Source organism: Ictidomys tridecemlineatus, chromosome 7, assembly GCF_052094955.1.
Source record: "Ictidomys tridecemlineatus isolate mIctTri1 chromosome 7, mIctTri1.hap1, whole genome shotgun sequence".
In the NCBI taxonomy this organism is placed as follows: domain Eukaryota; kingdom Metazoa; phylum Chordata; class Mammalia; order Rodentia; family Sciuridae; genus Ictidomys; species Ictidomys tridecemlineatus.
In genome coordinates, this window is record NC_135483.1 from 105,026,832 (window position 1) to 105,171,010 (window position 144,179).

At 38.5% G+C, this 144,179-nt stretch overlaps 3 protein-coding genes and 1 pseudogene across 16 annotated transcripts; 2 read left to right on the forward strand and 2 right to left on the reverse strand.

The window, feature by feature from the left end:
• Positions 1 to 366: 366 nt before the first annotated feature.
• On the reverse strand, positions 367 to 110,303 carry Wdr33 (WD repeat domain 33). 14 transcript variants are annotated; one of them, XM_078017275.1, is made up of 23 exons: positions 110,142 to 110,303; positions 81,782 to 81,851; positions 71,929 to 72,155; positions 70,818 to 70,886; positions 69,742 to 69,846; positions 67,408 to 67,503; positions 67,073 to 67,224; positions 65,314 to 65,411; positions 28,711 to 28,837; positions 27,419 to 27,573; positions 27,246 to 27,324; positions 26,161 to 26,271; positions 25,072 to 25,166; positions 24,778 to 24,864; positions 24,413 to 24,552; positions 23,546 to 23,698; positions 21,821 to 22,909; positions 17,683 to 17,791; positions 14,264 to 14,702; positions 9,174 to 9,337; positions 8,985 to 9,077; positions 8,109 to 8,324; positions 367 to 5,561 (listed from the first exon to the last, which is right to left on the reverse strand). In XM_078017275.1, exons 3-23 carry the CDS (start codon positions 72,130 to 72,132, stop codon positions 5,332 to 5,334), a joined length of 4,011 nt encoding a protein of 1,336 aa, XP_077873401.1. In that variant the 5' UTR covers positions 72,133 to 72,155; positions 81,782 to 81,851; positions 110,142 to 110,303; the 3' UTR covers positions 367 to 5,331. The 14 variants fall into 14 exon arrangements, with proteins under 14 accessions (XP_077873401.1, XP_077873400.1, XP_005315924.1 ...); XM_078017274.1 differs by lacking the exon at positions 81,782 to 81,851 and adding an exon at positions 87,823 to 87,892; XM_005315867.3 differs by lacking the exon at positions 81,782 to 81,851.
• Positions 535 to 1,826, forward strand: Sft2d3 (SFT2 domain containing 3). Its single transcript, XM_005315868.5, has one exon. The coding sequence runs from the start codon at positions 535 to 537 to the stop codon at positions 1,459 to 1,461; it is 927 nt and encodes a 308-aa protein (XP_005315925.2). The 3' UTR covers positions 1,462 to 1,826.
• Positions 110,304 to 119,960: 9,657 nt separating the features above from the next.
• On the reverse strand, positions 119,961 to 133,213 carry Polr2d (RNA polymerase II subunit D). Its single transcript, XM_005315866.4, has 4 exons — positions 133,063 to 133,213; positions 127,218 to 127,398; positions 124,515 to 124,610; positions 119,961 to 122,148 (listed from the first exon to the last, which is right to left on the reverse strand). Exons 1-4 carry the CDS (start codon positions 133,133 to 133,135, stop codon positions 122,070 to 122,072), a joined length of 429 nt encoding a protein of 142 aa, XP_005315923.1. The 5' UTR covers positions 133,136 to 133,213; the 3' UTR covers positions 119,961 to 122,069.
• LOC120883850 (U2 spliceosomal RNA) lies at positions 120,440 to 120,582 on the forward strand (annotated as a pseudogene).
• Positions 133,214 to 144,179: the final 10,966 nt, after the last annotated feature.

Here is a 144,179-nt window from a genome sequence, read left to right on the forward strand (position 1 = left end):
TTTGTATTTGCTTTCAGAAAGTACACCTAAGTTTAAAAGAAGTAGCAGAAGGTATCAAAAAGCAGCAGGCCTAGGAGGCCGGAGGGTGTGGCATGGGTGTAAGGAACACTCCAAGATGTTATGAGAAAAGTTGAACACAGGGGACTGACCAAGCAAGCGATCAGTGAGGAGATGGGGCGGAGGCACTGAAGACCCAAACCAGGTATGAGGCAGAGGAACCACCACATCTTGCACACGGGATGTAGAGAGGTCGAGGATCTTGCCAGGCCTCTGGCCCAAACCAAGACCAGAAGACAAGCAAGGTCGAGGTGGGTGTTAACCGTTCATTTATCAACTGTGACCTGGTTCTCAAAGAAATCAAATTAGTTCTGTGGGTCTAAACGTTTTTAAAACTTTATTTTGAGATAACTAGATGTGCGTGCTGCATTAAGAAACGAGATCCCTCCATACCACAGTATAGCAGCCCATGTAGCTATTGACAGTCTGGACAGTATTTCCAGAGGGGTACTTTGTGTGCCACACTCCCAACTTTTAATGCTGCCAGGACTCGTCCAGCGGCTACAATCCAAAGAACCGGTTCTGGCACTGAGAGAACGACTGGCAAGAGGTGCGGGGCGGGCCAGCAGACCAGACCTCGAGACTGCTCCAGTCTGCACAGAGACTGCCCTGCATGGCCACGCGCGCCACAGGCCCCGCCCCTTCCGCAGAGTCCACCAACCGCCGCCATCTAGCCAAGCCACTGCTGCCGCAAACGAGGAAAGCAGGAAGCGCTTGACAGCCCTCCTCTCCGTCGCCGTCCCGTCGGAGATGGCAGACCTCCACCGCCAGCTGCAGGACTACCTGTCGCAGAGCAAAGCGGGCAGGCCGGCGGAAGCGGAGCAGCTACTCGCTTCGGAGACTGCTGAAGAGCCTGCGGCAGGGGTCGGACCGACGGGAGCGTGGCTTGGACGCGCTGGCCTGCGGTGGACGTGGCCGCGAAGTCACACGGAGCCGGCGGCGGCGAGCCAGGCGTGCCTGCCGAGCGTGACGCGCGGGCAGCAGCTGGCTGCGGGTGGAGCCTGTCTGCTGCTGGCCGCGCTCTGCTTCTGTCTGGCGGCACTCTACGCGCCAGTGTTGCTGCTGCGCGCGCGCAAATTCGCGCTGCTCTGGTCGTTGGGCTCAGTGCTGGCTCTCGCCGGCGGCGCGATACTGCGAGGCGGGGCGGCGTGCGGACGTCTGCTACGCTGCGAGGAGACGCCGTCGAGGCCCGCGCTGTTCTACGCGGCCGCGCTGGGAGCCACGCTGTACGCGGCGATGGGTCTGCGCAGTACGCCGCTCACGGCGCTGGGCGCCTGCGCGCAGGTGGCCGCCCTACTGGCCTGGTTGGCTAGCCTGCTGCCGTGGGGCGGTGGCACCGCGCTGCGCCTGGCGCTCGGTCGCTTGGGCCGCCGCGCAGGCCTAGCTAATGCGCTGCCGGTATGAGCCCTGGACATGCGCCGTCAGGGAACGACGCGGAACCTCCCCAGAACCCGGCGCCTGCCGAGCCAAAGACTGCACCCATCCACTCCCGGACTATTCCACCGCAGAACGTACTGATGACACCTGCCGCTTAGGGCGAAGGCGTCGTCCAGACGGTGCTGGCGAGTGTAAATCTTTAGCAGCTGTTTCAAACTGCGACACCAGCGGTTTCCGGTGGTCCTGATCTCACCGTTTCGTGCTATCCTGAGTAGCATGTGCTCTGAAAAGGAAGTTTTGTCGTGGAATTGGTGCTGTGAAGCTGCTCTTAGAAGTTCTTTTTGCACTGTGATTTTAGATTGAGCTGAGTAAAAACGGAACGGCTCTTTGCATTAGTTGTTTTTGTGGTTTTTCTCAGGCTTAACTTTTTATTTTGTCATTTTTTTTTTAATCCAGTAGTAGATGTTGAGCTACAATAGCTTTTTTTGCGGGGGGGGGGGTGGCTGTACCTAAGACTTGGAAATTATTTTCCCTCACTCTTCAGTGTAAATGAATCTCAGAAAAGTATCAGATTAAGCACTACATTTAACCACTGGACTTTAAAAAGTAATTAGTTAAGGAAAAAACCGAGGTAAACTGTCTTAAGAGAAATTGTAAATTTGTTGCCTTATGTAACATTAAAGGAAAATTGGTCCTGAATTAGATATGAAAGTAGGGTAACAAAAGAGACATTTTCTGCCCCAAGTTGCCTGGTATCCAGGAAGATGCCGGTAAACCTTGGAGAGGTCTCAGTGCAGAACTGGGCTAGCAAATCCTGGGAACAGGAAGGTAATTCTACTTTCAGAATTCCCATATTTGTTGGAAATTATGGATTTCTGCAGACTATCACTTCTAATTGTATTTCATTTTTAAAGCAGTTTACAGTTTACTTGTCTTTTCCTTTAAGTTGTAGATGTACACAGTACTTTTATTTATTTTTATGTGGTGCTGAGGATAGAAACCAGTGCCTCACATGTGCTAGGAAAGTGCTGGACCTCTGAGCTATAATCCTAGCCTGTAGTTTACAATTTCCATGGTGATCCTAACACAGTGTAAAATGCTTTTCATATATACTCACTATAGTCCCTTTGTTTTAGGTTCAGTGGTTACTTTTTCCTATTAAATTTATTGCCAGAAAGCAGGGGTCCAGAAAAACTATAGGTTTTACCATTAACTATAAACTAGTAAAATATATTTAGAATTTAAAAGTTCTGTGCCAATGGTTCTTACACTTAACTGGCACATCAGAATTACTCGAAGAGCAACACTTTATTTATATTTATTCAGAATCTCTGGAGGTGGGATCAGGCATTGACATTAAAGCTCCTCTGATGATTCCATTTCAGCCAAAGTTGATAACCACCAAATGCACCAAAAAGTTGCCCTGGCTTTCACAGTTTGAAAATAATTGTTTTTGGGGGGACCGGATTCCAGTGTTGCCCTAACATATTGTGTCAAGCAGCAGAAGAGCACTGCTTCTTCCTCCAGTCCCCAAATGTACATTTTTCTGTCCTGATAATGTCCTAGATATCCAAGATATGATACTGACTGAAGTGACCAACATCCACAGGTGGGCTTGTGAGCTACCACCCCGCTTAGTACTTGCCAATACTGCCTCCTCCCCTATTAATAAATAGGGTTATCTACCTCAAAAAGGTACATTCAAGTTTTCAGGAGTAAGTTATTTTTATAATGGGAAAGACTTGTGCCATTGACTGCTCTTTCTAGTCTCCTAGTTAAATTTCTATTCTAGTTTTAAATTTCTCTAGAATATGCATGGCTGAGGATTTTAGTGTTTTGACATATTTTTATATTGATGCTATTGTAGTTCTTAAGCCAGGATTTTAAAAATTCTTGTTTTCAGCCTGACACAGTGACACATGCCTGTAATCTCAGCTATTTGGGAGGCTGAGGCAGGAGAATCCCAAATTCAGGGTCAGCCTAGACAACTTAGCTAAATCCTGTCTCAAAATAAAAAGAACTGGGGATGTAGCTCAGTGGTAGAAAGCTTGCCCAGCATGCCCAAGGCCCTGGGTGGATCCCTAGTACAGCAAAAAAACAAAAATGTCCAGTATTTTCTCAATTCATTGAAAATCTTGTTTTCAAAGCACCTTATCTTGTATTTATTTGGACAATGATGTTTTAAAATGCCATACATACTATATTTCTGAGTATTTTAATAAATGTATAATGTAGAGATTTCTGTTTTTCTCTAAATTCATTCTCAAAATGTGATCTGGGTATCTGCTTTCCCAGGAACCAGTTATAAAGTTAAATTCTAAATGCTAATAATTCCACATGAAGGAAGGGAACCTAATTTCTATGAGGATTTGGTCTCTGGATCCTTTTAGCTTCCTAGAATTTGATTATGATTTCTTTTACTAATGCTATACAAGTGGAGGACAAATAAAGAATATCCATAAACCTAAAGCAATGCTGATTCTCCTAATAGTGTGTTAATAGTAGGGTGCGGGTAAATGTTTTTAATTTTGAAGTAAAATGAGAATTATTTACTTGGAATCTTTAGGTTGTAATAACCCAAAAATGTACTTGACATTTTTCTCACACCACAGAAAAAACTTGGCCTTTATCATTTTTCCCACTAATACAGCCAGTTCCTATTTCTGTATGCTATCCAACTATGTCAGTGTCCCTTTCCTGAGCAACCACTGAGACTCCAGCACTATTAAGCCTGCCAAGTACACCTGTCTGTCTCCATTGCCAAACTGAAGCTGGCAATATAATGATGTTAAGACAGCTACAGGACTGCCCTTTTAGTAATAAAAAGTTTACTATAAAATCACCAGCATAACAAGTGGTCTCTCTAACTGAATTTTTGACTTTCAATCCAAATTAAACCAAACATTTCTTAAATACATGACAGGAATTCACCATTGACAAGAATGTTTTAGCTTACTCTAAAAACTATTCTCTCCTTTAAACACTGGTATTTCCACAAAGCTAGTATGGAAGAAGAATTGAGGTTTTGCAAAACAGATATTTCAGTCCCTTCCTTTTCAGCTTAGTGTGTGAAATGGCTTTAAAAGTTTTCAAAAGGATGTATGTAGTTAACCTCTAACTTAAACCCAGGTTTTTCTCATCAAAACAAAGCAATTCCAATCTAAAGTGTGGTTACCGGGAGATGTACCCAAGAGCCCATAGTTGGACAGCCAGATTTTTTTCTTGAGTATAATTTTCCATCTGTCAGAGCATGTCTGAGGCTTTTGAACTACATTAAAGTATTCCTCACTGTACAATAAAAACGGTATGAAAGAATATTCAGATAGAATGTTAAAAAGCACCAAGTTCACAAATGAAATTAGATAACCTACCTGTTCCCTCAAGTCTCAAGTCTCCTCATTTACATCAGTAATAACTGTACGACCCTCAGCAGATTAGATACAACGGAAACCAAAGATTTCCTTAAGGCAAGCACTTCACAACTGTTTTTCTGTTAATTCTTGCGTAAATCACATTCTGTATTCATACAAAAACAACTTAATGTTTTTTTCTCTGACAAACTGTACATATATAGAAACAAATTTCCAATTGGACATGAACTTAAAGTTGTGGAGGTGCTCCATGTCTCGTGACACTTAAAAAAAAAAAAAAAGATTCCAGCTTTATCTTCACAAAAACAACTTGGGAGTTAGGGCAATGAGGGTGGACAGGACAAAACAAGTCTAGCTACTCTGGGTAGCTGGCAGCAGTCTCTTCATCTTGAAGACCTCATGAGGGGCTCCTGGGACTCAGCTACCCCAGAAGAGTTCAGGGCTACAATAGTGCGGGCTTCCTTGTGTTTCACTTGGTAAGTCCACAAGTTCTTAAATACTGTCCAGAGAGGCCTAGTACCCACTTCTACCGACCCCTTCCACCACCCCTTGAAGCACCTCGCCTTGGTGGGCCAGAGTTCATGTTGCTCCCTCTACCCCAGTTACTGCCACTCCGGCCCCCTCGAGAAGGGGTGCCACTGCCTGGAGGACCCCCAAAAGGTTCGTCTCTATGGTATCCATCATGGTGGTCTCCATCCAAAGAGCTGGAACGCCCAGATTTTGGCACTCTCTGAGAAGGTCCCGGGCCTCCTCGGCCTGAAATGAAACATTGATATCAAACATGACTTTTTATATTAGAGATTGCTAATCAATAACTCTAGCACAAACTTCACTGTATAATGACAGTGGACCACTAATGGGTATGCCTCTGCCTCTTCCTGACCACTACTTCATCCCATCCTGGCTCGAGGCCACGGTCCCCCAAAGCTGTGCTGCAGATGACAGGAAGCCAAGAGATAAGTATGGAGCACCCCAGGGAAATTCATAATACACTGGGCCAGGTGCCCAAACTATGGGAAGTGTATCTTCACTCTCTTGTGCATTGGGGTGTTTGAGGAAAGGTTTCAAAAGTAGTGACTAAACTCTGGAAGCAACTAAGATACACAAACCACTGCTGCTCTTAATAACAAGGTTCCAGCTAGACTCAGCGTTGACTATGATTGTCCCATAACATTTGGTGCTTTGGCTTCCTTTTACATAGTTTATAAAATAGAATGTTTCTTGAAAAACACTGCCTCTCAAAATTATCTCTCCTAGGGATGGGTTTGTTTCAGACTCAGACACATAAATGTTAGGTATTATTAAAATTTTCTTTTTAAATATATTTTTAAGTTGTCAATGGATTGATTATTTATTTATTTATTTATTTATATACAGTGCTGAGGGCAGAATCCAAGGCCTCATTCATGCATGTCAGATAAGCGCTTTACCAATGAACCACAACTCCAGCCCTAAAATTGTCTTTAAAAAAACTTTTCTCATGAAATGATAGTATTTGGTCCCATCTCTCCCATAATGTGCTCTCAGATCACTAATGCCAACTTTATCTTGAAATTTTGAATAGAAGCTGAATGTAGCTGAGATGCAAGATCAAGGGAGCTGGCCAAATATTATGGCTTCTCTTCTCACAAAGCAGCACAGGCTGACTGGAGGGTAGCTGGGCAGAGATGCCATCATGTATATCATTTCCATACCAGCTACATGTCCTTAGCCAGGGAACATGCAAAGATGTCCTGAGTGCCCAAGAATTCATCCAAGACTAGTAACAAGATATCTATTTGAGTGGGCAAGATCTGGTGATACATGACTCATTTTATTTTGGGCGGGTGGGGGTGGGGTTACCAGGGGTGGAACCCAGGGGCCTTAATCACTGAGCATCCCTAGCCCTTTTTTGTATTTTATTGAAAGACAGGGTCTCACTGAGTTGCTTAGGACCCCACTAAGTTCACTAAATTGCTGAGGCTGGATTTGAATTTGCGATCCTCCTGTGTCAACCTCCCAAGCTGCTGGGATTAACAGTTGCACCACTACACTTGGCTATATAAGTAATTTCTGAGGGTTTTGCTCTGAGAAGACCCAAACAACTGTCAAGAACAAAAGGCAGCCAGACACAGTGGCGCACACTTATAATTCCAGCAGCTCGGAAGGCTGAGGCAGGAGGATCGCAAGTTCAAATCTAGCCTCAACAATTTAGCAAGGTGCTAAAACAAATCATCGAGACCCCATCTCTAAATAAAATACAAAACAAGTCTGGGAATGTGGCTCAGAGACTAAGTGTCACTGGGTTCAAAACAAAGAAAAGAAAGGAAGGAAGGAAGGAAGGAAGGAAGAGAAAGGAAAGGAAAGGAAAGGAAAGGAAAGGAAAGGAAAGGAAAGGAAAGGAAAGGAAAGGAAAGGAAAGGAAAGGAAAAAGAAAGAAAGGAAGGAGGGAGGGGAGGGGAGGGGAGGGGAGGGGAGGGGAGGGGAGGAAAAGAAAAGAAAAGAAAAGAAAAGAAAAGAAAAGAAAAGAAAAGAAAAGAAAAGAAAAGAAAAGAAAAGAAGGCAGAACTTTGTAATGGGGGGACTGCAAACATAAGGCAAGTGAACTTGGGGCAGGAAGCACATGATGTTAGGACACTAAGCAGCTGTCTTTCCCAAACCACACCACATATGCCACTGCCCAGCTCAACCTGAAGCCAGACTTGTGGTTAACATTCAGTAACTACTGCTCCTGGCTTAAGATAGCACCACCTTCATTAAGATAAAGATTCAATGTTTTGAGGTGTAAAGAGAATCTGTTGCCGTCCTGGAAACACCTCCTGCAGGCCATGTTCCTCCAAGTCTTGTGATTTGAGCGTAAGCGATGTCCTCTCTGGCTCAAGCTGAAAAAAGCAACACTGAAGCTGGAAGAGGATAACTCATCCCCTTCTGCTGAGGACACACATGAGGGCTCCAAGCAGGCATGAGTGGAGGCCAATCAGATCAGGAGTCTCCAGAAAGCAAGTCTGGCAGAGGGAGAGTGTGGAGACCCTTCAGCAAAGAGCTGAAGTGGAAACCGTGACAAACCAGAGATTCCTAGAAGTAACCAGAGACTGCAGGATTGAGTTTGCAGTCACCAGAGGCTGCTCCATCCATCTGTGGTGTGAACCCAAGCAAACCTTGATCTGCACCACATTTGGGAGCATATGCCTCCTCAGAGCCTAGCCCCAGAGGTCAGAATGGAGAACAGACCCGAGGTACCCTAGTAGGGGTACATGGGACAGGCACAGACCAGGCCTCCCTCCCACTGCAACTCCTGAACTGGAATCACTAGTCTCTCTTTACCTTTGCCTCCTCGGTCCTCAGAAGGGCCCCCTGGAGCCTCCATCTCTCTGTGCTCAGAAGTGCCTGGCCCATCATGCCAGGGGCGCTTTCGGGGTGGCAGGGATGCCATGTCCATGCCTTGTAGAGAAGAAGAGCGCTCTCTGCTGGCTGGGGAATGACCGTCATGAGGGGGATGATCAGGGCGGGGAGCATCACGGAAATGTTCATGACCTGGTCCTGAAATAAGAACACAGATCCATGAGGCTAAGAATCTGATAATGACATTACAGTAAGCTGTGACCAAAAGCTGATGAAAATGATACCACAGAAGACACAGAGGAACTTGAGAACCACCATTCGTTTCACACAGGAAACATATGCTTAATAGGCCAGGTGTAAGTCACACCATAACTACATAAGAAAGGCCAAGATTAGAAATCAATGCACCTGAAGGAAAATATAGTTCAGGTAAGTGATTCTCAGATGTTTTAGCCTCAGAACATCCTACAATCTTAAAAACTGTTGAGGAACCCAAACAGATTCCCTTAATGAGACTTATATTTACTAATATTTACAGTGTTAGCAATTAAAAGCAATTTTCAATTCATTTAACTTTATTCTCCAAAACAAGAAAACTCAGTGAAAAGAGTGGTATTATTTTATATTTAAACAAGTTCCTTTCCTGTTTGGCTTAAGAGAAAAAAGGATTGGATTCTCCCAATACTTCTACATTCTATCTACTAAGATAAAATGTCGTGTTGGAAAGACAGGAAGGCAACTCGGCCACCATGGAGATGCAAGTTGGAAAAGACAGGATGTGGAGGGCTCCTGGGCCCCACTTTGTGAACTGTTGGTCTAGTGTAAGCCCGAGACATTCAACAAGCACTTCTTCCCCACCTGGCTCTCGGTTTCCATCCCAGGAGTCTGGCTTCCGTCCTCCTTCAAAGCGAGGGAACTCGTCAGGGGTGGGAAGTAAACCTTTCCTTCCTCCTACAAAGCAGAGCAAACAATACTGTGCTCACAGACTGTCCAGCTGTGCTCACAACCACCTATCCCTCCAGACCAGGTGTCCTCCACACTGCTCACCTCGTGGGGCACCTCGACCTCGGCCTCTGAGATCTCGTGCTCTGGCTGCCTCATCAGAAGCATCAAAATTCTCTTCTGGACCAAAGTCTTCAGGACCAGGAAAACCATCCCTTCCTCTGGGTGGGGCACGACCCTCATGTCTTGGGGGTGCTCCTCTTCTGAAGCTATAAAGAAAAAACAGAACATCCATCTCCTGGAATACCCTCTACGTATGTTGGAGATGTGTTATATACAACATCAATGGGGAGAAAAACAAATTGCGACCATATTTTTTTAAAATATTCATTTTACAAATCCTAATATCAGAGGCCAAAGCAGACAGGAAAAAAACATTGCAGAATGTGAGGTTACTTCAGGTTGCTTTTAGGAAGAGTAAGAGTGATCGGCACTTCGTAGGTGCCTATGTCATGCCAAGTGCCTTCCACATATTACTTGGTTGCAGTTCCTCCTGACAACAACCACTGCGGTGCCTCTCCTCTGGCTCTGTTCTTCTGATGAGCACACTGAGGCCCAGAGAACTAAAGTCATTTAGGGACACACAGGAAATAAAGGCTATGATATGAATTCAAGACAGTCTGGATGCTCAGCCCGGGCTCTCTGTCACTGCCTCCCAAGTGCTTTTCATTATCATCTACATTTTTGAGACGGGGTCTTACTATGTTGCCGTTGGTCTCCAACACCTAGGCTCAGCCTCCTCCCACTGTGCCTAGTGATCATCTGTGTTTTTATGATGAACATGTGTTACTTACATAATCAGGAAAAAGGGGGTGCAGATTATGCTAGCCAACTGTCCTGGACATGGTTCGGAGTGTGGGCTCTGTAACCTGTCCACAGCCTTCACCTGGGGCAGGCCCAACTGATATGAGCTGCCCCAGTGGCCCCAGTCTACTGTTGACTGGCATGCAGGGGGCACCTGGCCTTCAGATGGCCCATGAACTGGTTGGCTAGCAATCTGGTGCCCTAGTGGGTGGACAACTTTCCTTTTACTCTCAGGAACCTTGCAATTGAGAGTCTTAAGTTGGCTGAGAATACTGCTGAAGCAGAAAGGTTATAAGGAAGCCTAGGGGAGAACAGAGAAAGTGACCTGCAACCAGAAAAAGGTGTACAAGCATACCAAGAGAGGTCAGTCACTGCCAAAAGGGCTGGAAGGAGCTGGGCATAGGCCTGTCTACATGTGCTGTCCTTCCTGTGTGTGGCCTCCTTTCAACCATGCCTTCTGCTCTTTCTTGAGTTTCCATTCAGTTATCTTTTGCTTAGAGTTTCCATACTAACAGTAAAGTTGAAATAGTACAATGAACCCACATAGACCCTTTACCTAGATTCATCATTTTGCTATGGGTGCTTTATATTATCTACTTACAAATGTGTTTTCTAAACCGTCTGAAAATCAGAGGCCAACAACATGATGCTTCAACTCTAAATACTTCAGTGTTTCTTTCAAGAGCAGGAACTTCCTTCTGCCTAACCATAATATCATTGTCATTCTCAGTAATATGTGATATTATTTAACATACAGTCCAGCTGTAACTTCCCCAGCTGTCCCCAAAACATCAATTAGAGCCAATTGTTTCTCAGTAGAATTCAGTCATGACTACACATTGTTATTTTAGTAGTCATGTCTCTTTGGTCTCCTCCTATATCTTGTCTTTAATGACCTAGGGGTTTGTGAGGGTCTGTCCAGATGTTTTATAGAACACCCCACAATCTGAATCTACCTGATTATTTTCTCATGACTAGATCCAGGTTACACACTTTTGGCAATGGTTGCTTAGACCTCAGGATACCAGTTTGTCTCCTTGTTGATAATGCAAAGGTGTGGTGGCAACCAGATTTTGTTGCTACAAAGGTACATCTTCTCCTTTGCAATTGATAAGTAATCTGTGGGGTGATCTTGCTTCCCCACAATCTTTTCCCCAAAAGTCTTGACACCCAATGCCAATCCTTGCTTATATCAAGTTATGACAGTGATTGCTCCTAACAGAGGTGATTTTCTAATTCCATTACTCCTCAGTTGATCCCTGGCACTCTGCTTAAAAGAGGTTTCTTTAGAGCCAGGCACCGTGGAGCATGCCTATGATCCCAATGACTCCAGAGGCTGAGGTAGGAGAATTATAAATTCAAAGTCAGCCCCAGCAACTTTTGAGATCCACCTCCATCTCAAATTAAAAAAAAATAAAATAAAAGGCGGGGGAGCAGCTTTCTCTTGCCCTCCACCTTTCCCTCCAGCTTTGTTTTTAATAACCTTTTTGGCCTGAGTTGACTTTACCAAATCATGCTTCCTGAAGCAAGGCAGGTGTGCCTAGGACACTGGCAAAGATAATAAACCAGGGTGAGGATGTGACTAGACAAGATGAGGAGAGGTAAGTGGGCTAAAACAAGTCACAGTAAGGGGCATTGTTTCCTTGAAATTCAGCAGGATTCTTCTTATGTGTAGGCATCTGCTGTACCATTGCCCTAGTTACAAAGGGATCCAGAGGGTCTAATTCCCCTTACCAGAAAATACCTTCTGTTGTGGGTTAAATATTTGTTCCCACAAAATTCATATGGTGAAGCTCTCATCAGCAGCATGATGGTATTTGGAAGTAATTACATCTGTATCAAATGATGGGTGTGGAGCCCTGGTAGTGGGAATAGAACGCTCATAAGGAGAGATAAAAGTGAGAACTCCCCAACCCCCTAATGTGAAGATACGTAAGATTCCAAGTCAGGAAGAGGACTCTAACCAGAAACCAACCCTACTGCACCTTGACCTAAAACTTCCAGGCTCCAGAAATGTGAGAAAATAATTCCTGCCATGTAAGCCACACAGCCTGTGGTATTTTGTTATGGTAGTCAAAGCAGAAAAATATACATTCTAATGGACTGACCCTCTCAAATCACTCTCCTGATTAACAAACAGGTCCACTTATTGAAGATGATCACTGAGCACCTACATCATGCTGCCACTACTGCTCTAGGGGCTGAGGAGATAGTGGGAAGTTGATGTGCTTACAGGAGAAACATGCAATAAAGAAATACATTCCACCCTCTGTATCCACAACTGGGATTAAACAAATCATATACTGCAATTAAAAAAAAAATTGTGTCTCTACTAAATATCTACAGACCACTTTTTCTTGTCATTGATCCTTAAATAAATATACAGCAACTATTTACACAGTACTTATATTGTATTAGGTATTAGAAGCAATCTAGAAATGATTTAAAAGTATTTGGAAGGATGTAAATGGCATGCATGGGGAAACCAATACCCCTCAGATATTGGAGAACAAAGTGTGTATGACTTAATGTCAAGCAGTGCCATGAGTTACAATGAAATATAAAGGTGGGCAGAAACCTGAAGTGAACCACAAATATCTGAAGTGTGTTCCTGGAATAGGGAAGAGTGAGTACAGAAATCTGGGGGTAGGAACATATCTGGCATGTTTGAAGAGCAGCACAAAGCTGTGAAAGGGTATAGGTTGTGGGTCTGTCACTGACAGAGGAAATATGACATAAATTCAGACAAAAGAATAATAATGTGAAATTCTGCCCAAGATCAGAAAGTCAAGAAATCATGGAAGTTATGCAGATGCCAAGTTCTTATTTCAAAGAGAATACCTAGATATTATTTTTAAAAAGGGCCAGATGCAGGGCTGGGGATGTGGCTGAAGCGGTAGCGCGCTCGCCTGGCATGCGTGCGGCCCGGGTTCGATCCTCAGCACCACATACAAACAAAGATGTGTCCGCCGAAAACTAAAAAATAAATATTAAAAACTCTCTCTCTCTCTCTCTCTCATGTAAAAATTAAAAAAAAAAAAAAAAAAAAAAAAAAAGGGGGGCCAGATGCAGTGGTGCACACCTGTAATCCCAGAGGCTCAGGAGACTGGGATTACAGGTATAATCACGAGTTCAAAGCCAGCCTCAGCAATTTAGCGAGGGTGTAGGCAACTCAGTGAGACTCTGTCTCAAAATAAAATACAAAAAGACTGGGGATGTGGCTCAGTGGTTTAGTGCCCTTCAGTTCAATCCCAGGTCCAACCCCCACCACCACAAAAAAAAAGTTTGTTTGTTTGTTTGTTTAAACCCAATAGCTGTTTCCCTTAGCCCTTGCTATTTTACCCTTCCTGGCCAAATTATTATCAGCAATTCTTTTCTAACATATCCCCAAAGCATGAAGGTGGCCAATACTTCACAATGGTGTACACTTATAATCCCAGCAACTCAGAAGGCTGAGGCAGGAGGATTAAAAGTTTGAGGCCAGCCTGGATAACTTAGTGAGACTCCATCTCAAACTTATAAAATGAAAAGGATTTGGGATATAGCTCAGTGATAAGAGCACCACTGGCTACTGTGCACAAAAAGAAAACAAAACACCACAGAGTAAGAGGACAAGGGACAATGCCTGAAGGACAGTAGAGATAGAATTGCTGGACACAGGGGCCTGACTCTTAACCCTTACACTTACAAGACCCAGAAAGTCTAGCCCCACCTGATTCTGTCTGATCCCTTGTTTAGGATGCTCAAAGTAACACCTAGCTCATGGATTCCATGTACCAATCAAATGAAGTGTCAGTGCCTGACACAGAGCAAAATTCAACATCATCACTAATTATTCTGAGTCTTACTTGAGATTATCCCAATTCTTGTTTTGTTTTGTTTTTTTCTATTCTTTTGTTTTTTTCAAGCCGGATCTAAGCTTAACAGGAAGTTTACTTTTCAGTTCCATTTAACTTGGCAATTACATAAGAATTGCATCTATTTCACAATCTCAATTTAGGTATCTGGCTCTCATTTCATCATTTAATCAAAGTGAACCTAGAAATTTTTAATACAGATCCAAGACCCTCTCATAGTATACTGATCACCATCTCTTTTTAAAAAAGAATTTTAAAAAATATATAAAGAGAAAGATCTCTAAACTGTAAAGACTAAAAAAACAAAAACACAAAGCATAATGTTGTTTAAGCCTAAATGCAAAACCTAGAGAAGACAGGGTTAGTAACCAGTGTAGTACTCTCGCCCAGTGAAAGAGGAAAGAGACCTTTGTGGAGAGAACTGATAAAAGGCCCCAGGGAAGAGGCGGTGGACTTGCGCAGTATGTGTCCCACCTTTCTTCTCTGCGCCCTCGAAAACGTGGGTCCTCGGGCTCCCGAGGGAAGCGCTCCTCTCCAGGTCTGCGGCCTTCCCATGCCCCTGGAGGGCCTCGGGCAGCACCCCTGCCATCTCCCTCGCTGAATTCCCTGTGATCAGGAGGAAACGGAGGCCCAGGGCCCCCTCGCCTCCATTTCTCTTCCTGTGGCAAAGGTCCTCCTCGCCCCTCAAATTCACGTAAGCGGTGGCCAAAGCGCTTGTCGGGGTGGAAGTCGTCAGGTCTGCTGAAGTCATCGGGGAAGTCAGGGTGAGGGCCACGCCTGTCAGGGGGACCCCTGCAGTCCTGGCCACCCCGAAAAGGCCCTCTCTCAGGCCCATGCTCAGGGCCACCACTCTGCTCATGCCGCCTCTCTGACATCGGGCCTAGGTGATGGTTTGGAGGGCCACGGGAGTCACCTGAAGGAAAGAAAGCTGACCATTACCATGACATCCAGAAAGCCTGCCAACACAGGTCTGACCTGCAGCATCTCGACGTTTCAGGATGTATAAGAATGTTTTCCCTCTGGGTTCTCAGCATACTTAGAAGACAGTATCCCCGAGGCACCATACAATGGAAATACCATGGGCTCTGGATACAGAATTCAGCTTCACCTCTCAGTAGCTAAGTAGATTGACCTCAGGCAAACAATTAATATCAAATGAGACCAGCAGTATCTACCTCCTAGTATATACTAGAAAACATCTGAGAGAGCCTCCGGAGCATGAGAATGAGCTTCCCTTCCCCATACCTATTCTTTCAATGATTTCATTAGGGTCAGTGGCTCCACACTCAAGAGGGCACATCAGAGAAAAGTAATTCCTCCTTTGTACTTCAGAAAGCTACCAAGGTCATTATAAGGTTCCAGGTCTACACTGCTACCACCCAAAATGCCACCCCTTTAACCCCTGACTCATTTAACTTGATCCCTTCATTAATATGAGAAATCTCAACACATTGCTCTTTGAGGTTCATGGAACCATGGGCACCTCTAATAACTGCCTGGTGACCACACAGCCTTGCTGTGCTTGTTTGAGTTTACAAGAACACCTTTTCCACCCCATTTTAGCAAAGATGTCCCTCATTTACAATATTAGCACCATTCTTTGAAGGCAGAGTTTGGGAATCCACTAAAGATAGCACCTACCTAGCACACGCGAGACTCTAGGTTTGACTTCCAGCAAGGGAGGAGTGGGGGAGCAGAGCTTAATAAAAAAGGGAAAGTCCAATGAAATGAATATGTACTGGTTAAATTAGTCTATCTCCTGATTCTGAAGGAACTGTTTTTCTGTCTACTGAGCTAACTACAGTAGCCACTGCAAATGTACACCTACTTTCTGCCAACAAACAATTTAAATAAAACATTTTTTAAAAGGAGGTAGCAAAGAGATTCTTGCTTCTGAAACAAGAGTGTTTTTTTTCCTTGCAGTACTAAGGCCTGCAAGAAAACACAGGGCCTCATCCATGCAAGGCAAGCACTCTGCTAAAACAATTAAGTTTTTATGAGCTGGGGATATAGTTTACTGGTGGAGCACTTGCCTAGCATGTATAAGGCCCCAGGTTTAAACATATGTATAGGAAAAACAATTCAAACCTTAAGTTTAAGAATGAAATCCTTCTACTTGCCCAACTCATGCTTTTTACTGATGTTCCCTGGCAATAAGATGACCCTCTCAGTGTAACACAGTCAGCCATAATTCTTTGCCATCTCCCTCCCTTTCACTTTTTCTTGGTCATTTCAATTCTTCCTAACCGTTCAACATGAATAAAAGCTTAAACATCTCAGTATAAAAATATGCCATTAGAAAGAGTCTCTCTAGCTCAGTCTGTCCCTTCTTTCCCCTTGGCTGTCTTCTCCATGCTGAGGCAAGCCCTTTCCTAAGGTAGTCTCTGTTCAGTTTGCAAATATCTTTGATCCACTTCCCTCTGGAATATAGGACACTCAATTCTGTGTGTTCCTGCAGCTAAGGCCTTCTCTGACTTGATGTTACCTCAACTTATTAGACATGGCCTTCCTCTGGTCTGAGAAAGCTGCAAATGTTGCATTTGGACTTACCTATGATTATTAATCCCCCCATTATCTCTACTTGTTTAAAGTACCCTGCTTCCAAGAAAAGAAACCCACCACTACAAATAAGAAGGGATGTGGCACTGGCGATGGGTGGCAATGGAGGTTAATCCAGTAGGGGATGGAAGGGCCACTTTCTCAGCTCTCCCTTCAACCTTTGGTCCCTGGGAAGAGAAAGAGGAGGAAAAGGGGGTGTGGGGGTGGGATGAGTAGAGAGAAAGGGGAAGAGCAAGGAGAAGGAGACTAGTGGAGACAGATACAGGGTAGGGAAAGGAAGAGAAGCAGCTCTCAGTTTGTGGATGACAGTATTTGGGGGATTAGACTTTCTTAGGGTCCCCAAGTCTCAGAGATGGCTCTCAGTGTTTTCATTCTCTCCCTATGAGTCACCTCTCTCCTGAATATCCTCCACTACCACTTTCATGTAATGAGTTAGAAATAAACACTCTCCAATTCCTTGACCTCACCCTATCCTACCTCTGAATCTCACATAAACTCAAGGCTGAGCTCTAAATTTCCAAAATTCCAGGGCTACAAATGCCAACAAAGACTTCTCTTAATCTGATAAAATTCTGTTTCCTAACTGCCCTTGGTCCACACTCCTCAGTATCATCCCCAACCCCAACTCTCTTAATAGCACTGCCCCATTTTGCCCTCCAGTTCTGAGGTGGTGGGGTGAGAGGGTGCAACATGCAGTAGGTCAGCCCAACTAGGGCCATTGGTGCTGGCATACCTCTTTCAGTTTTGGGGATCAGCTCATAAGCCCCACAGCTATTGCTGACAATTCTCATCCCTTCACTTTATATATCAACAACCTGAGGCACCACACATTAATACATCGCTTTCTTCTTTTCAAATGGTGTAGGACAATGAAAATTGTTAAAGAATTTACCATAAGACATAATTTGGGGTGATAAACACTGTTAAAATCCTGACTCCTTTACCCTGACAAAAAAATTAAGTAGAAACAGTTGAGCTCTTGAGGATGATGAATGCGCACTTGCATTTCATGAGCTCAGGAGCCACTTCCACTCCAGGCAGGGGACAGGCCAGCCTGCAGCACACATGCTCCTGCCAAAACCTGTCTGGTGGTGACACCACCATATCTGGTGATGAGGAGCTCAGATCCTTTGGCCAGCATTGTTGCCTAACTAAACACACATATAAAAACAACATAAGATACAGCTATTATCTGAAATGGCCATACCCTTATTTCCCCCAGCAGTTCAAAAGACCATTCTATTAATTACTTACAAACAAAAACATCTATTAACTATAAAATGTATATGCTGGATGTAGAAAACAATCTCTTATTCAGCCAAGCAGATATTTACCTTTGTTAGGGCCAGGTCCTTGTCCAGGGTTCAGAGGGGGGATGCGACCTTGTGCTCCCTGTTGTCCTAAGCCTGGTATGAGGGGCGGGGGGCCTGTACTTTGTCCTTCCTGAAAAGATGTTTTCAAAGTGGGAATGTGAAATCATAGACTTGTGCTTCAAATGCATTATCATGTAACAAGATAAAAATACTAGGTTGCCCCAAAGCCTGCAGCACTAAATATTTAGTGACACTAGAATAAAATTGTCCCTAAAATGGGAGAAAGAAGATACTTTTCATGCCGTAATAAAAGAAAGCACTTGTATTTTAAACCTGCTAACAGGTTTATTTAGAGCCAGTGTTTTTTTGTTTGTTTGTTTGTTTGTTTTTTGTAATGCCAAGTAAGAACTTTAATGGAAAGTTAGAAAACAATACACCACTCTGAAAAGGTCTTATTAACTTCTGGCAAAAGTAAAGGTTTACCAATCTGCCAGGACAATCAAACTCTGCTGTGACACCCATGAATCCTACCCGTGACAGAAAGTAAGGAATGTCTAAGTAACATCAGGACTGAGCTCTCCTACCCTAGGAGTACACAGATTAGAAAGGCATTCTTCCTGGCTTCTCTTTTGCTTCCCTCTTATCTCTGCTCTCCAACAACCCCATTGCTCAACACCTACTGCTCATGCTAGGTCCAGCCCCTTCATCCATCATGCTGGATTCATTTGGTTCCTCCAGCTTCTGTTTGATACAGACTTGCAGCTCTTATTTTCATAGTCTCATTGCTTATGATTTGGAGCTCAATCCCACCTTGTCCCTAGTCCTAATATTCTCTATTTTTATCTAGCCATATCTGATTGCCTAGCCCAATAACCTTAGATCAAGTCTCTTTTTTATTTTTTTTAGTTGTAGATGGACACAATTTATTTATTTAAATTAATGTGGTGCTGAGGATCGAACCCAGTGCCTCACAGGTGCCAGGCAAGCACTCTACCACTGAACCACAACCCCAGCCCCATGGATCAAGTCTCTTGACAAACAAATACATAAGTAAATAAAAATACACCTAGTCATTCTTTCATTAAAAAAAAAAAATTAGTGACTGAACCTACTATGAAAGCACAGTTTCAAAAAAACTAATAGCAAAATTGCTCTCAGGTCCCAATCTACTAACAGCCCTACTAGGAGTGCTATCACTGGCAGTTAAAAATGGCCATTAGAGGCTGGGGATATAGCTCAGCTGGTAGAATGCTGTCTTGCACGCACAAAGCCCTGGCTTCAATTCCTAGCACCACCAAAAAAAAAAATACTAGTAACAATAAATGTTGGCAAGGATGTGGGGGAAAAGGTTCACTCACACATTGCTGGTAGGATTGTAAACTGCATTATGAAAAGCAGTATAGAGATTCCTTAGAAAACTTGAAAGGGAACCATAATTTGGCCCAGTTATCCCACTCCTCCGTTTATACCAAAGGACCTAAAATCAGCATACTACAGTGAGGCAGCCATATCAATGTTTACAGCAGCTCAATTCACAATAGCTAAACTATGGAACCAACCTAAGTGTCCTTCATCAGATGGACGGATAAAGAAAATGTGACACACATACAATAGAATATTACTCAGCCATAAAGAATGAAATTATGGTATTTGCAAGTAAATGGATAGAGCTGGAGACTATCATGCTAAGTGAAATAAGCCAGTCCCCCCAAAAAACAAAAGCCAAATGTTCTCTCTGATATGTGAATGCTTACCCCAAACAAGGGAGGGTGAAAAGGGGAAGAATAGAAGTTCACTGGATTAGACAAAGGGGAATGAAGGGAAAGGAAAATGAATCAGACATAACTTTCCTTTGCTCATATATGAATACACAACCAGTATAACTCCACATCATGTACAATCATAAGAATGGGATCCTAATTGGAATGGGTTGTACTCCATGTACATATGTCAAAATATACTCTACTGTCAAGTATATCTAAAATCAACAAATAAAAAAATATTCATTGTCAAAAAAAAAAAAAAAAGGCCATCAGTAACGGAATGCCAGTAATTAGTATACTGCTTCATTGCCTGCCCACTTTTGGTCCAGGACAGCTCTAATTAACATCTTTCATGCTGCTACTTAAAAGCCTTGAAAGCAAGTTCACTTAATTAGACCATGGAAACAACTGGTTTAAATAATTGGCCTAGTCAAAGTGAAGAAAAACAGATTTCAGCATATGAAAAATATAAGCAAAGATTTTTGATCAGGCAACTTCTGAGATTTGAAATACCTATACCAATGTCAAATCTTCTGATTCACTCTACCAGTTCTATAGGTCAACTAAAATTTTAGAATTGCCATGCTTTTCACATATAAAAATCTTAATATATGGACAATGAAAACTCTTACTGAACTATTCCAGAAATTTGGGCCTATTCTCTTAAATTTGGCATGTTTATAATTTCAGTCATAATATACTAGTTAAATTTCATTTTTTAAAATCCTTCTAAATGAAAACTGTTAATTGACCATCAAAAAAAAAAAAAAAGGAAAATAACCTAGAAAGTAAATGTTACATATACAAACACAAATACTCAATGAATTTTAAAAACATCAAGTTTTAGGGCAATTTAGGTCATATTGCAATCTTAGATTTTTATTGAACTCATCCTAAATTCTGAAAAATGCCTAATAAAAATCTGACATTTTTAAGTTCTGGAAGATCTGAATAATACCATATAATTTATTTATTTACTTAGTTCAATAAATCTGATGGTTATCTTTAGATTATAGATTCTCAGTGATGCTTGAAGAAAAAAAAAAATGACCACATTTCCTACATGAAGAATCTGTAACATCCCCTATCGCTGGTAATTCAGTGGCTTCCAATGACAACTCAGGGAGTCAACATTAGCTCGCTCACTTTTTTCCCATATCGGACTTCAGGGACTAAACCTAGTTGTCTGCATCCAAATAATGCCTTCAGACTAAGAGCTTCAGAACCCACATGGCAAAACAGTATTGAATCCATTCACGCCAAGCAGATTTATAATATTCCCCAAGCAACTCTCCTCACAACTCTCCTCATTTCTCATCAGCAAATGAGAAATAAAATGCAGATGACAAAAACAGTCCTCCTTGCCAGGCACAGTGGTGCATGCTTATAATCCCAGCTGAGAAAGGAAGATCACAAATTCAAGATCAGCCTCAGTAACTTAATGACGCTCTCAGTAACTTAGTGAAACCCTGTTTTAAAATAAAAAAAACAAAAAGGGCTGGGAATGTAACTCAATGGTAACATACCTCTGGGTTCAATCCCCTATTCCAAAAAGAACAAAACAAAACAAAATATAAGAGCTCTTGAAAATGGACCAAGGAAATATTTACAGAAATACACTTCCCTGCAAATACTTTAATATGAAAGCTGAAAACAGATGGGTGTAGAAGTGCCAGAGGCTGGCTGAGGTAGAAGAATTCTGAGTTCAAGCCAGTCTCAGCAACTTAGTGAGGCCCTAAGAAATTCAGGGAGACCCTGTCTCTAAATAAAATACTAAAAAGGGCTGGAGATATGGTTCAGTGGCTAAGTACCCCTGGGTTCAATCCCTGGTACCAAAAATAAGAAAAAGAGCTGCAAACAACTTGAATAGAATTTCATCCAAAGGGTCACCATTTTGGAATGGTCCATTCTGGAATTGTAGATCTGTGAAGGCATTCACTAAGATAAAAATAGTGAGATACACAGTCTACAGTATATAAATATCCCCCACTCTCTTTAAAAGAAAAGCAGGAAGATAGGTCAGGCATGGGTTGGTTGCTTTCAGGCCCATGCAACTCTGGGCTACAAAGTAAAGAATGCAAAAAGCGGAGCAGGACAACCTGAGATATGTACAACATAACATGTCTCCTCCTTAAAGCCATAGCTCTGGGTTCCCTGGGACAATAAACTGTATTCAATTCAAAGTTGATCTTGAAAAATTTCTAGTATATCCTAATTCTTCAGACATTACTTCCTTCTTTAGCCAGGATGCTATTATTTTACACCACCATCACTTGCAGAGAAATGGCTACACCTAGCTCTGATTACTTTTCACTGTTCTCAGCAATACTGCTTCAAGTGCAGAGTATATTTCCCCAATGTGTTATTAATGCCTACAAGTTAGAAATAAACAGTACCTGATTGAAGGGGGCGCGGGGCCCATCACCTAGCAGAGGTGTTTTCTGCTGCTGGAATGGTATTGGCCCTTGAGATGGATGTGGCCCTCTTGCCGGGTTCTGCTGTCCCTGAGGTCCAGGGGGCCCTTGCATGCCACCCTGGGGTGGAGGTCCCAAAGAGCCCTGGGGCGGTCCCTGCTGACCTTGTGAGCCTGGAGGACCTCGAAGTTCCTGGGGAGGGCCCAGCATTGATCCTTGAGGTGGAGGCCCCTGCATGCCTCTCAACTCCTGAGGACCTCTCATTTCCTGAGGGCCGTGTCCCAGCAGTCCACTTGGAGGGTGAGGTCCTCTCATCTCTTGAGGTGGATGGCCCATCATCATCCCTTGGGGAGCAGGACCTTGATTCTCTCGGGGACCTGGAGGCCCCTGCATTCCTCTTGGATTCAATCCCATCAGAGGCCCCTGAGAAACAGGACCTTGGATTCCTTGAGACCCTGGCCCACCTTGTATCCCATGAGGATGCGGAGGTCCTTGCATTCCTCTGGGACCAGGTGGTCCCTGCATTCCTTGAGTACCAGGAGGCCCCTGTGGGCCTAAGTGGCCCTGGGGACCAGGTGGACCTTGAGGTCCTATATGACCCTGTGGGCCTGGTGGACCCTGAGGACCCATATGACCTTGAGGACCAGAACTACCCTGTGGTCCAGGTGGCCCCTGAGGTCCCAAAGGGCCATGAGGTCCAGGGTGCCTCTGCATTCCTTGGGGCCCATGCATGTCCTGAGGCCTTGGTAGCCCCTGGGGTGGGCCCTGGGGCCCTTGTGGTCCCATGAATCCTTGAGGCCCCCCACCTCCCTGATGCAGTGGAGGACCTTGTGGTCCCATTTGTCCCTGAGGTCCAGGGGGTCTAAACTGTCCCTGTGGACCTGGAGGCCCCATCTGAGCCATGTTCATTGGCATCTGCTGAGATGGATGGGGCTGCTGAAAACCTTGAGGAATCTGAGACATTGGACCTTGTCCTGGAAAGGGCTGGGGTCCAAGGAGAGGAGTGCCAGATGAGGGAGGGGGCTGAATTTGCTCAGCCTGTTTCTGCGCAAGTCTTTCAATTTTAAGTTGCTAGAAAGAAAGAAAGAAAAAAGAATTAAGCCAGAACCCTCCAAGATGACAATATTGCTATCAAGTACTTCATCAAGGAAACCTCAAAATATACAAACTTCTTAACTTCTTAATGGCCCAGTGGTAACCAGAGTCCACTGCAACACTCAAATGTCCAGAGGCCACTCATAATGATCCAGTATTTAGGCTGCAGTCTCCCTCAGACTACTTCCTTTTAGGATTATTTATATTTATCTTGAGCAGGAAAAACCCCAATAATTTATTACTATTTTGTCATCCTGATAGCTGTCATAGGTGGGAAAGTAAGAACGAGCCATCTGTACTGCTAGTTGAAAAAAAAGGGAAAAATTCGTTTACCTACAGTAAATAAAAGAATCCAAATTAAAATCATGTTGTCCTTATCTTTTCTGTTAAAAAGGTGTATTTAACTTGGGTGTACTTGCTGCTCCACTGATGGTTTTAAAAGTCTATGAAAAAGGATTCTTTTAGAAACTAGCTTCCTAATACAGCAGTAAGAAATCACGGAGCTTGTCAGACCCACCTGAGACCCTTCCCTTTCTTTAAGAGCACATCAATAAAAACATTTGTCACTGCTTTCTTAGATCACCTAGCACCTCAATAAAAAGCTTCACATACCTCCAAAAGCTGTGGATTGGTATACTGTAACGTGGCCATTTCTTGCTCAATTTCCGCTTGTGTTTTTTTCTTCTCTTCCAATTTAATGTCCTCTTTTCTGTCATTCAGCACCTCATTTGGAGCAGGGATTGGAACTTTATTTTGCATCCAGGCCTTGGAAAAGAAGCATTAAAATATACTCAAATATGAAAATTATAATAATAGGATGAGAAAACCATTCTGTGATGTCATCTGCTCAACCCAATCTGCTAAACTGTTCTTATTTCTAATGCAAATTCTTAGTGACTCGGGAATGGAATAAGACTAGTGCATTACTAGATGGAAATTACCAAGATGATAAAAACTGAAAGATCCCAGTTAGTAAGAATGAAAAGCTTAGCTAGGTATTGTGGCCTGCAACTGTAGTTCCACCACTCAGGGGGCTGAGGCAGGAGGACTGCTTGAGCCCAAGAGTTTAAGACTAGCCTGGGCAATGTAGCAAGACCTGTTCTCAAAAAAGAAAAGCTTGCCATTCTCTTCAAAAGGGCACATTGCAAAGCACAAGACATATAAGACAGACAATAGAGAAAATAGTCAATATACTTTCTGACCCACACCTCTTATTCCTGACAACTTAGTAAAATAAGTAGATGAGGAAAAAAGAATGAGAGAAGATTCATGGTAAACAAAGTAATTCTGCAAGGCAGCAGATGAGAACTATGTTTGGGAATATAGGAATATGTGAAGGAGAAGAGTCCACAGTACACAAACACGTTCCATAGATGAGATGATCCAAGAGAGACCTAATTTTCAATGTCAATTAAACAAACTAACCACAATTTCACAATGAGAAAGTGGGTGAGGAAGGGGTCATTTTTAGTTAGTTACCTGCTGGAACTGAGCAGGAATAGGTTTTGCATAAGGAACTTTCTTCTGAGGTACTTTTTTCTGATCCTTTTGCATCACCTCCTCCATTCCCCAATCTAAACCTGGAATTGTCATTTCAATTTCGTTCGATTCATCCTTCCCTATAACCATAAAGAGAAGTAGTTAGCCCCTTAAATGAAAGTAATTGGTCACCTGATCAATGAACATATTTTGGAAGATTTTAAATACTATGCAGTTTGCATCACTTTTATCAGCATTTCTCAACATATATCATGTGACATTCAATACAAATAGTCTTGAAGATAAGAAAAAAGGGCCACAAAAATTTTATAAGAAATGAACGCAACTACTGTAACTACTCTTACCCATCTGCTCCTGTTCCATAGCTAATTTTAGTTGCTCTGGTATTCCCATCCCTGGAATCACTGCCAGGCTGTTAGGTTCAAGGTCATCTACAAAGAATAATATACTCACTGTAAACAGAGATTGTATGAAAGCAGTGGCTAATAAAAATTAATACTTTATAAAAACAGATCATGCCTCTGGTGATTTATAATCCAATAAATCAAACTATTAAAGTCAGTTTTGCATAATATTGCCAATACTAACACTGTTATAACAGAATATCAACATTTCAAACATGAATATACAAGCCTCACCATATTCTACTCCATCTTCAGACATTCCAGGTAATAGGTTTAGATTATACCGATCTCGCATTTTATCACCTGGTCGGTTTCGAGTCCAGAATTTGCTGTCAAAATAAAAGTAATGGCCCAAAGGACTTAAAATCAGCATACTACAGTAATGCAGCCACGTCAATGTTTATAGCAGCTCAATTCCCAACAGCTAAACTTTGGAACTTAGGTGTCCTTCAATAGATAAATGAATAAAGAAAATGAGATATATATACTCAATGGAATATTACTCAGCTTTAAAGAAGAGTGAAATTATGGCATTCTCCAGTAAATGGATGGAGTTGGAGAATATCATGCTAAGTGAAATAAGCCAATCTCAAAAAACCAAAGGCCGAATGTTTTCTCTAATATGCGGCTGTTAATTCACAATAAGGCAGGGGACATTAGAGAAGAATTGCGTTACCTTAGATTAGGTAGAGGGAAGTGAAGCGGGGGTAGGTGGGGAGGGGATGTGGGAATAGGAAAGATAGTAGAATGAAACAGACACTATTACTTTATGTATATATATGACTGCATGACCAATATGATTCTGCAATATGTACACTCAGAAAAATGAGAAATTATATCCCATCTATGTATGATATATCAAAATGCATAAATGCATTCTACTATCATGTTTAACTAATTAAAACAAATTAAAAATTAATTAAAAAATAAAAGTAATGGGAAGAGAGAAGGAACATAGTTTCAGTGTTGTTATGGAAAATTAATAGTGTGGTATACACCAGTTCCTTGGTACACACAACAGATTTTTTATAATTCTTTCCTTCTCAAACTTTAAAATATGGGAAAAAAAATTTTTTTAATAAGAAGGCAAAACAAAAATTTTAATAATAAGGCAAAAAATTGATTCAAACAACCAAAGTCATGTATAATATACAATCTCCATATTGCAACAAAAATATTTATAAAACACTATAAAAATGTTTTAAAGACAAGTTGAAATACAAATTAGTATATCCATCAATAAACAAAAATAAACATGTAATATTTATTTCTCACTGTTCTATAAGTACAATAATCCCTTGCTGTTTTCACTATAAAGCTTACCTAGTGTGGTCATTTGAGCCTGAGCAGAGAATATGTCCAAGAGGATGCCAAGCCAGACTCCAGATCATTCCTTCATGGGCCATCTCCATCCCACCCACTTCCTTCTCTACTCTGTAACAGCACAAAGAAAGAAGTCCTTTTCACAAAAGTTAATGAAGAAAGGCTAATTTTCTTTTAGCCTTAAAACAAAGCTATCAATGCCTGTTACTTTAAATCTAGTCAATTCTGGATGTTTCAGAGGTACTGACTTGTCATCAAAAATACCTTCTTTTATTCAAAGACAAAAGAAGCAGAAGGGTAAACGCTTCAAAAATTATTTTACCAATAAGAGACTAAGAATGCTATTTCATTCTCCCTTAACAATTTCCACAGCCAAAAGTAGAAGTGCTACATTTTTTTATTCTAAGCTGGATTTACAGAATTTAAAACTGTAGGCAGACTAATACAGTACATACTAACACTCAGAAAAAATAGGAAACTTTATCGTGCTTACACACATTCAAGTGCTCTCTTCATAGAAATATACTGTTTCCTGGACTTACTGATAATCAACAGAATGTGACAAAATTTACAGTGTATGATTCAGAGACCAGAAAAGATCTCCCACTTTCTACCTGAGTCTCTGAATACACTCCTTCTCTAAGAGCTCATACTTCCAGAAGCCTCTACCACAGAGAGGCCATGTACTCTAGTACACAGTGCCCAAGTACAGCCTGGCCTTCATGTCATCCCAGCAGGGGCTTCAAACACAAAGAAGCAGAGGAACCATCCCTGCTGTGCCGTATCCAAAGTCCTGAACCACCAAATCTCTGATTTCTAGAATAAAATGCCACTTTTGTTGCTAAAAATTGTTTTTGTAGTTGTAGATGGACAGAACGCCTTTATTTTGAGGATTGAACCCAGTGCCCTGTGCATCCTAAACAAAGGCTCTGCTACTAAGCTATAGCCCCAGCCCCAAATGCCACTTTTATACCATGAAAAATATAATATTTTGTGTGTGATACTTCTTTCTTTTGCAGTGCTGCATGAGCTCTACCACTGAGCTACATCCCCAGCCCTTGCATACATACATAAACGTTACACACCCAACATGCCAGAATAACAAAGAACCATCTGATCCTCCACTGGCAAAAAGCCCTTCGTGCACAGGATGCCAGGCCACAGCTGTAAACAGAAACAAGGGAAAAGACAAAATTGTTTGGGTCTGTGAATGCTACAGGTAAGAGTCATAAAACAATCAAGCATAACAGTCACGGACCTGTGGCTTCTTTCTTATGACCACGGAAGACTTGAAGCTCTTCTTTCAGGTTTCGGATGTCAAAAAGTTTACAGAGATGATCACGTGAAGCCGTGAGTAGCCAATTGCCATTGAGGTTTAATTTCACTTCCATTACAGTGTTTTTATGGGCATGACTAGAAACAGAGCACCAAGAAAATAATGGTCAGAATTCAAAAACAAGCATCAATCAATATAATGACCATTTTGGTTGAAAGCACCATGGATCAAGATAGCAAGAGAATGTGGCCTAGAAGCAATAAGCATATAACATTATGGGGTAATGTAATAAGAATATAACATCAAAGTACACTTGAAAGAATTAGGTCAACAGAAGTAATATCCATTACCAAAGTGCTGCTCTCACTACCCAGATAAAATAGCAGCAGAGCTTCAATTGTACAGAAAAGTTTTATCTGTGAATCAGGGAAAGCATTTGGAATACATAAACCAATATTCAGTAAAGGTCATTCAATTTTAAAAGGTTAATGACATTCTTCTTATTAAGACAAAGCATAAAAACAGGTACTGAATAATGTGAAGGTTAATTTGAACTAAAGACAATGCCTTAAGGCCTGTGCAATGTACAACTTGAAGGGACATCAGTCACAAGATGCAGCATTGGTCACTGCCACTAGAATATGCAATAAGGCAGCCTTGCTCCAATCAATTCACTTGGGGGTGGTTTACTTCACAAATGAAGGAACAGGATGCAGAGTTCAGCCAAAAAGGTGAACATATTCATAGAATTGTGAACATTTACAAAGAATTCAAAGAAAAAAAAATTGTATTACGAAGTTGCATTGTAAGCATGAGAGGGAAAAAAATGCAAGTTAGCTCAAAAAGTTAGCTTATTCTTTTATTTTACTGGGCGGTAGGCGAGTAAGGAGGACCTTCTGTATAAATAGATTATATGGAGAAGGCTGAGCTATGACCACTAAGAGGCACATACATCAACTTTATACACTGCCAAAAGGTACTCTAATGAGGATGGACAGTGAGAGAAAACGGTAATAACGATTTCCTCTTCCTGCTCCCCCGGCTAAGCTCACCAAATTAAATTTAGGCATATGTGGCAGAACAAATGTCAAGCATATTTCAATAGGGATCTATAGAGACAAAACATAATTAATAAAAAGTCTACAGATCCAAGTCCATCTGGTATCTAAACCACGTTTACAGGAATATCTAAGAAGAGAAAGCTAAAAGTTAAAGAATATAGGCTGCTTTGTTCCCCTCTGTTTGGAGGAAAAAGGTGGGGTCCTATCACTTACAGTGTTGCAAGACTCTGTCCAGTCTTGGGATCCCAGAACTTGATTGGCTGTTGACTATCTTTACTTCCTGAAACAACTAACCCTTTGGTTGGATGCCAGTCTACACATTTCACATCAGCACCATGCCCTGTTGAAACAAGTTAGGATAAAACCTCTTCAATCTTGTGAGTTTAAAGCAGGACTTCATTGTAATTTAACGGAAGTAGAGAAATCTATTAAATGTCTTGATCTCATTGCTCAGTCAACCTAAATTTTTTTAAAAGACTCTTTGGTCTGTGTCTGGAAGTCTTTTGATAGATACATTAAGCTTTCTTCTCATGCTAGGATGCACAAAAACCAGTCCCCTCCTCCTGAAACTAAGTATATCTCCCAGCCTACTTGCTGGCAGGTGAGCCAAGTCCTTTTGGAAGTTGCACCCCTCAAGCCCACAAATAGCAAACTTTGGTTTTCCTACTTTGTGGTATTTGTTATAGTTCAAAACTCCTTGGTACATAGAATGAGGAGAGGAAAAAGTATTCCAGCTTTTTACTTATTTATTGAAGTACAGGAGAAAAATTATTTGTGCCAAATTCATATGTAGATTAACATGTAATCACAATAAATTGAGTTACTAAAATATTACAAATGTGAAATCAGGATTAACAAAGTATTGTTTTTTAAAAAAAACGTGGTGTAGTATAGTCTTAATATTTTACAAATCAGGAGGCTGAAGCAGGAGGATCAAAAGTTCAAGGCCAGCCTGGGCAATTTAGCAAGAGCCTATCTGAAAATTTAAAAAGGAATGTAGCTTACTGGCAGAGACTTGCCTTGCATACACCAAGCCCTGAGTTCAATCCCTAGCAAAACATATACACACACGCATGTGCACGAGCACATACACACACAGCCCAAAGGAAAAAAAAAAAAAAGCTGGGAGTAGGGATTTATGAAGCAGATGCACGGGAGGCAGGTGAAAACTAAGAACGCATATGAAACAGCTTCAGAAAATTTTAGATGGAAGGAAAAAATTTTAAATAAAAGATACAAAGGGAAACAGAAGAAGAAAGAGATGGTCTCCAGGAAGTGGAAGCGATCTATACCCGTTCAGAAAAAGAGAAACACCTCTCACATAGGGCTAGGCTTATCCCAACACAATAGCCCACACTGGCAAGCACAGAAGGGTGGGCTAATCATATGGAGAACAGTTTGGAAGATTCTATTGTCAGGAAATAATGGATGTCCAAAGGGATTTTTCTACAAGGAAATAATTGCAGCATGGCACATGTACTCTAAGGAATATGATGCACCTACTACAAATGATCTCATGGATGATTAAATAAAGTGATTAAAACATCCATTCTACTAAATTTATTTTTCAACAAATTAGTGTATATTCTTACTGTAAAAGGAAAACAATTCAACAACATAAGTGATTGCATGTGTACATCTGTGCAGAGAAAAATAGCAAGAAGACTAGATACCCAGTTGTAAACAAATACCATAAAGCTGGGAGGTGGTATTATAGAGATTCCTTTTCCTTGTGTCTTTAGATTTTCTTCAATGAACTTTTTCTTTTTCCCTTATGGTGCTGAAGATTGAACTCAGTATCTCACAAATGCTAGGCAAGTGCTCTACTTCAAGAAACATATTTTCTAACTCCCATTCCAGGAGGGTGAAGCTGAGGATGGGAAAAGGGACGGCAGGTTTTGCTGTTGCCTGATATTTTATTAAAAACAAAAGATGGAAAAATTGAAACAGAAACACAATTTTTGGTCCTTCTGGCCCCTTCCTTACTTTAAAAATCTTTAATATTATTACCAATCTAACACTGAAAAGATGTGATCGAGGAATTTAAAACCTTTATGGCGGGACTGGGGTTGTAGCTCAGTGATAGAGAGCTTGCCTTAGCATGTGTGAGGCACTGGGTTCAATCCTCAGCACCACATAAAAATAAACAAATAAAAACAAAACAAAAAACCCTTTATGGCCCACTTTATGAATAAGGTGTATAGCTATGTACACTTTTTTTTTTTTTTTTTTTTTTTTTTTGGGCAAGGGATACCTGGGATTAAACTCAGGGGCACTCAACTACTGAGCTATATCCCCAGCTCTACCTTTTTTTTTAAATTTAGAGATAAGGTCTCACTGAGTTGCTTAGCACCGTGCTTTTGCTAAGGCTGGCTTTAAATTCGCAATCCTCCTGTCTCAAGTCTTCTGAGCCACTGGGATTACAGGCATACACCACTGTGCCCAGCACTATATGAATTTTAACCAAACAAATTGGAATTTCTGGCAAATGTATGAGAAAGCACTTTCTAATGATGATGCACTATGTAAAAAATATAGTCTTAGGACTCAATTCTACCTTTGCCTTTTCTGGAATATCTTTATTACATAGAGAAAGTATACCTACTTAGTGTAAAGTATATGCAAAAATTAAAACACTATCAAACTATAAAAACATATAAAATGTATTTTGGTTGCTTTGTTTTCTGAATTTCTCTATAATTTATTTGGGCAAAATTCAAACAAGGAAAGAATGCTATGAATATACTCACACCCATCCACATCATAGATATAAGTCAAACTAATAGGTATTGATTCTCAAGTATTATTTTTGGTCACTATTCTTAAATCATACTAGAGAACATATGTTTACATATGGTACTATACTAAATGAAGAATTTCCAGTATGCTAACTCATAGTTTTACAATGAATACTTTACAACACAGATGAAAGAACTGGCTCTTGATCACAAAGGTGATAGGTGGCAGAGCAGAAATCTGCATGAGGGAAGCACTCAGGATATATGCACATTTTCTAATATATTTTGAATGTTTTACAAAATAAATTCAGGGAGTTGAATGTAGAAAGCTAGTTCCAGAGTCTCTGCTCTTAAGGACTAATTGCCTTTTTAGACATAAAAAGTTCAGTTTCAGAGTTGCAAAAGGGGAAAGGGTTGACAACAACATGTACTTTCCTATTTGCTTCTATCTGCACAAAGACTCCTAAAGGATGGTACTTAGCAGATAGAAAATTGGGATAGAGATTATTCATTCTTCAGCATTTGTATTCACTGTTTTATTTCTGAGCCTTGTGCCTGTATCATCTATATTTTTAAAAATTAAGTACAAATAAAGTCACCTAAGAAAATACGTGCAGGGCTGGGGTTGTGGCTCATCAGTAGAGTGTTCTCCTAGCATGTGCGAGGCTCTGGGTTCGATCCTCAGCACCACATAAAAATAAATAAATAAAATAAAGGTATTGTGTCCAACTACAAAATAAAAAATAAAATATTAAAAAAGGAAATAAAATATGTGCAACATATTAACATTTGTGGCTTCAAAAGGGTCACATGTCCACACAAAGAACAAACTAACACTTGTTCGAAAATGCATAAAATGTATCTTAAAGTATGCACAAGAATCTCCTACTAATGGCCTCCAAGAGAGAGAAATAGGAAGGCTTGGGGAAAAAAGGTAAGAAAGAGATTTCACTGTACAAATTGAACATTCCTAATCCAAACTCCAAAATGCTTCAAAATCTCAAACAATGCCTTAGGCATAAAACTTCATACTACAAAACTTAGTGTGGAGAAATTATTAAAGTATTAAAATCAGCCAGGCATGATGGTGCGAGCCTGTAATCCCAGTCACTTGGGAGGCTGAGGTAGGATAACTGCAAGTTGAAGGCCAGCCTTAGCAATTTAGCAAGACCCTAAGCAACTTAGCAAGACCCCATCTCAAAATTTTAAAAAAGGGGGGCTGGGGACGTGGCTCAATGGTTTAGCACCACTGGGTTCAATCCCTGGTGTACACACAAAAAAAAATATTGTATAAAAATATCTTCAGGCTATATGTATAAGGTGTGTATAAAATAAAAATAAATTTTGTGTTTAGCCCTAGGACCTATCCCCAAGATATCTCATTACATATATGCAAACATTCCAAAATGGGGGGGGGGATGTAAGGAAGGAAGAAAAAGAAATTTGAAACACTTCTGTTTATAAGTATTTCAGATAAGGGATACTCAACATATATACTATTTTGTAAGTTTTAAATTTTAAAACAAATAACCTACTGGGAGAAAATTTCAATCAAAAACTGAATTAACTAACAGGAAATTATCTTGGGAAAGTAGGTGTGAAATCTTTATACTTTTTTAAAAATGCTTTTAAAATTAAAAAAGAAAATAGTTTAAGCTACCATAGAAGCAAATTGATAGGTAACTGTTTCCTTCAGGGAGGAAAAAAATTGAAATACATTTCTTCTGCACTGACAAAAATTATTTCAAATATAAAAAGCTACCATGCCATGCCAATGCTGATACAATACATTTAGGTCAAGAAAAGTAAGACTAGTAGGAAACACATCCTAAGAACATAATTTTTAAAACTTGCATACATGCAGGTATAATGGTTCACACCTATACTTGCAGCTACTTGGGAGACTGAGATACACAGATCATTTGAGTCCAGCAGTTCAAGACCAGCTTAGGAAATAGCAAAACCAGGCCTCTTTTATTTAAAAAAAAAAGAGGGGGGGGGGCTGGGCTGTAGCTCAGTGTAGAGCACTTGCCTCACATGTTTGAGGCACTGGGTTCGATCCTTAGCACCACATAAAAATAAATAAAATAAAGGTCCACTGACAAATAAATAAATAAAGCTACTGTGTCCATCTACAACTAAAAAATATATATTAAAAAGAGGAAGAAGAGGAGGGGAAAAAGAGGTGGTGGCAGAAAAGGGAGGGATGGAGGAGGGAAAACTTTCATATGATAGTATCTGAAACCTTGTTTATAATAGCGAAAACTAGGCAACAAATTTTGGAAGTATAAAGACAGATAAAACTTGCCATAGCTCAAATATTAAACAATCATATATCTATTAAAATGAAAAACAAAGAAAAAAGCTCATAAAATCCATGAAATAAAAGCAACTAAAAGTTGGGGTTGTGGCTCAATGGTAAAGCACTTGCCTATAACATGTGTGAGGCACTGGGTTCAATTCTCAGCACCACATATAAATAAATAAAGATACATGAACAGCTATAAAAATACTTTTAAAAAGCAAAGTAAAATAAATGTACACTAAAAACAAATGGAACAACACATGCACAACAACACATGGATTAATATGTTGAGAGGATGGTTATAAAAATACACAATTACAAAATTGCAGATGCAGATAAACAAAAGTGAAAATTATATTGGGCTAGTAGAAACATAAAAGTGTTTCTATTCATATTTCCTCTAGTGTGATATTGTGGTTTGTGTCTTAACCTTTTGGTATGTTTTTTAATATGAGAAAAACCACCACTGAATGCAAGTTACTTTGCTAGTTCATACTTTCCCTACCAAATTACCAAAAATCATGTGTGGTGTCCCTTGGTGTTAGAGAGAGTAAGAGGTATTCTCATTTGTAACTGGTTGAAAAGTAAATTGCTACATATTTTGGGGGAAGGCCATTTGGCTGTAGCTACCAAAATCTTAGATCCTATAAATCTGATAGAAATTCATGCTATAACTGAAAAGCATACCAGAATTTATGTTCAAAGATATTTACTGCACTGTGTTTGAATCGCCAAGACTGGAAATAATCTAAATATGAATTAATGAGGGGTTACTAAGGAAAATTAAACTGACATAATGAATATGATTATTAAAACTGAGGCAGAAATAGGTACCTTCCGGGGTGCTGGAAATTTTCTGTATCTTAGTAAATGATATCTCAATAAGCCTGTCTTGTAAAAAAAAAAATAATAATACAGACAGAAAACCAAGGTATTTTTATCCCATGTGTATAACAGAAAACTTAAATGGTAATAACATACTAGAAAGAAGAAATAGTAAGGGAGTAAGAAGGCATTTACTACTATTTCTGTGCTGCTTTATGATTCATATGCTTTTATTATTTATTTAATGACCATTGCCTTTGGTCTCCCTCTACTCAAAAATCAATTATTGACTTTGCTCTGCAATACAGAGCTAACCAGCACCTGTAGTCCCAGGAAGATGTGCTTCAGATCCTCAGCAGGGCTGCAGAATTTTCAATGACAGACCTCAGGTCAATACAGCTGAATCAAGTTTCGAAGATATTTGTGAACTGGCAAGTCACGTATAAAAATGATCTTATGTAAGTTAATATCTGATAGAAAAAATGACTGAGTACCAAACACATGGTCTATCAATTTCAAACATCACCCATGAAGAATGCCTCAATACTAAAATTTGAACAGTGCTCACTGTGAACCCCCAACATGAAAATTCCAAGAATGGAGTACATCCAATGCTGAATTCATTCAGATGGTAACTGTTTTTATAGCTTAGTGATAGAGCAGTCTCAGACTAAAAATATCTTGCTAATGGTTGAAGTTTTTAGGACAAAAAACTTCTTGCCAACGAAGGACTATTTTTTAAAATGGAATTTAATAAAACTTATCAGAATCAAACATGTAAAAAATAAATGTCAGACTCTGAACAACACTAAACTTGCTCTAGCACTACAAAGCCTACTACAAAGTCTGGCCCAAGAGGGGACTTACAATAATCTACATGTAGGCCATAGTGTACACACATGATCCTCAAAAGGATGGCAGAACTTTTAAGAAGCCAATAATATAGGCACATGGTTACGAAGTAAAGAATCCAGGATGACTGGGAAAGGTCATAGCACCTTATACATTCTGGACTGCAACTGTAAACAGAGGATATCCATGAAGAAAGATTCCAATGATTAGACTAGAATACAATTGTAAATTTATTAAATTTAGAAATTCCAATTGTCAATCATTATATAAAGAACTAGACTGACATAAATCTATGTGTGGAATTCCCTTTGAACACAAATATTTAGGAACTTAACCTGCATGATCCAATGTGGTAACTCTTAGCTACATGTAATTATTTAAAGTTAAAAGTTTAGTTCCTCACTCATACTAGTCAAGTACTCAAGTTACATGTGACTAGTGGCTAGCACAATGAACAGATCAGGTAACAGAATATTCCCATCCTCACAAAAAGGACTCTTAAGATAATTATCAGCCTTAATCAAAGTTTCTCTTTAAGTTTCCATAGTCATATTATTTTTATTCACTATCTCAGCTACACAATGAAAACTAGCAACAAAAAAGTTATCTTTAATTATACCAGAGCTAGAAAAGACCTATAAAATTACCCACCCCTATAATTTTTTATATATGAGAACACTGCAACCTAGAAGGGTTAACCTGTGGTAGGAGTTGACACGTGTTTTCTTCTTTCTGATTCAATCCTCTCTTTACCTTACTAAAAGTAATATCCAAATGAAGAGGCACAATAGTTCCAACTGGTTGTTGAAATTCTAAATCAACTTCAACTTGCTCAACTGTAACTGAGGAGACTGTGTGACATTTGTTCTCATCTCTCAAAGCTAGTTAAGGATAAAAATCTAAAAATAAATATACAAGCAAGAATTACTTCTTTTAAAATATCTGAGAGTAACTGGATTGATTATGAAGGCCAGTGTCTGTTACCTAAATCCACAAAAAGAAATTACAGATTAATCTAACCACACTGGGTTATGTTTAGGGGTCAAGCCTTGAGGTCCATGAATTCTGTACCATTTCTTTGTAGAAAGTCAGCTAGCTAAACTTTTCCTCAGGGTCCTACCAGCATAATTATCAATTTGGTATCTCTTGGAGACATGTGACACAGGTTTGGGTATTAACTGTGTCTAACAGGCTAGAGATAGTGTTGAACAAATCACTTGCAAAAGCAGCCACTAACTGTGCACTAAAGTTTACAGTTAAATAGGAAGTAAATGATTTCATTTATTCCACTTGATCATTCTTTCACACATTCATTTATGTACTCCTCCACTCATTCATTAATTCAAAATGTGTGCATGATACCAACATTTATTAGGCTCCTGTATGAGTACCAACCTCCGAAATGTAGTCACCAAATATAACAAGGGCTGAACACTGGGGTAACATCTGTGGGATTATGTGGCCCTGGAACATTAACTTTCCCAAGATAGTTAATAATTTAAAAGTTTTCTGAATTAAAACTTAAACTTATTTTTTAAATGTAAATTTTTGAGGCTGTTCCACAAGATAGAAAAATCCCCCCCACTTTAAAATATGCTACAAAATCATGCCTGAAATAAGTGAAGTGCAGAGTGTAAACAAGATGATCTTCCCAACTAATGAAAAATTCATTCGTGTGCTTAAAAGATTTAAGGAAAACAAAACAGACTCACCTTAATTAACCCTTAAATTATAAGAACAATACAATAAATGTTCTAGGCTTTAGATATTTCGGTAAACAGATGTGCTAGACTTACTTTTGTAGATAGTGGAAATTTCCTGCTCTTTATTACCTATCCCAGAAGCACAAAGTGGAGTGTGGTGAGTAAGGGAAAGAGCTGTTTTGTGAGGCTTCCTTTAGAGGAGGAGGTTCCCTGGCTTTTGTGAAACTGTATGCAAATTTTGTGTCCCTGTGCATTTTCCCAGGATTTCACCCCTCTTCCACAGCCTCATCAGATCCTAAAGGACCTGTGACACGGCACAACTCTGCCCTAAGACAATGCATATGACCCAAGGCTCGGTGAAAAGTCTGAAAACCAATAAATAAGTTTTATTTGAAGGTCAGAAATAGTGTCCATTTTCCCATTTTATTTTCCTGGATCAGGTCATTATATGAACAAATGTTAAGAAAAATTTCTTTTATACATAACTCATAAAAAGCACCAAGATGTTCTAATACAGGAAGGAAAAAGTAAACAAAGAATTCAAGTATCATCTTGTACAATATTAACAGTTTAAGAACTGCCACTCAAGAAAATGTGTTAAACATTAACAGCAAACTCAGGCTACTTTTGGCCACAAAAACATAAACAGATAAATTTAAGGCAAAGGGGTAAGTAAAGCCAAGGTCCACAGCAAGACAGTTTAGAAGATCAAAGAACTCAAGAATTGAAAAAATTAAAGAGTGTAACTTGTTCATCCATCAATAAATGTGCGATTTATGAGCATTTTACCTTTTTTTGAAAAGATCTCACCTTTCAAAGGTTTTCATCATGATTTCATAATTAACATCAAATGTGAGTGACTACTATTAGAATCTTTGTCATTCCAATCTAGAAAGTTATATTAATGAAAAACTACAAAATTCAATGCTACATCAATTCCAGAATGGGTACACCTCTAGCAGTGTTCAAAGTGTTCCAAGCAACAACAGCACACAGAATCGTGAGTGAAGGGTTTTGGTGATCAAGTAGATTGGTCAATGCTGAATTTTTTAAATGGACGAGTTTGACCCCCCCAAGTCTGAGAGCCTTTGATGCTTGCAATATATATTATAATTCTGTGGGAGAATTTAATCATTTCTCAGATTACTTCTGTTTATTAGGAGACTGATTCGGCAAATGTGAAACACTAGCTCTGTATGTTTGACAATGATGAACCTCAATTCAGGGACTGGACACCTCTGAGTAAGATAAAAGAAGGGACTAGGGAGAGAAACACCAAGGGGCCTTCAACCACACTTGTAATGTGTATTTCTTCGAAAACAAATTCAGAAATGTTTTCTTCAAAAACAAATTAGAAATGAGGGGTAGGTAGCACAGAAGTGTTTTCCAAGTTGTAAAAATCTTGAGATGTCAGAAAAGCAAGCAATATGCAAACGTTAACACTGCAAACTCAATGGAAAAAAAAGAGATAGATGCATTATAAACTTGCCAATATTCCTACTTAAATTCCACATTTAATTTGCATAATAAGTTAAAATGATTTGTTGATTTCTACCATGTACATGGAAAATTGACAAGGGCTGGCCTAAAACAAACTGTCAAGTAGGTTAGAAACTGAAATTAAGCATACAAAGCATAAGATAATGCCATAAAACTATTTAAGTACTTTAAGCATCAAAGTGAACAAATCCTTATGAATGTATGCTGAAATATATATGTAAGTCAAGGAACATACAGGCATAAGTATTGCTGAAACTTACATGGAGAACTGCTTAGATCTTTATACAATAACATGGGGGGAAGGTATAAACAGGAAAAAGAACAATTTCCATCTGAGTAAATTTTAAAGACCGCTTTTAGAAAAACCTTCAGGATTATGGAGAAATACAATAAGATTGATACAATAAGAAAACCTGTAATACTTTTCCATATTACTGCCTGACAGTATTTAAAATGTATCAGTCCTCTGTATTCTTCACTTACAATAATCAAGAAGAAGCAATTTTGCAGTGTTTTGTGCCAAAGCAAATTTTCCTGTGATAGCTGTTTAAAAGTTGAAATCATTTTAATTTTAAAGGCTATTTGGATAACAGCTTAAAGGGAAAGAATATAACAAATATTCTCAACTTCACTGCTGTTGTTCTCTTCTGATTCCTAGATGGTAATACTAATATCATAAGACACTTCAGCCATTTGTCTGAGATGGCAGATATTTTTGTCCCAAACGCAGGCACTCAGGAAAAAGCACAAAGTTCTTTAGAAGAAAGGATACAAGGAGATGCATTGGTTGAGTTTGTATGTGCACATGTGTATAATTCAATAGTCAAATGTTGTCCAGTAAACATTTTTATAGATATGACTCACATCTCAGTAATAACATACAGAGTCAAGAAAAAAAGCATATAATCATCATTTGAAAAAGTAAAAAATTATGAAACCCCAAAGAAAAAACATTTATAAGATTGATAGAAGCCTGGCAATAAGATTACCAGAAAGAACTGTACCTATGCCACATTAGTAATAGTTATTAATGTCAGCGGATAAGCTGAGCCAAGAGAAACCATGACTGACTCCTCTAATAAGGAAGGAAAAAACAGAACCAAGAAGGAAATTTCAAATGCTATACCAAAACTTCCTCCTGAAAGCAAATTAAAAAGGTGAACAGGTTCGTTTTCAGTTGGCGAAAAAATGACTACATTTCTTTTAAGTTTAAAGTTTATATAAATGAAAGTAACAAATAATCCTCGCCAAAGAAGTATTTAATTAAACCCATGGCAATCATAGCCATTTATAGCATCCACTGTACTTGGAATTTGTTTTGCCAAAATCTTCTTGGGCATATTTGCACACTTTTGGTAAATGTGACTCCCTGTAATCTTTTCCACCTAATACTGCTACACACATCTTGAAAGAAAGGTAACAATGGCAGTGACAAAAATGTACCTACATCAGAATAAGGTTACATGAATCCTTAAATTTGATTAGGGGCAAGTGTCTATCACATGATTCCTAAGAGACTGCAATTTACAGCTATCACTAGATTTTTGTTTGTTTGTTTGTTTTGGTTTATAAATGAGTAATCTGGGATGAGATACCCTCTAATGGAATTTTGACAAATACACTCATTTCTGTTTCAAAGAAGAAATCAGATAACTGAGAAAAACCTGAACTAAGAGATGATTATATTAATTAATTTCCTTAATATCAATAGTGTATCTCAACAAAATAACTACATACTTAAGCCCTACTGATTTAAATAACTACATAAATAATACGTGGTGGTACACACCTATAATCCCAGCAACTCAGGAGGTTGAGGTAGGAGGATCACAAGTTCAAAGCCAGCCTCAACAACTTAGGAAGGCCCTAAGCAACTAAGAACCTGTCTCAAAATAAAAAAGTAGAGAGAAAAAAAAAAAAAAAAGCACTAGGGATGTGGCTCTGTTATAAAGTGCCCCTGGGTTCAATACCTGGTACCAAAAAGAGAAAATTGCATAAATAAGTGGGGGTGAAGAGTCAAATCTCCCATGCATAAAAATCCCATGCAGCTTAATGTCACTACTATACCCTGAGGGAGGTAGATTATTTCTCAACCTGCTAAGTGTGGGCAGTGCATCATAACTTCATTTCAAAAAGTACAGTCCAGAGAAGGAAGGAAAAATAGTGTTAGGCTAGGGAAATCTGACAAACACTACCTTCAAGCAGGTGAAGGTGAATACCAAATCATGCTGGTAGTACACACCCTTGATACAATGTGTTGAAAACGATATTTTTACCTTCTGCCCCAAAGATCCATAACCCAAATCTTACCATGAGAAAAGCATCTGAAAAACCCCAACTGACAAAATATGATAAACTTCTGGTAAACAAGGCGAACTTGGTAGTGCATATGTGTAATCCCAGTGACTTGGGAGGCTAGGACAGTAGGATGGCAAATTCAAGGCCACCCTAGGCAACTTAATGAACCCTTAAAAAGGGCTGAGAAAGTAGCTCAGTGGTAGGGTAGGCCTGGGTTCACTCCCCAATAATGGGGGAAAAAAAGGACATGAATCATAAGAATTCTGATTCGCATTCACAACCTACTATGAAAGGCAATAACCCAGATGACATTAGCTTTGTCCAATAGGAATGCAAGTACAGTATCAAATTGAATCAGTTCCACTGGAATCTAGAAAAGAACATGTTAATACAATTTAAGTCCAATTGATATAGGGTTCAGAGTTCATATAATAATTATTAATAAACCAGGTTATCACTTACTGGTTCTCATGTAATTTACCTAACCTTTAATACTTTTATGTGTAAAGTAGAGATTACTACTCAATTACTGGATTATTTCGGGAATTAGATAAAATATGTGAAGCATTTGGGATCATGTCTAGTACTTTTTTTTTTTTTAGACAAGAGTATTGCTTTGTTGCCCAAGTTAGTATCAAAGTGGGCTCAAGCGATCCTCCTACCTCTGCCTACTAAGTAGCAGGGACTATAGTAACCCCCACCCCACCCCACTGCACCTGGCTCCAGAATACATTCTGAACAATTGATAAACAAAGCCTTCCATTTTGATCCAACCTCTGCCCTGAAAGAGCTCACCAGGCAGACAGACTTAGTTATTCAGCAATAACTGCTACCACTTTGAATATAATGAGGCAGGCAGAAAACGGCTCAACTTGAGAAAACTTATACAAAGTAAGATTTTGTAAGACTTAAATTTCAGTTTGCAAAATGACCCCTGTATCAAAGACAATGAGTTTCAATTACCAACATCCAACTCAAGCATTAGACTTGATATAATGTCCATTATATCTCAAAGCTGGAAAACCTAAAATTAGAGGCCACTGTTACCTTCACTGTACTTTAAATAACTTAAGAAAGGACATTGGCAATGTAGTTCATTGAAAGAGGGTTTGCCTAGCATGAGCAAGGCACTGGTTTCAATCCCCAGTGCCACAAACACATATAGACACACATAAAATAAAGACTGATAATACTTTTGATGTAACGATACATTCTACTGGACTAAAATGCCATCCCCCACTGAGAACATGATTCCAATACTTCTGATTTGGGGTATGAAAATTTGACAATTTTCTTTGTATTTTCTCTATTTCTGAAGAATATAAATGCATTTCTAGGGGGGAAAAAACCTCAAAGGAAAGTACTAAGTTTAGCAAACTATCTTTCAGTTAATGACTTACCTCCAAATACTCCAATGCCATGGATTGCCTCAAACTTAAGTATATGATTAAATTTTAATATTTGAGATTTCTTCAGAAATGGAAAAATAATGGAAAGACAACATCAAGAGGGAAGTGTTTCAAGGTCACAAATATGAAAAAGGACTGTGCTTTGGAATCGAGTCACAATCAGGCTCATTCTTGCTTTCAAAGGTTTGGCCTTATTTCCAAAATTCATGTACCTTGACCAAAAAAAAAAAAAATTGTTTTAATTTTAAAAAACTTTCAACTCAAATGTGAGCCATTTATATATAGAACAAGTGACCTCAGTTACAGCCAGACAACTGCTTTATTAACAAAGCAAAAATAAGTGGAGTGGGGGGAGCTTACAGGAATGCCACACTATGACCCTGAAAGATGGAAAAAAGAAAACAAGAAAGAAGTAGGAAAACAGAAAGGAGGAGAGAAAGGGAAAGGTGAAAGAGAATGCAGTTTGGAACAAACTAGGGCACTCTGCCTCAGAATACAACCCACTTACTTTAGCAATTTATTCCAAGGTTGCCCTTCCCCATCCTCACTACACACACACACACACACACACACACACACACACACGTCTAGGAGATCTATCATCCAGAAGAGTAGACTTTTATATAAGTAGACTTTTAAGTATACCTGCAAAATAAATGCAAATATTAACCAAAACAAACTACTAGTCAAATATTTGGATCACTGGAGATTTGAGAAAATAGCAAGTAAGGGAAAGATCAGGAAAAAGAAACAGTTTAAGTGGCCTTGATAAAAACAAATAGGAACAGGACATCAAACCAAACAATATACAAACAAACACTTCAATTTACCTACTTCCTCTGTCCAGTGCTAGAGATCAAACCCAGGGCCTCATGTACGCTAAGCAAGAGCTCTTCCACTGAGCTACATTCTTAAGTCACTATGCAAAGAATTAAGGGCTAAAATTATTATTTAAAATTTAAAAAAAAGCCAGGTGTTATTCATGACTGTAATCCCAGCTACTCCAAAGGCTAAAGGAGGAAAATCACAAGTTTGAAGCCAGACTGCGTACAGAAGGGGGCACATTAACAAAAGAATAGGCTACTACAAACAAACAAAACAAAGAACCATTAGTTCTTAGAAATTAAACATGCAGTTGATAATATAAAAAATTCATAAGAAGGGATAAATAACAGATTGGGCATGACTAAAGACTAAATTAGTATTCTGGAAGATAAATTAGAAATCTCTTGAATATGGAAGAAAAAAGTAACACAAGTAACAAAGGGTAGACAGTACCTAGACACCCAACAATCTAATTGAGAATCCATGAGTTCCATAGAGAAATGGGAAACAAAGAATGAATGAAAAACAATGACTGCAGATTAAACAATGCCAAGAAAAATATATTTTATAATATTTGCATCTAAAACCTACTCTTAAAAAAAAAAAAAAAAAGTCGTCATCCATGGAAACAAAGAGATCATTTAAACATTCACATAGGAAAACCAGGAAAATTAGGTCCACATGTGACTTCTTGACAGCCAAACTGCTGGAAGACAATCAGAAGCTTTCAAAGTTCTGAGGGAAAAAGGACTTCAAATCAAGAATTCACTCCCCAGAAAAACCAGGAGGCCAGTTTAAGTTTGATGGTAAAACATTGAAGACATTTCCAGTCAAAATAATTTTGAAATTGACTTCCCAAGCACCAGTTTTGAGAAAACTTTTTGAAAATGTTTTATAACTGAACTGCAAAAATGAGTGGACTTGGAAGAAGCCAAGAAATCCCAGAATGACTGAAGTATAGAAAACAGTCCAAAATAAAGCCATAAGTTTGAGAACTTGATGATGCCTTTAAAAAAAAAATCATTTATTCAAATTGCAAAATTTTAAAAATCTAAAAATCTTTCAGGACAAAGGATTTAGTGAAATTAAGGTGAAAAAAAAAACTACATCAAAATAAATTGTGTCATCATGTCAACAGCTGATAGAGCCAGACTTAAGAAAAACAGACTCTTACTTGATCTTGACTTCACCTTTGTTTCAACTGCCACAAGATTATCATTCCCTCTCTAGGACCTGATTGTACTTCTTTGTTCAGTGATTAAAGCATCCTTCATAGAAGAAAACTTTTATTTTTGGTTTTTGTTTCTTCAAGAACATAAGATACCAAATGCTGAATGTTTTCTTATTTAAGGATGCTGATTCACCATGTGGTTTGGGGGAGGGGGCATGGGAGATCAGATGAACTCTAGATAGGGAAAAGGGGAGGGACATCGTTACCCTAAGTATATGTATGAAGATCCGAATGGTGTTGACTCTACTTTGTGTACAACCAGAGATATGAAAAAATTGTGCTCTGTGTGATATGAATTGTAATACATTCTGCTGTCATACATAACAAATTAAAATTTAAAAATAAAAAAAGAACATAAGATAATTATAGTTGTAGAATAGAATAAAAATATCCTAAAACCTTTGACAATGTATGTAAGTAAAGGCAGTTATAAAGCAGAAAAGTGGTAAAATGCTAAGTGGCACGTGATTCCTTCTGAAACCTCATGGTAAGTGGTGAAATACTGCCTAAAATTGGTGACCCCCCCTAAAATGAAATAACTACAAGCATGGCTAGCGGTATAAGACCATTAAACTCCTCACCTTGCATAGCAAGAAGCAGATATACTGTGCCAGGCAACAAGAAAATAGGGAAGTATATACAGGTCTGATGGTAATCACAATAAAAGATAAGGAAATTGACAGATAAAGGATTGACAGATTTTTTTACATTTCAAATTCCACCCCTCTGTGGTGTCAGAGACAAGACTTTACAATGTTTATTACTTATAATTTTTTTTTAATTAAGATTAGAGTTTTAAAAGGTTAAAAAATTCCCTTAAAACAGTAGCTTTCTTAAAACTTCATTGTTAATATTTCTGGAACAGTGAAAACAACTCATCTTCCAAATTTTTAAGTGTTCAGACCCTTTGGTTCACTGAATTTATTGTCAAAAGTCTACACTAAAGGAAAATTTTACATGTGGACACAAATACGACGCTATAAGGAAGTTTAGTGCACAACTTTGATCTTGGCAAAAATATCTTGCAAATCCTAAATACTTATTAATGAGGAATGGTTAAAAAATTGTGCTAATATTACTGAACCATCAAAAAGGCTGGGGAGTAATTATACAAAAAGATGACCATGACATATAGCATGTAGTAAGAAAACACAAATAGAACATGTGCAGTATAATCCCCTTTTTGTCATAATTTTAAAAAATAGTTTTGTATGTACATAGGAATTCTGGAAAGATACCAAAAAAAAACTTAGTAGAATGATGCTTACCTCTGGACGTGAGACTGGGAAAGGGGTGGGGAAAATATTGACTTTTATTTTAATTGTGTGACCTTTTAAATCAACATTAATTACCTTTGTTAAAAGGCAGAAATTCTGCCAGGCGTGGTGGCACAAGCCTGTAATCCCAGTGGCTCTTGAGGCCGAGACAGGAGGATCCCAAGTTCAAAGCCAGTCTCAGCACTGGTGAAGCACTAAGCAACTCAGTGAGACCCTGTCTCTAAAAAAAATATAAAACAGGGCTAGGGATGTGGCTCAGTGGTTGAGTGTCCCTGGGTTCAAACCCAGAACCCCCCAAAAAAGCAGAAATTCTCAAGAAAAAAAACTTGTATGTTGGTCCAACCCAATCCTTTCCTTACCTTTCCACCCCTCCAATCCCCCAACAATGTTGATCACAGCCTTTCGGATGACATAGTGTGAATCCACCTTAAAACTCTCCAATTCTTACTTCCATGTTACACATAGAATATACTGTTGACAGGCGTGACTGATGGAAAAAATGTATCTGAGTGTTTCATTTGGTCTTCACCTTTGTTGGTCAAGGAATGATGCTGCTATTTGAAGCCAGGTTGTAAGTAAGATCACCATATAGGTCAGTAATTGTTTTCCAGTCAGCCTGCCTTTATATTCATCATCTGTCATCTTCCCTATCACAGAACAAGACAGGGAAAGATCAAAATAAATCTATTGAGGCAGTGGGAACACTTTTGTAAAATACATACTGAGGGTGGACTTTAATGGCATGGTTGTTGCATTCTGAAGAACATATTTGTGTATACCTATGATCAGAGTAAACATTTCTTTAGCCAGGCCTGCAGAGAAGAATCATATAGTCATGCTATCAATTCTTCTCAATGAGAAAATGCTGGCTAACCAGATATATGTAGCAGCAATGACACTCTGCTTTGGGGAACAGTGTGACGTCGACATATGTGGGCCACGAAGTTCCCAGTTTCTGGTCTGAACTTCTCATCTTCAGTCATCACACTGAACATAAAATCAAAGCATTACAGCAGATTGAAGGCTTCTCACCTTTCATTGTGCTTCAAGAATGATTTTTCTTTCACTAGACATTTTTAGAAACGGCAAGGATAAAAGGAGGAAACCAAAGACTAAAGAAAAATAGACTACATGAGGATATATAATGTAACCAAAGTTTTATAAATATTCGTAACAATGAGTATTTGATTTTAATGCAACTTGTTCAAATAAACAACTCACACCACAAAGATATATCAATATTTTTGGCCTTCATGTTTTTTTAAGACATTGTAAACCTATAAAAATGAAGCAATGGTAAGAATATTATGCTATAAATCTATTGTGTAACTCAGTATAAAATAAATCCACCAAATGTGAGTTTACTTAACTAGAGCTCAAAACAAGCAGCTAGTGGTTCCCAGAAAAAATTCAAATATATAAGCAAGTGAGCAAGCAACGAACATTGGGACAGATCCATGGAGAATGTTAGGAGTGAAAATTTTCCAGTAAGCCTGTGGTTCTCAGATGATAGTGGAGCTTGTATAAGAATTTACGTAAAGAACATTTAAAAAAATAAGTCATAGTTCATTTCAATACAATGTTATTTATTTAAGTGTGGCTTACAATACAATTAATTTTATCAATGACATCTCTATTTCCCCCCCTTTGGGCGGTGCTGGGGATGGAACCCAGGGCCTTGCACATACTAGGCAAGTGTTCTACCACTGAGCCAAACCGCCAGCTCTGGATGATACTTGTAAACCTAATAATCACTACTAAATAGGATAATCATATGTCATCTAAACTCTTGGTTCAATAACCTCCTCCTTTAAATAAAACCTTCAGCACTTTTCCTAATAATTCCAACTTCCTCTTAAATTAACTATAATATATATTTCTTAATTGGTCCTGCCTTTTTTGTACCTTTCCTTGACATATAAAACATACCTGGTTCACCCTACACTGTAGTAAGTGTCTTCTGTGCATGTTTATAACTTCGCAACAGCTCTGTAAAGTAGGTATCATTAGCCTACTTTATAAATGAGAGGACAAACGGAAAATTTGCCCAGTTAAAAAGCTAGGATTCAAAGCCAACTGTTGACTTTCAGATGAGTACTGCTAAAGTATCCCAGAGGAAGAACAAAGATTGCCAAGCATAAATTATGTACCTAGAATTTTGAACAAGAAGAGCAAAATATTAAGATTTTATTTTCCCTTGCCATTTAGCCACTGAAAACAGTAATTAGTTACACTATATTCAATTTTAAAGGTAGCAACATGGTAACAACATGTCAATTAGTTTATCCTTCCTTTTGTACACAAAGAAAAAGAAGGAATATACTTCATTCATCTCTGACTATGCAAACATATAGTAAACTGGTTGAGTTACATAAAAAACACATAAGGGTTGCGGGAGTAGCTAAGTGGTAGGGGGCATGCTTAGCATGCACAGGTTTTGGGTTTAATATCTAGCAACAAAAGAGAAGAGAAAGACATAAATGTAAATGTATAGTCTATATTAGATGATAAGACCAGTGGGGTCATCAAAGTGGGTTTCTGCTCAAACAGTTTTCATTTAAAAATACAAAATGTGTTATCAACCCACTTTAACCAAGGAAATACTACAAAACTTTTTACCTATTTTTTTCCTTTCTTGTTTAGTTTTGTTTGTTTTTGCAGTGCTGGGGATCAAACTCAAGATCTTGATCACTGAACTATATTCTCACCCCTGTGTGTCTGGACTATATGAAAAAGTATTCTGATATATTCTGGCAAACACATATAATTTAGACAGACAAAAATGATCATGTAATAATTTCCCTACCACTCCTGAAATCTGTAGTAAGTCTGGAATACACTAATGCCTTTTCCATGTAAAATTATGTACTGTGCTTAGTAAATAAAACTTTAGGTGATAATTACAGTGTTTTAAGCCTAAAACAAGCTGATATTGTAGCTCAGAGGTAAAGTGTTAGTCTAGCATGTGTGAGGCCTCAACCTCAATACCACAAAAGATAAAAACAAAATATAACCTCACTGTGGAATAGTCATTAGGAGAAAAATCTTGATCTGCTAAGTTTTCATTCTTACTTCGTTCCAAATCAACACTATTTTAAGGTTATACTGCTTGAATTAAAGGAAAGCAGTTTTCATAATCTAAATAAAAATTGTTAAAAGCTTTAAAAGTACTTGTAAAAAGAAACTAAGAAAGAAGGAGAGGAGAGCAGAGGAACGAAACTATGAAACTGGGCACAGTGGTGCATGCTGCTTGTAAACCCAGCACCTCAGGAGTAGGGGGCAGGAGACCGAAGAAAAAATAAAAAGGGCTGGGAATGTGGTAAAACAATTCTGGGTTCAATTGCTAGTATAAGAAAGGAGAAAAGAGAGAGAGTGTGTAAGAGATTAAGATTTCAATGAGAGGCTGAGATAGGAGGATTATGAGTTCAAAGCAAAAGTGAGGCTCTAAGCAACTCAGTGAGACCCTGTCTCTAAATAAAATACAGAATAAGGCTGGGGATGTGGCTCAGTGGTTGAGTGCCATGAGTTCAATCCCTGGTACCCAGGGGTGGCGGGGTAGGGAGGATTTCAATGACAAACCATTAACAATATTATCCCTTTTGGGGAAACTCTGTAAATCAATAACAAAACTATGGTACAACTCTAAGAAGCCTAACTTCTTGCCCATCTAACATAACTAGATACGTTGAATGCCCTAATCATGTGACATTACCCAAATGTGTTCTAGTCTTTTAATGAAAACTCATATGATTAATGCTTACCTACAAACCAAACTTTTCTAGTTTTAAAACTTACCCAGCTTTTGGGGCTGGGGCTAAGTGGTAGAGTGTTCACCTAGCCCACGTGAGGCATTAGGTTCAATTCACAGCATAACATAAAAATAAAATAAAGGTATTATATCTACTTACAACTTAAATAAATTCTCTCTCTCTCTCTCTCTCTCTCTCTCTCATACAAAAAGGGATTCAGTGCTATAAAAAAAGAAAGCCCCAATCTATCATCCAAGGTAAAGATTAAATGGAAGAAGCCTATCTCAGGAATTTGCTAGAAAACAAATTTGTTTTAAAGACATCCATGTTTTATGTTGTTTTTGGTATCGGGGATTGAACCCAGAGGCACTTAACCACTGAGTCTCATTCTTGGCCCTTTCTTATGTTTTATTTAGAGACAGGGTCTGAGTTGGTTAACATCTCACTAAGTTGCTGAGCTGGCTTTGAATTCACCATCCTCCTGCCTCAGTCTTCCAAGCTGCTGGGATGACAGGTGTATGACAATGCACTCATCTTAAGAACTCTCTGTTTTAGGACTTCAACAGACTTACATGAGCAAATGCTCAATACGTGATCTTTTTAAATTTATCTTTTTCATATTTATTTTAATAAATATATTCTTTACAGTGTTGAGAAGTGAGCCCATGGTCTTGAACATTTTAGGCAAGCACACTACATTGAGCCACAACCTCTAGCCCATTTACAACTTCTAAAGTCACAAAAACAAAATGATCTCACTAATCATAGGGATAGTCTTTTCTATCCTATACTACAATTATGCAGTGCATATTTTAGAATACAGGTTGTGTGAAATTAACACATGTGATAATCTGAATACTTCTATCTCCAGTTGTCATTTGCACTGCTCATGAAGAATGGAATGGATATCCCTCTCCACTCCCACCAGTCCTAAGAGTGGCAACTCGTGGGGCACAGGACATACAAATAATCTGAATATAAGAATAAACATAAAAATCCCTTCTGTGATCTTTGATGCACACAAGTGAACTTAGGAGTGAAATTGTAGAGGCAAGGGTGGTGGCTCAGTAGCAGAGGATGTGCCTACCACATGTGAGGAACTGACTTCGATCCTTAGCACTACGTAACAACAAAATCAAGGGATTCTTTCCATCTACAACTACAAATAAATAAATTAATAAAGAGTGAAATTGTAAAAATAAGGTTCTTTCATGTTAGGAGTGTAGCTCAGTGGTAGAATGCTTGCCCAGCACGTGTATTTAAGGAAGGCCCTGAATACAATTCCTAGCACCAAGAAGTGGGGGAAAATGTTTCTTTCTTTGCCTACATTTATCCTTACAGTTTATAAAGAATTTTACAATTATTATTGTAAGGTATTTGCCAGTTCATATCTTGATGGCATTTAAATTTTTCTAATATTTAATAATATTTTATATTATTTTAGACCACATAGAAAATGAACAGGTGACTCTACCCAACTATAAAGAAACAACTCTTGGGCCTGGGATTGTGGCTCAGAGGGAGAGCGCTCACCTCGAGTGCATTACGCACGGGGCTCGATCCTCAGCCCCACATAAAAATAAAGATATTATGTCCACCTATAATTTATATATATATATATGAAAGAAACAACTCTTAAAGCTAATTCTTTACACCTTATTCTAAACAACTCTACAAACTAATTCTTAGACATTAATCTTAGCGGGGTAAACACTAGGAGGAACAGAGGTTAATGCAGGAAAACTAATTCATCTTATTTTTTAAGAAGAACGTGTTCATATTCTGACAACTAAACTTCTCATAGCCAGCTGAAATAAGGCTTCCACTGGATGATAGGCCACCTCACTGTTTTGTAAGAACATTAACTGTCAGCATTGCTGCAGTTCATTCCAATCTATATATATCCAACATGTTACTCCTACTAATCTTGGCCAGTCTACTTAGTAAGAGACCAATGAATTTATTTTTGAGAAAGGAAAAAAAACACAGCTTCCAACCTCTTAAAACCAACCTTTATGTTCACAGCCAAGTCGCATAGTTATTACATACTGATTTGACATTTACAGTTTAATCACTTTCTCCTGTTGGACAATCTCATTGAACTTCTGAAATCAAATGTAGTCATACTGAGATCATGATAAAGAAAGACTCTTTAAAGTAACCGCACAACCCACAAAATTTGAACTCCCCATTTACCAAATAGCAGCTAGTTCTTTATCAATTAAAATTTTATCCTAACTCTAGTCTACCCTCACCCTGTAAGGCTTATTGATACCCAATCATAGAGCCTCTGTTTTCTGAGAGCTCCCAATATGAACTCTCTACTCCCTTAGGCCATCCCCAAATTACCCAGTTAAAAGCCCATATCCTATAACAGATTCTTTATAAACCCTAATATTGCAACACTCTGTGGTTTCCTATGGTCTATGTTATTTGCTGCAATGAGTAATAAAATCAACCTTTTCAAGTGTATTCCTGGTTGTCTTTTGCTAAAGGATACTGACATTAGTGTATACTAATGGTAGAATTAAGTTAGACTACATATTCTAGACTTACAAAATGACTCTAAAACATGGTTTTTAAAAAACATGGCTTATTAATATACGTCTCATAATTCACAAGGAGGGTAGTGCTAGATGATTTTTTTTAAGAGAGAGAGAGAGAATTTTTGTTTAACATTTATTCTTTAGATTTCAGCAGACACAACATCTTTGTTTATATGTGGTGCTGAGGATCGAACCTGGGCCACACGCATGCCAGGCGAGCGCGCTACCACCTGAACCACATCTCCAGCCCCGCTAGATGATTTTTTAATATTTAGTTTTTAGTTATAGGTGGACACACAATCTTTATTTTATGTGGTGCTGAGGATCAAACCCAGTGCCTCACGTGTACTAGGTGAGAGCTCTACCTCTAAGCTCTACCCCAGCCCTCTGGATGATTCTGATATACTATTCATCTTCCATTTTGATTTTAATGTCAATACCATACTAAACATTATGAATCATTCAGAAGAAGCACAAAAGTATTACTGAAAATCACAAGGTAAATTGTTAGGACAAAAAATTAAAGTGCTCACCTTAAATACTGAAATATTTGGATAATATGTTAGCTTTGAGAAGAAAATGAAGTATCGATAGTCTTTCATTGAACGATTTTTATTGTTGCTATTGTTGCTAAAACACACAAGACCTTGCACATACTAAGTAAGCACTCTATTACTGAGGAACACCCCCAACCCCTGATTTTTTTTTTTTAAGTGTTGATGGACCCTTATTTTATTCATTTATTTGTATGGAGTGCTGAGAATGGAATCCTGTGCCTAAAATGTGTGAGAAAAGTGCAATACCACTGAGGGACAACCTAAGCCCTCACCCCGATTTTTTAAACATGCAAAATCTCTCATTCTGCACTTCAATGTTATTTCTCTCTCTCTCTCTCTCTCTTTTTTTTTTTTTTTTTTTTTGGTAACAGGAGTTGAACCCAGGGATGTTTAACCATGGAGTCACATTCCCAGTCCTTTTGCGTATTTTACTTAGAGACAGGGTCTCACTGAGTTGCTTAAGACCTTGCTAAATTGCTTGAATTCAAAATCCTCCTGACTCAGTCTCCCCAGCCACCGGGATTAAAGTGTATACCTGGCTCAATGTTACCTCTATAAGTATCAATAACGTCTAGACAGAGGTACAAAAGCCAAAATGCTAACTTAGCCCAAATACCAAGTTTCTATAATACAAATTTAGTCTATAATAGACACTAAGCAAGAATTTGGCCAAAAATACACATTTTAGACCTAGGAGCAGAGCTGTGTTTCTACAGTCCAAGCACTCAGGAAGCTAAGGCAAAATTGCTTGAGCCTAGGAGTTAAAAATCAGCTGGGAAACACAGTGAGATTCCATCTCATAGATAGATAGATAGATAGATAGATAGATAGATAGATAGATAGATAGATAGATAGATAGATAGACAGACATAAACAAACAAGCAGATGATATTACACAGCCTCATATCAATGGAGCCAAGCACACAGGAAACTAATAAACTATACTTCTTGATGATTCTTAAAAAAATATATCAATCATACACACAGACTTTTTAAAGATATTCATTTCATAACTATTTGTTTTATACACACACAGCAGGGGGGAACCTAAAGGTCTAGGGCTATGAACTTAGCTCACTGGGAGGGCATTTGCTTAGTGACAATCTGGATTCAATCCCCAGCACAAAAACAAAAACAAAACAAAACAAAACAAAAAAAAACAACCTTGGAGGTTTTGAATTTCAGGTAAATGGTAATCCAAAAGAAGGCCTCTCTCTATTTGGGAAAAAAAAAAAAAAAGGCCAAAAACACATTTTGCAAACTCTAAGATGAGCTTTTAAAAGCCTAGGGGTGGAGGTACAGAAAAAAAAATATATCACCATTTCCTACCTTTCAAAAAACAGAAAGGTTTCACTCCTAGGGTATGAGAGCACTGGTTAAAAATTATGAGCCTGTTGTGCCAAAATCCTAATGCTTCCTTCCCAGGCCTTGAGAGATATGAGTTTGTAGCTTCAGTCTAAGATCCCAAATGCTGTCTTCAACGTTTCATTTTTCAAGAACTCACACATATGGGAGTTTGGGCTGAGACAGAAAACTGTCACCTTCACTCCCCTTTATTGGAGTTGCATATATTACAAGCTGATGTCTCTTGTTAAGATTGCCATTACTACTAAATTTTTATGGATCATGAAGACTTGGTAACTTAAACAAGCAGAAGGAGAAATGATTTAAACTCATGTTCTGATGCTTTCATTAAGTTCAAAACCCTGACTTGGATGTAATGAAAACCAGTTGAAAAAAAAAATGTTTACAAGTTTGTTCAAAAGAAGATATTTATACAAATAACGTCTGTGTAACGATGCGAAAAGGAAGTGGTAGGTCTCACTTATCCTATATGGTGAATTATGGTATTAAGGTCTAGTGTTCATAAGATCCATTTTAAAATGTTTCTTTCTTTCAGCTGTACTTGCATTAAGCTACTACAAGTATTCTAACAGGAAAGCTGAGCCTTTTACTAAATCCAATCTCACCTCTAAATCTCTCAATTTTTAAATTTTAGAAATGTAGAATTATTTCACACATATTTAATTTGGCACATTTAATTCAAATGTGATTCTAATATAATGATGGAGACACTACAATATAATGTTGCGTATATTCTCTCCCTAAAGACTAGATTTAGGGGATGAGGTTGTGGCTCAGCGGTAGAGCATTCGCCTAGCAGAGTGAGGCGCTGGGTTCGATCCTCAGCATCACATAAAAATAAAAACAAATAAAAATAAAGGTATTGTGACCAACTACAGCTAATAAAATATTTTTTAAAAAGACTAAATTTAAAAAATGATAAACTTTGCCATTTGTAACAATGACAGTTCTCAGCCTGCTTCTATTATCAAAGACTGCAACTCTCCTCCTTCACACTGTCTTTCAAATTTTTCCCATTTCACTGGGTTTAATTTCTAATACATGCTTCCTAAATAAAAAACGCAAAATCATGGGCTGGAACTGTGGCTCAGCAGTAGCACATTTGCCTGGCATGTGTGAGGCACTGAGTTCGATTCTCAGCATCACATATAAATAAAATAAAGATCTATCAACAACTAAGAGAAAAAAAATTTAAAGTATAATCTCATTTCTCACTATTTAAAAGTCTAAGACAAAAAGTCAAAAACTATATTTAGGGCTGTGATGTGCCTCAATGGTATAATGCTTGCCCAGTATGTGTGAAGCACTAGGTTCAATCCTCAGCACCACATAAAAATTAAATAAACCAGGCACTGTGGTACACGCCAGTAATCCCAGTGGAGGATTGCAAGTTCAAACCCAGCCTCAGCAAAAGCAAGGCGCTAGCAACTCAGTGAGACCCTGTCTCTAATAAAAATACAAAATAGGGCTGGGGATTTGGCTGAGTGGCCAAATGCCCCTGAGCTTAATCCCCAGTACCACTTCCCCATCAAAAAATTAAATTAATTAATTAATTTTTTAAAAAACAATTGTGGCAGAGCACAGTGGCTCACGCCTGTAATCCCAGCTCCTCAGGAGGCTGAGACAGGAGGACTGCAAGTTCAAGGCAGCCTTGGCAACTTAGTAAGAACCTGTCTCAAAATATAAAATAAAAAGGGATGCAAATGTGGCTTAGTGATAAAGCAATTTACGTTCAATTACCAGTATCAAAACAACACAAAACCCCACAAATCAATTTTAAAAGGTTTCTTGTTTTCTGCAGTACTAAGGATGAAACCCACAGACTCATGTATGCTAGGCACATTCTTTATCACTGAGCTACACCTGAGCTACTTTTTTAAAATTTTGAGACAGAGTGTTGCTAAGTTCACCCAGATTGACTTCAAACTTACAATTTTAATTCTCCTTCCCAAATATTTGAGACTAGTGTGCACCACTGTGTCCAACTTCATTAAGATCTTTTGTAACAATTGACTTAGTGATTCCTCTGCTAGAACTGAAAATAACAAATAAAATGCCTAATAAATATTCTTAAATCTGTTTAAATAAATATTTCATCTTGACCCAGAAGACCTTTGGTAATTTACATTCGCATGAAAAATAAAGTATTCAAACTGTAATCCTTGGAAAACTGGGAATGGAACCACCTTTTGACCCAGCTATCCCACTCCTTGGTCTAAACCCAAAGAACTTAAAAACAACATACTACAGAGACACAGCCACATCAATGTTTATAGCAGCACAATTCACAATAGCTAAATTGTGGAAAGAACCCAGATGCCCTTTAGATGAATGAATAAAGAAAATGTGGTATATGCACACAATGGAGTATTTTTCAGCATTAAAAGAGAGTAAAATCATGGCATTTGCAGGTAAATGAAGTTGGAGAATATCATGCTAAGTGAAGTTAGCCAATTCCAAAAAAACAAAAGCAGAATGTTTCTCTAAGAATACTAATTCATAATGGGGTTGGGTGGGGGAATATGGGAGAATAAGATGAACTCTAGATAGGGCAAAGGGGAGGGAGGGGAAGGGAGGGAGCATGGGGGGGGAAATGGTAGAATGAGATGGATATCATTACTCTAAGTACATGTAGGAAGACACAAATGGTGTGACTGTACTTTGTGTACAACTAGAGATATGAAAAATTGTGCTCTATATGTGTAATATGAATTATAATACATTCTGCTGTCATATATAACAAAAAATTTTTAAAAAGTATTCAAACTGTGAGACTAATAATATCCTCAAAAGTCAGACTGATAATACACTTGAAAAAAAGATGTACATGCTGGGCATGGTGGTACATGCCTGTAATCCCAGGGGCTGAGAGGCTGAGGCAGGAGGATCATGAGTTCAAAGCCAGCCTCAGCAAACTTAACAAGGTGCTAAAGTAACTCAGTGAGACCCTGTCTCTAAATAAAATCTAGATCCAATCCGTAGGGATCCCACATTCATGGGATGTGGCTCACTGGTTAAGCACCTCTAGGTTCAATCCCTGGTACCAAAAATAATAACAATAATAATAATAATAAAGTACATGATATAGTCTATATAAATTTCTGAAAACAAAATGATGTGATTAGCTAGACATGGTGGCGCACGCCAGTAATCCCAGTGGCACTAATCAACTCAGTGAGACCTTATCTGTAAATAAAATACAAAATAGAGCTAGGGATGTGACTCAGTGGTCGAGTGACCCCAAGTTCAATACCTCGTACTAAAAAAAAAAAAAAAAAGATCTGATTACACCATTAGAAAAAAATTATGAAGTATTAATAACACCAAACCTTTGAAGTACTTACTTAACATTCACGGCCTACAAAAAAGATATTTAAAACTGCATACTATGCCATATGACTTCAAGAAGGAACCAGGATTTAAATTCAAAAATCATTAAACTAAAAAATGTTATTATTTTTTTTAAAGCTTGTTTGTAGTGGACAGAATACATTTATTTCTTTTTATGTGGTCTACGGATTGGATCCAGTGCCACACGTTCACGGCAAGCACTATGCCACTGAGCTACAGCCCAGCCCCATTCTTTAATTTTAATATCATCCTAATTTGTTGGCATCCCTTGGTCAGACCACACAAAATCAACTTGGAGAACAACAGAGAGAAATGAAAAATAATTTAATAAAAAAAATCTTTCATTCTAAGGAAACTACCTAATAAAATGTTAGAGTGGGAAAAAGGCATGAAGGAATCTTTGGGTTACTTAAGATATTCTACATCTTCTCTAGAGGTGGTTAGATAGCTATATAAATGTGTATAAGGGGCTGGGAATGTGGCTCAAGCAGTAGCGCGCTTGCCTGGCATGTGTGCGGCCCGGATTCGATCCTCAGCACCATTTACAAACAAAGATGTTGTGTCTGCCGAGAACTAAAAAAAAAAAAAATATTAAAAATTCTCTCTCTCTCTCACTCTCTCTAAATTAAAAAAAAGTGTATAAATATATTATGCTATAAATTTAAGATAAATGATTAAAATATAAATATTTAAAAATTGTTAAAGACTAGGATTTTGAGGCTCACATTCACTATATTTTGAAGAATAAGAGTTAATAATGTTATCTTATATTTCAACAAAGAGAAGATGGCCACAACTCCTTATGAGATCAATCTTATCCATTTAATCTATTGTAATAAATGTGTCCACATGCTTGACTTTCAGGTATTGGTGGTCCCTAAAACAAAACTAGTGTTAACAGACAGCCTAATTCAAATTACCCATCCAAAAAGGTAATGTCTTCAATAAGCTAATCATGGCACAATTTCAACAAAGAGAAGACCAAATAGCTCACAGAACAGTTCATTCTCTTTCTATAGGAAAACAATTACATCGAAGCATGATGTCCTATATTTTCTGCATCCTTCCATGTTCCAGACCTATACAAACCCTTTAAATCTGAAAATAATCTTAAGTCTATTTTGACCAAATTGAACGCTAAACTTCCCTTTACTGTTCCTCATGATTTCCAGATCCTTCCCCATTCTAATCAACTCACCTCAAAAATGAACCTTATTATTCTAAACACCTATTTCTACTAAATGGAGAAAAGAGCCCACAACAATTATCTAAAACCCAGTATTGTTTTAATATGCTCTCTAATAAGCCAGACTTAAATTGTGGTTAGAAACTGAAATGCAGGACTCCGTGTTTATACCTAAATTTTACATTTTATGTTTTTAAATTTCTATTCATTAAATTTAATATTAAGAAATCTTCTCAAATCCTGAAAACTAGTTAATTTTTGCTTGTTATAAATATGCAAAGCAAGTCATTTAGATTTATACAAATGTCACACAATAGCCAAGAAAAGAATCTTACCACACTCTCTGTATACTTGCCTCACAGGAAAGAAACATCCAGTGGAGACTTTGGAAATGACCCTTCACTTATGCAGCTACAAAACCACATTCCTCCCTCATGATCTATTCATTAGTTTAAGACTGGCTGTGGTCAAGCTACTTTATCCTTGACACCTCCAGTTATCCCATAAAACAGAACTGCTTTAGCATGACTTACTTCAAACCACTGTATCTCAAAGGAAGCACTAATGTGCCTTAGGGAGCATTATGGAAAGACTATTTTTTTTCTCAGAGCTTTTTTATTGTGTGTGTCTTTGTGTGTGTGTGTGTGTGTGTGTGCTTATGTGTGTGCACATCTTTTTTGAAAGTACCACATACTATAAGTACTTTTTAGGCATTGCTGAATTTTTGTTTGTTTTGATACAGTACTAAAAACCATGAAGGGCTAGAAGTGTAGCTCAGTGATAAGAGTGCCAGCCTAGCATGTACAATCTCTGGCACCAAAAAAAATATTTTTTAAGTGAGGGGAAAATGTGGCTGAATAAAAAAACAGCATTCATTTTATTACTTCACTTCTTCTATTTTTTACCTTTATTTTTTACCCTACTATATTCTAATTATATATTTTATAAAAGGCTCCTCTACCCATTAAAAATGAAAAAGCCAGCACACGGAATATATTACCTAATATATTTTATCAGTCTTCCCAAAGGTCAGAGTTTTAACTTTAAAAACAATCAGGAACCTATAACAAGGTAACTAATTGGTCAAAATGAAGACGATGACCACAGGATATTTAATAGATGCGAACCTGTAAAGGCTCTTGCTGAAAACTGCTTCAATTATTAATCAGAATTTTGTTGCTATCACAAAAGTAAAATCCTTATATCAAAACAGTGAGTGGGGGGGGCATGGGAAAAATGGAGGAACTTTGGGGAAAGGGGAGGAAGAAAAGGGGAAGGTGCAGGGGGACAGGAAAGATGGTGGCATGCGATGAACATCATTATCCTAGGTAAATGTATAACTGCACATATGTATATTACATGACATACAACCAGAGAAAAAGTTGTGCTGCAATTGTGTACATGAATTAAAATGAATTCTGCTGTCATATAAACCCAATTAAAATTAACTAATTTATAAAAAAACAGTATCTGGTACTGGCTCCTAACTCTTAATTAAAACACTGGATCCTATGGTAGCAGCAGGCATCTCTGCGATCCCAAGAAAACCACATATTTCTCTTCAACACATTTTTGGCATATTATATACCAGATTTTAAGTAAGCCCAGAGATGGAAAAAACAAAGCCCAACATAAAAATTTAAAACAATTCCTATAAAAACATGAATGTAATACAAAATATTTCAGGACCCTACCACACCAATTTCCTCAAATGGTTTTAGAAGCTATTTTAAGTCTTTCTCCCCATAACACACCCAGGTAATTATTTACATAAGAGAACCTACCACAAATACGATCCAATCTTTTCAGGAGTGCAGAGAAGAAAGAGTCACATAAACTCTTCCTCAAAATAAGGAATTACAGATAAGAAAACAGGTCTCTATATGTAAAATGGATCCACATGGTTGTCTGTATGATTAAATGAGATATACCTGAAATGCTTTTAATATTAAAAAGCGACGTGTCTGTGGATGGAGTTATTCTGCTATGACCCAAACTTTAAAGGAAGCAGAGAATTTTTGTTTTTTACCTTAAAGAGAATGTTTTGTAAGATCTTATAAAAATAAGTACTTCAATAAATAAAATTATTTCCAATGAAAAGCAAACCACAGTTTCTCAGTACACGGAAGTTGTGTGAAAGTAACTTTACAAAGTTCAAAAACATACTGCTGAACCAAAAGATCTCTGTAACAGAATTTATCCCATTTAGTAAAAATCACAGTCAAGTACAATCAGGAAGGGGCGCAGAAAGATTTTTTAAGCTGTGTAGTGAGTACTCAGGCTTCGTTTCTTCTCAGTGCTACATTTCAAAAATGAAAACAAACCTTGCCTCCTGAATAAGTCCTTCAGTGTATTTACATAAACTAGCAAAATACCTATAGCCTATTTGCAGTTTGAACAGTTCACTGTGGTTTAATGTTTTCGTAGTATGTCCTGTGTTCTAAACCTATATAGACAGGTTAATAGAAGACTATTATATGGAAGACTTAATCAGTTCCCTCTGCCCCATACCTTCTCTTCCCCATTAAAATTTTTACTTCATAATTCTGTCGGTACAGCTCAGGGAGACACTAAATCCATGCTGACATTCCTTTTAAAACACTGAATGTAGGTCAGTGGTAGAACATTTGCCTAGCACACTAATAGCAAGGCTCTGGGTTCAATCCGAAGCACTGAAAACAAACCCCCACCCCCAATTCCAACACACAAACAGGAAGTGGGTAAAAGTATAAACTCTTAAGAGTGTAATGCCTCTCATTCCATGGCAGTTTTAAAGTTGAGCTGCTATGGTAGATTACAAGGCCCTATCAATACTTGAATATGGAATATGTGCACAGAGAAAGGAAGTAAAACATCGCACTTTATAGTTGAGTGAAAATGCAATGCCTTAAATAAAACAGTATTTTAAATTGGCAAAAAAAAAAAAATTCTTTCAGTATTCTGATTCCATATTTTCAACCTTCTAGTAGGAAGTGATCTGCCTCCCTCCTAATTTGGTAACAGTGTACCTCTAACATAACTCTTCTCCCATGTTTATCCAACATCTTCAAACTTAGTGATAATTTCTTACTTTACCTACAAAACTTTAAGAAGTGTGTGTGTGGGGGGGTCCATACCATACAAAAAAATCTTCTATCTAGAGAGTTTGCATACAGTATATGCTCATAATATCTAAGTATATAGTCTAATGATGCTATCACAAATGCACAAATATCAGTAACCTAAAGTGATAAAGTCTTAATATTCTCCTGGTGTTTCTAAATCCCAGTCCACAAACTGACTGCCTTAATTTATATGGGGGGAAGGGGGGTAGGAGAAGAGAAGGACAAATATGTGCAAACTCTGGTGATTTACACATGTGTCTATAGTGCTGGACATACACATGGTGTTCTCATGCTGCAATGTATTCAATTTCATAAATGTCTATTTCTTTCAATCTGTAAATCAACCAACAAATCCTTTTGCATAGCAAATCTCTCAACAATACAACTATGTCCATTTTAAAACTTAGAAAACATTACTTTTCTCTTGTATAACTTCCTCCTTTTCCAAAAAGTGTTAAGAACAATCTCAGAAATGACACTATAAAGCAATGGTAAATTCTGAGCTCAAAAGTATGGGAACCATGGCTCTGGTACAAGAACACTGTATGCTTAAAGCTGAAATACAGCACAGAAGACATGACTGCTATATTTGAATGCTTAATGTGCTGCTCCTTGTAAAAGAGACTGTGTGATTCATTCTTTCTTTTTTTGGGGGGAGGGGGGTATTTCAAAGGCAAGACAAGTTGTGAGAAGCTGATTTCTGATATAAGAGAAGAATATTCTGAAAATTAGAGCTGTCTAAAACCAAGAGGGGGGTGTATGAGGTTGTGAATACTATGTCACTGAAATTGTTTTTTTTTTTTTTTTTTTTAAGTACAAGACTGCTTTTCAGGGATGATACAGAAAACATAAGTATGTGATTTAAAAAAAAAAAAAGTGCTGTACTATATAAATCCAAAACTCCCTTTGAGTGTTCTTGAATTTTTAAAATACTTAACCCTAAAAGTTAGGGCCTGATGTACAAATGAACAATGCAAAGGATATGCTTGCCTGCCAGATGCTAAAATCTATGTGGACAACAAGCATCACCCTTAATATTGGAAAGCTAACACTTCAAAAGGTTAGAACACCCAGTCACTATTTGACTTTGATCCAATTTTCTTTATCTAAGTAGAGCTAAGTAGAGTTCTCCTCTAACTTTATTTGAATAGTTTCATGCCATCCTTGAGACAACTATATGTCTACCATCCCTCTGATTCCCAACCCACCAAGTGGAGGACAGCAAATCTCTTAGATTTGTAAAATTTACAAATGGGAGGAAAAAAAGAAAATGGATAACTGGACTCTACTAACTCTTCTACAACAGACTTGGTATCAGAATTATTGGATGATACAATCAACTTAGTTTAGTATATTCATATTTGTCTCACTCCTTGAGGTATTAACAAACAATTATGATTATAAAGCCAGTAGAATATTTTGTTCAAGGAAGCAAGATATCAATAAGCCAAAATATGAATCCTAAAAGTACATGAAGATTCATTATAATTTTTTGTGGACAGAAACATGGCATATATGAAATTTCCATAGTAAAAACCTAAAATAAAAAGCCCTTGCCAGACATGGTGGCAGACACCTAATCTCTGTAACTCAAAAGGCTGAAGGACTACAAATTCAAGGCCTTAGTAAAATATTATCTAAAAAAGGCATGGGGGGGGGGGGTTCAGGGGTGCTGGGGTTGCAGCTCACTGGCATAGCACTTGCCTACCATGTGTGAGGCCCTGGGTACTCAGCCTCACATATAAATAATTAAGTAAGTAGGTAGGTAGGTAGGTAAATAAATAAAGGTCCATTAACAACTAAAAAATTATTATTTTTTTTTTTAAGGTATGTAGGAGAAAATGGGTGCTGGATGGCAAAATAGCTACAGAGAACTTGCCTAGCATGTACAAGGCCCTGGGTTCAATCCCTAGTAACACCAAATAAGAAAAGAAAGAAGGAAGGGTCCTTATATACAAAACTCAACACTCGTTTAATATAGACATTAGTATATTTTAAGTTACACTAAATATTTTAATAGGTAATCATTCAGTATCCTCTTAACTTGTATGTAAATTTACCTGAAATAAAATCTGAAAATATTTAATTACTAGCTAATATTTCCAATATACTCTAAATTTCAGGGGGAAATTCTTAAGCACTATTTTAAAACAGCTGCAAAATTGAATAACTTTTCACTGGCATAAAAAACTGAAAAATGTTATCATATAATAGATTTTCTACTTTGGTAAAAGCAGAGGACCTTCAGATCAGACCTGTCAGTAGAGTCCATTATAAAATTAACTGCTCTGATTCCTTAGAATTATATTAAATAGAATTATTACCTCTATACTTCTAAAGACATTCAAAACGTAGAAAATGTTGTTTGTCTTATTTCTTTATTACATCTAAGACTTACTGTTAAGTAACAGTAAGAAAATATACATTAGTATGGCATTAAGATAGAATTAAGTGACAAAAGATTCTAGCTCTGAATCTGAACCTAATAAAATGACATTCATGTTGAGTACGTGATGGGCACATACCTATCATACACATGAACATATGATAGGCTCCATATCCTTATGCTAGCTATAGTAACACAGTCCTGTGGATAAATCTATACAAATATGCAAAGCCAGGAAAATAAAGGTAAATGGGATCAAAAACACTGGCTCAGAATATGGGTTAAAATATCACTAAGGTCCTTTTCTTATCTAGAAATCATTATCATATGTTGCAAATAAAGCTCGAAAAGTTGTTTTAAAAAAAAAAACTTATAAATCCATCAAGACAACTAACTATGCTGCCTCTTTAACATAAAGGGGAATCTCTTAAATAGGAATTTCCTAACACCCAGTATCTGTAACACCTATTCTTCTACTCTGCAAATATGTATCAGAGGAAGATGTTACTTTTGTAGCACACTGAAATCATGGATATGGCCAGTATGGATTTAAACTAAGCAATTGAAAATACTACCTTTTTAGGAAAGAATAAACTAACAGGATTTAATTGGAAGGAAGGATAATACTGTTGTTGTGATGTTTGTACTGCATATATGTAACAGATAATTCCCTAACTCTAATACTACTGAACTCATATAAATGATGTTGATGAAATGCTAATATTTTGGCATTGGCAAACTGTTAATATTTTAAGTCCCACTTTATAAAGTCCAATAAACTAACACACTAATGAAAAAATGGCCCAGGTGAAAATATATATTTTTATAGGGTAAAAGCAATTCATATAGGTTTATTGTAATTATGGAATCAATAAATGTAAATAAGCAATCCTTCCCAATCTACATATGAGCAATGTCATACAAATATATGTTCCGCTAAATAAATCAACACTGAGAAGTGTAGTTGTTGAGACCTCTCTTTTGGGGGCTAATTTATTTTTGCAAGAAGACTTCCAGGAGATGAAAGTACAGTGGTGCATGCCTTTAATTCCAGCTACATAAAAAATAAAAAGGGTTAAGGGATGCAGTTCAGTTCTGAGTGGCCCTGGGGATTAACTTCTTAATACTGAGGGAAAAGGAAAAAGAAAGAACAAGACTACAGTGTGATTATGTTGAGAAAGTTATCTTGAGTACAAGACAAGAAAAGGAATACAGCCCTAAAAGAGGCATAAAGTCAAGCAAGGAGGGCTGGGGATGTATATCAATGGTAAAATACTTGAATAGCATGTATAAGGTCTTGGATTCACTTTCCAGTACTGGGAGGAAAAAAACACACACACACACAACCAAGCAAGTAATGTAGAAATGATAGAGAGGGGACTCTTGTATTTAATTTAAAGCTGAAATAATTCAAAGATATTAGTAGTAAAAATCTATAAAATGTTTGTGAACTAGAGAAAGTGAGTTTGGGTTTCTTTAAAGAGCCTAAGATGGTGTACATGTGAAAAACTTGAATGGAGATGTAAGCTGTTATTGTGGTATTGTGATGATTTAACCACAAATGCCTTCCCTATTTAAAAATTCTAATCAGTACTGTTAGTACACATACCTCGGAGAATTCTTTCCTCATGGCAACGAAGAAAGTCCCAGATTCTAACAGTGCCGTCATCAGAGCATGTAGCAAATTTATTATCCGTGGGTGAGAAACTGTTACGTGAAGACACACAGCAGGGGAAAGAAGTCAGCATTTAACAGATTATCTGTGCTTCTCAGACAGGGAAAAATAAAAACACTGTGCTGCATTATAAAAAGGAAAGGAAGTATCCAGTGAAGAAGCCCTTAAAGAGAATGTTGACAACACACGCATCTCATCAAAAGAAGACTTCAACTGAGTAGTTGTTTCAGTTTTCAATCATCAATATTCACACAATTTTACCAGTGTATTGTCCTAATGCTACCCATGCTCCTCTTAGCGTATTTCCAACCATACCAGCAAAACAAAGGGAGCTGTTTTAAGTACTGAAACTCAATATATTTGTACAATATTCCTGCATATAGTCATTTAAATCACACAGGAATACTGTTCAAAAAAATCACATCAGTTTCTGTCTCAGATACTTTGTGGAATGATAAACTTAAGAGCAAGCTACTAAAGATCAAATTGTAAACATTCCTACATACAATGTTTCTCGTTTATTTAAAAGAGCTGTGGAAAAATGTTCACATCTTCCTGCCAAGCTAGCAAATGAATGTTGTACCCTTGGAGGAAATCTTTAAAATAGGGACATTCAAATTTGTGTTTAAAGCCAAAGAATCTGTTGCAAAAAAGGAAGCCAGTTTTACTTCCCAGTAGTGAAAGAACATCGAGTTGATCTCAACTCTAAGAATTCCCTTGAACTTCTGAATCTTAAAGAAAGGACCAACTGGGAAAACTCGAATTATGGGCATGACACTAAGGTCAAATCTATAAAGCAGAAGCACATATATCCAACAATTTTTGTGATTCTGAAAATAGAAACAAGTGACTGCAGTGGATGGTGTTTCCATAGAGTCAACCTCCTCTCACACATAGGTGGCACAACCTTAAAGAATGCTGCTTAACTTTATTCTGAGGCTGCAGCAATTCTTCAGGCTTCTTTTTGTAACTTTTTCCCCCAGTTTTACTATACATATCTCATTGATATGTAAAACATACAACTCACTGAAAATATTAAACTCCACTTATTATACATTTGCACAGCTGATGTTAACAGAGAATCAGAAGAAAAGGTCCTAGAGTCTTCTTGACAAAGGTCTGCTTAGAGCTGCAAAGCTTGAAGAACCCATTCATTAACCCATTAATGTTTGCCACATCCAGAGAGTTATCTGTGAGGGTTTATAGTCCTATACTTTCCTTTTGAAGTCATGGCATAGCCAAGCCAACCAGGTCTTCACTTAAGCCTTTTTTTTCTTGTAATTTGTGTGAATTCTGAAGGTGTTTTCTGAAGGCTTTAGATTTTATTCAGTTGTATGATTAAAGACTGAATTCTTTATTTGGAATGAAATATTCGTGTCTTACACAGTAGATAATAAAAAGGAATAACGTATACACATTATTAACCATAAATGAAAAGAGAAAACCAGTGCAAAATGCGGCAGACAATACATCTCTAACATATTGCAAAGGCTGATACCAGGACAACACTACTTCAGAAAGGTGCCAGCAAAATGGTGAATGTGTGAAAACAAGGAAAAATATTGTGTTTATAGGGTGCAGAAAGTTTCCCAGAATCTGACAGAGCCCATGCATCTCTGCACCCAGAATACACTTAGAGAATAATTTAACCATGACAATAGGGACTACAGAAAATGGTATATTGTGTATAAACCTGGCCTCTCTAATCGCCTCCTTATGTGCCTGGAACATCTTGACGTTGTTCATGTTCGACTGCCAATATTTCACATATCCTCCATGGTCTGCTGTCAACATCCACATGTCATTATGTGACCAAGTCATGGCCCTCACTGGGCTATCATGAGCCTGGGAAAAAAGAAAATATCTGTAAGTTACTATCTCAAATAACATATGATCAAAGGCTTATAGGAGCATGTATTTACTCAGCAATAAATCATCCAACTGTAAACTTTCACAATGCGAGTAAGTGCCAATCTCAGATTCCTTACAGTACCACAGCATGAGCTACCAACTGATGATTAGTATTACCTGTAATATTGTTTCAAAATTGAAAGTGAGTCCATTCCACAATGTGAACTCTCCACTAGAAGCTCCAGTGACCAACCGTCTTCCTTCTGGAGTCCACTGTGGAGGAGGAAAAAAATGACAGGTTACACATGGGCAACTTCACTCATTTTTTTTTTTTTTTAATTTACAAAGGTGTTTCTTTAAAAAAAAAAAAAAAACACATCAAGTAATCAATATTAAGTTGACAATACTTTCACTTAGTGGAGCTCCATTTATAAGCAAGTATTTTGTCAGAAAAGAACCTGTATTAACACCATGCGGGGAAAGTACATTATGAAGAAACAAATACACACTAAATTACAAGCACCTATGCACTCTAAAAAGCATTTCAAAATAAAATGCACCATATTCCTAGGCTACATAGTAGATTAACATAAATAAGGTTGTTGGTCACCAAAAAAATTCAACAACTAATGAAAGAGTTGATGTCTTAGAACTGCTACACAACTAATGCAGGCAGAAAGTTATCAGTGTTTTACTTAAAAAAAAAATTTTTTTTTTTAAATAACAAGATAATAGTAAGTACCAAGTAAAGGGTACCAAATGTCTTCTGCAAATAAACATACTCAAAATATTGGGTTAAGCTCTCTGCCATTCACAGTGCCAAGTCTTATGCTGATCTACTCCCAAACCATTAAAACCACAACTAATATTACAAATGTTTTTAATTTACAATATGCATACTGAACCAAATCTGTGATGAGCTACATAACTCAAAACATTCATAATGTTCTTTCAGTTTTGTTTTTCCCAGTCTATACAATGGATTACAAACTAATTTTCCTTACAGGATGTAAATAAATAAAATCTCAAAATAACAATCCTATTTTCCAAACAAAAAGTATGTCAAAGACTTGAAAAATAGAAGTAAATCTATAGAAATAGCAAGACAAAATACATAAAATGAATACTATTTGGTAAATTACACAAATATGTGACAATTTGAGGTTTTATTGCTTATCTATATAAATCATAAATCAAGATTTATGATTATTATGAATGAAATCTGCCTACTTTCCCATTACTCTCAGTCAACAATGCTTACAACTAAACTTTAGATACAGAAACTGCAGTATTCATTTCTTAATATCTTTAGGCTGCTTGAATTTTATTTCAAAATGGTTTTCTGTGTTTTCTTTTTAAAAGAAGGATATTAAAATTAGCTGTACAGTACAACCCACTGACCAAATCTCTTGATAAAAAATATATACTATATACTAGTTGGTTCTACTTACACAAAAATGATCTTTAATGATATTTCTATTGCCTTAGGTATCTAAAGCAAATAGGAGGCTTAAGACCAACTGTAACAATTTCTATGTAGCTCAAAGACTAGCATCTTTCAGTCCCTCCCAGGTCTCCTTTCTATCTGCATACCTCTTAAATATCAAATCTGCTTATTCCCTTAATTTGCCATTAATGTCTGCCATGACTCTTTTTTCTTCTCCCCCCACCCGTACTTTATTTTTCAATTGTTGTTTGCTCAATGTTGACTATTAATCATCGTACAACTCTGAATACAGCTAATCAACAAGTACATTTTTAGGAAATGGAATAATCAAAATACAAAGAATATTATTATGCTATCATCTACAGGAATATTAACTGAATGACTGGAAAATGGAGATGAGAAAATGTTTTTCTACAAATCCCTCAAAATTTTAAATTTTTAAGCCATGTGAATTCATGACTGACTGTAAAACTATATTTTAAAATTTCACTGTTGGGGCTGTAGCTCAGTGGCAGAGCACTTGCCTTGTTTGTGTGAGGAACTGGGTTCGATCCTCAGCACCACATAAAATAAGCAAATAAAGGTATGCTGTCCATCTACAACTACAAAATAATTTTTAAAAAAAAAATTTTTTTTCAGTGAAAGTGTATTAAGCATCTACTATATTCCTTCATGGAGCTGACAAGTATGAACCACACAATTCTTCAGTTACATTTATGCATTTTCCTTCCTTGTAACTATTAACACCTAGGGATTTTTCATTTACTCAGGGTGCTGCTTTTCTCAAGTAACAAAAGCATTCTTATTGAAGGATAAGTTTGTAACTTTATATCTAAGGAAACTGCAATATGAAGAAAAACAATTGAAACTGAAAAGTCAGTTTACTAAATGTGGACACTTTGGATAAATAATTATTTCAAGACAAAATTTATGAAAAATAAACTAATTATTATCCCAGACCCACATTTAAGTTAATGTTTGATTTTTGTTTTGTCAAATACATTCCCAGACTAACACAGGATTAATTTTTCAAAACATAAATAAATATCCAAAAGAATACTTACCCTGACAACAAATACTGGGCACTTTACTTTATTTGTTGATGTCCGAACAAATTTTGTTGTTACTGCATTCATAGGATTATTTAACATTCCTATAGGTGGAACCAGCTGCAAAACAAGAAAACTGTGTTTTCAGAGGTCCTGATTACACTCAGGGCAGAAACCAGGCCATGGCAAGGTAATTTCAGCGTCTAAAATTCAGAGCAGGCTTGGTGGCGCACACACTTAATTTCAAATGCCCGAGAGGCAAAAGGATCCCAAATCTGAGGGCAGCCTGGGCAACTTAGGGTGACCCTGTCTCAAAATTTAAAAAATGAGTTGGGGGTGCAGCTCAGTGGTAAAACACTTTTGGGAAAGGAGAGGTGGGAGGGGAGGGTAAAGGATGAATTCGGACTACAAGATTTTTTAAAAACTATTGTAATAAAAAGGAAGATTGTGAGTTCGAAGCCAGCCTCAGCAAATGGGATGCACTAACCAACTCAGTGAGACCTTGTCTCTAAATAAAGTTTAAAAAAGGACTTGGGATGTGGCTACACAGTGGTTGAGCACCCCCTGAGCTCAATCCCTGGTACTCAGAAAAATCCCACTATTGTAATATAACTAGTTTGTGTTAATTAAAAGAAGAAAAGTGAGATATGGGAGGGTAAATACCAGTTATTATTAAACAAATCCCATCACAGATTATCAGATGTTCTTGATTACTTCTTAAAGTCAACTCCATTAAACATGTTCACACTGGTTTAAAGTTTAAAATTTCGAAATTTAAAATTTTAAGTTTCAAGTCTTAAATTAACTTTCCTATTATAAGACTTTTGGTTCAATATTTTGTTGAACACTGCTTTACATCCCAAATCAACAGTTCATCCATCATGTCTTTTAATAAAAGAAATATTTAAATAGAGACAAAATATAATCCATGATTCATACAAATGTGTTACATTACCCTTTCAGAAACCTTTTAGTATAATTATAAAAATGTAGGAAGAAAAGAACATTGTGAACTTGAATTCACCTATTTAGGCTTAAATGTCAAAGCAAAGAAATTTTTATTCAGCTTATATGACCTGTCTTATACTTACATCATTATAATAACCTGCGTCAGGCTGAATTGCCCTCATATCTCTCTGGTCTCTTTGCCATATTCTATTCTGTTAAAATAAACAAACAGATCAGTTAATAAGTATAGGTCTCATTATCAATGTGAAATTAATTATTAACAAAATGTAAGGTATATTAAATGGGGAGAAAACAAAATGTTATTTTCTAAGGGCTGGGGGTGTAGCTCAGTGGCAGAGTGCTTGCCTAGCATGTATGAGGCCATGGGTTCAATCCCAGAACCACCAAAAAAAAAAAAAAAGTTATTTTCTAAGACAGAATCCAGAGCAGACCAAAAACCAATCAATATTAACAGTAATGTTAGAAAGTTAAGGAAAATAAAGAACTAATAAGAAAAAAAGTAGGGCTGATAGAAGTTTAGGCTGACCCCTACCTTGCTTTTATTTACCATCTCAGAGTTGCTTCCACCCTATATTAAGATCTCAACCTTAATTAGAGTCCTTTTTACAACTAGAAGTCTCTTATTATTTCATATACACTGGAGGTTTAACAAATGCTTTAAGGTTGGCCTGAATATTAAAAGTACCTTATTTTGATCTGTTATGAACTTTGAGAACAAACTCAATATTTATTATATCTTTATATTTAAGTGGTGCTGAGTATGCAACCCAATGACTCATGCATGCTAGGCGAACACTCTACCACTTGGCCACAACCCCAGTCCGAGAACAAAGTCAATTTCTAAAGTGAAGTTCTACCTTAAATAATTTTGCAAAAGATTACTCATGCACCAATTTTTTAAAAAGTGAATTGAGGTCGGGCTGGGGATGTGGCTCAAGCAGTAGCGCGCTCGCCTGGCATGCGTGAGACCCGGGTTCGATCCTCAGCACCACATACCAACAAAGATGTTGTGTCCGCCGAGAACTAAAAAAAACAAATATTAAAAATTCTCTCTCTCTCCCCTCTCTCACTCTCTCTTTAAAAAAAAAAAAAAAGTGAATTGAGGTAAAGTGAGGCCCTTTTTATGTGGCTTCATCTGAAATTCCAGTTCACCCAACTAATTCAAGCAATACAAGTATACTTACTTCTCTACATTCAGGCAACTTTCAAGAAACTAAAATTTGGTTATCTTACCTCCAAATACTTAATTACGGATGGATTGTAGTCTATGGTTTTTCGGTTTACAGCTTTTCTCATTCGTTTTCCATCAAAGGTAAGCTGCTGCATTGCTTGCTGCTGTGCAAAGTCAGGTCGCTTATAAAACAGTTGTCGAGGTGCCTGGTGTTGGAACCGTGGCATGTGGAAAAAACGAGGAGGAGAACCAATTTCTGTGGCCATGGTGATGTTTTCCTTCTAGTACACTAGGACAGGAAAAAAGTACTTTCATTCAATATCAGCAATCTCCTTCCAGCAAGTACTAAGGATCAAACCCAGGGCCTTGCACTTGCTAGGCAAGCACTACCACTGAGCAACATCCTCAGCCCATGAAAACATTTTTAAATGCACATTTTTTAATGCTTTTCCCCCTTTTATAACATATATCATTTTTACTTTTCAATCAATCTACTTAAAATAAATATGAAATGAGTGGCAGAGACCACTTATACATTTGAAAACAGTTACTAGGTATAAAACACAGAGATACAATTAAAACCTCTTCTGTACAAATATGAGGAAAATGACTGAGGTCAAATGCAAAACAATTTGTTGAGTAAAACTTGCATTGAGCCAGGCAAGGTGGAGCCCACCTGTAATCCCAGTGACTAAGGAGGCTGAGACAGGAGGATTATGAGTTCAAAGCCAGCTTCAGCGATGGCAAGGCACTAAGAACTCAGTGAGACCCTGTCTCTATATACAGGGCTGGGGATGTGGCTCAGTGCTCCTGGATTCAATCCCCAGTACTGACCACCATCACCACCACCAGAAAAACTGTACTGAAATAAAGGCCTTTAACTTTTTCTTGAGGGCTGGGATCGTAGCTCAGTGGTAGAGCACTTGCCTAGCTTGTGTGAGACACTGGGTTAGATTCTGAGCACCACATAAAAATAAATACATAAACATATACAGAAAAACTTTTCCCTAAATACCCAAGTACTACTTGTATTCCAGAAATGGATTCGGCATGAAGAAAAGAAAAAACTACAATTGCATTTCAAATGAAGAGTCATCCCTAAATTAAACAAAAACAAACCACCTCACCATAAAGTGATCAGGCTTCATATATGCTTTATATGTTTCAGCTCTACATCGTGCAAACCATTAAGTTATGTGGCAAATTTGTAAAACTGAGGCTACTATAGATAACCTCAAGGACTATTTTCACTCAAAGATACTGTTTTGTATGAAATACTTATTCCTTTAGCCAATCTAGAGACTAATCTACTGAACAAATTGGAAAACACTTAATTATCCATGATCGTGTGATCAAGTCCACGTCTGCATTATAATTTTGCTTCTAGTCCCAACTACTCATAAAGTACCTTTTTTTTTTCTTTTTACAGTCATAGTCATATACTATGATTTACAGTTGAACATAAAACTGGATGGGCAAAAATGTAAATGTTTTTCTTAAAAGAAAAGTTAGGACAGCTGGGCACAGTGGCACACGCATGTAATCCCAACAACTCAAGAAGCTAAGATAGAAGGATCACACGTTCAAGACCAGCCTTAGAAACTTAGCAAGACCCTATCTCAAAAGGGCGGGGCGGGGAGCTGGGGATATGGCTCAGTGGAAAAGTGCCCCTGGGTTAAATTCCCAGTATCAAAAAACAGCACCACTGCCACCTCAAAAAAAGTCATGACAACTTTCACATTTTAGAAAATGCTCAACTATTCACTCATTTATAGAACCTAAACATCTAGTTAAGGTAACAAAAACTATATACCAGGACTAACAAAACCTCAACTTTGGGGATAACTTAGATTGAATAGGAAAGTATTCTTAACAAAGATAATTCAAACTAGAAAAAGACACAAGAAGATGAAAAGATCTTCCATGTTGATGGACAGGCAGAATTAATGCTGTTAAAATGGCCATACTGCCAAAAGCAATATAGAGATTCAATGTAATTCCCATCAAAATACCAATGACATTATTACAGAACTATAACAAAAAAAGTCCTAAAATTTATTTGAATAAAAGACCCAGAGAAGCCAAAGCAATGCTGTAGGCATCACAATAACTGACTTCAAAATATACTAGAGCTAGAATACACTCCAACTAAAAACAGGAATACAGTTTATTTCTTATATTAAAATGACCAAGCTAAAAATCCATTAATTCCACAAATGTGATCCAAAATCAATTTACTAACTGCTTCATACAATTTAGTACAATGAGCTTTCAAGTAAATTGAGGTTAGAGATGAGGCTCTGGCTTCAAAAACAAAACAAAGCCAAAAATCCCACACCCTGAAGGATCATAAACAGGCCTGAAGTATAAAGTAGCAATTTTTCTTTAAACCAAAAATTATATCCTATTGGTGGTTCTTGAAATCAAAAGGGTTGACAAGCAACCTTGAAGATTAAAACAAAAATAGAATATATGAATAGTGCACATTTGAAAGAAAAGAACTGTTCTTAATTTCTGCTACCACTGTACATCAATAAGCCAAAGAAAACCACAAATAACCTCTATCTAGTACGGGCACAGTGCCTAGCCCATAGTAACTATGACACCAGTTATCACATCCAAAATTTCTACTAATCAAAGCATCTGGTCAACACAAGCAAGCTTGTTTTCTGAAACTAAGATAACAGAGTTTTAACTGAAAGCAGATTTGTAGTTTATTTTTTTAGTATTTTTTAGTTATACAAGGACAACATCTTTATTTATATATATATAATTTTTGTGTGGTGCTGAGGATTGAACCCAGTGCCTCACATGTGAGAGGCAAGCTCTCTGCCACTGAGCCACAACCCCAGCCCAGATTAATAGTTTATTAACTTGCTAGGATAACAAATACAATCACTCTAGTGCTCTTAAAAACAATGAAAGTTGGACTGTGGTTGTGGCTCAGTGGTACTGAACTTGCCTATGTGAGGCACTGGGTTCGATTTTCAGCACCACATATAAATAAACAAAATAAAGATCCATTGATAGCTAAATAATATTTTTAAAAAATAATGATGAAAGTTTTGAGATTCACACTAACATTAAATTCCTGGCCCCCAGTTTTAGAACCTCAGCCTGGGAACCTCTGTTTTAGATTATCTCCAGTACATTAGGTTCTGGCCTGAGAATATAACCTAAAAGAGATTTTTAAAAAATTTTTTCCTAAAAGAAATCTTATGCCTAATGTATCACTGAACATTGAGGGATCTACATGACTAGGACTAGGCCAGTAACAAAATGATCAATATTTTTTTCTCTTCAAAGTACAAACATTTAATAATATAGAGGCTGAAAAAATTAGTAGAATATTTAAATGACAACAAGGAAGCTGTTTAAGTCTTTAAAAGTTCTTACAATTCTATATCTTGATCGTGATAGTAGATAAATGAATCTATGCAAAAGTCATATATTATATGCTTTCATTTATATGATATTTATGAAATGAAGAAGTGGCAGAAATGGGGAAAGGACTAGTGGTCACCAGGAGTCAGAAATGGTACACAGGTGTGGTTACAAAAGATCTCTTGTAGTAATGAACTGTTAAACTAGACTATGGTAACAGATACACAAATATACAGTAAAACATATCAGAACATATAATCCATATGACAAAACTACAGAACTGTATGCACACATACAAGCGAGTACAAGTAAAACTGAAGGAAGTCTATATAATATGTACATCAAATGACTGTCAATATTCTGCATGTTACTTTGAACTTGGGCTTTAACAATGACTTTAATGTGCCGTTTCAAAAGCACAACTTATAATAAATCAGACTTCTTAAATATAAGTAACAACTCAGTATTTCAAGTGCAATTCTGTGATAGAGAAATCTGTACCACCAACAGTTTTCAGTGAATTACTGGGTATAGTTTTATTCCCTTTCATTAGCATGCAAAGCAAGGTTTTCCATTTTACACTATTTTTCTTAACTGGATTGTATTTTAACACCGGTTTTAGCCAATAAAAACTGGGCAAAGGAGGCTGAACAGGTAGCTGAGAGGTTTAAAAAAAAAAAAACTGACAAATTAATTCTCAAGAGATTTCTGAATTTGCCTCAGCAAAAAACAGATAAAAACTATGTAATATTTTCTAAATAAGGTAATTAAACCATAAGGTCATCTCCAAAATCAGGAATAAGAATGCAAACATAAAAGTGTGAGTCAAAGCCAGCAGTCTCCAAATTTTGCTTCAAGTTGCAATCAAATCACAATCTAATAAATTAGTAAATAAAGCAAGCCATTTTCATTCTGATTTAATGACAAAGGGTATGTTTAAGACTTCCCAAGTGATTTTAAAGTGCAACAAAATTTGGGAACCTCTGGATTAAGTACTTTAGGTTACTTCTGAAAGAGTTTCCCTATGAGAGTAAGTCATTAAACTTGTATCATCTTAGGTCCCCTTTCTTCCCCCGCCCCACCAGTGGGGGTGAAGATGGGGCCTGGAAGTCAGGGCCTCCAGTAAGGTAGGCAAGTGCTCTACTACTGAGATATAATCCTAGCCAGGCTCCCTTCACCCTTAAAAATTGAAAATCCCTGCCGAATTTTTGTTTACTGTGGTATTTATATTAGTAATTAAAATTGTAATAAGCAGCATGCACCTGGAACCCCCAGAGACTCAGGAAGTTCAGGCAAGAGACTCAAGTTCAAGGTCAGCCTCAGTAATTCAGGCCTGTAATTGCAGCAGCTGGGGAAGCTGAGGCAGGAAGATTTTGAGTTTAAAGCCAGCCTCAGCAAAAGCAAGGTGCTAACCAACTCATGATCCTGTCTCTAAATAAAATATAAAATAGGGCCAGGGATATGGCTCAGTGGTTGGGTACCCCTGAGTTCAATCCCGGTACCAAAAAAAAAAAAAAAAAAAAAAAAAAAAAAAAACACCCTGGGGATGTAGCTCAGTGATAAAGTGACACTGAGTTCAAAAAACGATGGTTAAAAAATAGAATTGTTACTGATTCATTTTATAATTTTTATAGTAAGTCCATTTTAATATCTTACAGTGACTTATCTTCCCTTCCCTAAAAACAATTAAATCAGCATTATTTTTCACATTTTTGTGAAATGTTTTAAGATCTAGTTCAATTAAAAACAGCTACCTTCTCGAAACTGGCTTCACCACTGGCAATATTATTTGTGACACATACAAAACTATACGAAGCCAGGTATGGTGGTACACACCTGTAATCCCAGTGGCTCAGACCGCTAGTTCAAACAAGCCTCATCAACTTATCGAGGCCCTAAGTAACTCAGTGAGACCCTGTCCTGACATAAAATACAAAAAAGGCTAGGGATGTGATTCATCCCTAGTGGTAAAGTTATTGTAGATACTCTTTGCTATTCAAAAAAAAACTTGACAAGTGATAATTATTAAACATTAACTACATCATATCATCTGAAATTCTATTAATAAACTTTTTTTTAGAGAGAGAGAGAAGAGAGAGAGAGAATTTTTTTATTTTTTTTATTTTTTAGTTTTCGGCAGACACAAAATCTTAGTTTGTATGTGGTGCTGAGGATCAAACCCGGGCCACACGCATGCCAGGCAAGCGTGCTACCGCTTGAGTCACATTCCCAGCCTATTAATAAACTTTTTATAGTTACATTAAAATACACTATCTTATAATTTGAATAGAACTTTTTTACCCACTCATGATTTTGTAACATAATGCATTTATTATTTACTAATTTCTGAGAATTATGCTTATCATTCAATTGTGGTCACATCTTATTCATTCATTCATTCATTCATTCATTTTTGGTACTGGGGATTGAGCCTGGGGTCAATTGTGATCACATTTTATTCATTCATTCATTCATTCATTTATGGTACTGGGGATTGAGCTTGGGATTGAGCCACGTCCCCAGCTCTATTTTGTATTTCATTTAGAAACAGGATCTACTGAGTTGTTTAGCCTCTCGCTTTAGCTGAAGCTGGCTTTGAACTCGTGATCCTTCTGCCTCAGCCTCCCCAGCCACTGCGATTAGAGGCGTGTCATGTGCCACTACGCACATTTCTTATAAAATACAATCATCTTGACTAAAGCCACCACTAGACTCATCATAAAATGTATTAATTATTGTGAATATCAACTTTACAATGACAGAAACAAGCTTTCTAAAACTCTAATCTTGAAAATTCACTTTTTTTTTTTTATAACTGCTGACAGTTGATTCTGACAGTTGTTTCCCTTGAAGCAATGGAATCCTTTCATTTATTTTCAAGAAAAATGTCTGTCATGCAAACAGGTCTGAATGACTTAATTTATCATTCTTTTCTTTCTTTTCTTTTTTAACATAAGACTATGTTTTAGAGCAGTTTTAGGTTCATAGCAAAACTGAGCAGAAAGTAGAGTTCCCATATACTCTCCCCCAAAAAATAGACATCCCTGCATGAGTACTGCATGTTATCATCCATGAACCAACACTGATATATTGTTTATCACCCAGTGTCCATAATATGCATTACAGTTCACTCATGGTGTGCATTCCTTGAGTTTTAACAAGTATATAATGCTATATATCTACTATATCATACAAGATTATCACACAGCATAGATTCACTGCTCTAAAAATCCTGTGTAAAAGAGCTGGGGATATAGATCAGAGACAGACCTCCTGCCTAATGTGTGTGAGGCCCTAGATTCCATCCCCAGCACAAGAGAAATAGGAAGAGAAGAAGAAGGAGAAGAGGAAAAAATATTGAAAAATTCTCTCTCTCTCTCTCAATCTTTAAAAAAAATAAATAAACAAAGCAAAATAATTGCTTAAAAAAAGTGTTTACTCGATCTTTATCCATTTTATAACCAACTTATTTGCTTTCTTTTTGACTGAGAACTGGAACAAGATATGTTTAGCCATTGAGCCATACCTAACGCCCTTTTTTTTGGTTTTTGTTTGCTTGCTTGTTGTTTTTTTATAAAGGGGGGAGGGGGGAGAGGGAGGGACAGGGGGGAGGGGGGAGAGGGAGGGGGGAGAGAGAGGCAGGGGGAGAGAGAGAGAGAGAGAGGATTTTAATATTTATTTTTTGTTTTTCAGCGGACACAACATCTTTTTTTTTTTTTAAATGTGGTGCTGAGGATTGAACCCAGGCCGCATGCATACCAGGCGAGCGCGCTAACACTTGAGGCACATTCCCCAGCCCTGCTTGTTTGTTTTTGAGACAGAGTCCTGATAAGTTAACTGAGGCTAGCTTTGAACTTGTGGTTCTCCTGTCTCAGCCTCCTGAGTTGCTGGAAATACAGGCATGTATTATTTGTTATTTGTTTTCTTATTGTTCAAAAGAGTTTTTTCCTTTGCTTCTTTCCTGTATTTTAAACCAAGGGACACTCTACCACTGATCTACATCCCCACCCCTTTTTATTTTGAGTCTGTCTCAGTAAACTGTCAAACTGTCCTTGAACTTGTGAACTCCTACCTCAGCAATTCTGAGTAGCTAACTGGATTTACAGTTATGTGCCATAGCACCTGACTTTTTGAGGGTGGGGGTGGAGGGAGTGCGCCAGAAATTGAACTCAGGGCACTCAACTACCAAGCCACATTCCCAGCCCTATTTTGTATTTTATTTAGAGACAGAGTCTCACTGAGTTGCTAAGTGCCTCACCATTGCTGAGCCTGGCTTTGAACTGAGGATCCTCCTGACTCAGCCTCCTGAGCCTCTGGGATTACAGTCATGTGCCACCACATCCAGCTGCACCGGACTTTTTTTGTATGTGGTGCTGGGGATGGAACCCCGGGCCCTATGCATGTGAAGCAAGCATTCTATCAACTGAGCTATATCCCCAGCCTTGAACCTATTTTTAAGCATTCCTTGCATATAATAGCTTGTCTGTTCATAATCTTGAGTAATATTTAAAGTTATATGTAATAAAATTCACTTTTAAGTTCATGTCTAGGTGCATGTATATTTTGATAATTGTACAGTATCATGGAACAATCACAATAAAGATACAGAACAGAAGCCAAGGGTGGTGACACACACCTGTAATCTTAACTCTTGGGAAGCCAGGCAGGAGCATCACAAGGTTTGATACCAGCCTCAGCAATGTGGCAAAACACTGTCTCAAAAAAATAAAAAGGACAGGAAGGGCAGCAGAATAGAAGAGACATTATGATTGCTGTATGTATATAGGTGACTCTATAAACAGTGTGATTCTGCAATCCTTACAATCAGAAAAAAATGAGAAATTATACCCCCCAATGATTCAAATGTATGAATTGCCAAGATCATTGTAATGTCATGTGTAGCTAAAATAAATAAATAAATAAATAAATAGGGCTGGGGTATAACTCAACAGAAAATTATCTCCTACCACACTATTCCTAAACTCTAGCAACCACTAACCTGTTCCCTACCATCAAGTTTGTTTTTATCAAATATCATACAAATAAAACCACACATTCTGCATCCTTGTTTTGTTTTGTTGGGCACTGGGGATTGAACTCAGAGATATTCAACCATTGAGCCACACCCCCAGCCCTATTTTGTATTTTATTTAGCATCTCACTTTTGCTAAGGCTGGCACTAAACTCTGGATTTTCCTGCCTCAGCCTCCCGAGTCGCTGGGATTATAGGCATGAACCACCAAGCTCGGCCTTTTGAGATTAGCATTTTTCATTTGGCACAATGTTGTTAATAATAATTCCTTTCTTGCCAGATGGTTGGCACATACCTGTAATCCCAGCAGCTCAGGAGGCTGAGGAAGAGAATAGCAAGTACTACGTCAGCTTCAGCAAGTTAGCACAACTTAGTGAGATCCTGTTTTAAAATTTTAAAAAAAAAAAAAAAAAGCTGGGGCTATAGATCAGTGGTAAAACATATCTGGGTTCAATCTCCAGTAGCCCTGCCCCCAAAATCCCTTCTTTTATTGCTGAATGCGGTGGAGCTATCACAGTTTATTATTTATTTACCAGGGACATTTAGAATATTTGCACTGTCTTGCAATTTCAACAAAATTACTATAAACATTAGTGTATAGATTTTGGTGTGTGCTGCCCATGGTGATGCACACCTATAATCCCAGCAACACGGGAGTTTGAGGCAGGACTGCCAAGTACAAGGTTAGCCTCAGCAACTTAGTGAGGTATTGTCTCAAATTTTTTTTAAAAAAACTGGGGTGGGGCTGGGGTTGTGGCTCAGTGGTAGAGCACTTGCCTCACATGTGTGAAGTCCTGAGTTCGATCCCCAGTACCAAATAAAATAAATACATTAAATACAGGTATCATGTCCATCTACAACTAAAAAAAAATATTTTAAAAAAGAATGAACTCGGGTGCAGCTCAGTGGGAAAGCACCCCTGCGTTCAATCTCCAGTCAAAAATAAATTAATTGGGCTGGGGCTGTAGCTTGCTTAGCATGTGTGAGGCACTGGATTCAATTCTCAGCACCATATAAAATAAATTAAATAAAGGCATGTGTTCATCTACAACTAAAAAACAAATTTTTAAAAAATTAACTAGATAATTGATTCATTAAATTATTGAATAATAAAGGTATTGTGTCCAACTACAATTGAAAAATAAATATTTTTAAAACAAAATACATACATGCACAGAGATTAATTGTGATGTAAATGTATTGGGTACATCTCTTAGTAATGTTTGGGGTAAATCTCTCAGGGAAAAATCTAGGATTCAAACTGTTAGGTCATATAAATTCCATGTTTAATCTTATGGAAATCTGCCAAGCTGGAATTGAAAATTCCAGTTACCTAATAACTGGTATTGTCAGTTCTGGGGAGGAGGGCATTGTTTGTTTCTTGGCCTTTCTAATAGGCAAGTAATGATCTCATCATGGTTTCATTTTGTATTTCCCTGATGACTTAAGAAAGTCACACATTCGGGCTGGGGATATGGCTCTAGCGGTAGCGCACTTGCCTGGCATGCGTGCGGCCCGGGTTCGATCCTCAGCACCACATACAAACAAAGATGCTGTGTCCGCCGAAAACTGAAAAATAAATATATTTTTTAAAAAAATTCTCTCTCTCTCTCTCTCAAAAAAAAAAAAAATGAACCTCAAGAAAAAAAAAGAAAGTCATACATTCTTTTGCAACTTTTCTTGTGTTTATTTGCTTTCTGGATATGTTTTTTGGCAAAAATCTTCTGCAAATTTCTTACTGACTTGCTTTCTTTGTACCAGGAATGGAACCCCCATGGGCAGTAAACCACTGAGCCATACCCTCAATCCTTTTTTGTACTTTAGAGACAGGGTCTTGCTGTGTAGCTTAGGGCCTCAATAATTTGCTGAGGCTGAGTTTGAACTTGAGATCCTCGATGCCTCCTGAGCCTCTGAGATTACAGGCATGAGCCACTGAGCCTGGCCTGTTATTTTCTTATCGTTGAGTTTTTAATTTCTATCTGTAATCTGCCCTTTGTCAGGTATGTGATTTCCAAATATTTTCTCTCAGTCTGTCACTTCTTTAATTCTCTTCTTGGTATCTTTTCTTCCCCCACTTATGTAGGAGGGATTGAACACAGGGGTACTTAACCACTGAGCCACATCCCCAATTTCTTTTTTTATTTTTCATTTTGAAACAGGGTATCACTAAACTGCTGAGACTGGCCTGGAACTTGCCATCCTCCTGCCTCGAGTCTCTCAAGTGGCTGGGTTTACAGGCCTATACTACCATGCCCAGTTTCTTCTTGGTATCTTTTAAAGCACAGAGAGTTTTTTTATTTGGTTTGGTTTGTTGTTGTTTTTTGTTTTGTTTTGTTTTGTTTTGTTTTGTTTTGTTTGCATGCTGGGGATAGAAGCCAGGGCTTTATGTATGCTAAGCAAGCATTCCATGCCAACCCTGAAGAGCAGATATTTTTAATCTTGATGAACTCCAATGTATCAATTTGTTATTTTGTGCTTTTAATTATCTCTTTAAAAAAAAAAAATCTTCAGCCAGTGGAACATGCTGTAATCCCAGGGGCTCAGGATGCTGAGGCAGGAGGATTTTGTGTTCAAAGACAAGACTCAGCAACTTAGCAAGGTCCTAAGCAACTGAGAGAGACCCCGTCTCTAAATAAAACATAAAAAGGGCTGGAGTTGAGGCTCAATCCCAGGTACCATTTTAAAAAACAAACAAACCTCTATTAAAGTCAAAGCTAAAAAGATCTTTTCCAAGTTCAAAGCCAGCCTCAGCAATTTAGCAAGGCTTACCTAAGCAACTTAGTGAGACCCTGTATCAAAAATTTATCAAAAATTTAAAGAAATAAGAAATAAAAAGGCTGGTACGTGTTTCAGTGGTTAAGCACCCCTCGATTCAACCCTGGTACTACAAAAAAAAAAAAAGAAAGAAAAAAGTGTCTCAGCGATCTTCATTTTTCTGACATATTACATCATTTTTACAAACAACTTATACAATTATTTAGGATTTCTCTTATTTCTTTCATCAATGTTTTAAATCCTTTGTACATTTTGTCAAATGTATACCTAAAGTTTTCCGTTTTGTAGCACTAGGAATCAAATCTAGGACATCGTACATATAGGCAAGCACTCTACCACTGAGCTATATCTGCAGTTCTGTTTTGTTTATTTTTTTTCTTACTTCTAGATCTACTGTTCATTGCCAGTACACAGAGATGGAATTAATTCTTTTATTTTTTTTAATAATACCAGGTTGCATATGAGATGATGTTAATACCTAAAGAATCGGCCACAAATGCCACTCGTTAGCCAGATATGTTTTATTTCGAGAGAATATTACTTCAAGGTTCTTTTTCTGGTTTTTGTTTTGGTAGTGGAGACTGAATCCAGGGGTGCTTAGTAACTACATCACACCCCCCAATCCTTTTTATTTTTTAAGACAGGGCCTAAGTTGCTTAGGGCCTCAATAAATTGCTAAGGCTGGCCTCAAACTTGTGATCTTCCTGCCTCAGCTTCCCTAATCACTGGGATTACAGGTATGCAACACCATGCCCAGCTGCAATTAATTCTTACATATTGTTCTTATTCACTACAACCTTGCTAAACTCACATATTAATTCTAGAAGCTTTCTTACAGATTTCTTGCAATTTTTCTACAAAGACAATTATATGTAAACAGGGACAATTTTATTTCTTTCTTGTTTTATTTTGTTTTTATATAGTAATAGCTATCAAATTTTTTTAAGTGCTCTTTTCAAGCCAAAAAAAAAAATCTCTTTTATTGCTAGTTCCTATGAATTTTTATCACAGGCCAGGTATGGTGGCACATGCCTATTATCCCAGCTACTTAGGAGGCTGCTGGTGTGTCCAGCAGTTCCAGTATAAACCACTTATGCATTACTGGGTGGCTGCCAAATCAAATGAAAGTCACCTTTCTGTAATTCTCTGTTAGAATCACTTGAGCACAGGATTTAGAGGCCACCCAGGCAACACAGAAAGACATCATCTCAAGGAGGGAAAAGACTATTCAGGTTTTCTTTTCTTTCTTATTAAAATAACACCAATAAGTATAAAGCAGATAACAGATTTCCATTCTAAAAGGTTTTCTAAGCATTAGAAATATCATGGAAGGGCAGGTATGGCAGCACATTCTTGTAATACAGCACAGGAGGATTGGGAGTTCAAACCAGCCTCATTAATTTAGCAAAGCCCTAAGCAACTTAGTGAGAACCTATGTCTAAATAAAATATAAAAGGGGATGAGGCTATGTGTGGCTCAGTGGTTAAGTGCCTCTGTTCAATTCCTGGGTACAAAAAAAAAAGGTAATTTTAATCATGTAATTGATCAAAATATCTAACTCACAATAACCACTGCTGTTTTATTTAATAATGCATTGTTGCTTAAATGCTTAAACGTTTGGGTGTAAAGACTGGATCTACTCAACAGGGATCCACAGTACTTAAACTAATGAATCAATGTTACAACACCTTTGAGGTGGCCAAATGTAAACTAAATGCTTTAATTAAAGTTGTGCATAACTCAGCATCAGGTATTTCAGTAAATCTGGATTGCCCTACAAGCCCTTGCACTATAATTGCTTGCCGCTTGAGTGTATTTTGTGTAAGGTTTTAGTGCTAGCAAGTAAACATGAGTTTATTGACTTAAAAGACAAAGTTACCAGGGAAAATAAAGAAAAGAAAAAATATATTGTGCCACCACTAGCTAACTGTATCTGCAATGGTGAATTATATGTATATTTTTACAGCTTAAGGAAATTTCCATATTGTACAAATCTTTGCAATGTTTTAAACAGCTTCCTAAATATTCCACAAATTAGATTTAACATATTTAATGTTCCCTTGTTAAACATTTGAATTGTTTTCAACTATATCCTACTAAAATATCAAATAGAACTATGTACATAAACCTTTTTCTGAAAAACCATGTTTCCATCATAAATAAGAGGAACTGCTAAAGTCAAAGAATCCGCTCTATTGCTATCAGGTTAAAACATATACATATATCATCTCTTCTTTTGCTTTTTCGTTTTCTTGATTTACCAAGAAGACTGAATGTTTATTATTTTCTATTTTTTTTTAATCATTTTACTCCTATCACTACATACACTGTCTTCTCATGTTCGTGTGTGAGAGTGTGGGCAGGGAGAGGAGGGGGGGCGAAGGAGGGAGAGAGGGATAGAGATGGCGCCCACATAGAAAGTGTACCCAGAGCCTCACACATGCTAAGCATGAGCTCCATGTTTTACCACTTAGTATAGCCCTGCCCTCTTTTATACACTTGTTTGGTGAACCAATCTGAAATAAGGTATTTGTCATTTGTCTCTTATCTGATTAGGCTCAAAGTAGATTTGGATTTTGAATTTTAAAAGCACACTTCTTATACTTCTGGAATTCACAAGCAAAAATGGTTAGACCTACCAGTGTTATTGCATGCAGATACAGGTTTTTTAACCACTCTATAATATTCTCTGAATGAATATAACATTATTTATATTTTATTATGTCTGAAGGACTTTGGAATGATTCTCATTCACAATGATGAAAATAACACTGCTAAAAATTCTTTATTTTATTGCTATTACAAGTCTTGAATTTTAGTTACGCTGTTGTAGAGAATAATTAAGATATAAGTTGTACATCTTTGATTCCAAAGGAGATTGAGCACCTTTCCATGTTTATTGGTCTATCTGTATATTTTATGAAGCATCTGTTTAATTCTCATGTTTAAAAAAAAAAAAAAAGTTTAGAGCTGAGATTGTGGCTCAGAGGTAGAGCGCTCGCCCAGCAAGTGCGAGGCCCGGGGGTTCCATCCTCAGCACCAAAAATAAATAAATAAAGGTATTGTGTCCAACTACAACTAAAAAATAAACAAATAAATACTTTTTAAAAGTGTAACAGTAAAATTACTTATTGTTTCTCTATGATAAAGTGACAGTGGATCCTAAGTATTCACAGATTCTAAATTTACAGATTTTTTTACTTGCTAGTAAAATTGAACTGTCACTCTAAGATCAACACTCACAGTGTTTTTGAGTAGTCATTCTGCCACACAAAGCACATGTTCACAAGTATCTACTAAAGCAGTGAAAACTTTGAGCTGCTCAGAGCCTAAGTCAGTGGTCAACCAAGACAACATTTCACCTTCTTGTTTCAGGTCTTTTTTCTGTAAACAAGTATCCTTTTTGCAGTCTAATGTGTATCTTTTTTTTCTTGGTGATTTTGCTTTTTAAAATGCCCTTCCCAGCTACTGCTAAAATACTGTCTAGTATTACCAAGAGCAACAAGGCTGTGATGTGCTTTATGGAGAAAATATATGTGTTAGATAAGCTTGGTTCAGGCATGAGTTAAAGTGCTGTTAAGCATGAGTTCAATATTAATGGATCAATAACATACAGAAAATAAGGTATCTTTAAACACAAGCACACACAAACAATGTCGTATTTTTTTAATATTTTTTAGTTGTCAATGGACCTTTATTTTATTTATTGATACTCGGTGCTGAGAATCAAACCCAGTGCCTCACACATGCTAGGCAAGCGCTCTGCCACTAAGCCACAGTCCCAGCCCAACAAGGTTATATATTCTTGTTACCAGAAGCTTGCAGCAATCTAACCCTCTATTTTCCCTAAGAGGGAAACATTTGCTAATTCACTGTTCACATTAAGAAAGCATGGGGACGCTGGGCACCTGTAATCCCAGCAGGAGGATCTTGTCTCTGCCTCAGCAACTTTGAGCAGCTAAGCAACTCAGAAAGACCCTGTCTCTAAATAAAATACAAAATAGGGTTGGGATATGGCTCAGTGGTTGAGTGCCCTTTAGCTCAAGGCTAAGAAAGAAAAAAAAAAGAAAGAAGGGAAGGAAGGGAGAGTGAGGGGGGAGAGGGAGGGAAAGAAAGAGAAAGCTTGGTGGCACTGTGTGGTCCCAGCTACTGGGGAGGCAGGGCAGTATTCCAAGGTCACAGTAGGCAGCATGATGAAACCCTTTCTACAATAAAAACTGTTCACAGTGACCTTATAGAATTTAGTGCTATGAATAACAAGAATTAACTGGATTTGACAGTACTTCCTATCCACAAGTAATAATAATAGAATTGGATAGATCTTCAAGAATTTTCTCTTTTAAAACTCCTTCATAAAGGTACTGTATCCAACTACAGCTAAAAAATAAATATTAAAAAAAAATCCCTTCAGCAGAAGAACCCCTTCATCAAGTCTTATTCTAGAATTAAGTTCAAGATAGAGAACATGGCTGGACCACTCTTTACTACTTGTTACTCCTGACTCCTCCACAGAACCCCAAGCAACAAAAGAAGGGGACACAGCCTAACATCACTGGAGTACAAAGAAATGCAAAGGAGGGAATCTAAGGCTTTACTTAAAGCTCAAAGCTCTGATTCTCTGCCACACTGAAGAAAAATTTTCACAACTCTGGTTCTTTTGTTTCCTCAATCTCTAAAATGAGGGAACAGGATTGGGACCTTTAATATAGCTTAATATTTAAAATTTGTAGGGCTGGGGATGTGGCTCAATCGGTAGCGCGCTCATCTGACATGCATGGGGCCCAAGTTTGATCCTCAGCACCACATACAAACAAAGATGTTGTGTCCGCCGAAAACTAAAAAAAATAAATATTAAAAAATTCTCTCTAAATAAATAAATAAATAAAATTTGTAGAGCACAAGTACAGAATGGTAATGACTTAAAATCTTTTATTTGACATTCAAGAAATTTTTGCTAAATGGCAAAAATTTATATACCATGTTACAACTGGCTGTGATTTCCAGAAGTACCTTAACCTATGTATAAACTTACCAAAAACCATCCAAAGACTGAGCAGAGATCCAGAGACAATCTAAAAACTTCTGTTTTGCAAAAAGGTCTTTGAGTTCTGTTCATGAGCATAAGCAAGCACTGGAGACTGACTAAATAAACTACTTCAGTATTTCTATATCATAAACCACTATGTATTTTGATTTTTACATAATCATTAAAAATGCTTATAAATTTTTAAACAATGGTAAGTGAAAAAAATCAGATTATAAAATAACTATTTACAAATTAGTGCTGGGGTTGTGGCTCAGTGGCATAGCACTTGCCTGGCACGTGAGAGGGACTGGGTTCAATTCTCAGCACCACATAAAAAAATAAAGATATTGTAACCATCTACAGCTAAAAATATTTTTTAAAAAACAAACAAACAGGGGCTGGGGATGTGGCTCGAACAGTAGCGCGCTCGCCTGGAATGCATGCGGCCCGGGTTCGATCCTCAGCACCACATACCAACAAAGATGTTGTGTCCGCCGAGAACTAAAAAATAAATATTAAAAATTCTCTCTCTCTCTCTCTCTCTCTCTACCCCCTCTCTAAAAAAAAAAATTAGAAACTCTTTTCTCTCTGTATCCTGGTATCATGACCAGCGCTACTTTCCTTCACCACATTCTTCAGCCATGATATCCTACCTTATTCAGGCCCTGAGGAAGGAGTTGGCCATCTATGGACTAAAACCTCTTAAACTGGGAAGGACAGTACCAGACCTAGAACCTGGGCCTCATGTATGCTAGGCAAGTGCTCTACTACGGAGCTACATTCCTGGTCCTCTTTAAAACAGGGCACAGCCTGGAACTGTGATTCTTCTCTCAGCCTCCTGAGTATCTGGTATTAAAGGATATATGAATTTTTCTTCATTTTTTAATCTAAGGAACTTAGAAATAGAATATGCAAGCATGCATCTTGTTCTACATTCTCATGAATATTTATCATTTGTACACTAATGAAGAATTCCATTTTCATATAGTATACCAAGTAAGTTATTATTTTCTTTTTCTTTTTTTTCTTTTGCTTTTTTGGTATTAGAGATTGAACCCAGGGATGCATTACCGCTGAGGCACATTCTCCACCCTTTTTTTATATTTGGTTAGATACCAGGTCTTGCTGAGTTGCTTAGGGTCTCACTAAATTGTTGAGGCTGGCTTTGAACTTGCGATACTCAGTCTCCCAAGATTACAGACATATGGATTACAGACATATGCCACCATACCCAGCATGGTGGGCATATCTTATCTTCGAAAATAAATAAAAAGAAATGTGTACTTGTCTGCATAAGTCAAAAAATTAAAAAGAATACAGTGAAAAATTAAGAGTGGAGAATTATGGCAAAATTTTTCTGCTCTCTTTTTTCCCCAAGTTGTCGCAATAAATATGGATTGTTTTTATAGTGAGTTAGGATATGGTATTTTTCTGGGTTGTTTCATTTTGTATTTTTTTCTTGTGTGATGCCAGGGATTGATCCTAGGGACTCAGACATCCTAGGCAAGTGTCCTACCACTCAGCTACATTCCCCAGCCCTTTTTCATTTAATTTTATCTTGATACAGTGCCTGGCTAAATTGCACAGGCTGGTCTCAATTTTCAATGCTCCAGCCTCTGCCTCCCAAAAAGTTGGTATTATAGCTGTACACCACTGCATCCCATTGTTCATCTGTTTTTAAAAATGCTTTTCCAGTTGGGCATGGTAATAATAATCTATAATCCCAGTGGCTCAGGAAGCTAAGGCAGGAGGATCACAAATTCGAAGGCCAGCCTCAGCAACTTAGTGAGGCCCTAAGCAACTAGCAAGACCCAGTATCAAAACAAAGAAAAAGGCCTGGGGATGTGGCTCAGTGATTTAGCACCCCTGGGTTCAATCCCCAATGCCAAATAAATAAATAGAACTTTTTCAGGAGTAGGGATGTAGTAACTCAATTGTAAAGCACTTGACTGACATGCATGAGGCCCTGGGTTGGATACCTAGCATTGCAAAACAAAACCCAAAAAATTTCTAAAACTAACCTTGTCACATATCCCTACTATCCTTTGTTGGTACAGTCTTATAACAAAATTCCGAATTATTTTTGTAAATTAAGGCTTATTTATAAGCAGTTTTACAAAATTCATGTCTTTGTAAAACTGCTTATAAATAAGCCTTAATTATAGCATGTAAAATCCTAGCAAAGCAGTATCACACTGGTAAAAACTATGACTTTTGTCGAAACTATAAAATCCCTATCAGCAGAAATTGAATGTTTTGAATCTATATTTCCCCACGCCTCGCACAGATCCTAGCAAACATTAAAATTTTTACAAACGTGTTTTAAAATATATGCTAACAGAAATCATCCTTGGAATACTCAAAAATTGCTGCAAGCAGGCTCATCCAATTAATGTTAAGATTATAGGGCAGCTGAGCACAGTGGTGTATGCCTGTACATCTATAGGCTGAGGCAGGAAGATACCAAGTTTAAAAGCAGCCTCAGCAACTTAGTGAGGCCCAAAGCAACTCAGTAAGACACTGTCTCTAAACAAAATACAAAAAAAGGGCTGGGGATGTGGCTCAGTGGCTAAGGGTCCCTAGGTTCAATCCCCCATACCAAAAAAATAAAAAATAAGTGGGCAAAAGTTTAAGAACACAGTTCCCAAGTACCTCCCCCACAATACTTATTAATTTAATTACAAAGAGAAGAACAGTAATTATATGGTGGAGAGTCCAACAGACACAATATTTGCTGACAGAATAGCAATGTTTGTGCTTCTACATGACAAGGAATAAGCTAAGGTTTTTAACCAAATCAATAAAAGTATTTCAGGATAATCTAATTAAAATACAGAGTATGTTTGAGATATAGTTCATACACTCTTGAACAAACATAACAATTAGTGAAAGAAACAAACTTATCAGTCCATCAAGAGGTGTGACATGCAGGGGCCTGAGTCATGCTCAGCATGCATGAGGCACTGGGTAGGTAAATAAGAGCAAATAAATAAAGGTATTGTGCCCATCTACAACTAAAAAAAATATTTTAAAAAAGGAGATGGGGTTAAGTGTGTAGTTCAGTGGGACCACACACTTCTGGGTTTGACCCCCACCAGCTCAAAAAAAAAAAAAAAGTAAGAACAAGAGCAAGAGAGGAGCTGTAATCCCAGCGGCTCCAGGAGGCTGAGACAGAGTTCAAAGCCAGCCTCAGCAAAAGAGAAGTGCTAAACAACTCAGTCAGACTCTGTCTCTAAATAAAACAGAAAATAGGGCTGGAGGTGTGACTCAGTTGTTAAGTGCCCCTGAATTCAATCCCCAGAGCCAAAAGAGAGAGGGAGAGGGAGAGGGAGGGAGAAAGGGGGGGGGGGGAAGGAGGCCTGAGCACACCTACAGACCCAACTACTCAGGGAGACTGAAACAGAAAGAACACTTGAACCCACAAGTACAAGACCAGCCTAGGCAAAACACAGACGATGCCATCTCAAGAAACAAAACAAAAAAAACATGACTTGCCAGGCACAGTGGCACACGCCTGTAATCCTGGAGACTAGGGAGGCTGAGGGAGGAGGATAGCGAGTTCAAAGCCAGCCTCAGCAAAAGAGAGCCGCTAGGCAACTCAGAGAGACCCTGTCTCTAAATAAAATACAAACCAGGGCTGGGGATGTGGCTCAGTGGTCGAAGTATCCCTGACTTCAAGCTCCAGTATCCAAAAATTAAAAAAAAAAAAAAAAAAAAAGACTTATGTATTACCACTGTTGGATAAAACAGCAAACGACAGTTTCAACTAGTCCCAAGTCAGGTCTAAGAAGCACTAAGACTTATTTGCAATACTTCTCCAATGGGCAAGTCTAAAAAATGCAAGACAAGAAAAGCAATAGTAATTCATTTACTTAAATATTATCCAATACCCAGAATTTGGATGGATAGGCTTAAATGATAAACTAAACAGAAAACAGAATAGTCTGCTTCTGCTTCTGAATCCAGATACATCAGCAAAATGAAAATTATAACTATGAAACTAAGAAGTACAAGAGATCTTTTATTTAAAGAAAGGGGAGGAAGCTAGGGCAGAGTAGCTCAATGGTAGAGCATGTACATACAGACACAAAGTGCTGGGTTCAATCTCTAGCTCAAAAAACATAAAAAGAGGGCTGGGGATGTGGCTCAAGCGGTAGCCTGGCATGTGTGCAGCCCGGGTTTGATCCTCAGCACCACATACCAACAAAGATGTTGTGTCCGTCGAGAACTAAAAAATAAATATTAAAAATTCTCTCTCTCTCTCCTCTCTCGTTAAAAAAAAAACATAAAAAGAAAAACAAAATCTTCAAAGTTCTTTTAAGAATCTGTTCTCAGAAGAGATGTAAAAAAAAAAGAGATGTAAAGACAAGATCTATTATCTAACTTACATAAAAAATAAAGGGTCTCTTAAAAACAAAAGTGAAACTGGTAAATTATTTATAGCAAACTTCCAGTTTAGAATGGACTAAATAAAGTGGGGTGGGGCAGGAGTCTGCAGTTCTTCTCAAACTAGTGTACCTCAAACTAATGCACTTAAGAATCACCTGAGAGGTAGTTAAACTATGATTCCTGGGTCTCATCTCTAAAGACTTTATTTAGCAGACCTTAAGGAAGACCTGAAAAGATACATTCCTAAGATATTCCAAAGGTGATACTAATATCCGTGGAGTATATGTTCAGTAGCATCACTTGAGTCACAGTCCTAGAACTAGTGGAAAACTAACTACAGAATTAAAAAGCCTTTGAATTGAGCTGGTCCCAATGGTATACAAGGTAATCCCAGCTATTAGGAAGGCTAATGCCAGACTGGGCAATATCACAAGACCTTCTCTCAAAATAAAAAGGGACTGGGGAGCCAAGCACAGTGACACACACTTGTAATACCAGGGATTGGGAGGCTGATGATTACCAAATCAAGATCAGTTTCAGCAACCTGGCAAGACCCTGTCTCAAAAACTTAAAAAAAAAAAAATAGTCTGTGGATATAGCTAAGTTCCCCTCGGTTCAATCTCCAGTACTCCACCACTTCCGACACCGGAGAAAGGCAAAAATAAACAAAATAAATAAAACCTAACATATCATCAATACCTACCAAAAATTGATAGCTCAAGACAGGATTATCAAATGATTCAAAAACTAATCCTTTTAGACAAGTCTAAAACTAATCCTTCTTTTTCTCCCTTCAGAGAAAACATGTCCCTGCAATTCTCAAACACCTCTAGCACTATCAGACAAATTGTACTAGATGTTCCTTATAAATGTCCCTTATTTAAACTACTCAGTTTGTGTTATTTCATTATAGCAGCTCTAACTAATACAGAGAAAAAGCAAATGCAGCAAAATTGTAACTAATGATGAATCTAGGAGGAAAGTACATAATGTTAACTGTACTATTCATTCAACTTTATGTCTAAAAACTGTTCATATATTTGTATAATATCTAAGAATCCTGTTGAGTATCTAACTATTTATTTAGTAGGCATTGACCATGCTTATCTAAGTAAAGGAACTTTGTTTATCAACATCTACAAAACAATTTACAGGGATGCTGTTTGGGATGAAAATCTACAGATAAGTTGGGAAGCACTACTATTTTGACACTGAATCTTCCTATCCATGTATATTAAAAATTACTCCATTTATTTAGATCTTCTTTGTGTAGTTTTCTTGTACACATTTTGCTAAATTTACATCTAAAGTATTTTTTTATGTCAATGTAGATGGCACTGTGTTTTAAACCACAATTGTCTGCTGCTGATATATAAGAAATTGACTTATATATTTACCTATTTTTTTTAAAGAGAGTGAGAGAGGGAGAAAGAGAGAGAGAATTTTTTAATATTTATTTATTTATTTTAGTTATGGGCGGACACAACATCTTTGTTTGTATGTGGTGCTGAAGATCGAACCCGGGCTGCATGCATGCCAGGCGAGTACGCTACCGCTTGAGCCACATCCCCAGCCCCATATATTTACCTTGTATTCTGAAACCATTATAATCACTTTTAGTTCCAGGAGTGGTTTGGATTTTTTTTTTTTTTTTTTTTGAGACAGGGTCTCACTAAATTGCCCAGGTTGGCTGGAACTCCAATCCTCATGCCTGTCTTGCAAATTTCTGGGATTACAGACAAATACCACCAACACACAGCTTGATTATATTTTTTTTTTCTTTTTTCAGACAAACAACTCAGCAGGGTGGCTTATCTGCCTAGAAAGGATCTGTGGGTTTTTCCAAGGACAAGGGTCTTGCCTCCCCTTCCTTAGGACAGGCATTGAGATAGAACTTACTGTTATTTATTTATTTTCAAAAATGGAGTCACATCAGTTTCTCATTCCCCCCTTTGTCTAGAAACTTGGGGACCAATAATGGTTCCATCAGTTGGGGGTCTATATGGGCAGGCCCCATCTTTTTTTTTTTTTAAAGAGAGAGGGAGAGAGGGAGGGAGAGAGGGGGGGAGAGGCGGGGAGAGAGGGGAGGAGGGAGAGAGAGAGAGAGAGAGAATTTTAATATTTATTCTTTAGTTATCGGCGGACACAACATCTTTGTTTTGTATGTGGTGCTGAGGATCGAACCCAGGCCGCACACATGCCAGGCAAGGGAGCTACCGCTTAAGCCACATCCCCAGCCCCAGGCCCCATCTTGGTAGGATTCTCCTGAGTTTGATAGTGGGTACACAGAACCATCATCTGAACTCTGTCCTTGATGAAAGCCACTAGCTTGTTCACAAGCAGTCCTACTAAAGTTGACACTAGGGTAATTTGAGAGGAAACAGTAACCCTCAGGGGAACTGATTAAATTTCTTTACCCCTGAAGCTTCCCACCACTATATCTTTGCTTAAAATCTTCAGACATGCAAATATTTATAACATGCTATGGCAAGAGACAAAGTATGTACAAAATGCCACAGAATTCTCAACATATATTAGAAGAACTGAAAATGGGGATACACCACAAGGTATTTTCACATGCATTTTCACAGCATTATTCAAAATAACTAAAATAGCAAACTAACTAAATGTAAATATACACTTACAGGTGAATGGGTAAAGAAAAAGTCATAATGCCAGGCATGATAGTCCATGCCCCAGAGACTCCAGAGGCTGAGACAGAAGGATGGCAAGTTCAAGACCAGCCCCAGTAACTTAGCAAGGCCCTAAGCAACTTGGTGAGATGCTAATTAAAAATAAAAAATAAAATGGGGTGGGAATGTAGCTCAATGTGTAAAGCACCTCTGGGTTTAATTCCCAATATAAAAAAAAAATGACATACATACAGTGGTATATTATTCAGCCTTAAAAAGGAAATTATGACTGCCAGGCATAGTGGCACATGCCTGTAATCCTAGCAATTTAGGAGGCTGGGACAGGTAGCTTTGAGTTCAAAGCCAGCTTCAGCAACTTAGCAAGGCCCTAAGCAACTCAGCAAGACCCTGTCTCTAAATAAAATACAAAAAGGGGACTGGGAGGCTAGAGTTCTGGCTCAGTGGTAAAGTGTTCACCTAGCACCTATGAGGCACTGGGTTCAATCCTCAGCACCACATAAAGATGAAATAAAGATATTGTGTGTCCACCTACAACTAGAAAATAAATATTAAAGGGGGAGGAGATGCGTGCTGGAGACATGGCTCAGTGGTTAAGCAACCCTAGGTTCAATCCCTGGTACCAAAAAGGAAATGACACATGCTACAACATTGATGATGAACCTTAAACATATTAAACTAAGTAAAATAAGCCAGTCACAAAAGGATATTAAACTAATAAGCCAGTAAAATAAGATATTAAACTTAAATAAAATAAGCCAGTCACAAAAGGTTATCATTCCTCTTGAGATTCCTAGAACAGTCAAAAAAGTAGAATGGAAACTGTCAAAGGCTAGGAGCTCCTGTTTAATAATAAGAGTTTCGGTGTTGCAAAGGAGTTCTACAGACTGCATAACAAAGTGAATGTGATTAACACTACTGATCTATAGTGAAAAATGGTTAAAATTTAAAATTTTATGTTATATATACTTACCACAATCTTAAAATAAAGCAAGTATGGAAACCAGAAGGCACTTCAGTAGTGGCTTTAATAAATGAATAAAGACCTAGGTTCCATCCACAGTACCACAAGAGATCAAGCGATAGACAGTATTTCTCAGTTTCTAGTTCTATTATCCACATTGACCTAAAAATCTAATTCTTCAGAATACTTGTTGGGTTTTTTGTTGTTGTTGTTGTTTCGTTTTTTTGTTTTGGGCAGTGTACAGGATCAAACTCAAGGTCTTAAGTTTGGCTGTACAGATAGCTACACCCCAACCCCATGGTGCCTTTTAACTACCTCATGACATATACTTTTCATAACAATTGGATAATTCCCTTCTAAAAAGTCTTAAAAGGGAACAGTGGCACATCTATAATCCCATGTACTCATGAGGCTAAGGCTAGACATATCTCAAATTTGAGGCCTGCCTCAGCAACTTCTTGAGACCCTGTCTCAAAAATAAAAAGGACTAGGGCTGGGGATGTGGCTCAAGCAGTAGATCAAGCAGTAGCGTGCTCGCCTGGCATGCGGGCGGCCCGGGTTCTATCCTCAGCACCACATACAAACAAAGATGTTGTGTCCGCCGAGAACTAAAAAATAAATGTTAAAAAATTCTCTCCCTCCCTCTCTCTCTCACCCTCTCTTTAAAAAAGATGATTAAAACTGTAGAAAAAAAATTTAATGCTCTAAAGGATAGTTATTTAAAATAAATAAATAAATAAATTTTAAAAATTTTTTTTAAAAAAGGACTAGACACATAGCTCAGTGGTACTGCATCCCTGGGTTCAATCCCAGTTAGTGACCAAAAAAAAATCTGTCTTGCTATCAAAAGAACAATGTAGGCTGGGACTGTGGCTCAGTGGTACAGTGCTTGCCTAGCACACGTGAAGCACTGGGTTCACTTCTCTGCACTACATACAAATAAACAAAATAAAGTACATTAACAACTGAAAAAATATTTTTAAAGAACACTTATGCAATGTCAACCAAATATTTTTAAATAACGTAAAACAAAACCTCACCATTAAATCATGTCATTACGTTTTTCTTGACCTTAGTTAGGGTTTAGTATGGTTATTGAAAATTCCTTTCATTAGAGCCAAAAACTAAAGCCTACAGCTTTCTAACCACAAAATCAAACTCACTATAGCCTTCTAGTCAAAAAGTCAAATTCACATTTATATTTAGGGGCTGAGGATATAGGTCCATGGTAGAGTGCTTGCCTAGCATGGGCCTATATTATTAGGCCCTAGGTTAGATTCCCAATGACAGAAAAAAAAAAAGGGGGGGGGAACTCATATTTTTATCCATAACCAACAATCCACATTCCTGACTGCAAAAATCAACTGTGCAATCAATTGTAAACTGAATTAAATATAGCAAATCTGCCTTCCATGACACCAAAGGTACAATCAACAATTCTTTTTTTTTTTTTAAGAGAGAGTGAGAGGGAGAGAGAATTTATTTATTTATTTATTTATTTTAGTTTTCAGCGGACACAACATCTTTGTATGTGGTGCTGAGGATCCAACCTGGGCCGCACACATGCCAGGCGAGCGCGCAGCCCCAATCAACAATTCTTAAAAAGATAATACAAACATTACAAAAATTATAATTTTATACTTCAATGACCAATAAAAAGGTGAAAAAAGTATAGCTCAGTGTTAGAGCTTAAACTCCAGCATGCTCAAGGGCCTGGGTTCATTACACTACACAACACCGGAAAAAAAGAGAGGAAAAAGAAGCAAGCAAGCAAAAAGAATCCACAAATGACAGAATATATCTGCAATCATATATTTGATAAGAGACTTGAAAATATGGAATAAACTCTTACAACTCAATAATTAAAGGACAATAATTAAAGGGCAAAAGGTCTAAAGTTACTTGTCTAAAAAGATAAACAAATGCCAATAAACATATGAAAAAGATGTTCATCACCATTAGTTGTTAGGAAAACACAAATCAAAACCATGAATGTTGAGGTACAGCTTACCATCATATAGACATATATAAACAAGTGCTAGCATGCAGAAAGCCTCAAGTTCAATCTCTAAACTATATACATAAATAAACAAACCATAATGAAAGTCAGGTGCACTGGAACACTTATCTGTAGTCCCAGGTACTCAAGGGGATGAAGCAGGAGTATCCCTTCAACCCAGGATTTTATAAACAAATTGGAGCCCTCATACACGACTGGTAGGAATGCAAAATGGTGCAGCCTCTTGGGAAAACAGGCTGAAATTTCTTCAAATGTTAAAGAATTGCCATGTGATCCAACAATTTTACTCCTAGAAATATTCTCAGGAGAATAAAAAGCATCATATCCACATAAAAGCTTGTACACTCGTGTTCAAAGCAGCATTAATTAATTGGTAAAAACCAAAAAATGAAAACAAAAAGGCTAGGGATAAAACTCAGTGCTAGAGCACCCCTGGGTTCAATCCCCAGTAATGTAAACAAGGGAAAAAAAGAAAAATTCAAATGTCTCGGTGCAACTACTTGAACTCAGTTCAAGAACTCATAAAGCTTATTTTTTTAAAACTGTATTTGACCTGATGCAAAATTAGTTTGAGTCTACTGTTATATATGAAACTGAAATTTTGTTAAAGCTCTTTTTAGGCATCCTACTTAACAGAAACTTCCTCCTTCTACTGAAAAACAACTATGATTGTGTACAGAGAATTTCCACAAGTAACTGGTTAAAGGTCTTTAGTAAAACCATCAGAACCTTCAATATCTAATTCGGTTTTGCTTTGGGTTTTTTTTCCCCCTTGGGTCAGGATAATGAGGATTGAACCCAGGGGTGCTCTACCACTGAGCCACATTGCCAGGCTTACTTATTCTGAGGCAGGGTCTAAGTTGCCCAGGCTGGCCTCAACTTTACTATCCTCCTGTCTCATCTTTCCAAGTAGTTGGGATCGCAGGCATGTGTCATGGCACCTAGACAATATCTAGCTTTTTTTCTTTTTTAATTTTTTTTTAGCTGTAGATAGACGCAATACCTTTTTCTTTTTTGTTTTGTTTTGTTTTGTGTGGTGCTGGGAATTGAACCAGGGCTTTGTGCATGTGAGGCAAGCACTCTATAAACTGAGCTATATCACCCAGAACCCGACACAATACCTTTATTTATTTTTATGTGGTGCTGAGAATCCAACCCAGTACCTCACACATGCAAGGTAAACGCTCTGCCACTGAGCCACAACCCCAACCCCAACTAACATCTGTACCGATGAAATACTACTATGTAAAAATTTTTAAATGAGAAGTTTCTTTTTACTAATTTTTAGAGGTCCCCAGGGATTAAACCCAGGGGCACTCAACCACTGTGCCACATCTCCAGCCCTATTTTTTATTTTATTTAGAAACAGGGTCTCACTGAGTTGCTTAATGCCTCACTAAGTTGCAGAGGCTGGCTTTGAACTCGAGAGTGAGCCTCCTGCTCAGCCTCCCAAACCACGGAGATTATAGGCATGAGTCACTGTGCTGGTTTAGAGGAAGTTTATTATAAAACAAAAACAGATGCAGTTATCAAAATAGGGTTTGAAACCCACCTGGAAAAAGAGGTCTATAAAAAAAAGTTAAGTTATGAAAAGAAAACAGCAAATCATATCTGCACTCCCTTTTTGGTACTAAAGATTGAACCCCAGGGGCACTTAAACCAATGAGCCACACTGTCAGCCCTTTTTATTTATTTTGAGTCAGGATCTTACTAAGTTGCATACGGCCTTGCTAAATTGCTGAGACTGGCTTTGAACTTTGGGATCCTCCTGCCTCAGCCTCCCAAGCAACTGGGATTACAGGAGTGCTCCACTGCCTTGCTTCACATCTGCATTCTTACAACCAGGAGCTAAATTAGGCACGGTATCACGTACCTGTATTCCCAGTCTCTGGAGGCTAAGACAGGAAGACCATGAGTTAAAAGCCAACCTTGGCAAAAGCAAGGTGCTAAGCAACTCAGTGAGACCCTGTCTCTAAATGAAATACAAAATAGGGCTGGGGATGTGGCTCAATGCCCTTAAATTCAATCCCCAGGGCTGGGGATGTGGCTCAAGCAGTAGCGCGCTCGCCTGGCATGCGTGCGGCCCGGTTCGATCCTCAGCACCACATACCAACAAAGATGTTGTGTCCGCCGAGAACTGAAAAATAAATATTAAAAAAAAAAAAATTCTCTCTCTCTCTCTCTCCTCTCTCACTCTCTCTTAAAAAAAAAAAAAAATTCAATCCCCAATACCCAAAAACGGGGGCGGGGGGTGTATTTTATATGTTGAAAAGAACAATGATCAGAAGCTGTCATGCGTGTGTGTTTTACCATAACTTTTTTTTCGGTGTTGGGATTGACCCAGGGTCTCCTACATAAGCACATGCTCTTCGGGTAGAATAGAAGAAATAAAAACCAGGTAGAAAGGAGTCATAAGACAACACAAGGAAATACAATTTTTTACAATATTTTTTAGATGTTGATGAACCTTTATTTTATTCATTTATTTATATTTGGTACTGAGAATTGAACCCAGTGCCTCGCACATACTAGGTAAGTGTTCTTCCACTGAGTCACAACCCAAGTCAATTAAACAATTTTAATTTAAAGTTCAGCATACTTTTCCAAGGCTATCATTTCCTAAGCCAGTCTCTCTCCCAGGCTTGTTACTCACATATTACCATATATTCAGCATATATCATGTATGTTACCATATATTCACTGACTTATGTTATGCCGCAGTCTGGCTGGGCACAAATCACAAGCCACTCAAGCAGGAACAAACTTTATTTCTGAAATCCCTGAAAGCCACCCACGCAGCATTTCAGGAACACCACAACCAACGGGAGGGGAACTTCACCAACCAACCAATAGGAACTTCCCAGGAATCCCCGGGAGAACTCCAAAGTAGTAGGCCAGGCGGACAGCAGGGGTCTATATACAATTGAATACACAGCCTGTTTCAATCCAGCATCATCCAGTCACAGCAATTATACACAGCTTAACTTAATTATCATCATCTTAATGGCTCACCTCTCAACCATTACTTCTGGCAAAATGCCAGGGGCCATTCAGATTCGGCTGTGGCTCTCAGCATTATTAATTACCTTTTGCACTGTTAATCAGTCCACCAATAAGTAGATTAAGCAAAGAAGAGATACAATATTTTGATATACCTATAATTTTGAGAACTTTCCAATGTTATCTACTAACCAGATAATGGATTCTGAAAACTGTTAAGTCATGCTGAGATCACTACACTGATATCATCCCTACAAACCTTCTCATGTCCAGTCCTCATAAAGTATACTTTAAAAGAAAAGCCAGGAACCCCAAATATGTCTCTCACCCTCCAGGTAGTCTGCATTCTCCCCTGAATGCATATTACTTGATTTTTAAAATAAATCTGTGACTCTACTGATATATATTGAAATTCTTTCCCATCATGAATGCCAAGAACCCTGCTTGTCCTAAGTGAAGTCCCCCCTTCTCTGAAAACACCCTAGCCCTAAAAATCTTTAAAAAGTTCTTGAACCAAAGATTAAGGCCAACCTCAGCAACTTAGTAAGACCCTGTCTTAAAAGACAAAAATAAGGAGGACTGGAGTATAGCCTAGTGGTAAATCTCCAGGGGAGACAGGAGGAGTTCCATTAATAGTTGAGTGACTATGTCTAAATCTGCTCAAGAGCTGGGGTTGTGGCACAGAGATACAGTGCTCGCCTAGCATTCATGAGGCACTGGGTTCAATCCTCAGCACCAAATAAATATAAAATACAGATATTGTGTCCACCTATAACTAAAAAATAAATATTAAAAAATAATAAATAAATAAATTTGCTCAAGAACACTTTTTTTTTTAAATGCTAGTAACTGAACCCTGGGTCTCATGCATACTAAGTACCTGCTTCACCACTGAGATTATATGATCAGCCTCTAGAACTCAGAGTTTATGCCCATTTATGCCTGTTGGCACAATAAGTCTCCTTTTCACCTTCAAATACATTCTATTTGAATCATTATAGGAGCTGAGGCGACAGACTATGTTACATTGATAAAATGCAGTTCCTCAAAGGTAAAGCTGTTGTAATTTTTTTAAAAAGGAGGAGGAGTTCAAAACTGATATGGAATGATTTCTTTGACACATTATGAAGCTAAAAAAACCAGGGGTCATACACACGTGAGCATCTCAAACTTAAAAACCTGTGCATCACCAAGGTGTAGTGGTGCATGCTATAGTCCCAGCTATTGAAAAGGCTAAGTTAGAAGGATCACTCTAGTCCAGAAGTTCCAGGCCAGCCTGGGAAACATAGTAAGAGCCAATCTCAAAAAAGAAAGAAAAGCTTGTGCATCAAATGACACAACATAGTGAAAGGCAACCTACAAAATGGGAAAAAATATACATAAATCATATATGTGGTAAGGGCTTCATATCAAGAATATACCCATGGCAGTGCACACCTGTAGTTCCAGAGACTTGAAGTCTGTGACAGGAAGATCATAACTTCAAAGCCAGCCTAGGAAACTTAGCATTACTCTGTCTCAAAAAATAAAACACAGCGGCTTGGGGGGCTAAGGTAGGAGAATCAGGAGTTCAAAGCCAGCCTCAGGAACTATGAGGCCCTAAGCAATTCAGTGAGACTGATAGACCCAACCTGATCTTTTATTAAAATTGGGAGCCATCTTGCCACAAAGCCATGAAAAGCTAATTTCGGCTTTACTATAAATTACTGCAAATTCTGAACCTGCTTGGAATGCCTGCCCATGCCTTGAACTCACCCATGCCTGGCTCTCTGACCAGATAGCAGCCCTCTCTGAAACTTTAGTGACACCTCATAAATATTGGCCTTCCCTGGCCAGACAACGACCCTCTCTGAGGCTCTAATGGTCTTCATAAATTCTGATGTTGGGGCCAGCAAAAAAAAAAAAAAAAAAAAATGTAAACTACCATTAGTGTGATGCTTGTCAGAGTTCTGTTATCTGTAACCCCCCTTTTGTGTAACTTTCTGGGCTATAAAGCTGGGCTGTAGGAAAGGTGGGGCAGCTGTTTTGTTCCGGCCGTTTTGGGAGGGAAAGGCAGCCCGGCCGGTGGAAATAATAAGCTTGCTTTAATTTGATTTTAATTGGAGTCAGTGGTCTTTTCTTGCGTCCTGGTCTAACAAGACCCTGTCTCAAAATAAAATACAAAGTAGGGCCAGGGATGTGGCTCTGTGGTGGAGTACCCCTGAGTTCAATCCCCAGTACCAAAAAAATAAAAATAAAACAGGAATGCAGATGTAGCTCAGTTGTAAAGCGCCCCTAGATTCAATCTCCAGTACCAAAAAATAAAATAAAAACAAAAAACACACACATGTAGAGTGAGATCTGGGGACGTGGCTCAGTAATAAACCACTTGCCTAGTATATGCAGAACTGAGTTGAATCCAGGGCACTGCCAAAGAAAAAGAAAACTTTCCCTGCTTTCATGTGTTTTTGTTGTTTTTTGTTTTGTTTTTGTTCTCTACATTAAGACTTCAGCCTACAACTGAGTTATGCCCCCAGGCCCAAAAGCTACTTTGCAAAAAAAAAAAAAAAAAAACTGCTAATAAGTATGCAAATAACAGAATTAGAAAACCCCCAATGACATAAATGGCTCAGCCAACAATCATCAGACATTAGGTGAAAAATGTGAGGAACAGGGTATTCGTATGATGCCAGTGTTATCACTCTACACATCAAGTATAATTGCAAAGGGGAAAATCTACTTGTTCAATGAAGAAAACTGGTGGCCACCACACTAACCAAGTAAATTTAGCCCTATAAATACTGGCATTCCTAGCCACCTTTTAAGGGATCACTAGACGTTGAACTTGACATTCTATCTTTCCTGATGTAATGCAATGTAAATTGCATTACATCAGGAAATTGCATATCATCACCTGTGAAGGCTTTTTTTCTTTGTGGTGGCACTGGGGATCGAACAAAGGGACATGCTACCATTGAGCCAAATGCCTGAGTAGGTGAGATTACGGGTGTGAGCCATCACATCTAGCTACCTATAAGGTTTTCATTGTTTGTGGAAAGTTTGTTTGTTTGTTTTTGTGGTACTAGGCATTGAACCCAGGGCCTTATACGGGCTAGTCAAACACTTTAAATCTGAGCTTCATCCTCTGTAAGTTTTTAATGCTAAAAACATCTGAGCTAAATTTAACAAACCTTTCTATATCATCATCTCAGCTACTCATAAGGCTGAGGCAGGAAGATCACAAGTTCCAAGCCTGCCTAGGAAAATTCAAGAGACACCCCCCCCTTCTCTTGCTCTTTTTTTTTTTTAAAGAAACAGCATCACACCATGCTGCCCACAAATTCCTAGGTTCAGTCATCTTCTGCCTTAGCTTTTGAGTAGCTGAGACTACAAGTGCACTTCACCTTGCCCCACTGATGTGGAACATTTTTAAATTTTTATTTGGTACTGAGGATTGAACCAAGGGGTGCTTAACCACTGGGCCACATCCCCAGTCCTTTTAGTTTTTTTATTTTGAGACTAGATCTCACTAAGTTGTTTCAAACTTGCAATCCTCCTGCCTCAGCCTCCCAATTCCCAGGGATTAAAGGCATGTGTCATTCACCATACCCAGTTGGAACATATTTTTAAAAGATGGGGGTTGGGGTTAGCATGTGAGACACTGGGTTCAATCTCAGCACTACATAAAAATATAAACAAAGTTGTGTCGATCCATAACGAAAAACATACACAAAAAAAGATGTTGCTATATGAGCTGGAGATGTAGCTCAATGATACATCACCTGATTAGCATACTGGAGACCCTGGGTTCAATTCCCAGCAGCCCTAGCCTGAAAAGGGATGCTGCAGATTTAGTGCTAATTGCCACAGACCTGATAAAGACATTATGATTATGTATGTTCTTAGTTTGAGTGTGGTTTGAAATAAAAATACATGAATGTATAGGAAATAGTATTAGCTCAAAGAAATGTTTCCTAAGATTTTAAATTAAGAATCAGAATATCTGAATTTAATTTCAAATGATGGGGGTGGAGTGGTATACACAATTAAAGCAAAAGAGCTAAATGTTAGTTAACAGTTAAATATAAACATAAGGTAATGGGTGTTCATTGTACTATTCATCCATTTTTATACATGTTTGAAATTTTTCATAACATAAAATTGGAAAGTTACCATAATATTTCACATACAAAAAAAGAAAAAAATTGCTCCTTAAAAGTATCTTACTAGGGCTGGGGTTGTGGCTCAGCGATAGAGCGCTCACCTAGCATGTGTGAGGCGCTGGGTTCAATCCTCAGAACCACATAAAAACAAATAAGTAAAATGAATGTATTACGTTCAACTACAACTAAAATAAATATTTTTTTTAAAGTATCTTACTAGGCCAGGCACAGTGGTGCTCGCCTGTAATCCCAGCAGCTGGGGAGGCTAAGGCAGGAGGATCTAGAGTTCAAAGCAAGTCTCAACAATGGGGAAGCACTAAGCAACTCCGTGAGATCATGTCTCTAAATAAAATAGGAAATAGGGCTAGGGATGTGGCTCAGTGGTTGAATGCCTGAGTTCAATCCCCAGGTGTCCGTCGTCCGCCGCCACTCCCCAAAGAAAGTATCTTACTATGGCTGGGCATTGTGGTGTATGCTACTCTGGAGAAGCTCCAGCTACTCTGGAGGCTCACAAAAGGATCACAAGTTCAAGGACAACTGGGCAATTTAGTGAGACCCTGTCTTAAAAAATAAAGTATCCTACTAAGTGGGACAGCAAACAGAAAAGAGATTAAGTGCCTTTAGTAACAAATTCAGTCTGAGGTACAGTTTTGCATTTAACCCATTCAAGGACCAGCTAAAAATGGTAAGTACTCTGGTAAGAACACAAATCTACAGAAGGCATTTACACAGACCTTAGACTAAAGAGACAAGTTAAAAATAAAGGAAAAGTAAATGCAATGAAATTTAGCTGGATTTTGAAGAATGAAAAAGATATAAATAAATTGTCTGAAAGAAAAGAAACAATTAACAAGGATTAGCCTAAGCAAAAGTCAAAGTACAGCAATAAATCAGAAATAAACCAGGTCAGTTTGAAATGTGGATCCCTGTAGAATCACAAGGGGAATTTTTATAGAAAACTCATTCATCCTTCAATTTTTGTAATGACAGGGTCTCACTTAAGTAGCTGAGGACCTTGCTAAGTTGCTGAGCCTGCAATCTTCCTTAAAAATAAAAAATACAAGAATAAAAGTCACTATGATACCTGACTTCAAAATGTTCATGAAGGCCAGGCACAGAGGCTGTAATCCCAGTGACTCCAGAGGCTGAGGCAGGAGAATTCCAAGTTCAAGGCCAGCCTCAGCAATTTAGCAAGGCTCTAACCATCTTAGCAAAAACCTGGTCAAAAATTAAAAAATAAGAAAAAGGTTGGGGACATAGCTCAGTGGAAAGCACCCCTGCGTTAAATCCTTGGCTACCAAAAAAAAAGTTCACAAAGTTAAGAACAGAGTCAAAGCACACTAAGCACATTAATTAGAAATACATTCAAAAAACAAAAACAAAAAAAAGAAAAGAAATACATTCAAAAGGCTTTCATAACACAGAGAAAGGAATATGTTACCTAAAGAAATTGTCAATAAGTTTTCAAAGATATTTGTGTTAATGTTTAAAAATTGAAAATGATTTCAACAAGTAAATCTCACACTTAGCATGGGTGAGGTCCTGGGTTCAATCCATAGGAATAACAGAAAAAAGTAGGTAGTTGGCTGCTACTGAAATCCATGATGCTTTTTTCTTTTTTTTTAAAGATTTTTCTTTCTTTCTTTTAAAGTTTTATTTTGTTTATTTTTATGTGGTGCTGAGGCTGGAACCCAGTGCCTTAAGCATGCGAGGCAAGCACTCTGGCACTGGGCCATAACCCATCCCCATTACGCTTTTTTTCAATGCTACCCAGCACTGGGGATTTACAAGCAATCAAATTATGAAAATAAGGCATAACAAAAACTTTATGAAATCAGTTAACTCTACTAGAAAGTTATTAAAATGCTTATGAGCTACAAGAATCATGTTCTATGGGTCAGGTGCTAAAGAGCTTCTATGTCTAGAATTAGTATAAATAGTTTATAAAGGGGAGAGAAAAGTCACCAAAGAAAACACATGTTCAAGAGCAAACTTTTAAATCTAAACCACTGATAATAACAAAAGACAATACTTTTCGGTTTTGGTACAGGGACACTCAAACACTGAGCCACATCCCCAGCCCTTTTTATTTTTGAGACAGGGTCTCACTTAAGTAGCGGAGGGCCTTGCGGAGCCTGGCTTTGAACTTGCAATCCTCCTGCCTCAGCCTCCCCAGCTTCTGGGATTAAGACAAGCACCTGCTCACCTGGCTAAAGACAAGACTTCTAAGTATTAAAACTATCATCAGGCAACTTGTCTCACAACATATTTCAGCAACAAAGAAACTTGTAACTGTTTCAACAAAACATTTCTTATCAGCAAGTTTCAACACATATGAAATTCTTAAAGTTTTGTAGAAAACTAAGTTTGGAACCCATACTTGTTTAAATAACATTTATGATAGTTAAATATTTTTATAATGAAGATTGCTCACATGGGGACTCCCAACTAAGTAATACTATCTTTCCTAAAAATATTTGTAACATTCCAAATATTTTTCTAAGTAACCTCAAAAAGATTACATAAATGCATTCATAAGTGAAAAACTTTTTAAAATATCTATTGTAGTTATAAAGCTTTATTTACAACTTTACTTTCTTATTCTGAAATAAATTTGAGCTTGGCAATAATCAAGCAACATTTTCCTCCAAAAGTAACATAAAAAGAACATGGACTTCTTATTACTAATCAAAGAGAGCTATGAATAAGCACCTTAAATCATTAATAAAAATATGGTTAGGGGCTGGGGCTGTAGCTCAAAGGCAAGTGCTTGCCTAGCATGTATCTGAGGACTGAGTTTGATCCTTAGCACAGTGTTAAAAAATAAAAAATAAAGGCATGATGTCGTATCTACAACTACAAAAATTATTTTTTAAATATATATGTATATATATATATATGGTTGAAGGTTTAGCTCAAGATAAATCTGTAATGGCAAAATTGATAACTTGGTATTTTTCACGAACTAAAGATTGCTGGGATTGTGGCTCAGAGGTAAAGCGCTTGCCTAGATCCTCAGCACCACATAAAAATAAATAAATTTTAAAAACAAAGGTATTATGTCCAACTACAACTAAAAATAAAAATAAATATTTCAGAAAATAATTTAGACCTTTAGTTTCACACATAACGATTTATTTTTCCTTAACAAACTGTGTTTTGGGGCTGGGGATGTGGCTCAAGCGGTAGCGTGCTCGCCTGGCATGCGAGCGGCCCAGGTTCGATCCTCAGCACCACATACAAAGATGTTGTGTCCGCCCAAAAATTTTTTTAAAAAAAATTAAAAAATTCTCCCTCTCTCTTTCCACCAAAATTCTTCCCAGGAGTATAGAAAATTAAAATTTCCCCTAAATTACTAGAAAACAGGCTAAATAAGGAACTTTAAATCTTAGCACAAACTCAAATCTTCTATTGAGTAAGGAGACCAGTTAAAAGTGCAAAAGTATCTTTTAAAAGATGGGCGTCCAGCCAGGCAAGATGGCGTGCACCGGTAATCCCAGCCATTCCAGAAACTGAGGCAGGAGGATCCCAAATTCAAAGACATCCTCAGCAACTTAGGGAGGCCTTAAAGCAATACCTTGTCACAAAATAAAATGTAAAAAGGGCTGGGGAAGTAGCCCAGTGGTTAAATGTCCCTGCGTTCAATCCCCAGTGCCAAAAGAAAAGGGAAAGATGCGTGTCAAATGCAATTAAGATTTGAAAAAGAAAAATGCCACCAGGGGAACGTTTTCTTTCAACTAACGGTCAATAGCAGTTTTGCTTGAATTAAATAGATCTACCACAACACCACGTTCACAAACATAAAATAATAGAACTCCAGAGTGTACGTAAAACCTATGCTTCCAAAAAGCGTGACTTTCAGCATAGCTTTTTGTTCCTATGCAGTCTTCCAAAGTTCCTGAACAGTTAGCTTAATGACATCTGTGTAGAAACTACACAGCTTGATAAGCTTTCTACTCCTCTGATTTGATTTAGATATAACCACTGAATGCCCTAGCAACATACCTTCTCCGTACTCCAGAAGAGCCACTAACCACAAGGGTTACAACCAAATATCAACATTTATTTTAGTTTTCTTTTTGTTTGTTTGCTTGTTTGTTTAAAACAGGCTAGCCGGTACAGAGGCGTCTTATAATCCAGCTACTCGGGATGCTAAGAATCGCGAGTTTTGGGACCAGCCTGGGCTTCACAGGGAAAAACCCTGTCTCAAATGCAAAACAATGCAAAAACAGGAATGCTTTCTAAGGTCTTAGAGTAAATAAGTTGCCAAAAAGCAACTTAAAATTAGAGACAGGGAGGGGGTTACCAAAAGGACATACGTAGGATGCATTTTCTAAAGCAAACCAAATACGAATATAAACGTTCTGAAGAAGCAGGGCTTTGCCTGTCAAGCTGGGGCCCTTATCCCTGTAAAAAACACTGAATCCAAGCCACAGTAACATCAAGGCTAAACCTTCCGCTGTTTTATAGTCTGCACATTAACTTCTCCCGAATCTTCATCAACCAACGACTCAAACCACACTCCATTCAACTCTCGGCCCATCTCCTTCCAGTCCCGTTCAAAATATCAGTTTAAACGCGCTTCCCTCCTCCAAACATCACGTCTTATTCATGCCCGCCTTACCTACGTCTTCTCCATCGCCACCGGTCCCCAGGCAGGGCCTTAGTTTCACCATGCCCTCCTTTCCTCGCCGGCCTTAAGCCTCCAGTCCCCGCCCCAAAGGTTCAAACTTGCCCCAATCAGCCCTCCCGATATTGGTCCTCCCAGCTCCTCCAACCTGTCCCCCGGAGCCCCTCCAGTCCCCCAAAGCACGCAACGGCCAAGCCTGAAAATGGCGGAGAGTACTGCCGCCTACTGCAGGCGAGCGGTCCCGCGCCACCACTGCACTCACCGTCTGGCGTTGAGCAGAGCTCCTAACGGCGAGCGAAGCGTTCGTCTTCACAGTTGGGAACGTTTCTACTCTCCAGTCTCCTTCCTCCTCCCCTCTCAATCCCTCTCCTCCAAAAGTGCAGCCGCCATCTTCCCCAATGAACCACCGAGCGCACGTCATCACGCACGAGCGTACGGTACTACGTCACGTGCGCCTGAGCCGCGGTCTCTGTACTGCTGGAGCTACGCATGTGCATAGGTGAGGGGCAGGGCCTGGCTGAGTACCCACGCGGCTTAGTGTGAGCTTTCTTTGTTTGGCTGAGAGGTTCGAGCTGGTTGCCGGAGGGCGAATGATGGGGGCGGCACTTCACAGTACTGATAGGTTTCAGGTCGTAAGCCAGCCCGGATGCTTTCAAAAACACTCCGTTTTCCAAAAATTGAAGACGGTATTTGTTCGGAGATGGATACCTTAGCTATTTGGCCAGCCCTACCAAGAGTCAAATTATGGGCAAGGCGCTTAAAATTGCTAATTTTGTGTCCCTGTGTTTCACCGTGAAAACATGTAGCAGAATCAGGCACACAATTAGTGTTCATGCATTACCTGATACCAGTTGTGCTACAGATTACTTTATTTCCTCGGGAGGCCACGTGAGAAAAACAGCCTTATGGTACAACCACTTTGGAAAACTTATTTCATCGTTCTAATTAAAGATAAGAACGCTCACCCTGCGACCTAGAAATTCTGTATACCCACCAAAGAATGTTCAAGAACATTTATAACACCTTAATTCCTAATGAACAAAAATTGGTAACCCAAATTGCCTTGCATAGTTGAATAGGTAAATTGTGGTATAGTCCTACAGCACATTTCTGGATGTCAGTAGGTAAGAATTGCTGATGAACATGAGATACTGTTAACTCAGGCACCCTGTGTAATTTCTTTTTCTTTTTTTCCTCTTTTTGGTACCAGGGATTGAACTCAGAGGCACTCAACCGCTGAGCCCTATTTTGTATTTTTAATTTAGAGACAGGGTCTCACTGAGTTGCTCAGCACATTGTGTTTGCTGAGGCTGGCTTTTTTTTTTTTTTTAAGAGAGAGAAGAGAGAGAATTTTAATATTTATTTTTTTAGTTTTCGTCAGACACATCTTTGTATGTGGTGCTGAGGGCCGCACACATTCCAGGCGAGCACGCTACCACTTGAGCCACATCCCCAGCCCCTGAAGCTGGCTTTGAACTCTGGATCCTACTGCCTCAGCCTCCGGAGCCTCTGCCTGGTTTATGATTTGTTTGTTTCTTTTTGGTGGTGGTGCTGGGGATTGAACCCAGGCCTTGTGCATGCGAGGCAAGCACTGTAACTGAGCTATATCCCCAGCCCTTATAATTTCATTTTTATAGTAAAGAATACAGACAGGCGAGGTGGCACATGCTTGTAATCCCATTGTTACTGCTATTGACCAGTGACGAGTCCTTGCTTCCCCAATGTTGAAGAATAACACCAGAGAAGCACACGGAGGCAAGGTCAGCGTAGAAATTAGAAGTTTATTAAAGGACAGCAGAAGAAGGGGACCCAAGAGGTGGAATCTGTGGAAGTGCAGTTGTTTCCCCTTTTTATAGTTCTTTCAGTGATGGAATGTAGGTTGGAAGGCCAAGGGGTGGGGACACAGGTGGGCCAAAGAAGTAATCTGGGCAGGAAGGACTTCATTAACACTTCTTTGGGATGCGCTATCTTCAAATCTGCTGGGGCTGTTCATTAACATTTCTTTGGGATGTACTTTGGGCCTTGGGCTTTTCTTGGGACTTTATTAACATTTCAAGAGTTACTCAACTTTTCTGGAAATTCATTCTCAACATGGCCTCCATTTTAGATTCCATTTTAGATTTCACTCAATATTAGACTCGATTTACCTAACTACACTGCCTAATTTTAAATCTGGCTTCATTCCCCCCTCTAATTTTGGGAACTCCTTACTGCTGTAAGGAAAGGGGGTGAAGATCGTTCTGGCTTCTTCAGGCTGAAAGGGGATGATATTGGGCAAGCAGTTTGGAGTCCCCTTTAAAAATAGGATCTATCGAGTGGTCCATGATAGAAGTCAGATTGAGAAGTAATAGGCTGGAGGGCCATTTGAGTGATAGGTGATCTATAAGAGAAACAAGAATTCATTAGTACTGGAACCAGATTGATGCAGCAATAAATGCCACAGCACAGGAATATGTCAATGAGTATGATGCAAAAGACAGAGACTAACAGTGTTTTCCACCAGGAATTAACAGAGAACCAGGAGCTAAGATATTGTTCCCATGACAAAGTTGGTGAGGACATGGCTTCTATCTGAGCATATAAATTTTTAAGGATATTTGTCACATTGCCAGAATTGCCAGGGATGTAAATACAACATTTAGCTTTTAGGGTTATAGATGTCCCTTTTCTTAAGATACAGTTTAATAATTTAATGTCATCTGATCTTGCAAAATCTTTTTTCTAGTATGACCTGTGTCTAATAGAGAAACCTTTAATCTTGTTACTCAGGGCTGGATAATCATACTAGCAAACACCAAGCCTACCTGTGTAGGTTAGAAATACCTGTAGGCCTTAAAATAAAAAATACTCTGGCAGTTCCTTTTGATAGTTATCAGGCATTTCTGTCTGAGAATCCTTTTGTGTAGCCTCCAGTCTTACTTATTTTGGGAGGCTAACATAAAGTGTATACCTTAAAATATTAGTAGTAGTAGTAGTAGTAGTAGTAGTAGTAGTAGTATTTAAAATGTCCAGGAATGGCTGTGTTTTGGTTTTAACTATCTTTGCTAAGTGTTTAAGATGAAGCAGTCAAACTGACTTTTGTTTCTATCTATTGTTAACAGTCAGCTGAGTTTTTAATGGGAGTCATTCCTGGGGAAATTTGAGAGTGGCTTCTCAGTTCTGCTAGTGCCATTTGCGCTAGGATGGGTCCAGGTCTTGCTTGACCATGTGGCTTCCCTCGGAAGCATCAGGGATGTCTCCCTTCTCTGATGACCCTCCTCTTCATAGCAAATGCACTGATTGGCTTTCTGTTCTCCAGTGGTTCATTAATCTCCCTGATCGGGAGGTTATGTGGCCCAGAGTTGCAAAGCTCTTTGGAGAAGTCCCCTGCTCCCTGGATTCAGACTAACTCAGGGGGCAAGAGGCAAATATTGGTTTTCTTGGCCCTTTTAATTTAACTTTAATTTTAAAACTTAATCTTAAACAGCCAGCAAATAAATTTCAACAACCTTTTATTAAGAGTACTGGGCTTTAATATCTCTCTCTCTATATCCTGTAGGTGATAACTCATTATCTTAAATCAACCCAGGTTGTGTGTTCTTAAATCAGTGTTCTTAAATCTCTGCAAAACATTAACAGGCAATCTTTAGACCATTTATAAGAACACTACAAAATAAAATTATCAAGAGTAAAAACATATTTAGTTCATGTAATAGCTACCTTGAATTTTTGCAGAGTTATACATTATATCCCCTGTTTGAGATCCAAGTCATCTTGACAAAAACCACTTCTGGACAAAACTTTAAATGTACTGAAATCTGGCCTACTTCTTTCATAGTCATTTTCATATGTAGTGAGATGGGACACAGAACCTTTTCTCAGGTAAGGTGGGGCTCTTCATAAACCTTAAGTACTATAGTTCTGAAGCTGATCTTTGCTTTTTAGACATTATTTAATAAAACCTACACAAATTGTTGCTCAAGTTTACAAAAATATTAACTAACACAATATAATATCACATCTAAAACATGAATTAAAGAAAGACTGAAAGACTTTAACCTTTTGTAGAAAAGTAGCAAAGTACTTTTGTGTTTTGCAATAAAACCTTTATACAGATTAGGCTCTCATTAACTTAAAAATACATTTAGATTGTATCTTAGTGTAAAAAGTAACATAGAACTTTACATATCTTATTGATAACAATTTCAGTTATAGAACACAAATGATTGATTTGAGACATATTCCCCCAAATTGCCCAGACTGATCTTGAATTTAACCATCTTACCTCAGCCTCCCAAGTAGATGGGATTACAGGTTTCTTGCTCTTTGTCTGTAAACAATCACTTATGCAGCCTTTTCTGCATAAGTGATTGTTTATAAGAATATATGTCACTCAGGTTAACTTGAGTTCATATTCCTCAGCCTTGGTTTGCATATTTGGCTCAAATAAAGTTTTATTTTATTTAAAGCAGTGATTCCAATTTGCATGAACAAGACATATATACACTGGGTTAGGGAATGTAGCTCAGATAAGACTGTATAATTTTATTTTTTTGATGGGGTTCTTTTTTTTTTTTTCGTCTTTTTTGGAACTGGGGGTCGAACCCAGGGCTTTGCGAATGCTACACTGAGCTACATCCCAGCCCTCAGATAAGACTTTACATATGTTATGTTATGAAGGGCTTGCCAAGAACCTACAAGGTCTTGGGGTTTAATCCCCAGCAGTATAAAGCAACTAAAGTGCCTGAATTAAAGACCCAAAAGTAGCTGGTGGGCGTTTAACTCAGTGATAATGTGGGTTTAGCATGCATAAGTAATGTAAGATCTCTGGCATCTGCTTTAAATGATTCCAACCAACATCAGCAAGAAAGGTTGAGAAAATACAGCTAAATTCTTCTAATCCATGAAAATAACAAAAACAATGGCAAAATTTGTCAGAATCAACTTTTGCAGTTTCTCAGAACTCTTAAATTCTTTCAAAGACTTGACAAGTAGATCAAAAGTCCAAGGCCAGCCTCTGCAATGTATTAAGACCCTGACTTACTAAAAAGTAAAAAGGGCTTGGGATATAGTCAGTGGCAGAACACCTCTAGAATGGAAGGGAGAGAAGTGCTGAAACCTCCCTAAGGGTTAAAGGTAGAGGAAGGGAAGATGGGGGAAGATACATACAAGATAGGTAACCAAGAATTTACCCTATTCTACTTTTGTGTATATTTGAAAATTTCTTTAATAAAAAGTCTCCTTGGTTTGGGATAAATAGATAATACTGACAGCTGGCACAAAATTCAAGTTATAAAAGGAAATACAGTGAAAAGATGATCATCTCTCACCCATGACCTCTCTGGAGGCTACCATCTTTTTAAATTATTTTTTTTAAAAAAAGGCTTATTTTGACCCATGGTTCAAAGGGCCACTTCTGGTGATAGCATTCGTGTGTGTGTGTGTGTGTGTGTGTGTGTGTGTGTGTTGGGGAGGGGGCACACAGGGATATTGAGTATGGAACTCAGGGCCTTGAACATGCTAGACAAGTGCTCTAACATTGAACTATATCTCCAGCCCAGCAAATACAGTTCTTTTACTGGGCACCTTTTACTGGGCAAACAGACTATTTCTAATGATCCTGTTACAGTCAGCTCTAGATAATACAGCTTTCTCCTTCCTTTGAAAGTAGGTCTGCTGGGCAATGAATTTAAGTTAGTTTTACAGGGCTTGCCTAGCACCTGCAAGGTCTCAGGATTCAGGGGCTGGGGATGTGGCTCAAGCGGTAGCGCGCTCGTCTGGCATGCGTGCGGCCCGGGTTCGATCCTCAGCACCACATACCAACAAAGATGTTGTGTCCGCCGAGAACTAAAAAAATAAAAAATGTTGGAAATTCAAAAAAAAAAAAAAAAGGTCTCAGGATTCAATCTCCAGCAGAATAAAACAAAATGCCTGAATTAAAGACCCAAAGGTGGCTGAGTGGGTGTAACTCAGTGTGGGTTTAGCATATGCAGAACTCCAGGTTCAATTTCTAGCACTGAAAAATAAATAAACAAACACACACACACACACACACACACACACACACACGCGCGCGCATATATATTCAGAATCTTTAAGAAAACAACAAAAGTACATGTCACTATACTGCATTCACTACTACAAATCTGGGTTTGTGGAGGGAGAAAAAGAACACTAGATCCTAAATCAATTGGCCTGAGAGTATAAATTCTGCTATAGGTGAACCTAATTGATCTATAGTGCCTTCATTATAGTACCTGTTAAGGAAATTTTAGTAACATTTGGCAGATTAAGTCTCCAGCTCAGGTTCTGCTCTTGGCTTTGGGAGTACTGGAACTTTTTTTCCCCCTTTTGATCATCCTAGGGATTGAACTCAGGGTGTTTTCCTACTGTTACATCCGATTCCTTTTTATTATTTATATATTTATTTACTTAGGTGTGGTGCTGGGATTGAACTCAGGGCCTTGTCCATGCTAGGCAAGCACTCAGCCAACTGAGTTTTAGACATGTTCTAAGTTGCTTAGGGCCTCGCTAAATTTCTAAGGGTGGCCTTGAAATTGTGATCCCTCTGCCTCAGCCTCCTGAGTCACTAGGATCATAGGCATGTACCACCATGCCCAGCTGGAATCCACTTAAAGCCTCATCCATTTGTTCTAAATGCTTTTCTATCTTCAGGTATCCCATTAGTCATATGATGCTGGATTCAAAACTTTTCTGGAACTTCCACTTCTATAATTTGCTGGCTGAATAATATTGATTTTGGGGTTTCAGCTTCTTCCTTGGTAAAACAGCATTGCTCAGTCTTAAATTGCAAATCTGACCACTTCCCATTTCCATTTCTGATATTCTGGTCCAGATTATGACAGACCACATTTGCAGTCTAGTTAAAAATGACTTTTACATTTTTAAAGTTTGCTTAGAAAAAGACACACACGTACATGTTTGTTTTGCTAGTATTGGTTATTGAAGCAGAGGCACTCTCCCACTAAACCACATCCCCAGTCCTTTTTGTTTTATTGTAGACAGGATCTTGCTAAATTGCTGAGGCTGGCCTTGAACTTGGGATGCTCCTGCATCAGCTTCCTGAGTCACTGGGAACACAGACACCAACACTGCACCTGACCAGTCCAAACCAGTTTTGATTAATTGCTGATGCAATTGCTTTCCAACTATCCTTCCTGCTTGCCCTCTCTATGCTTCCCCTCCCACTGAATCCTGGTTCATTTTCTACGTTGCAGTCAGAACAACTTGGTTAAAGTAAAAATCAGATCTTATTACTCTCCTTAAAGTTTCCCAATAGCTTCCCGGTGTGCGGGGTATAAAATCCAAACTCCTGATACCATGACCAGGTCTGCTTTACTCAGTTTTTACAGTGCTGGGGATTAAACCCAGGAGTGAACTACCACTTTGAGACAAGGTCTCACTGTTGCTGAAGCTGGCTTCAAACTTGCAATCCTCCTGCCTCAGTCACTATAATAGATGTGTGTCAAAGTAACAGGCTTCTCTTCTCCTTTTTTATCCCCAACTATATGGTGGATACTCAATAAATTTAAATTAGTGAAATAGCACATAATGAGGTATTAAGGAGCATAAGAGCAGGGTGGGTGTCTCAGCGGCAGCATAAGCTCGGCACACACAAGGCTCTGGGTTCAATCCCCAGCACCACAGGCACAATAAAAGTATAAAGGTGGGTCTTAAGAGTGTTTATGAATGCCTAAGAGATGCAGTGAAATTTCAGTAAGATATAACCCTTGACATTGCCTAACCACAAATGCCTGGGCTCTAAGGCAATCTGCCCTATTCCTCCTATATTTAGAATGCAAACAGTCAGAGACAAGCCCAGGTAGAGTAAAGGAAATGATTCAAAGAGAACCCAAGGCCTATGTTGGTAATTTAGAATAAAATAGTGGCTGGCTTGTGGCTCAATGGTAAAGCACTTGCCTAGCATGTGCTGAGGAATTGGGTCCAATTTTCAGCACTGCATATAAATAAAAATAAATGAATAAAATGAAGGTCAATCAACAACTAAAAATAATATTTTTAAAAAATTGTAAAAAAAAAAAAATAACTCCCATAAGTTATCTCTGAACACCTCATTTCCCTAGGACCTCACCATAAGCCAGCAATCATAGTTAATGCCTGGGCTCTAAGGCATTGAAAGCAAGCACTAAGGCCAGTGACTCCTAAGTTATTAAATAGTTTTGAAACCACCTGTATATTGAAGTTTTTACTGACAGAAGCAAGTTTTTTAAAAAGTCAGTTTGGACTAGACACTGAAGAATCCCAGTTTTGCCAGGAGTTGCTCTGTGCAATATTATGTAGGGTAGTATGGTATTATCATTGTTTAATCCACCAATAGGACACCTTGGTAACAATTTTGTTATTTTTACTCCAGTGGCATATACAACTGCCAGCTTCTTTGATCCTGAAATTCAAGTAGAGGCGAAGAAGATCCACATCAGATATACAACTGTGCCTTCTCCAGCTCCGGATTTGCAGCAAATGGAAAGTGTGTGGCTAGGAAGGACAACAGTGGCTTGGCACTATATGGGGAGGTATCCAATAAGCAAGAGATTCCTTAGGAGACCTGGGTGCAGCTGAGGCCTGCTGCTCCTGTTTATCCAGGTCAGCCCAGGCCTAGCAGAGGTCCACAGGTATATCAGGGTTGGTATGTCCATAAATGAAAAAGGAGATGGGCATTTGGCACTTTCACATTCAAGCTACTGGCCTGAGCAGGAAGGCAAGGTCAGTTCTTAAAGGTTCCCTTAAGATAGACAAATTTTTCTCTCTTCTGTGTGTTTACTTAAGAATCTGATTTTCAGTTGAAGTCAAATCAAAATATTGTGGTTGTGAACCATTTATCTCTTAGAAAAAGCTTACCTGTTTCATAGGTGAGAGTCCATAACCTACTATGCCATCATCTCTGTTGGAAATAGTGAGAATCCGCTCTGGATGGAGACCTTTTTCTTTTTCTGTTTCTCTTATCAATTCACTCAAGACAAAATTATGAAAAGTATTTTAAAGAATCATTTGGAAAGAATTTTTTTCCTAACTTTTCTCCTTTTCAGCACACTAATAATTTCTTATTGAATTTTAAAAATATTATTTACCTTTTCTTAAATTATTTTTTAGTTGTCAATAGAATTTATTTATATGCGGTGCTGAGAATCAAACCCAGCTAGGCAAGCGCTCTACTACTGAGCCAAATCCCAGCCCAATGTTTTACCTTTTAAAACTCCCATTTTTTTTTTTTTTTGAGAGAGAGTATTTTCAATATTTATTGTTTAGTTCTCGGCGGACACAACATCTTTGTTGGTATGTGGTGCTGAGGATCGAACCCGGGTCGCACGCATGGCAGGCGAGCGCGCTACCTACCGCTTGAGCCACATCCCCAGCCCTAAAACTCCCATTTTTTAAAAAAAATATTTTTAAAGTTGTTGACGGACCTTTATTTTATTGATTTATATGTGGTGCTGAGAATCAAACTCAGTGCTTCACTCATGAGAGGCAAGCACTCTACCACTGAGCTACAACCCTGTACCCTAAAGCTCCCAATTTTATAATATTTGTTATTCTAATAAATATGGGCCAGAGAAATACTTTGAAATTTATTGACTGATGTTCTTGTAAATTCAAGACCAGACTATCTCCTCAGCCATGTAAACATCAGTCTGTGGCCACCTATGTCATTAAGTGCATTGTCCTTATTAATGCAAGCTTCTAACATTTCTTATCCAGAGGTAACAGTAAGTAATGATATTTGAAAAACAATTTTTTTTTTCATGTGTTTTTGTGGTTTTTTTGCTACCAGGGATAGAACCCAGGGCACTTACAGAGGCACATCCCCAACCCTTTTTAGATATTATTTAGACATAGGGACAGGGTCTTGCCAAGTTGCTGAGGCTGGCTTTGAACTCATGATCCCCCTGCCTCAGCCTCCCAAGCCTCTGGGATTACAGGAATCCACCACCAAAGCCAGCTGAAAAACAATACTTTTTAGAACAGCGGTGATAGGTGAAATAGAAGATGAAGACTTATCATGTAAAAATTTAAAACCTTAAAATCATGAAGTTTTTAAAAACTGATCAAAAAAGTGGCAAGATTTAGAGCAAGATTGAAATTGTTTATTTTATGGAGAGCTTTTTTTTGTGTGTGTGTGTTTTGTGCTGGGGATTGAATCTAGGGCCTTGTGAGGCAAGCCCTCTACCAACTGAGCTCTATTCCCAACCCCTTCTGAAGAGCTTTTAAAAATAAATTTAGGGGACAAAATATATGGCCTAATGGTAAAATGGTTACCAGAGTTCCATCCCCAGCACCACAGAACTAGAATGTCCTTCCCCCACTTCTTCACTTGATAGATTTCTAGTACTTTTAGACTTTACATACCTACTCTGTCCTCATGAAAAGTCTCAACTCGTGCAGAGTAATTGCTAGGCTTTCCACCTATGTCTCTACTAAATCGTACATCTGTCATTATTTGGGCAAACAGATATCGAACACATGTTTTATAGATTTAATGCTCATAACAAAAAGCTGAAAAAAATCTTATACCATTCACATTTCCCATGGACTTGGTAGGTTATTGCTTCTCAGCTTTTGGCTAAGATCAAGTGTAGTATCTTGGTAGGGTTTTTTGTTGATGTTGTTTTTGCAGAATTGGGGATTACGCTCAGAACCTCCCATAGGGTATGTACTCTAATACTGAGCTAACTACCTCTAACTTTTTTTAAAATATTGAGACAGGGACTCACCAAGTTGCTGAGGCTGGCCTTAATTTTGCAATCCTCCTGAGTCATTGAGATTACAGGCACGCACCACCTTGTCAGGCAAAACTATCTTGACTTTCTCCAACTTCTTCTCAGAACCATGACTTTATACACAAAGTGTCAGAAAGAAAAAATTCAAACTTTGAAGGAAACACAAATATTTCCCTTCAGAAAAATCATAGCTAAAATGTTTAGCTATCCATGTTCACTACTGGCCTCAAGTTGAGAGATTTCACTGCAGTGGTTCAGGAAGGCTCATAATCCTTCCATTCAAATCGACCCTGGTCTGATAAGTAGCAAGAGAGAGGTATGGAATGGATGCTCCCTAAGAGAAAAAGACCTCAGAGAGTTCAGACCTTCAAGTCATATATATGAAAGATTACTTTTGCTGTGCTGGGATGGAATCCAGGGACTTTCACATGTAGGTGAGCGCTCTATCACTGAGCTACATCCTTATCCCCCAGTTTCTCTTGAGACAAGGTCTTAGTACATTGCCAAGTGACTGGAAATATAAGTGTATGTCACAGTGCCCAACTGAAGAAAAAAAATCTTAATTGGGTGACAAAATGAGTTCTGTGGGGCTGCTACAAATCCATGTTGTGCAACACCACCCAAAGAAAAGTAGGCAAAATGCCTGTTTACCTCCATGCTAAAGGGCACAGTGATACTCAAGCAAGTGTAATTGCATCCCATGACATGCTTCCTTCCTGTTTCCTGGGTTATGTACAAGGATGCCAAGGCTCTCACAGTTATTAGCACTCCCTCCTTTTAATTTTTTTTTTTTGCGGTGGGGGTGGGGGGTTGCACCAGGAATTGAGCTCAGGAGCCCTCAACCACTAAAACACATCCCCAGCCCTATTTTGTATTTTATTTAGAGACACGGTCTCACTGAGTTCCTTAGCGCCTCACCATTGCTGAGGCTGGCTTTGAACTCGCGATCCTTCTGGTGTGCACCACCACACCCAGCTTGTCACCCTTTCTTTAATAATTTGAAACGTTGACATTGGTCTGGCTTAATTCTTTCTTTTGTACCTAGGTAAGACTATTCTTTCCCTATAAAAGTTTTCTATATTATACTTTAGTCAAAAACTACAAACACTTTGAAATTAAAATATGAAATGTTATGAATAAAAAATAAATGTGGGGTCCAAAATCCACAGTATGAGATAGTCAACAGCATGGCTTATATAATACCCCACCTCACCCTTCCCAGCAGCATGTTTAGGCAGTCACTGCAAGGCTGCTCTAAAATTATATGGTCATTATGGTCTAACAGTCACATTGGAAACAGCAACCTAAACCCACACCAAGATGGACTGTCTTCTTCAAGAATTCCAAATGTCTTTTGCAATAGCTTCTGCAAGGCAGGCCCAGCCCCAGCCCCTGAGAGGGTGGTGGTGTGCTGGGGACATGAGTCCCCCAAGAAGCTGAGTGAAGTTTGGAGATTAATACTGGAAACTGCGCTTTGTCTGGATATCATCAAGAATCTGCTGCAGTTCCTCATCTTCAAATCGCCCCTCCAGGCTGCAAGAGAAGGAAAAGACATGAGTGCCTCAGCAATTGACAATTTCCCCACTCTTATTTTATTGTTTGAAATATTTTTAGTTGTAGATGGACACAATACCTTTATTTATTTATCTTTATTCGATACTTAAGAATAAACCCAGGGCCTCACACATGCTAGGCAAGCGCTCTACCACTGAGCCACAACCCCAGCCTTCCCACTGTTATTTGGGCATGTTCATCTCCCAAAATTGCTTACCCATATCTCCTGTACCTTTACCTTTCTATTGTATTTCTTTTTTGCTTTTTCTTGTACGAACATTACAAAATTTCAAATCCATAAAAAGATATTTTAAAAGCCTTAACAATTAGACATACTTGATTTACCTTTCATAACTATAATAGAAAAATTGAGGGCCCATCCCAATACTTCTCCCCTTCCTTCCCCAGAAAAAAAATCACTGTCCTAAATTTGACATTTATCATTTCCACACATATTTTTTACTATATGTATCCCTAAGTGAAATACAGCTTAGATTCTTTTTTTTCTTTCTTTTTTTTTTTTAAAGAGAGAGTGAGGTGGGGGGGGAGGGAGAGAGAGAGAGAGAGAGAGAGGGGGGGGGGGAGAGGGAGAGAGAATTTTAACATTTTATTTCTTAGTTTTCGGCAGACACAACATCTTTGTTTGTGGTGCTGAGGATAGAACCCGGGCCGCGCGCATGCTAGACGGGCGCACTACCGCTTGAGCCATATCCCCAGCCCCCAGCTTAGATTTTCAAAGTTTATGTTTTTAAACTTTATTTTATTACTTAAAATTATACTTTTTCTGGTCCTGGGAATTGAGCTCCTACTCTGCCAGTGAGCTACAGTCTTGTTTTTAAACTTTGTAAGAAATGGCCCTGGGCCAGCATGGTGGTACATGCTGTAATCTAAGCAAGTTGGGAGGTTGAGGTAGGAGGATTGCAAATTCAGCAACTTAGAGAGACCCTAAGGAACTTAACAAGAACCTGTCTAAAAGCATAAAAAAATGGGATATATTTTGTGTTTTGTGCATTGTGCACTGCAACTAATCAGCCAGGATATCAACATATATTAGGTGTGTGTACTGTTTCTAAAAACCACAAACTAAGTATAATGAATTATCAATACAGTTTAGTATTTGCTAATTTTACTACATTCTTGTTATGTATTTTTAGTGAAGTCATAGGATTATAAATGCAATTTGAATAACGTTTAAAACCACATTTTATGACAAAGAGCCTTAAACTTAAATGGCCAAAGAACTGGTATATATGCTGTAAACAGAACTTTAAGAGCTTTGTTTTTCTGATATTAAAAGGGGGCTGGGGTTGTGGCTAAGTAGAAAACTCTCCCAGCAGGAGCAAGGCCCTGGGCTCAATCCTCAGCACCACATAAGAAAAATAAATAAAAAGGTATTGTGTCCAACTATAACTTAAAATAAAGTTAATAATGGGGCTGGGGATATATCTCAGTTGGTACAGTGCTTGTCTCACATGCACAAGGCCCTGGGTTTAATACCCAGCACCACACACAAAGTAATGGCATTATACTATACATATTCTTTTGCAATTTCTTCTTCCAAATTCATTCTGGCATGTGTTGATGTTACTTCATGATGTTCTAATTCATTTTTTTCATTGCTGTATAATAAACATTATATGACCATAAAATGACTCATTTACCCACACTCTTGTTGATTGATCTGTTGTTGTCCAATATGTGCTATCATCAGCAATAAACACTGGAATACATGTCTCCTAAACGTGTGTGGTATGTCTTTAGGACATGTACTCAGGAATGGCCTTTTGGGTCAATCATCTTTAACTTTACTAGATGCAATCAAATTGCTTTCCACAGTAATTTTACTAATTTGCAACACTAGTATTAATATATAAGAGTTTCAGCTATTCCATATTCTTACTAGCAACCTATAGAACCATCATTCTCTCATATACTGTTAAAAGGCACTCCTGTGCAATGGCACATGACTATAATCCCAGCAGCTCAAGAGGCTGAAGCAGGATAGGATGGTTGTGAGTTCAAAGCCAGCCTCAGCAACTGTGAGGTGCTAAGCAACTTAGTGAACTCTGTTCCTAAATACAAATACAAAATAGGACTAAGGATATGCTTGAGTGCCCCTGAGTTCAATCATACACCTTTTATTTCTTTTAAATTAATTTTTAGTTATAGGTGGACACAATGTCTTTATTTTATATTTATGTGGTGCTAAGGATCAAACCCAGTGCTAGGCGAGCACTCTACCTCTGAGCCACAATCCAGCCCCAATCATACACCTTTTAGACACAGTAATTCTATTTGTGGGAATTTATCCAAGACACACACATTTTATCTCAACTGGTACTAACCTTGGAATCAGAGCCTTGGACTCTTCAGCAGTCTCTGGGCAAAGGTTGGCCAAACAAGCCAACTCAAACTTATGTAGCTTTTTCTGGAGCAGCAAGCTAATCACAGGAAAGGAAATTAAAAAAAAAAAAGAATGATCAACAGAAAAAAGGAAGATCGTACATGGCTTTATGTGTGCAAAGCTCAGCTACTGCCCTTTATCTCCAAACCCATTTTTTCTGTTTTTGAATATAAACGGTATTCTAGTAAGGCAAATATTGGTGGGCTCCATGGGACCCAAGGAGTCAACCATGTGATTAAAGGGTTAGAATTTGCAGGCCCTCCTACCCTCCTCACTGTCTAAGGGAGAGGGGCTGAAAGTTGAGCTGATCACCAATGCATAATGTTGTGACCAATCATGCCTACATAATGAAGCCTCCATAAAAACCAGAAAGAACAGGGTTCAGAGTTTCCATGTTGGTGAATAAAAACATAGCCATGTGCCAGGATATCACATCTCAAATCCAAGAAGATAGAAGATCCTGTGCTCAGGACCTTTCAGAACCTTGTCCTGTTTTTCTTCACCTGATTATTGAAGCTGTCTGCCTGAGTTCAACGGGCTGTTTTTAACAAATAAATCTAATTTAAGGAAGGGGTCACTAGAACCACCAAGGAAAAGGTAAGAAGTTCAAGTCACAATCTGAGATTTGTAATTTACATCTCAAATAGGGGGCAGTCTTGAGGCACCAAGTTCTTAACCTGTGAGGTCGGACACTCTCCAAGAAGAATGTCAGAATAGAACTGAATAATAGTTGGTATTGAACTGCTTGGTATGAGGGGGGAAACTCCTCATATATCAGGTGTCAGATGTGTTGTGCCAAGTGACTATGTCAATAGGAAAAAAGGATTTGTTTTTTTCTTTCTCAGAAACATCTTCAAATGCATACTTCTTTGTGCGTAGGATTGATTTCTGTGTAGGTATCCTTTTGTTCTTTGTTCTATTTATTTATTATTGGTACTAGAGATCCAACCCAACAGCACTTAATCACTGAAGTACATCTCTAGCTGAGGTTTGACTGGAATTTGCAATCCTCCTGCCTTAGTCTCCCAAACAACTGGGACTATAGGCGTATGTCACATGCTCAATAAAATATACTACCACTCCTTAGTGGTTTTTTGTAGTACTGGGAATTGAACCCAGAGCCTCACTTATGTTAGGCAAGCACTCTACCCCTAGGCCACACCCCAGCCCTCAAATTATGTCTTAAGTTTTTTCACCATTTTCTGTATACTGAATATGTGAATGTCTGCTAGTTTCATTTTCAACTACATATTTAATTATAAGCCTCTTCCACATGGAATTACCACAGTATATTTAATTACTGCTGAATCTTTAGGTTGTTATCTTTGATCATTTAAAGATAGTTCTAAGGGGTCTGGGGTTCTGGCTCCATGGTAGGGCACTTGCCTAGCACATGTGTAGCACTAGGTGGTTCAATCCTCAGCACCACATAAAAAAAACAAAAACAAAAACAAAAAAAACCTAAATAAAGTTCAAAAACACAGTTCTAAGGGTGGACAGTGTTGTTCAGTGGTAGACCTCAATGTTATACCATGTGTTTAACATGCTAGAGGCCCTGGGTTCAATCTCCAGCATCCAAAACAAAGCAAAACAAAAGTGGCCAAAGGGACCAGGCATGGTGGCACATGCCTGTAATCCCAATGACAGGAGGCCGAGGAAGCAGTATCCCAAGTTCATGGCCAGCATCAGCAACCTTGGAAGGCCCTAAGCAACTTAGCGAAACCCTGTCTCAAAACACAAAATAAAAAAGGCTAGGGAGGTGGTTCCGTGGTTAAACGCCCCTGGGTCCAATCCCTGGAACAAAATCAAGTAAATAAATAAATAAATAAAAAGTGGCCAAAGGGAATTTTGGTCTTATAAACAACTTAAAAATTTTTTTTTTTGTCTGGATGCAGTGGCTTGGGAACCTGAAGCAGGAGGATCATCAAGTTCGAGGGTAACCTCAGCAACTTAGTGAGACCTTATTTCAAAATGAAAAACAAAAAGGGGCTGGGTGCAGTGGCTCACACCTATAATCCCAGCAGATCAGGAGGTAAAGGCAAGAGGATCGTGAGTTCAAAGCCAGCCTCAGAAAAAGTGAGGCACTAAGCAACTCAAGTGAGATCCTGTTTCTTAATAAAATACAAAATAGGGCTGGGGGTGTGGCTCAGTGGCCAAGCATCCCCAGGTTCAATCCCTAGAATCAAATAAAAAGAAAGAAAAAAGAAAAACTGCGGGGAGTGCTGTGGATCAAACCTAGGGCTCCAACATGCTAGTCAAGTGCTCCATCTCTGAGCTAGATTCTCAGCTTAATTTATAAATTTTTGTCAGACATTATTTTATTTACATTAAACTCACAAGTGTCTGGGAAAGGGAGGAAGAGGCCGTGAGGTGGTACACAGCTGTAATCTCAGCAAGCCAGGAGGCTTAGACAGGAGGATCAAGTTGGAGGCCAACCTCAGCAATTTAGCAAGTCCCTAAGCAACTTAGCAAGATCCCTGTTTTAAAAAAATAAAAATAAAAAGGGATGCAGATAGAGGAGGTAGAGCTCAGTGGTGAAACATTCACGGGTTCAATCCCCAGTACCAATAAAAAGAGGTGGGGATGGCATTCTACATGCAGATGTCCAGTAATCTGAATTAACAAACTTTCTTTTAGCACTCACCTACGGACACTTGCAATGGTCTCTCTATTTTTGAAATGACTGAAACGGGAAGTGTAGTTTAAAGTTTTCATGAAGACTCCTGAGAGTTCCTGCTCATCCTCTGCACTCTCATTTTGTTGCTTTCGATGCTCCAGAAGCATATGAACTTCTGAATTTAGAAGAGTCTCTGCTGTTTCAAACTCTATTTGTGAAAAGCATAAATGTCAGCTGAAAATATTCCTTCAAAGCCAGCTTATAAATGTTCATTTTGCATTTGAACATTCCCCTGTCCTGCAGAAACCCAGAGTCTTTTCTACTCCACATCTTTATTTTCATTCACACTTATATACCACAAGAATAGTAGAATTCATGTGATATCAAAATTTAGCTCATTTGGGGCTAGACATTTTCTGACACTAAAGAATCTGACCTGGACATGCTATTAAACAGCAATACATCCTTACTCTAACTGGGCAAGTTACTGATTTAAAATCACGGACCATTAAGAATTATTTCTTGCTGGGCATGGTGTCTCATGCCTGTATTCCCAGCACTCAGGAGGCTGAGACAGGAGGAACACAAATTCAAGACCAGCCTCAGCAATTTAGTGAGAACCTGAGCAACTTAGCAAAACCCTGTCTCAAAATAAAATATTTAAAAAAATTATTTCTCTCTAGCCTGTAAAAAGTCTCTAGTCTTTATAGTTCTACAATGCTAACACTGTACTCTCAATTTTAAGAAATGTTACATGTTAAGAAATGACAAGGTGGGCTGGGCGCAGTGGCACACACCTGTAATCTCAGTGGTTTGAGAGGAAGAAGCAGAAGGATCATGATTTCAAAGCCAGCCTCAGCAAAAAGCTAGGCACTAGGCAACTCAGTGAGACCCTGTCTCTAAATGAAATACAAAATAGGGCTGGGGATTTGGCTCAGTGGTCAAATACCCCTGAATTCAATCCCTGATACCTGCCCCCACCCCCCAAAAAAATAGGGCTGAAAAAGAAACCTATGACTACTTTCTATAATACATAGCAACCATGCGGGTCACAGTGGCACATGTCTGTAATAACAGCAACTCAGGAGGCTAAGGCAGTAGGCTAGTTCAAGGCTATTCTTGGCAACTTAAGATAGACCATTAGCAACTTAGCAAGACCCTGTCTCAAAAATAAAAATTATGGCTGGGCACGGTTGCCCTTGCCTGTAATCCCAGCAGCTGGGGAGGCTGAAACAGGACGATCTAGAGTTCAAAGCCAGCCTCAGCAAGTGAGGCACTAAGCAACTCAGGGAGATCCTGTGACTAAATAAAATACAAAATAGGGATGGGGATGTGGCTCAGTGGTTGAGTGTCACTGAATACAATCCCCAGTTCCAAAATAAATAAATAAATAAAGACTGTGCCTTACGTACACAGGCCCTGGGTTTAGTCACCAGCACTATCCATTCATCCATCCATCCATACATACTGTGGATGTACTCAGTGATAAAGAACCTCTGGGTTCAATCCCCAGTACCAAACACACACAGCAAGCTATATTTTCAGAATAACACTATTAAAAATGCTACTATCCCCTTGGGAAAATCATTTCTGTGACAATGTTCCTCATACTTATCTCAAAAGTATTAGAGCTGGGTTTTGTCTGCCTTTCTTTCCCTTTCTAGTGATTTCTTCCAACGTAGGAACCATTTGCAAACATGAATTCGTGTTTATAATCCTACACTAAGAGGATGCAACAGCAAGAAAAATCTATGGAATTTAAAGGTGATATGAGTGTGCTTACTAATAGAGAAATCACTAATATCTCCATCAGAGTTAAGCCTTCTCACTTTTTGAGTCAGATGAAAAGGAAGAAACAGTATTTTTATTAAAAAGGCACTTAATGCTGCCAAATATAATAAGTAAAAAGATATTTCCCACCTGATGGCAGCAAAGTTTGGAAAAAAAACAAAAAAAACTTCAGTACATCATAATCTTTTCCAGTCCCTTAGCCTATTACAGGAGATATCCCCACACTACCTATTATGAAAATTTACTTCTCAGCTTCAACTGTCTGGGGTATAAGTTCAGGTGAATAAACTAATGCTTCAGAAAATTAGGGGAGAAGATATCAAATCAGGACTCTAAGACCTCAAAACTAAAGTGAGAGAGACAACTGACATAACACTGCCACAACCCGCTCCCCAAAAACAAGACAAGGCAGCATATTTTATTTATTTTATTTTTTATTTTTAGTTGAAGATGGACCCAATATCTTTATTTAGTTTTATGTGGTGCTGAGATTCAAATCCAGAGCCTCACATATGCAAGGCAAGTGATCTACTACTGAGCTACATCCCAGCCCCAGAAAAATTTTATTTTTATTTTGAGACAGGGTCTCAGTAGATTGCCGTAGCTTCCCCAAACTTCTGATTCTCCTGTACACACTCCTAGCCCAAGGATGGTCTTGTGTGTGTGTGTGTGTGTGTGTCTCTCTCTCTCCAGGGATTGAACCCATTTTATATTTTATTTAGAGACAGGGTCTCACTGAGTCGCTTAGGGCCTCACTAAATTGCTGAGGCTGGCTTTGAACTTGTGATCCTCCTGCCTAAGCCTTCTGAGCCACTGTAATTACAGGCATACGTCACTGCACCCAGCCATAAATGGTCTTCTTATACTGCATATTTTTCACTCTGGTACAAAATGGTTTAGAGGATTTCTTTAGGTGGGGGAGTTAAGAGACTAGGGTCATATAATTCTTTTAAAAAGAAAAGGGCTCATTTCCTAATTTCCACACAGTTATTTCTAATTGTGTACAGATAAAGGAAGATTTTGGCGGGGGGGCAAATATATTTGAAAGCTACTACTGACAGTATTCACCTTTGTGATCTTATCTACTCTTACAATCCCATAATAAAATATCACACACTTATTTACATTCTACAGTAAAGGTTTCCTTATTTTCTTTAGTACTTACTGTTATTCCTATTTCTCTATATATATTCTAAAATACATAATAAACATTTTTTATGCCTATATCAGAATATTAACAGTGAGAACTCTGAAACTGTTAACTGATGGAACTAAGATCTAATTATATCCAACTCAATTTAAATCATGTGTATCAGATGTTATTTAAGTTAATCAAAAAGAAATGTCTTCAGGGGCTGGGGATATGGCTCAAGAGGTAGCGCGTTCGCCTGGCATGCGTGCGGCCCGGGTTCGATCCTCAGCACCACATACAAAAAGATGTTGTCTGCCGAAAACTAAAAAAATAAATAAATAATAAGAAAAAAAAGTTTAAAAAAATCTTCAGAATGTAAAAAGAAACCAAATTAAAAAACTAAGTATATATATATTAAAATATATATATGTATTATATACATATTGTATTATATTAAAAAAAAACAACTTTACCATGGAATTAGGAAAACCATCTTCTTTTTAGTTATTATACCTTAAAAACTAAGCACCTATTTCCATCTCACCAAAAATGTCTATGATTTTGTCCCATGGAAGAACTGAACCGCCATTCTATAAAATAGAAAACTGGAAGCAATCTGCACGCCTATAGCATTTTGAGGTCTTTGACCCTGTCTCAAAATTAAAAATGATAAACGAAGGGAATGTAACATAGTGGTAAAGCATCCCTAGATTCAATCACAGGTACCACAAAAATAAATAAATAAAAAATAATAAAATTTCTCTACAGTATGTAGTCAAATTTTGTAGAATTTCTATACCAATTTTTTTGCGGGGGGGGGGGGGGGGGGAGGGGGTTGCAATGCTTTGGATTGAACCCAGCAACCACACAGTAAGCACTCTACAACTTAGCTACAACCCTATCCCATTTGTGTGTGGGCAAGTGGTATGTTTCTTTCTTTCTTTTCTTGTTCAGTGTCAAAGATAAAATTTAGTGTCTCACATGTTAGACAAGTGCTCTAGTTCTTGAGTTACACTTTTAGCCCCTATGTGAATGTTTCTGTAAGCACTTAACTATTTACAGTAGCTTCCTCTGGGTCAAAAGCATATGGAGTTTCACTTTTTTTTTTTTTTTTTAAGAGAGAGATTTTTTTTTTAATATTTATTTTTTAGTTCTCGGCTGACACAGCATCTTTGTTTGTATGTGGTGCTGAGGATCGAACCCGGGCTGCAGGCATGCCAGGCGCGCGCCCTACCGCTTGAGCCACATCCCCAGCCCCTGGAGTTTCACTTTTTATTGTGCATATAATTTTTTTTTTTTAAAGGTACTGGGGATTGAGCCCAGGGCCATGCACATGCTAGGCAGGTGTGCACCTAGGAGCCACATCCCCAGCCCTGGATACAAAAACTTCTAAGACAAAGAGAATACTACTAAAGTTTCTCCCCTATTTACTTTGTGTTTTTCAGAACCTGAAAAATACAGTTTTTTAAAACTTTAAACTTCCTGCAGATTTAGGTTTCTAAATTACAAATAAAATATATCCTACTGCCCAGAGGAAGTAACCTAATAGCCATGTGAATTACTTGCTAGCATCTGATAATGTTTCTCTTCTAGACCAAGCTAGGTTCTTGAGCCTTATTCACCCACATATCTCCTGGGCCTCTACCTATCTACTGTTTCCCCAGCCCTTATTATTCTGAGGCAGGATCTTGGTAAGTGGCCCAGACTGGCCTCTTACTTTTGATCTTCCCGCCTCAGCCTCCTGAGTCGCTGGGATTATAAGCATGCACCACCTCAACCAGTTTCTAAGCCTCAACCTTGGCCCATAAAAACGAACAAAATTCTTTTTTTTTTTTTTTTTTTGAGAGAGAGAGAGAGAGAGAGAGAGAGAGAGAGAGAGAGAGAGAGAGAGAGAGAGAGAGAGGGTTTTTTTTTAAATATTGCTGAGGATCGAACCTGGGACGCAGGCATACCAGGCTAGCGCGCTACCGCTTGAGCCACATCCCTAGTCCCCCAAACGAAAAAAATTCTAAAGTGGTTCTTTACAGCTCAAGACCGCATCCCTAGGATGACTCTCCCAGACCCCGTTTAAGTTCCTGTCTGAGAAAAATCAGAAATGACAAAAAAATTTTAGTTTGTTTCAGCGGACATCTGAAGATAAGATTATGTCTGAGTCTCTAGGAGGGGTAGGAGCCTATGCCAGTTAACAAGCCCAGGAGGGTTTCACAAGGAATAACCTTCTCCTTCCCGTTTTGTGATGTTTCACTTCCCTGACTCTGCTTATCCCCTTCCTATACCTTCACTCTTCCTTTAAAAGGCCCAGAAGTCCTGTGCAATCTTCACAGGTTTCTCTACTGCAATATTATGGATTAAAACCAAGTGCTAACGATGAACTCACTTGGCCAGTATGCGAGAAATCCTGGGTTCAATTCCCAGCATCATAAAATAAATAAGTAAAAGAAAAAAAATCCGCCCTGACCACTTTGGTGTGCGGCTGTGTCTACCAGCACTTTGGAGGGACGTTCACAGATAAAACTACCACTTAATGCTCGGCGGCGTTTCGCGTTTGTAGTTCCACAACTCGGAAGGCTGTGACAGAGGACCGCAAGTTCGAGGCCTCACTCAGCCACTCAGCGAGGCCCCAAAATCAAAATAAAGCATAAAAGGGGGCCGGGGATGTGGTTCGGTGGCTGAGCGCTCCTGGGTTCAATAACTAGTGTCAAAAAAAAAAAAAAGAGGCCGCCAAGGATTCCAAGGATCGCGGAGCGGCCCTCTCCAGAAGGCACAATGCAAAAGGCAGACCAGAATCATCCGTGCTCTGGGAGGCCCTCAGGGGTCGGAGTCCCCGTTCATCGCTCAACGTCGACCAGCCCCCACAATACGCAGAGGCGTCTTGGGCGAGGCTGAGAACCCCAGGCCTGTGGCGACCACGTGAAGTGGCAGGAAGAATCAAGCAGCCCCGTACCTCACCTTTGGGAAAGATAAGCTGTGAGGCGTCCTCTTCCACATCACCAGCCCGTGGATCACTGCCGCCGGCCGCCATCGCCGCACCGCTTACTGCCACAAACACCGCCGGAAGCGGAAGCGTGGAGCAGCCGGCTGCCGCCCCGGAAGGGGTGGGACGGAGGCGAGGCCTGGAATGGGCGGGACCGGAAGGGCAGCGGAAGAAGGCGGCGCGAAGAGGGAAGTAAGGGTTGGTTACTGGAGGTTCTTGTTTAGTGGCGGGTAGTCCTGCGCCGGCTGGCGTACGGAGAAAACTACCCTTTTTCTTCTCCAATACTCCTTTGCTGCCCATCTTGGAATGGATCCCTAGGTTTCCTAGGATCAGGGAAGGATTAGGTGAGGTGCAAGAGTGCGCTAAGGGACTGACCTAAAGAACTGCCTTTGGTGGAATGCTGGATAGGTTACTCCGAAAGCGTGCAATGGAATAGCTCTGTGACTGAAGCATTGTAAAGATTTGATTGATTTCTTATAATCTGATATTTCTGAACCCATGGACAGTAATATTGAAACGCCTTTATCACATCTTTTGGAACATTTGGATGGTAAGTGGAAAATTAAACAAATGAAAAACGATGCTGTTTTCAACTCCAGAGAAAATAGAAGATTGTAAAATAAGGGGAAAAATCATAGCCTACTACTTAGCTCTTTAACGAAGAGTATTTGGATAGTCATAATGGAAAATCTGCTGATTTAATAAAAATTTAAGGTTTTATCAGACAAGAATGGGTATTCCTTTAACTTGTAAATATAATTATTCTTTCAGAATTAATTACTGTGTATCTTTATTTCCAGAAGTATGTGTAGAATAAGATACTATAGCAGGTTATATAGTATTGACAGGATTTGTTATTTCAAAGTGCTTTTCTGCACAGTTTATCAGAGCTGCGGTACAGATGTCCTGGGAAGTAGTCCTTAGTTATGCTGCAGCTGATTGACAGAAGTGAAGCTGGAACTCCTTGGCAGACTTACTTTCCCTTTGTCACTCCCACAGACCTTTACAAAGTACCTACTAATTGTTGGACCTTGCACTGTGCTGGCCCAAGGGATACCTGGGTACCCAACTCTTAATTTCTTTACACACTCACAGAGCAGGAGAGAAAAGTCAAGAGGTGCAGAAAGAAGAAAGGAGAGTTACAAATACAGTGATATGTCACAGGTTGGATTGTCCCCAACATTTTTTTTAATATTCATTTTTTTATTATTATTAGTTGTTAAAAACGTTACAAAGCTCTTGACATATCATATTTCATACTTTGATTCAAGCAGATTATGAACTCCCATTTTTACCCCGTATACATATTGCAGATTCACATCGGTTACACATCCACTTTTTTACATACTGCCATACTAGTGTCTGTTGTATTCTGCTGCCCTTCCTATCCTCTACTATCCCCCCTCCCCTCCCCTCCCCTCTCCTCCCATCTTCTCTCTCTACCTGTCCCCAACATTTTTATTCAGGAATTTGTTATGAATGACTTTGTACAAGGCCCTGGTGTTGAAAAGACCTGGCAAAGATCTGTCCCTCAAGGAACTCATTGACATTAGTTGATTCGAGTTCTGGTAAATGATATGAAAGTCAAAGAAAGTGCCATGGAAAGATCAAGAGAAAGGCTGATGTGGTTTGAATATACTTTAAGTGTGTTGTCCAAAGGCTCATGTGTTGGAAGCTTGGTCCCCAGTCCAGTAGTGTAAGAGGCTGTGGGGACTAGTAGGATGTCCTTAGGTCATGGAGAAGGTTGTCCTCAGAAGGGATTAACTAGTTTCCTGAGACCCTATCTCTCTGTGGCTTTCTGTCTTGCCATGTGATGTTTCTCTCTTATACATGCTCTTGCCATGATGACATATGCTAATGCTGTGCCCTTGAACTCCAGAACTATGAGCTAAATAAACCTCTTTTTTTCTTATAAAATTCCTAGCCCTGTTAGGGAAAAGATAGATGAACACAAGGTTAAGAGAATAATTTTATAAAATTGACCCACTGTGCCAACCCCCACATGCTTTCTTTTCCATTAAGCAATTTACCTGCATCCTTGCCTGGCGTAATTGGACAGGATGTATCACATTCCTCAGCAAACAACTACCTGTCCATTGCAAACCCAAATAATGAGTTTTTTTTGGAGAGGTGTTTTGTTTTTTGGGGTACTGGGGATTGAACTCAGGGGAACTCAACAACTGAGCCACATCCCCTGCCCTTTTTTTGTGTTTTATTTGGAAACAAGTTCTCACTGAGTTGCCTACTGCCTCGCTGTTGCTGAGGCTGACCATAAACCCGTGATCCTCCTGCCTCAGACACCTGAGCCACCCCACCCTAGCCAAAAATGTTGAAGGTGGAGAATTTTGTGACCAGATCCTGAAACTCTGGGAGATAAGGAGTTCCTCCTAACCTTAAAATCTGTAAGAATGTATGATTAAGAATCCAATTAGGGGGCTGGGGTTATGGCTCAGTGGTAGAGCACTCGCCTCGAATGTGCAAGATCCTGGGTTTGATCCTTAGCACCACATATAAATAAAATAAAGTTATTGGGCTGGGGATGTGGCTCAAGCGGTAGCGCGCTCGCCTGGCATGCGTGCAGCCCGGGTTCGATCCTCACCACCACATACAAACAATGTTGTGTCCGCCGAAAACTAAAAAATAAATATTAAAATTCTCTCTCTCTCTCTCTCTCTCTCTCTCTCTCTCTCTTTAAAATAAATAAATAAATAAAGTTATTGTGTTCAACTACAACTACTAAAAAAAAAAAAAAAAGAATCCAATTATCCATAATGGTGGAATGTGATGATCATTATTATCCAAAGTACAGGTATAAAGACACGAATTGGTGTGAATATACTATGTATACAACCAGAGATATGAAAAATTGTGTTCAATATATGTAATAAGAATTGTAATGCATTCTGCTGTCATATATAAATAAAAAAAAAAAATTGAAAAAAAAAAAGAATCCGTTTAGCCAGGTGTGGTAGCCCATTCCTGTAATCCCAGCAGTGGGGGAGGCTGAGGCAGGAAGATCTGCAGTTAAAAGCCAGCCTCAGCAAAAGCTAGGTGCTAAGTAACTCAGTGAGACACTGTGTCTAAATAAAATTCAAAATATGGCTCAGTGGTTGAGTGCCCCTGAGTTCAATCCCTGGTACCAAAAGAAAAAAAGAATCCAATTAGAACCCATCACCATGGGCCAAGGTGACCTAGAGTTGCCATGACTTTGGGGACTTGAAAGTCTGATGTCACCCTGCTGTCAGTCAAAAGTCAGAGGTGGACCTCAGTGGGACTCTAAACTTCTCTGGGATCCCCAATAAAAGTGGAGTGTAGGAGAGGCAAATTGTCCCTCTCCTCTCTGAGAGGACCAACTCTCTCCTTTGAGAGTATTCCCTTTTCCTTTTCCCTATCTTCTCAATAAACTCACTCCTATTATTCTCAACAACATGTCTGAAATCTTTCTGACTTGATTACAAAAATCAAGATTTCACCAGGCACAGTGGCACATGCTTGTAATTCCAGTGGCTTGGGAGGCTGAGACAGGAGTATCTTGAGTTCAAAGCCAACCTCAGCAAGAGCGAGGCACTAAGCAACTCAGTGAGACCCTGTCTCTAAATAAAATACAAAATAAGGCTGGGGATGTGGCTTAGTGGTCAAGTGCCCCCGGGTTCAATCCCAGGTACCAAAAAAAAAAAAAAGGAAGGAAGAAAAGAATCAGGGCTTGAAGGGGAGGTCTTCAATGTGCCTCAGTTTCTCAGAAGGCCTAGCTCTGTAACATTCTCAGGTATTTCATTTTAGTAATGAAAAACAGACTAGGGGTTGGGGCTGTGGCTCAGCGGTGGAGTGTTCTCCTAGCACTTGGGAGGTGCTGGGTTCGATTCTCAGCACCACATAAAAATAAAAAAATAAAATAAAGATATCAGGTCCAACTACATCTAAAAAGTATTTTAAAAATTAAAAAAAAAAAACAGACTAATAAAGGGTTGCTTCTAGTTAGTGTAGGTGGGTGAAGGCCAGGATGATCTGGAGAGGAACCATGCTGGAGATGCTCTGTAACATCAAACAGAAAGCATCATGTACATAACAGTTGTAATCAATCATTAAGGTAAAATGTTCCAGTGTCTTTGAATGTCATTTTCTTTTTTTTGAGAATTTTAATATTTATTTTTAGTTTTCGGCAGACACAACATCTTTGTATGTGGTGCTGAGGATCGAACCCGGGCCGCATGCATGCCAGGTGAGCGCACTGTCGCTTGAGGCACATCCCCAGCCCCTGAATGTCATTTTCATTATTTCATTCTTAGTGAAATAATGAGGCCCGTGCCAAAATTGAGGTGGTGTGGAAACCTGCCTCTTCAGCCCGATTCTTGCAGTCATGACAGAAAGGTTTCAGCATGTCCTACTCTCTTAAGCTCACTTTTCTTGTCAGTGGATTTTGTTGTCTGAATTTGCAAAACAAGAACCCAGAAAGAAGACACTGGCAGACAGCTGTGGTGTGCTGCACACTACCGCATCGGAGGCTGGAAATCCAGTTTTACCAGCATGCCCAGCTGAATTCTGAACTTTTTTTTTTTTTAAGCGCATTAGAGTTATACACAGTAGTTGGGTTCATCCTGATAAAATTACACATGCATGGAATTTAATTTCAATTCATGTTCCACTCCTTTTCCCTGCCCTCTTCCCTCCCTGAGTTCTGGACTCATAAGGCCTATATGGTCTATGGCAATATGACCTGAAAAGGCTTGTCTTGTCCACCCTGTCTACCTCAGAGAAGCCCTCGCTCCTCAAGGGCATACCCCATTTACTTCAGTACTCACCTCATTTTGTTTGTTTGTTTGCAGTACTAGGGTCTGTACTGAACCCAGCGTTGCGCACATGATAAGCAAGGGCAGTACCACTGAGCTACGTCCCCTTTAAATTTTATTTTGAGTCAAGGTCTTCTTGAGTTGCCTAGAATGGAGTTGAACTTGTGATCCTCCCCACTTGACCTCCCAGTAGCTGAGATTACAGGCATGAGTCACTGCACCCTCCTAGCAGCACTCACCTCTTCCTTGAAGGCTGTACTGACTTGATGGGCTTCACATGCCTGAAGAAGATTCTGGAAGGTTTAACACTTACCCATTGGTCCCATCTACACACAGCACTGGATGATATTCATATGACCATGGTCATCCACCCATTGCAATGTGTGCTGAGGCCTGGGCTTTTCCAGAAGGCTATTGTCAAGATTCACAGCAGTTAAAAGTGGGAAATTAGGGGCTGGGGATGTGGCTCAAGTGGTAATGTGATCGCCTGGCATGCGTGGGACGCTGGGTTCAATCCTCAGCACCACATAAAATAAAAGATATTGTGTCCGCCGAAAACTGAAAAATAAATATTAAAAAATTTTTTTAAAAAGTGGGAAATTAGAGTAGCAATACTTGTCTGTGTCTTATGTGGAAGGACCAAGATTTGAGTTTAGGCCAGGCCCAGTAGCGTATGCCTATAATACCAGCAGCTCAGGAGGCTGAGGTAGGAGAATCAGCCTCAGCATCTTAGGCCCTAAGCAACTCAAGTGAGATCCTATATCTAAATAAAATATGTAAAATGGCTGGGGATGTGGTTTAGTGGTTGAGCACCCCAGGTTATTAAAAAAAAAAAAAAAGATTTGAGTTTAGTTCTGTCAGACTGCTATCAGATTCAAGTTGTCAGTGTCCTGAATTTTTTCTTTGGGAGCCAAGGAGGATCAATGAATAGTCAACCATACTGTGGGTGCAAGGCGGAGTGTCATTGGCAGTAAGGACTTGAATGATTGAACATTTGAGACCTCCCTCCTCCCTCCACACATAAATTTGTTTGTTTGTTTGTTTATTTATTTATTTTTGGTGGAGAATACTAGGAATTAAATCCAGGGCTTCTCACGTGCTAGGCAAGAGCTCTACCACTGAGCTAGACTCCCAGAACCCCCAGTAGTTAAATTTGAAATCAAGGGTCACTGTAGAAGTGAGAAACTGATGTGACTCCATTTTTTAAAACAGCTTCTACCTCAAAGCCTGCCCAAGGAAGTGGGCGTGACCCTTGCCCTTGGAAAATCCCACAGAGCACTCCTAGGCACATACCCACCCTGCTGAGTTGTTTGTCTGCAAATAACAGGAGAGACAGGTGTCCTTGACTCTGTAAGGCTAGGTGAGGACCCATAGCAACCCCCTAGCAACCATCAATCAGCGTGAGACAGGGAAAGTACCTGGGATGCCAGATGACCCCCCAGTAGTTTATGGTGGTTGATAACATGTTGCGAAACCATGTAGATTAGCAGGTACACCCCTCATGGCTTAAACCAATCAGCTCAAAGGAATCCACCTTTTGTACTAACCAATCACCCTTACCCAACTTGTTCCCGCCAGTGAATGTGCTAATCAATGTTAAGAGTTGTTTGATTTTCCCATGGTATTAAATGATTTGCTATGTGATGTTGTGACACATAGAGTATCCCCAAAAACCTATAAAATCTCACTGAACAAAGGACTGAAACTCACTCCTTGGGACCGCTACATTGGGAACAGTTGTGAGTCCAGGCTCGAGCTTGCCATAAAGACTCTTGTGTGATTGCAAAGAATATGGCTCCTGGAGGTCTATTGGGTGGGGTTCCATGAATCTGGCATTACAGAAGCAGTATGTATAGTGAAGGGAGTTGTATTATGTTCTTCAGGACAGTTTTATTTGTTCAGTGTTGGTTCAGAGTCAAATCTTTTTTTTGGTGGGCTGGGGGGGTGTTACCAGGAATTGAACTTAGGGGCACTCGACCACTGAGCCAATTCCCCAGCCCAATTTTGTATTTTATTTAGAGACAGCGTCTCACTGAGTTGCTTAGTGCCTTGTAAATGCTGAGGCTGACTTTGAACTTGCAATCATCCTGCCTCAGCCTCCCAAGGCCTGGGATTACAGGCATGTGCCACGTGCCCAGCTAGAGTCAAATCTTTCAGCCAGTTCAGTAAATAGTATTTCAAAGCCAGTAAGGTCATAGGCCCTAAATTGATTTGGAAGCAGCTTTAAAACACCTCGTCTTCCCTCACTCCTATAAGAATCTCAGCCACTGATCTCTTCTTCAAGGTTTATTTAACATTTCAAAATACAATCTCTAGCCTGGACTGTCTCAGGAGAGACAGTCCTGGACAGCTCTTGTGTACACAAGTATAAGTTTGCTTTAATTTGATTCAAAATTGGAGTCAGTGGTCTTTGCATCGTGGTTTAGCAGTTTAACCAGCTTCTTGTTGTCTGTTTCCAAAATTATCATCTAACCCTGGCAGTATAAGAACAAATAACCAAGACAGGAGCAGACCTCAACAGATTCAGCCATGCCATTTATTAAGTCTCGGAGTCAATCAGTCAGGCATTGGAGGGATTCATTTTCAGGGTAGAAGGAGCTGGTGTTTTAGACATTACAATTCATTATTGGAGACTTAAATAGAATGTGCCAGTTTGGGAAGTCAGAAAAAAGGTTGTAAAATTACAAAACTCACTGTTACTGCGAAGGGATGAAAACCTAGAACAGGGTGCTCATTGCTTATCTTCTTCCTCCAGGATCTACTGTTACCCAGAGCTTCCCTATTTGCTTTTCTCATTCTAGGACTCTTGGACAATGGGGTGAAAGTCAAAGGCCCAGTACTCAGTATTTGCCTTCTCCCTTCGAGACCCGCTGTATTGGATAGCATTAATTTTGCCTTCTCTACTGCTTCCCTCCTCCCTGGTCACACTGTCCTCCTTTCTTCCTGCGGGGGTGGGGGTGGGGGGTGGGGGGGGTGGGGGGGGTGGGGCGCTATCTGTAGGGATGTTATCTTCCATATCCTTTAGGCAGCATGTTTTGTTTTGTTTTGTTTTAAGAGAGAGAGATAATTTTTAAATATTTATTTCTTTAGTTTTCAGCAGACACAACATCTTTGTATGTGGTGCTGAGGATGGAACCCGGGCCGCACGCATGCCAGGCCAGCTCACTAAGGCTTGAGCCACGGCTTGAGCCACATCCCCAGCCCTAGGCAGCATGTTTATCTGTGGCCATGTGTTTGAGTTTTGCCAAGAGTAAGGGCCTCAGAACTAGGTCTCAAAAAAAGAAAGAAATTGAAAAAAACAATTCACCTCTTTGTAAGGAACAATTTAAGTTGAAGACTGACAATTCCCAAATGTGAGTGCTTGTGTCTGATTAAATGACTCTGCTATCTTCTCAAAACATCTGTTCTAGGTTGTCCAAGAACAGTAAACTTTTCAGTAATGTTAGATCACACTAATACCTCCCAAGGGTCTTCACTTGAATTAATTAATATCATCAAATGTTTTAATGAATGGGCTTTTTTGTTGTTGTTGTTGTTATTTGTTTGTTTTTTGAGGAGTTTTTAGCTTTTCTGTCAAGGTCTGACCTCTTCTCCAAGGTTTATTTAACATTTCAAAAGAGAATCTCTAGCCTGGGTTTGGGAGAGACAGTCCTGGACAGCTCTTGTGTACAAAAGTATATTGCTTTAATTTGATTCAGAATTGGAGTCGGTGAACAATTGAAAAATTTAATGAAAGCAAAAAATCTTCTTTATGGAAAAACCAAATTTATTTATTTTTGGTACCAGGGATTGAACCCAGGAACACTTAATTACTAAGATACATGTCAGCTCTTTTTATTTTTTATTTTGAGACAGGGTCTCACTAAGTTTCTCAGGCTGGTTTTAACTCAAGATCCTCCTGTCTCAGCCTCCCAAGTCACTGGGATTACAGGTGTACACCTCTGCACCTGACTGAAAAACCCAAATTTAAAAGGTTCATGAATGATGGCTCAGGAAACTACAAAATCAGTGGCATTATTACCAACCACAAAAATAATAAAGTGCAAGGTAATTAGGGGTCATCTGCAATGGGGACACCGGGTGGCACAGGGCCTGGAGTTGTGGCTCAGTAGTAGTGTGCTTGCCTAGCAGGTTCAATCCTGGGTTCAATCCTCAGAACTACATAAAAATAATTAAAGTTATAAAAATATACACAGGCTATTATCTGGCTGTGCTGTCCAAAAATAAGATAACTCTACACTATTGAGATAATTCAAGTCATCTGGTATTATGATTAGATCTGCAATGTACCCCCAAAGCCTTATGTGTTTAAAGTGCTTGTTCCCCAGTATAACAATGTTAGGAGGTAGACCTTTTGAGAAGTGAGAGGGTCAGCAAAGCTTCAATTTCTTCAACAGATTCATTAATGGATTCCTAGCTGAATGGCCTGTTGTAGGTAGGACCTAGTTGAAGGGAGTGGGAGGAGGGTGCCCTTGGGGACTATATCTTGTCTCTCTGAAATTGGATTTTCAGCCTCTGCTGCTAGAGTATTGCTGCAAACTCTCACTTGGGTCTGCCAGTGTCTTCTTTCCCAGTTCTTGTCTTGCGAATTCAAAGAATAAAATCTATGGACAAGAAAGAGTAAGAGTAGTATTGATTGATTGATTGGTTGGATGATTGATTTTGGTACAAGGATTGAACCCAGTGTCACTTTACCACTGAGCCATATCCTCTGCCCTTTTTATATTTTATTTAAGACAAATCTTGCCGAGTTGCTGAGGCTGACTTTGAACTCTGGATCCTCCTGCCTTAGCCTCCTGAGCCACTGTGATCACAGGTGTGCACTACCACACAAGGCAAAATTATTCAAGTGAGGATTTATTCAAGTGAGAAGAGACAGAGCTCCCACAGAGCAAGAAGGGACCCAAAAGCAGTTGCCACTTAAGTGTAGAAGTCTTGGGGTTTATATGGCTACTGGGTAGGAGCACTGATCAATATCTATGCTAATTAAGTCCCAGAAAAGTGCTAAGGATATTGGTCAAAATCTATGCTAACCAGGTATTGAAAAAGTGCCAAGATTATTGTTCAATATCTATGCTAATCAGGTATTGGAAAAGTGCCAAGGCTATTTATTCATCAAACTTTATGCTAAACAGATATTGGAAAAATGTTAAGGATTTTGGTTAGCTCTTGATTTGGTAGCCTTTCCTCAGGTCTGTCCTGCCTCCCATTTTTTGCTGCCCTAGGACAAAAGAGTTGGCTGGAATGTTTGGAATCCTCTGCAAGTTAATTTCATGGAGTGTTCTTTACATTTAGAAAAGACTTCATGGGGTTCATTTCCTTAACTGTCTGCCTGTTTTACTATGTATCTTATTCATCTGCTTCCTAGCTGCCATGGAGTAAAAGCGGCTTTCTTGAACTGTACCCCTTTGCCATGATGTTTCTGCCTCCCCACAGACCTCAAAGCAATGAAGCCAATTGACCATGGTCTGAAACCTCTCAAAACCATGAGCCAAATTAATCTTAACTCCTTTAATTCATTTTGTTCCATCTGCCCAGATGTGGAACACCTATAAACATTTAAAATGAAGCTGGGCAAGTGGAGCATGCCTATATTCCCAGCAACTCAGGTGGCTGAAGCAGGATTACAGAACTGAAGCCAACCTCAGAATCTTAGGAAGGGACCCTGGGTTCAATCCCCAGTCAAAACAAAACAAAATCTTAAAATGAGCAAAGAAGGGCTGGGGATGTGGCTTAGGGATGCTCGCCTGGCATGCATGCGGCCCAGGTTCAATCCTCAGCACCACATACAAAGATGTTGTGTCTGCTGAAAACTAAAAAATAAATATTAAAATTCTTTCTCTCCCTCTTTAAAAAAAATAAATAGGTATTTTTAAAAAATGAGCAAAGAATACAATCCTTGTGGTAATGCTAAAACTATTTTTTTTAGCACTATTGTTTGGGGAAAATAGGTAATTGGCAGGGGTGGGGGTGGGTGGAGGGGGGCAGGTACCAGGGACTGAATCCAGGGGCACTTAACCACTGAGCCAAGTCTCCAGCCATTTTTTGAGACAGGGTCTCACTAGGTTGCTTACAGCATAGCTAAATTGCTACGGCTGGCTTTCAACTGGTGATCCTCCTGTCTCAGGCTCTCAAGCTACTGGGATTACAGGCATTTACTATCATGCCTGGAAAAATGTTAATTATTAGTGTTAATTATTAGTGAGAGTATAAAATGGTACAAACTTTGCTGCATGTTACTTCTAAATGTTCAACTGAATAAAATATTATGTACATAACTGATATTTAATATAAGAAATGCACTC

Bases quoted from the DNA above. Each gene is read 5' to 3' on its own strand.
- Wdr33 (XM_005315867.3), bottom strand. From the start codon at position 72,132: ATGGCCACAGAAATTGGTTCTCCTCCTCGTTTTTTCCACATGCCACGG. The intron at 67,225-67,407 runs GTAATACTAATC...CTTTTTTCCCAG, and splicing joins ATTTTGAAACAATATTACAG to GCTCATGATAGCCCAGTGAG. The intron at 9,078-9,173 runs GTGAGCAGTGTG...TCTGCTTTGTAG, and splicing joins AGGTCGAGGTGCCCCACGAG to GAGGAAGGAAAGGTTTACTT.
- Sft2d3 (XM_005315868.5), top strand. From the start codon at position 535: ATGCTGCCAGGACTCGTCCAGCGGCTACAATCCAAAGAACCGGTTCTG.
- Polr2d (XM_005315866.4), bottom strand. From the start codon at position 133,135: ATGGCGGCCGGCGGCAGTGATCCACGGGCTGGTGATGTGGAAGAGGAC. The intron at 124,611-127,217 runs GTGAGTGCTAAA...TCCTGTGATTAG, and splicing joins ACCATTGCAAGTGTCCGTAG to CTTGCTGCTCCAGAAAAAGC. The intron at 122,149-124,514 runs GTTAGTACCAGT...CTTCTCTTGCAG, and splicing joins TCCAAGGCTCTGATTCCAAG to CCTGGAGGGGCGATTTGAAG.